Genomic DNA, 144,179 nt, shown 5'->3' on the forward strand with positions numbered 1-144,179 from the left:
TCGTGTCGTGTCAACCCATATTATATCGTGTCGATAACGGGTTCGTGTCGGGTGCGGGTCGTGTTCGGATTTGAAGGTAGCAGGTCGGGTTCGTGTTCGGATTTACAGTTTCCTTAACAGGTCGGGTTCAGGTTATGCCTTATTGGGTTGGGTCATTATCAGGTTGACCCGATAACGACCCAATCCACACGACTTGACAACCCTAGTGATGGTGTTGACACGAACTCGCGGATGTATACTGGGTCGCTGGAATTCTGCAGGAGCTACCAAACGTTAGAAAAGAGGGGTGCAGGGTGGTGTTTCAAGGGTTTTCGGGGCTACCGAACGCCCCCTCGTATGAAAAAAAAGAGTAGGGTAGAGTAAGAAGAGAGTGAAAAGAGAGAATTGAGAGACTGAGAGGGTATGAGAGAAAGGAAAAAGAAAGTGTTTAATGCCTTATTTAAGGTTTAGGGTAAAAATGAGAAATCTTGACGAAATGTGTAAAGTACTCCCATCCAATAACCAAATTCGAAATTCACTCTAAATTTAAAATAAGAACAAATTACTCATATTGTAAACGTCCGTTTATAAAAGTTTACAATAGTATATATACATATCATACTTTTTTGTACGGATATGATTAATAAAATTTTATTATCATTTTTTTTTAAAAAATGTCTCTAAATCGATGTAAAGCAATGCGGTAGGGTTCAATACTTCAATTTGAAGATCGTCTTCCAAAACCCCTAATAAACCCGAGTTTACTACTAAAATAACGAAAATGCACCTACTTTGTTATTTCTTCCATATATGGAAAAACTTCATCCTAGTTGGCGTCTTAGTAAGTAAAAACGTCAACCAAGTAGGCATTACTATTTATTTTTTATTTTATGCAAACACAATATTTATTTTAACACGCCAAATGAGCCGGCGTGTTTAATTAAAAAACGCCATCTACATTGGCGTGTTTAATTAAATATAGGGAAAAAATCCATAATCCTAATTATAGACGTCGATCACGTTGGCGTTTTTAACAGTAAAACGCCAACCTAGTTGGCGTGTTACCGTTGAACCAGATATCAATCAGATTTCTCTCCAAAATCGCGTACCCTAATCCTTTACCCTCCCCAAATGCGAAAAACCTTAAGGTTGCGCGAAACCCTTGCTCGGGTCGACGCAATCGGCGATTTGAGCGTGAAGATTTCGATTTTGGCTCATTCTTCCACACATTAGTCTTCCTATTCGGTTGGTATATATAATTTTTGACCAATATTTGATGGATTGTTATGATAGTATATATTGTAGTGTAATTAATAGAAAAATATTGATGATATATAAAGTTTCCTCTACATAATGATGAATGTAAAAATAATACATATTTATTTTGTGTTTTACATTATTGCAGATAGTATGACGTGGTGTGTCAATTTATATTGGAGTGGAAAGATAATTCCCGAAGTAGTTATTTCATATGATCCACCTTTTTCAAAAGGATTCATTATGTTGGATGAAAGTGTTTCCTACGATAAGCTTGTGGGTACAATTTGTGAAAGGATGAGGATAAACATATTTGAAAACAAAGAAATAATATGGAAACGTACTATATGCGTTGGATCCAGAGTCACGTTTATAGGTACTCTACTAGAAGAAGTATGCATGCCACTAATGTCCAGTGAGAGTATGGCTACAGGAGGTCAAATTGAATTATTTGTTGAGTATTCGGCAATTACTCAACAAAATAGTCATCATGTCATAAGTTATGATGTTGGTACGTCTACGAGAGCCCAAGAACCAAGTTTCGCTGCAACACAAGATTTTGATGTTGGAGGCGTGCATTTAGGAGACAGTGACAATTGTCATGTGGTTGATGACATTATAGGTCCTGATAAAGCAGGCTTTCTTGATCCACAATCACCTTATGATTCAGAAGATGTAAACCTTGTTAGTACTGACTCAGATGGTGATCCGTCTGATGATGAACAATTTGTTGATTCAAGACCATCCATTCCAGTTGGAGAAACAACAGTTGGAGAAACAATGGTTGGAGAAACAGCAGTTGGAGGAAGAGTAGTTCCACAGTTCCCACAGTGTGGAATGAGCTATTTTCGCACCTTACACCATATGATAGTTTTGATCCAAAGAACTTTGAGGCTGCTGATCCCAGTGTGCATTATTGGAGTGAAAAAAGATCCTAGCAATGTCAGTTTGTATACTAAATTTAGAACGAAGTTGGAATTGAAGACAGCCGTGACTTTTGGCATTTGAAAAAAATCCGACAATATACAGTTGCTGAAAGTAAAGGAAAGAGATGGCATGCGGTTTGTAACTGGCCACAAGGAAATCCGGAAGATAAGTCATTACCGAGATGTTTGTGGGAGTGTCGAGAAACATTGAGAAAGCATGGTGAACACTGGCAAATTAGAGTGTTTAGCACTGCTCATACTTGTATGGGGGATCGTAATTATAATGGGCACACTAATCTTTCGTCGTCCATGATATCATTGAGTGTTCGACATCAGATAGAAAACGATCCTGCCTACAAGGTAAAAGCTATTGTGACAGATATTGAAAATAGATTTCATGTGAAAATTAGTAACAAGAAAGCATGGTATGCTCGGAGGACAGCTATTGAGCTTGTATATGGTGGATGGGAGTGGTCATTCAAAGTTTTACCGTCTTATTTGAATGAAATGCAAAGACAAAATCCTGGTACAATTGTCGAATGGTTGCATGATGACAGATTAAACCACAGTATGAACAAGGTATTCAAGTACGTATTTTAGGCTTTTGGACCAGCTGTGGAGGCTTCTCAACTATGCAAACCAGTTTTAACAGTTGATGGAACTCTTCTACGTGGACGATGCCGAGGTAAAATTCTTATTGTCGTTGGATTTGATGCTAATAAGAAATGTTTGTCTATTGCATATGCCATTGTTGATGAGGAAACCAAAGAAAGTTGCAATTGGTTTATGGAACACATAAGACTTCATGTAACAAAGCATGAAATATGTGTAATATCTGATAGGTATGTGGGAATCATAAATGCAATGAATTATTCCATATGGAAAGAAGAACTTAAAGGTCATCACTGGTTTTGCTTGGTACATGTTAGAAGGAATGTTCTGCAGAATCACAAAGGTATCATGGTTAAAAGATTGGTTTGGAAAATGGATATTGCTACCAAAAAGCGCAAGTTTAAGAAAAGACGTCGTTTACTTCGAGACGTCAACAACGAGGCTTTGCAGTACCTTGATACCGTGGAATCTTACAACAATGTGTTGAGAGGCGCAAGAGAACTCCCAATCAAAGCTTGCATTGATATGACATTTTGGAGGACAAAGAATATTTCAATGAGCGGTCAATTGCATCAAGACAGTGTGCGATACCACTTACCCCGTAGGCACATGAAAAGGTGTGCAAAAATGATGCAAAAGGTCAATTACATAATGTGAGAGCAACAAATACAATTTAAGGGATTTATGTGGTTCGAACAAGACGTCGAATTGGTGGAAAGGGTGGTAACAAGTGGAAGGTGTTGTACTTGGAGTCGAACTGCAAATGTAAAAAGTGGCAGATGTGGAGACTTCCGTGTTCACATGCAGGGCAGTTGCGCGGTTTAGAAATTACAACATGATATCACTTGTTAATCCCGTATACCACACAAGTGTATGGGTACACCAATATTCTGGGGTGTTCAATCCACTCAGACACCCAGATTATTGGGACGTGCCTGAATGGACTTTGCAGTGTTCACGAACTCAGTTAATGCCTCGAAGTCACGGTCGATACCGTACAACTAGGATTCCTAATCAGATGGATGTCCATGAATCTGACCAGCCACGAGCCCGACGCCGTTGTAAAAAATGCCGTCAACTTGGTCACGACAGGCGCAACTGCCCGACTTCTTGATTGTTTATACTTATGCATTGATTACTATTTGGACTTATGCATTGCTTACTATTTGGACTTATGCATTGATTACTATTTGGACTTATATATTGATTACTATTTGGGCTTGTGGTATTTTGTCTGGACTTATGTAGTATTCAATATGTTGCCTAATGTATTGAATACTATTTGCATGTATTGTATTGTAATGGTGGCTCTGCAGGGTATGTTATGAATAAAATTGGTTGGGGAAATGTTTCTGCATTAAAACGCCAATCCCGTTGGCGTGTTATCCTTAAAACGCCAATGATGTAAAACGCAACCAAAGTATAAAACGTCATTCCAGTTGGCGTGTTATACTTTAAAACGCCATTCCCGTTGGCGTTTTTAAAAATAATGTAGAAACGCTAATGATGTCGGCGTTTTACTACAGAATGTTTGGAACCAAGTTTTAAACAACGCAACAACAACCATTCCAGTTTCTACCCAATCCTACTTATTACAATGCTTATTCAAAATATTACAATCATTCCCACCCATTATATAACATATTCAAAATTATAAATAAGAATAGAAAGAGGAGTTGTAAAATTATCAAATATAAAGATTACAAGGTTCACAAACACGAAGATCAACTCAATAACCAAATAAAAATAGTTCTAGTTTAGTTCAATCGTCTCGCCTTCTCCGCATAAACAGGCCCCGGATCCACTTCCTAATTATGGAAGTAGGGAGTCTAGAGGGAGGAGTATCTTGAACAACAACATTCTCAAAATCCACTCTGAAAAAGTCATCTCATACAGAAGACCGAGGTGGAGAATGGTAGACATCACTGAGACCAATATCTTCACCTATACCACCAGTGTGGCTGACAGAATGACGACCTCGAACTGCAGATCTAGGTGGAGGCACAAAATCTTCATCAGAATCATCTACCAAATGAGCATCCATCCTTGAAGATGACGACTCTCCACAAGCAGTTTTATTCTTTCCACGTCGTTTCCCTTTTTTGCCTCACAGGCATGACAATGTCCAGCTCAGATCGTTGGGAAAGACGATAGTCCATCATCTCAGCCTCCTCAGATACCTGCAGACCATCTTCAACCATCTTCGAAATTGTTACCAAATCCGGTCGTCCTGTCATATCTTGCCCACTTAAAAAGTGACGTATTTTTTGAAGCGTTTCCACCTACAATTTTCAAAGTTAATTACATTTCATCATATGAATTTAAATAATTAATATTGGTTTCAATTTACCGCGAAGCTATGAGAAGATGCCGTTTCATGGAAGCCCTCTTGAGCATGCATGCCAAGTTTAGTTAAGTACACCACAGTTATTCTACGAAACCAATTCATATATTCATCTGATGCAATATGCTCATTTGAGTACTCCAAATCAGTCCATACCAAGTTGTGCCTATTGTCCTACTCATGTATATAATTGTGGTGGTACTCAACCCAATTTCGGTCAGATTTACCACGACGATCCTATTTCACAAACTCTTCTAGGTGGAACCGATTGACGATCGGGATATACGGTTGGACAATCCCAAATTGTCGCAACACTCGTTGTGGCTTCTGTGGCTCAACCAAATTCCATCAAATAAGGGATGTTATCGACATCCATATAGGACGACCGTCAACGCAATTATCCGGCAAGTTTCGCATGACATAAGGCCTCCAAATAAACTACATATGAAACAAATTTAGTCAAAACAAATTCAATCAAAACAACAAACAAAAAACAATTTAAGTTACATAAATTACTTGGTTGGCGTGCATTTTGGAGAACTGATCTCTGTAATTTTCAATGCAATGCCTGGGTGCTTTTACATATGACGGCAGACCACTCCATCTAAAAAAATTAAATTATGAGCGAATAACACGGAAATTAATGAAAATTATGCTTAAAAAATTAATTAGTGAACAACTTACGCAACTGCACATGGTGCGTAGTCTATATGCACGGGATTTATCATCTTCGGTCTAGTATTTGGGATTCTCTCTCAAGCCCACGATTGTAACAAAGTACAAGCTCCCCCGACATCAGTCCTCCTATCAAGGGCAGCTTCACATAAATTGTGATACAAGCAAGCAAGAGTCGCACCACTCCAGCTATAGCTAGAATATCGTTCTACATCCATGAAAAATTGCAAGTAGAAGAATGGAATTTTATTTACGGAGGCGTTCGAGATCATCAGACCACCAAGTAAAAGCAGACAATAAACACAAGCTTGTCTGTTTCCAAAACCATTTCTTTCAACTCAACTGTATCTGGTGTAAATCCAAGATAATCCAAAGAAAGTCGCATCCAATAGTTGGCATCCTTAGTGGGGATGTAACCCGTCAAAGCATCACCGTCAACTTTGAGGCCACATAAGACCTCCACGTCTTCCTATGTAACTGTCGCTTCACCAACTGGAAAGTGAAACGTGTGAGTCTCTGGCCTCCATCGTTCAATCAAAGCGGTGATAAGATGGTGTTCAATGTCCTTTGGTTGAGCACACCTCAATATGCCGCCAAAGCCCATCTCGTCTATTATTGTCAAAACACGGGGATGTAGGGGAATATCCCAAATGATTCCTTCATATCTTCTACATCGTACGTCTTGTGATTCACCCCCTGCCCATATATTATTAGAGACGTGGTGTCTCTGAAGATACAATACGGAAGGGTACTCAGGACCACATAAGAGTCTTCGACGAGAAGTTGAAAATATTGCCATAATTCACCTACACAACAGTCACAATTCAAATTAAACAATACACAAACCTAAACAATTTCAATAATTGGATACTATTAAACCCAATATCACAAAATGGAACACCAATATAAAAAATGCACAATAGCTCGTGTCTGCCACATTACACAAATTCACCTTCACAACATTACACAAATTCACCTACACAACATTACACAAAATTGTAACACAATTCACCTACGCAACATTCACAATTCAAACAAAACAATATTAATAAACCTAAACAATTTCAATGATTCGTCACTATTGAACCCAATATCAAATAATGTAACACCTAAATCCAAATAGTGCAACACCAATTTAAAACCCACATAAACCAAATCAAGTTGCCCAATTTTTAAGCTAGAACAATACTACCTAGTTTGGTTTTTAATCAAATTTATACCCTAACTAACACCAATATCTCAACTATTAATCAAGAATAATGCCATTCAAACAAGCCAATATGCTAAATAATAATGCAACACAGAATTTCAACTCAATTTATAACTCATTACAAACCCTAAGTAACTATCAAACAATTACTCTAATATTGTAAAAAATAAGCATACTAACCGAAAGAATAACACTCCTTGTTGATGCAATTGATGGAGAGAGGACGAAATCACCGAGAAGCCGCCGCTGTGTGTGGGTTTCACGATGTGTGGTGTGGGTTTCGCGATTTGGGGGATGAGAATCTGATAAAATTCATTCTGCCTAAACACGCCAATGATGTTGGCGTTTCTAATTTAAACACACCAATGATGTTGGCTTTCTAATTTAAACACGCCAACGCGATAGGCGTGTATAAATTATAATTTAGGATTTATTTTATCCGAAATTTGCTTTAAAACGCCAATACAATAGGCATTTTTTAATACACACCAACCAAGTGGACGTGTTACGATAAATACTTTATTTGCATAAAATAAAAAAGAAATTGTGAAACGCCATGTAATAAGCTGCCAATAGAAGTGGTGTTTTTCTCATAGACGGAAGAAATAACAAAGTGGTACATTTTCGTTATTATAAGGCCATCCACAATAGGCGCCCAGCGACCGCCCAGCCGAGCGCCGGCGCTGGGCGGTTCGCTGGGCGATCTATTGCAGCCGCCCAGCGGGCGATTGGAGAGAGAAACCGCGCAGCGCTGGGCGGTCCGTTCGGCGCTATTGCAGCGCCCGGATCGCCCAGCGCACCGCTTAGCGCGAAAAAAAAAAAAAAATTTTTTTCGAAACACTATATATACGCGCTTTGTTCGTCATTTTCATTCGCACCACTTGTTTTAACGAGGAGTGAATTGTCACTCCTTTTTATTATTGTATTTTTTTTAAAATTTATGTATTTTTTTTATTATTGCATTTTTTTTAATTAATGTACTTTTTAAATTTTAATAGTATTATTAAACTTTTCCCGTATATGTCTCGTAAATTAAATTTCGCATATTTTGTGATTGTTAATTATTTCATTTTGTATATATTTGTTAATAGTGATGTGGATATTAGTGGCTAGGCTATGGCTGGGCTATTTGCTTGTTTTGATGATGTGGCAGGAGGATTTTTAGAGCATCCACATTAGGAGGAAAGGGGGCGGACGAAAAAATGGGGCGAGAGTGGGGCTGTCTATAGTGGAGAGAACGTCCGCCCCGTGGCGGACAAGAAAAATGGGGCGAGGGTGGGGCGGTAGAGGCTTCGCCTCCTACGGGGCGATCGCTGGGCGATGGTGGGGTCCGCGGGGCGAAATGGGGCGATGGGTGGGGCGGTCTATAGTGGGGCGTCGGGCTATGGATGTCCGCCCCACTTTGATTTTTTTATTTTTTTTTAAAATTTTTTTCGAAAATTACATCTATAAATACTCCTCCTCCACTTCTCATTATTTGCACACCAAACATTCCACCTCTTCACACACATATTTTCTATCACTAGAATTTGTAGTCTGAAATGGACGATTTATGGAAGGACGCGTGGAATTATCTGATCGAAGAGGTGGAGTACGATTTCAGTGATATGCGCAGGAGCACATCACATACCACACTCCAGGCCGATTTGGTTGAAGAAGTTTGGGCACGTAGGGGAGGTGCCGGTGCAGTGTGAACACTATTATGATGTTTAATAGAATAATATTTCGTTGTATACTTTTACCCCCACTTTAATACAACGAAAATGTGGTGTTTAATTTTAATTTCTTCACTTATACCCGTTTTTTATAATTACGTATAGTCTGATAAATTTAATTACTTATTATAATTGAATTAAAATTAAAATAAAAATTGGTTATAAAATTTTGGGGCTATTGGAAGTGTCCGCCTATAGTGAGGCAGTGGAGGAAAAAATTGGGGCTATGGACAAAAAAGTGGGGCTGTGGACAAAAAAAGGGGGCGGGGCGATTGAGAGCATCCGCCTACAGTGGATGCTCTTAGTGCTGCTGATGTGGCAGTGGCTCTGATGTGGCAGTGGCTGGGCTATGACTGGGCTATTCCTATTGTGGATGGCCTAATAGTAGAGTGCCCCACGGATCTGAAAAACTCTAATAAACCCTAACCCATTTTTTCTCAGGCAGTTGCCTCAGCTCAACTCAATTTACGTGGTTCCGCCGCCGTAATGGAGGACGACGCCCTTGAAGCACCACAGTCATTCGTTGCGGAGGCTGACATATGCCAACAGCTTCTAACCCGCTACGCCCGCTCCTCAGCTGCGCAGCACCGCCACCTCTGCGCCACCGCTGCCGCCACCCGCTCCATCATTCAGTCAGCTTCTATGCCCCTTACCCCGATATCATACTTCGCTGCCGCAATCACTTCTCTCTCCAATTATGAGAACTTAGACGCCGATGCTCTCGGTGCGGTCACCTCTTTCATATCAATCGTGCTTCCTTTGGTCGGTAAAGGCGAAATAAAACCGGAGAAAGCGCACGAGGCCGTGGAGGTATTGGTGACATTAGTTGAGGAGAGTGGTGGTAAATTGGGAACTTCTGGTCTCAGGGCTGTTGTGAAGTGTGTGGGTGTTTTGGTTGCGGAATTCTGCAATTTGAAGGAGTGGGGATCGGTTGGGCTAGGGTTCGAGTGGCTTTTGAGGTTCTCGATTGATAAGCGGCCTAAGGTTAGTATGAATGGCGTTTATGTACAGTGTAGAAAGTTTCGCGCAGTATATAATGCAATAAAAGCTAGGAAGGAAATGTGTTTTCTCTATTATATCTTTGATCTTGGTTTCAGGTAAGGAAATCTGCTCAGGATTGTCTCTTGAAAGTTTTCAAGTTGTTGGAGCACTCTTCTATCTCCAAGAAGGCGAGTAATTCAATTTACTCGTTGCTCAAACGTCACATGCCATTGGCTTCAGAAACTAGCAATTCAAAAATAGTTGATGGAAACAGGCATGAGTTAATATCGAGGTCTGAGCACCAAGAAGTTCTTCATTTACTGAACATAATGAAGCATGTTATTCCAGATCTCTCACCCAAGGTCCGCGAGAAGGTGCTTTCAATATTGTTGAAGATCCCGAGTTCCCAATCCATGGTAGCGGCAAGGCACGTCTTCGATGTCATGGCGGCTATATTTGAAACTTCAGAAACTAAAGTTATAATCTCGAATGCTGAAGACATCTTTAGGCTATTGACCTCTTACATAGCTCTGGGTGAAAAGAACCCAGCTGAGAGCGTGTTGTTTGCTGCAAATTTGTCAAAAACTGTTCTAGGAAGACTTCATAATGGTGATATAGATCAATGGGAGTCCGTTTTCCCTATGTTGGTTGAAGCTTTAGCAGGTAGGTTTGATGTTATCTTTTACTGATGCTCGAGTTCCCTGTGAATATATGAGTTAGGTATATTCTGTGCTAATTTTCTCAAGACATTTGTGATAGATATATCATATATATCTTGGATTCTTGATCCAGAAGGAAAGTTGTGGTTGATAAATGCAAGGAACATAATTGTCAAGTTACAATTTTTCTACCCCGTAAATGATAGTAGAGCATTTTTATGTTTACCAAGTGAAATGGAGAGGAGTTCCAGGTTTATGATTAATTAGTTGACACTTGACAAGTTACTTAGCTTTAGATTCCTGTGTACTGAGCCAAAGAGATAGAGGATGCCCTTTCGGGTATTTCCTTCTATCTTCTTGGTGATGTCCCAAACAATTAGAGCCGCTTTATATTGCAAGATCATGGAAGTTCTAAGTTCTGACTGATATTTGTACTGATGAAATAATAATCAGTATATATGTGAATGGTTATTGTTCTGTTTGAACATATTCTTGAAGATGACTTTTTAAACATTCCTATCAGGTCTGTTATCTTCCCCTAGAGATAATGTGGCTTTACAGGCTTCCCTCATTCTCAGAGAACTGATGGATCAGCATATTGTTGGAAAACGCTTCCTAACAATGGAAAGCAAAGAAAAGGGGGATGATACAACTCAAAGTGCAGAGTTTAAATCAGTACGAGTTGGATGCACCAAATTCTACAATTTGCTGTGTTCTTCATCTCCAATTCTAAATAAACACTTATTATCTGTAGTTTCTTCTCTGTTCCTTAAACTTGGTAAGTATCTGAGTTTCAACATAGAAAATATTATCACTTTGATGTATTCTATAGTTTTTTATTTTTAGATTACTTTGTCTATTTATTTACAGCTGATCCACGGTGTAAAAACTTTAGGGTGTTAGATAAATCACTTGGTTGTATCCAATAGAACCTGTAAAAATTGGCCTTTGTTCGAGCTCCAGATAAATGTGATGTGCTTCCTCAAGTGCGAGTTGGTTCTTATAAATAATCATTGAAGAGGAATTTTTTTATCCTTAAACACAGTTTTGGAAATTTTCCATTTCCGTGTGTTATTTTGCTTGCAGTGAGACAACAGATAAATTCCTCAGCATCACTTACATTTCTATTGACTGTATTTGCACCAAGTATTGGTTACTTTTGATCAGTCATTAGTTTTGTTTGGTCTACCCATTAAATCCTAATCTTTATATTGAATCTTCAATTTCTCATACATAGTATTTGAATAATGAATTTTTCCTGTATTTGAATAGTCCTCAAATGTTTGTGCTCCAGGTAAGATGTCAGATATCTTTATGAGGCCTATACTTCTTAAACTCGCTGATTTGATGAATACTACTTCCGTTAGTACTTCAGAAGTTATACACGTGAGCTTCCTTTTCCAACAAACTTTTGTTTATAATCAGAAAGTTCTCAATGCTAGTTGGTTATGTGCTGGTTGTGCCTTCTGAAATTATACTTATACCTTTTTTATATTTGCTTATATAACTATGTGGTGTATGCATTATAGCGCCACAAGTTTGGTTGGTGGTATGACATTTGAATTGGTTACCTTTTCTTATAGTTTTCTTTATAGCCTGCTAGTTTGACAGAAACAATTTCTTTTTTTTGTCTTGGAAATCTGACAGTTTTATATCTGGTTACATTAAGATTTATTTAGACCTTGAACTTGGACCTGGAGAAACATTTGTTTTATGTTATTGATATCACTATTTAAGTAACTTGGTCGCTATTTATTTGGAAGACTGTACATGAGGTTTGTTTTGGTTTTCCTTTGCAGTGCTTGCATGTTCTTTTGTAGCTATCAAGTTGATTTCATTCTTTCATAGTCTAGTTTGGCTGTTTCAGTTCTGCTTTTCATATTTTCTTCATTTGTGCAGCTCGAAGACTGCATCGGCTCTGCTGTTGTTGCCATGGGACCAGAAATATTACTCTCTCTTATACCAATTTCCCTCAATACAAAAGATTTTTCCTGTTCAAATATTTGGCTGATACCAATTTTAAAGAAAAATATTGTTGGATCATCACTACAATTCTTTATAGAGCACATCATACCTCTGGCTGAATCCTTTGAGAAGGGATCTAATAAAGGTATATTGCAAAGAGAACCTAAAGTTTTTCTTATTCTCTAATAAAGTAGTCTGATGCATAATAACATGTGAATCTACTTGCCAATTTTTCGTTTAATATAAAGCATATGTATTTCTGAAGATTCTAATAATATCTCTGCCCTAAATACTTGTCACATGTGGTGTTAGTTATGGTTACTGAGCATCCTTTTTCTTAATTCTTTTTCAAGAACTCAACACACGAGTTGCATAAGATAAACCAACAATTGTATTGAGACTCCAACATACATCCATCATAGCATGTGCCTCTTGATCCCAACAATGGCACAATTAAGTATATAGTTGATCTGCATGTCTAATGTTGTAGCATTCATTGCTCCTTTTGTGAAAATTCTTTTGAATTGTTTGGCTTCATAATTTAGAAAGTAATGTCTCGTATACAGATTTATCTTTGTTTTGATTTGTCTGCGGATGTAAACCTTTTCCTTCAATTTTTTTGTCATTCTGTCTTTAATCTATATAGCTTGGTAAATAATGAATCCTTATAAATTGGGGTTTTCCCTTTGATCTCTTGAATTTGAATTTCTGCTCCTTTACAGTTAAAAATCCAGTAATTGGCCAAGATCTGCAGGCTTATGCCCATGGGTGTTGGGGTTTGTTGCCTGTGTTTTGCCACTGGCCTATTGATACATATCAGAGTTTTCCCTCACTTTCTGAACTCTTAATCCCCTTTCTCAAGAAGGACTCATTTATGATCGAGAATATTGCCATCAGTTTGCAGGTACAGTTCTGATATTCCAACACTCTGCTCGCCAATTTTAATCTTTATGTTTTAACTGATTATTTTTGTTGTAGGGACTAGTAAATGAAAATAGAAGAGTGCTTGCCTCTGATAATGTTGGGTCTGCACAGTTGACTGATGTTCACAATTCAGGAAGTGTTGACGCTGCAATAGATTATGAAATAAGGCATGTCTACTCCAAAAAGATGGCGAACAAGAATATTAAGGCCTTGTCTTTGGGCGCCAAAGAGTTGCTTCTGCCTTTAGTTGATGTGCTATTTGAGTGCATTCCAGAGACTCGGGAACATCTACAGGTTGACTTTGCCTATCAGTGGATATGATTTCTTAACTACTACGGTTGATGTGCATGTATTGTATATGTCTCTTTTCTCCTGGTTCCTGTTTCTGATGCTGATCTTGAGAAGTTTCTAGTGGTATCTGACTAGTAATTCATTCATTCTTTAATGACTTTTAGGGAGCAATCAGCTGCTTGGTATCCATATGTGATTCTTCGGTAACCAAAGAGATATTTATTGCTTCACTTAAGAAGTTAAAGCTACTGGATGATGCTGGTGAACATGGAAAATTAGAAATCATTGCTGATGTTACATCCAAAGAAAAAGAGAGTGCTGGTGGTACTGATGTGGAGAGGTGATAACAAAATAAAGAATTTATCTTACTGTGAAAGATTATGGATATGCTATTCAACTTCTCGTCCTTGTTCCTGGTTTGACTTTCCCATGTCTACGTGTCTGGGAATGAAGATATTGAATCTAATGTTTTGTATGTTGATGTCGATCTGTCTATTTTTTTGTAGGTGTTTAATACTGGACCTTGCATCTTGCATAGTTGAGGGATGTGATGCTGATCTAGTTAATATACTATTTTCTCTTATTAAGCATTATCTGCAGGTTAGTTGAGTCCTTTTTACTTGTATTATCTACATTTATTTGATATGCTATTATGACAAGAATTTTTTGGATTTTAGGCAAGTGATGTGGTCAGTCAGATGGAAGCATATCAAACTCTCAGCAAAATTCTTGAGGTTTGTTGTTATACTATTACTGTATATTTTTTAAAGAAACAGTTATTGAATTATTCTTATACCATCCTCTGTGCAGAAACATTCTTCATTCTGCTCTACAGAATTTGATGTGGTGATGGATTTGTTGGCTGGAATGAAGCCTTCAGAAAACATTGAATTGGTTAAAAGCCGTTTTGCCTGTTTGCAGACCTTGCTAATTCATGCATTATCGGTAGGCTAGCTATTTTGCAGTTATTATATTCTATACAGTGGATCTACTGATCCATTTATTATTCGGGGTTCCTTTTAGATTGAAACTTGATATATAAGATGTACTCCTACTCTGCAGAAAAACCCGGATGAGGAGAATACAAAGGCATTCCTTATCCTGAATGAGATCATTCTCATGTTAAAAGATGTAAGAGCTATTTGATGTTTTATTCTCTAATCCCTATGATCAGATTTCTAAGATTGCTTAAGATTTGTTTAAAGCATTTCTTTCATGGAACTGGAACTTAGGAAACATCAAATATTGAAGTACAAAATTCATGTCTGGTATTGCAATCAAGCTTTCACATGTTGCTGTTCTATTTCCCTCTTAAGTATCTCAGTTTTACCTTTTATGCTATCTTTAAAAGCTTCAAAACCAGAGAAGAGGGGTGGATAAGGAAGTTTTGGAAGTATTTATGTGTTATTTTAGCATGAGTGGCAAACTTTCATACGGAAAGGAATATGATAAGCTATTTAGGTATGTCTAGGAATGTTCCATTGAGTCTGCAAGTTAAAGGCTGCAAAGTCTGCATGCCCAATGAGGACAGTCCATGCAAAGCAAGCCTATGCATTGAAACTACCGAATTCTGTGTATATATACTGCCTTTTTGACTCATTTGTGTTTCTTTGTGTTAGTATGGGATTATTTGAATGTTTTTACTTTTGAGTTTCTATTAACTGTCTTACCTTTTCCTTGCTGCTATATTTCTTAAACTAAGCGTCTAAGCATAAGTTTATAATGCTCAGTCCAGGGAAGAAGGCAGAAAGGCAGCTTATGATGCTTTACATGGATTAAGTTCCAAGTTGAGAAGTTCAGCTGATTCTTCTTCAAAAGAGCTCTATCACAAACTTATAACTATGGTGCGTGCAACCTTATCATATACTACTCCCTCCGTCCCTGAAAAATATGAACTACTCCCTCCGTCCCAAGATATTAGACTCATTTCTTTTGGCACAAGAATTTAGGAGGTGTTGTTTAGTGGTGTAAGTGGAGTTGGTAATAAAGTAAATTTTTACCATAAATAGAAATGGCTCAAGTATGTTGGGACACCCCAAAATGGTATACGAGTCTAATATCTTGGGACGGAGGGAGTATTTCCTAATTAGTCCGTCCCTGAGAAGTATGAACTTTAATTTTTGGAATTTTTAAACACGTTACCCATACACTTCATTTTATTTACTACTTATACCATTACACAACACTACTAATGATGTGGAGCCCACTCTCCACTAACATTGCTTACACTACCCCCTCTCTCTCTACCAATTATACATTAAAACTCATGCCAAACCAAATGTTCATACTTTTCAGGGATGGAGAGAGTACTATATATTTGATTTCTATCCTTACTTTCTCATAACTTATGCTCCAGTCATGTTACCATCGATCTTGAATTTCTATGATTCTATCAACTACAAAAACCCATTGCCGATTATGATGGTAAAATTGTCCATACTTATTATAGCTATATACTGGGATTTACGTCTGGGAAGAAAGCCATACAAGCTTGAACTGTGATATACTATTACGAATAGTTTTTATATATTGAATTGTTTTGTGGACTCCCATGTGAAGCAAAGTTATTGGGTAATCACAAATTGGGAAAAATAGGCTCTACTTCTAATTTGATGTTGCTATGTGCAGATTACAGGGTATCTTTCAGGTTCTTCTCCTCATATAAAGAGTGGAGTGGTATCTGCACTCTCGGTTTTAGTTTATAGTGATCCCGATATCTGTGTTACAATGCCTGATATTTTCCCCTCGGTTATGGAATTGTTACATAGCAAAGCAATTGAGGTTATAAAAGTGAGTTTTCCCTGACTCAAGACATCAACATAAACTATTCAGTTATTTTCTTTGATAATGAATGCTCGATCTAAATTGAACAGGCTGTTTTAGGCTTCGTAAAGGTGTTAGTTTCATCGCTTACTCAAAATGATCTGCACCATTCTCTTTCTGAAATCATGGATGGAATTCTTCGTTGGTCATCTGTCTCGCGCTATCATTTCAAAGAAAAGGTTTGTGAATATTGGCCTTTACTCGAACGTTAGTTGCTTGAACAGTTGTAGCAAAATATTGGTATATGCTGACTAGTTGAACTGCTGCTGTTTTCTGTTGAGAGATGCTGTTGTAATACTTGCTTTTATTTCTTGCAGATAATTGTGATCTTGGAGATTTTGATGAGGAAGTGTGGTTGTGCCAATGTGAAGGCCCTTGCACCTGAAAAATACAAGGACTTTGTGCAGGGTGTTGTAGAGGTACCTCCTCCTTCCACATGAACGAGTCTTTTCCCAACAGTGCTTTTAGTATTTTAGTTTACGAATAAATTGCTGTTGTCCGAAGCCAAAAATGTTCCCTATTTCTTGTTATTTCAGAAACATTCTTTCGTTGCCTTGCGCCGCACACTTAATTATGTTATATATTTGCTGCAGAATCGTCATGGCAAGACAAGGCCGGAACCTTCTGATAAGTCTCTTAAGGGGTTCGATTCTTCCTTCATCTTCAAACCTTAACATTTTTATTGGTCAGAAATTCTGCTCCCATTACGATTCTTGAGATAATAAAACTACCTATTTTTCCAGGCAGGAGAAAAGGAAACGAGATGAATCTGCCATCTCGTCCAAGGAAGAAGGATACACTGGACGACCTTGGAAGAAAAGGGACAACCAAAAGAACACTGGAAATTCCTCACAGAGCACTGGGCACTCTGATCGCACCAATTTCAGAAAAGGCGAGTCAAACAGACCTCAAGGTGGTGATGCAAAACGCTTCACGGGGAAGTCCTCCGGTGGAGAGAAGAAGCAGAAAGGGAGGTCAGCCTTTAAGAGCAATGAACGCAACCTCCATGCTGCTGCTTCTAGGAATCCAAAACACAAAAAATCAGCAAGAAAGAACTGAGGATCAACTGTGCTCGGAGAGGGGGAACGGGCAAAATCAGCCTTGGGTAGAACAACAGGAAGCACAGAAAATGGGTTGACAGGCGAAAATCTGCGATGGGTTGATAGAGAAAATTCTCGGACGAGGGCTATGTAGGTGAGAGAGCTATGACATCTAGGGTTTTGTTGAGGCTTTGTTTAGAGCATTTGCTTCTGCAGCATTTTAATGGGGGGCTGTAGGCTGTAGTTGAGAAAAAAAGGTTAGGTATAGATATATATAGATATACGTCTCACTCTCGTTACATAGTTTTTATGTTGTTACCGTTAACTATAATACATGATTTTATTTTATCCACCTTTTTTGTCAACAGTGCCATATTTTGTTTCTACTATTTACTTTTCTATATGTACACAAATCATGGAAAATAAACAATTTTGAATTTTAGAAGCAGCAGGAAAAGGAAAAGTTACTATGAAATGGTAGAATCATCTGACTTAATCCATTCTCAATAGCTATGAAATGGGAGCCTTAAGGTTATCCTTTTGTGTTAGTCCGACAACCAAATATGTAGCACTTGCACCGAGAATTCTCAAGTGTCAAAAAACAATCTCTGCCCTTATTTCATACAACACAATGAGGGAATGTTAGATACAGAGCTACAAAAATGAGATGTGGAATTGCCGATCACTCCTATCATTTTCTCAGCATTTAAAACATATCTGTCAGCCTCCATTACCCAAAATTTGTAAAGTTAAGAGAAGAAACTAACACCAAATCTATCAGAATGATTCAAATTGTACAATAAAACTACGTAGCTGCTGCATTGTCCACTTTCAGCAAACTATAAATGTGGGGCAAAAGAGATTTTGTTCTTGGATAAAGATGAGAGTTCAGATCATAACCACCAGATTTCATTCTGTCAAGAAGCTCCAAAGCAACTATCACTTTATCCTTAGATTTGAGAAGCGCCCCGACTAAACTGTTACAGAGCTGTGGTCTCAGTCTGTAGCCTTTCTGCAGGGTGTAGAGAAAGACATCGACTGCTTTATTGAGTTCTCCTTTGAAGCATAGAGCGCGAATCACCAGCACACACGAAGGGGGAGAAACGGGCACGTTGAACTCCTCAAGAACGTCAAACGCCTTCTGAGCCTCCTCTGCTTGTTTAGCTAGGCAAAGTCCGGTCAGCCAAATGTCATATAATGTTGAATCAAAATCTGCCAACTTGATGTCCATCTCAAGTAAGCTTCTCACAGCTTGCTCAAATTCATCCTTCTCAAAACATTCTTTAACTGATTGTAATACTTCGTCCTTCACACCAGCTCGGCTCTTCAAGTACTTTAACCAGAAACTAATGGTGACAGACATCTGCTTCCTCTTGCTAGACCAGCTCATGAATGTTTTGTACACGGACGAGCTAGGTTTGCATCCATTTGCATTCATCTGTTCAAAGAGCTTATACGCATCACTATCTCTATCAACCTTTAGGAGCGCATACATGAGTGTTGCATATGTCGGGAACAAGCCCTTGAGCTGGAGCTCCTCCAAGAGCTTAAGAGCAATATTGATGTGCCCCGCGCTGCACATGCCGTAGATCAAAGTGTTGTACGTCTCCACATTTGGGACGACCCCGCTGGCAGCAAGCTTCTTCAGAAGCTTGTAAGCTTTCAAAACCAACCCAGACTCCATCATATCTTCAACTTTCTTCTGTAGGCTTGCAGTATCAAGGATGCGATCAGCACCTTGAGAGAGGCGAAGAAATAATGACGGGCTCCTCCCAACTTCCATTTTATACAGCATTAGCTGCGCTTCCTCGAGCTTCCCTGCCTTGCACAACCCGTCAATCAGGGCATTGAACGTCACAACAGATGGAGAACATCCTAGCTTCTCCATGCTATTAAAAATCTGCTGAGCCTCTACCAGCAGACTGTTTCTGCAGAAAGCTCGGATAAGAATCGTGAAAGTGTACATGTTAGGGATCTGATTGTTCCGAGAAATCTCTAGCTTGAGAGATTCAGCATCATCTAACAACCCTAAGTCGCAGAACCCCTTGATCAACACATTATAACATTGAGTGTCAGGAACTATGCCTCTCCCTAGCATATCCCTCAACATACTAACTGCATCATTCATCCTTCCAGCATCACTCAATCCACGCATCATGATAGTGTACAAGACAATGTCGGGCTCTAACCCTACCTGAAGAACTTTCTGAAACAACACCTCTGCCTCACTAAACCTGTTGGCTTTCACCAACCCATCAATCAGACAGCTAAACCCCTTTATCCCAACATCATACTTGTCGTCTTGAAATGATTTCAAGAGCACGCAGGCCTCATCGATCAGGCCTTGCTTGCAGAAACCATCAATCAAAGTGTTGTATGTAGCAGAATCAGGTTCGCATCCACTACTCACCATCTCGTTAAACAGATTATATGCATCACTGGTCCGCTTTGTTTTGCACAGCCCTGATATTACCACTGTGTATGTTATCCTATTTGGCAGAATCCCTCTGTTAGTCATTTCTTCAAACAGATTGAGGGCAGCCTCAGTCATCCCATTCTTGCACAGCCCATCAATCAAAACGTTGAACGTATCGCATCCCATATCAATATTCAACTTAATCATCATGTTATAAACAGCCATTGCTAATACTATCGTATTTTCCTTAACCAAAACATGAAGAATAACATTGCAAGCAAATAAATTCGGCTTACAATCATAATCCTTCATCCTACCGAATGCATCCACCGCTTTCTCCACGTTTTTCAGTCTCCAATAACCCAAAATCAAGACCGCAAAGGCATCTGCTGAAATGCTCATCTTCTCATTCCTCAACTCATCAAGAAGGCCCCAGCACGAATCCAACGAATTCGCATTCCCGCTGCTCAAAAGCATGCCAACCATCAGTTTATTCGAGAAGTTACTTCGCAAGTGCGGCGTATCAGAAGCCCAGATGAAGAATCGGAAGCTGATCAGTGGTTCCTTCTTCAATCGGGCCTGAGATTGGAGGACTGAAATGACGACTTGACGATTGAGCGACGGAGATAGCTCGGCGAGAGCGGGTTCGATGGGGCGTTCAGAGTTGATGAGGGCGAGCACTTTATTCGAGATGGAATCGTCGAGAGCATGGTCAGAAAATGAGGAGAAGTTTGATTTGGCAGTTAAATGTTGGGGGCGGATTGCACGGAAGATTTGGGAATGGAGAAATTGATGCATAATTGAATGTTCATGTTCATCACCACATATGTAACTGCTCAGTGTTTAATTGATTTGGGTGATAGCAGCTTTTCAGTCGGAGGCGCGGCGGTGGAAATATGAATGCTGTAACAAAATTTCAGTATTGGGATCCATTTGAGGTAACCAATTTTGATTTTCCTAATTTTAGAAGATAGGAGTATAAATTATAGTAATGCGACATACCAATATGCAATTTTGTGTGTATGAATTGTAGTATGTCTGCTAGAGAAACAAGATATACGTGGTGGAGGGTTTCTTTTCTTTACTTGAAATTTCTAGTTTTAATCATTCTTTAGTATTCCAAAAATTCTTCTTAGCAAAAGTAATCCTACGAATATGAATCCATTTACTTCTATTAAAATTTTGAATTTTATTTTTTTATTTAAACACTAAGTAAAAAATATAATATTAAATTTAATATACATAAATACTGAAAGATAATATTATTTATTTGGTCATATTCTTTTTGTATCATTTCATTTTTTTTATAAATATAACATACTTCTCTTTGTTACTTTATTCTTTCTCTTATTTTATTTTTTTATCTCTTTTATTTTATTCTCACCTCACCAAACTTATTAAATATGTATTTTTTAATCTCCATGCTCAAAAGAAATGTTTCAATACTAAGAGTAACCACAATAGACCCGCGGCGGCGGCAGGCGTGTTGCGCGGCGCAGCCGCGACGATCTATTTGCAAGCTGTAGGGGAGCCGAGACGTATGGGGGACAACCGAGTATCCGGCGGAGGCGTGTGGAGGGCGGCGGGCGAGACGGCGGTGCCCTGACGGTCTATTGCGAGCCGCGCAGCGGTATTTTCTTTTAGAAAATTTTATTTTTTAATTTTTATCTATAAAATATTTATTCTCAATTCATTTTTTTCATTCTATTTATTTTGTCCAATTAATTTTATTTTAATCCAATTAAAATATACCAACAATTAAAAAATGTGAGGCATGGTTGTGGGCTATGGCGTAATTGTGACGTGGCCGGACAAGTTTTATGTGGTTGATGCATGACTGTGATGACAAGACGAATAAGTTTTTTTTGTGACTGAAGCGTGGATGTTCCACTATTGTGGACATTCTAATGGAATAGAGGGTGTAAATAATACATAGAGTATTTCTTAAAAATTATAATTGCACTTAACTAAAACACATATACAGATAAACAACAAATAACCCTTATATAGGCAATGACGATCAATAGAAAAAGTTAAACTTGCAAAAAAAATAGTGAACTAATTAACTAATTGACATAATCATAATTAATTATAATGATAAAATAATATAATTATTACAATTATAATTCTAGTTATTTATCATTATTATTATTATGTATAATTCATATTTTTAAATTAATTATAAATTTATAATATACTAAAAATAATAATAGTTGTATAAAATAATTAAATTATACTCTCTTCGTCCCACACATTTGGTGTGAGCACGAGTTTTAAGAAATATAAAAAAATGTGGGTTGGAAAAGTTTTTATAATAGTTTTATAATAGAATGTGAGTGGCGTGAGTTACTGAAATGTGAGAATAGTTAATATTGAAATAATTGCGGGGTTTCAATGACCCCTATCCTTTGCATATATGTTAGCCTATGATTCGATACAAAATTTAAGAAATATAACGGGAAGGAAGTAAAAACAATAGTGAAATATAGGTCTTATATATATAGGGTCCTGTTAGGTTGAGATTTTTTAGCTTAATTGAGAATTGAGATGCATTTTCAGTCACTCATCCACAACATTTTTGAAATGTCAACTGCAAGTAGATTATGTCAACTCGGGGGTATTATCGTCAATAGCCTGCACATCAAATGTCAATAGCTTGCACATCAAATGTCAACAATTTATAGTCGACATTATATGTATGTAGTTGACAAAAAAAATTTTAAAAAATTTAATTTTTTAAAAAAAAAGTATTTATTGAATAAAATGTACCATGAAATTACCATTCTGTCATTTCATAATTAATTAATCTAAAAATATTTTCCATGTGGAAAATTCTGGACCACTCATTTAATCAAAATGAGTGGCTGATAATATATCTCAATTCTCAATTAGGCTAAAAAATCTCAATTGATCACAACCATATATATATATATATATATATGAATAAAATATAAGTGAAAATACAGTAATGGAATATAGAGTGCTCTATTAAAAATAGTAAAAATATTACTCCAGATATTCCCTTCGTGTCCCATAATAAGAGTCATATTTTGTCATTTCGATCCGTCCCACAATAAGAGTCATAGTATTTCACATTGAGTATAAATGGTAAGTAGACTCCACATTCCACCAACTTATTTCACTCACATTTTATTATAAAACTAATATATATATATATATATATATATATATATATATATAGGGTTGTGATCAATTGAGATTTTTTAGCCTAATTGAGAATTGAGATGCATTATAAGCCACTCATTTTTATTAAATGAGTGGTCCAGAATTTGCCACATGGAAAATATTTTTACATTAATTAATTGTGAAAGGGCATATTTGTAATTTCATCATATATTTTATTTAATAAATATTTTTTTTATTTTTTTAAAAAAAATTATTTTTTTTTCGATTTTTTATTTTTTTATTTATTTTATTTATTTTTTTATTTTTGTCAACTACATATACAATTCATGTCAACTACACACATGTAATGTCAACTACACACATATAATGTCAACTACATATACAATTCATGTCAACTACACATATATAATGTCAATTATAAGCTGTTGACATTTGATGTGCAGAGCTATTGACATTTGATGTGCAGACTACACATCGTAGTTGACATAATGTCTCAGTAGTTGATATCGCGCGAAAATTTAAAAAAAATTTAAAAAAAAATAAAAAAAATTAAAAAAATTAAAAAAATTAAAAAAATTAAATTTTTTTTAGTTGTTGACATTTTAATACGAGTTGTTGACATTTGATATTCTGGCTATTGAAATGAAATGACGATAATACCCCTTAGTTGACATAATCTACTTGCAGTTGACATTTCAAAATGAGTGGCTGAAAATGCATCTCAATTCTCAATTAAGCTAAAAAATCTCAACCTAACAAGACCATATATATATATATATATATATATATATACACGTGGGACTCATACTCCACTCTCATTTTTTACATTTCTTAAAATCCGTGCTATAACTAAATAAGACTTCTATTGCGGAACGGAGGGAGCAACATATTTTATATTACGGGCAAAAATAAAAATAAGTGATAAACTTTATTGGGCGGAGAGGGAGTTTGACAGTAACAAAGAAAACAGATGTCAAGATATGTCTAAGAGCATCCTTAACGCCACGGGCCGGACCGCACCTGGGTCCCGGCCCGCGGCCTCGCGCGCTGGAGATGACGAAGTTACGGCCCAGGCCGGTCCCGAGGACTCAGTCGCGGCCAGGGACCTTCCCGGGGTCCGGCCTGCATGGAGTTGCATCGCGACGGGCCGCACGCGATGAGTCCTGGCCCGACGTTGGATGCCTTCCGGGCCGGGCCGCAAGTCCCCAACAATTTCGTTTTTTTTATTGCCTATATATACTCCATTTTGGCACTATTTTTTCCGCACTTTCTCAATTTCAATCCTCTTACATTACAATATTTTCGGCTTCTATGGATTGGTTTAATAGCGATCAACGACAAATGGACGAATTTGTCAACGCCAACAACTGGTACGTCCCGCCGTCGCCGAGCCCTAATGCAACGCCTACGCCTACCAACATGGAAATAACATCGCCAGTTAGCACTGATGAGTACGAAATCAGTGATATGGAGCCCGCTGTAGGGAAGGGCAAGGCCAAGGTTGCGGATGATATGGGTCGAAGAAGTATAGTCCGCATGAAACATTGTGGCTGGCCAAGAACTTCGTCGATGTCTCCGAGGATCCTATCGTCGGCAACCAACACAACGACAAAGCATTCTGGGAGCGGATTGCGGAGAAGTACAACGCTGGTCGACCAAAAGGGTCGTTCGAGTGTAGCTACTTGAAGCTACGCAAGCATTGGGGTCGGGTCCAGAAGGATGTGAACAAGTGGAATGGCAAGTGGACTAACGTAGTCCGGATGTAGCCGAGCGGGCACAGCGAGCTGGACCTCATGGAGAAGGCCAAGGAGGATTTCTTTTCTGAAGTGAAGAAGCACTTCAAGTACTTCGACGTTTGGAAGCTTGTCGATAAGAGCCTGAAGTACACCAGTGGGGCAGAACCGGCGGCAAGTGGGGCGCTGAAGAGAACCAAAGTTTCCACCGCCGGACACTACTCTTCGAGCGAAGGAGGTCCGGCGATCGACCTCAACGTGACAGACGACAACGTCTTCCTCACATCCCCTAGCACTCAAAGCCGTCCGATGGGAACAAAGACGGCAAAGAGGAAAGCGAAGGGGAAGGCAACTGCGAGCTACTTCGCTATGCCGCCACCGCCGCCCAATCAGTCTCTGGACAAGATCGCCGACTCTATGTCGGAGATGAGTATTACCTGGCGGATGAGCCAGCTGACGGAGTTGACATCGAGGAATACCTCGACAATGTTGGAGTTCGATCTCGAATTGCACCATGAGATGATCGCCTATCTTCGTGCCCAAATGAAGAAGTAGTTTTGCTAGGATTTGTATTTTTTTTTTCTAGGACTTGTAATTTTTTTTCTAGGATTTGTAAAATTTTTTTCTAGGATTTGTAATTTCTTTTTTCGAATGAACAATTTATTTTACCGATTTTAATTGTTCGAGGTATTGCATTTACGAATAAAATAGGTTGAAGTTGTGAATAGTGTCATTTATTAGTTGCGGGCCGGGTTGGGGCCTGCAGGGTTAGAGCAGTTGTGGCCTGGGACTGAAATTTAGGGGAATGATGACGTGGAGGAGACTTGGGGCCTGATTCCGGGCCGGGGTTAAGGATGCTCTAGCAACATAGCCATGGTGAACTTAATAAAGTAAATTTATCAATGAGTAATACAGTTATACAGAGCACATAGACATCTCATTTTCAAAGTTTCAAAATTTAGTAACACATAAAAAAATTTCTTCAACTGATTTTGAATGTCTTCTGTCGGTTTGTAAATTGCAAATTTTGAAAAAGAGTAAACTAAGATAAAGATATTTTGTCGATACGTCATATTTGATTTTATCATATTTTTTTATTTTGGTTATTGTAGAACAACTGTAATTGGAAAATATGATTTTATACTGTTGTTTCAAACATAATTGGGCCGACCAAAAATCTGCAGGCAACAATTATTCCTAAATTAAAATGTGGTACAATAATTTGGGCAAATTAATTAGTGTAAGTAGTTACTCAAAGGTCCATATTAAAGACCTCAAATCGAGGTCGATACTTAAACTTACAGCTAGCTAAAATCGTTGTCGATTGATTCCGATAAGCTGCTACGGCGGAGGACGCTAGGTGTGCAAATCTTCGCCTAAATTTGAAGGCATTCATTAAATTAGTACGTGCAATAGTTACATTGACATTGACTTGCAGGTCTGAAGCTGGTGGGATCATAGTTTTCTAGGCTCAATACCTTTTGGTGTGCCTCGGTTTTTAATTTTCAGTGTTCCTGAATTTTAGTTTATTCAACATTCTGCTGGTATTCATAATCTTCTCAATTTCTTACTTTCCCTATGATTAACTAGTTTATACAGTCTACATGTAATGTGCGTATATACATGTCGCTCTCTTTCTGTTAACACCTTGTTTTCTGAAGTGATTTATGCATTATTTTTTCCCTTGTTATATGATTATACATTCTGGGGCATTGTCGCTCTCTTTATGTGAACACCTTGTTTTCTGAAATGATTTATGCATTATTTTTTCCATTGTTATGCGATTTTACATTCTTGCCTCCGGGGCATATTGAGGTTAGCGCTATATTTTTATTTCATATAGTTTTATTCATTTAATTGTTTATTCGTCCTGGAGTCCATTCATTATGTCCAGGATAGGATTCTGTTATGTCCTGAGTTCATTGAAAATTGCAAAAATTGCGCCCAATTTTGGCTTTTGCACGGAAGATGGTCATTTTGTGACCCGCCAAACTCCTCCTCACTTTTTCTCTCTGACTAACCTCGTGCTCTTGTACGGCTTTTTTTGTGCTTGTTAGAAATGAGCTCTGGTGGTAATGAAAAAGTGGCCAAGCTATTTGATGACGTGCTCGTAAGTGTTGATCACTCTCAAAATTGCCGCATGTCCAAGAGCTTGTCTTGCTTGTTGACAATAATGCTTTATGTTTTCTTTTTGTAGGATTGTTTTGATAGAAAACAATGTGAACAAGGTTTGGAGGTTGTTGAATCCATCTTAAATGAATCCCCTAGCCATATATGGTATTTCGTATATTTTTTTTTTGTAAGAGCTATACTTATGATTGTTTGATGTTGTTTTAGCTCGTCAAGCAGTGATTAAATGTTGACCTCTCTGATTTTGCTCTCCCCTTAGTCCCCTACCATCATTGACATTATCACTTTGTCGATTATTTTAAATTTAATTTTTCATTTGTGCAGGCGAACCCCACGTGTTCTTTTTCCTGGCAGATATATAGTCTTCTATATAATTCCAAAAGAGATTACACGAATGCACATAAGTGCATGGTTCTGGCAGTAAAAAGTGACGATTCTAACTTCCTCTATCTTAGGCAACTCTCTTTTTTAGTTTTATTTTTGGAGATGTGAACAATGTTTATTCCATTGTGTTGAAATTATATTATTTTTGGTTTTATTTTTCAGTTTTGAAATTATATTTTTCGGCATACACGTATTCGAAATAAAATAAAATTTCGTTATATTGTACCAAAGTTCGGTACGATATGCCGAAATTTCAATACGGTAACGGTATAGATATTATCCCTACCGAAATTTTGGTATACCGAAATTCGATATACCGAAACTTTCGATATGGTAAAAATATGAAATTCTTTCATATCAATATTTTTGATACGATAACGATACAAAATTTTTGATACAATATACCGTATCGACCCAACCCTAAATAATGCATCAAAGGCCGAATAGAGGAGTCACAATCATGGGTCATTGCTCACCACGATTGAAAATCTTTGTAGACATTTTCGCATATTTTAACAAAAATAATTTACCCCAAAACTATATTTTCAGATTTCATAATTATAAAACCAGGAATGTAGTCAAATGCAAACTCTATTGTACAAATTTCAAACTATGATCTGGACCGTTAAAAAATGTCAATAGATTACCAAATATCAGCAACAGAAAATATCAACACAGTGTCAATGGTTGACACCGTGTTGACATTGTGTTGATATTGTGTTGACATTGTATTAACATTGTGTTGACATCAAAATTTTGAAATTTTACACTGTGTTGACATTATGTTGACGTTGTGTGGACACTGTGTTGAAAAGTTTGGAGTTTGTACAATGTATGATTAAATTTTATCACTACCCTATAAAACCATAACTATGTGATGAAATTTTAATTCAAATAAATTACGGCCCAACAACTAACAATAAACTTAAGCGGGCCGTGATTTAAACAAATAATCGACCCAATAAAAAACCGTAACTTTTACGGCGTCGTTTTTCTATAAAAAAATAACATAACATAAAATAAATAATATTGCTACTGTTATAAGTTGAAGCTCGTTTGATCAAGAACAAGAAGAACAATGCAACACGATTTTACGTGGTTCGGTTTTGACAAACCTACGTCCACGGGCAATATTGTGTTTCACTCTTTATTGATGAATAAGTGGTGGAAGATTACAACTCAAGAACACAAGTATCTAACACTCTCAACACCTCTAATCTCACTTTACAACCGAAAAGCTAATCAAGTGAAGAGGATGATACTCTCTTGAATTCTCACGCATGAAGTGTGTGTTGTGATCTCTGCGTATTGTTTATATACTGGGCTACGCAGCGCGCTTTGATCCTCTCGACCTCAGCTCCTTCACGTTCCAACTTCATAACCGAATGTTGGTTGATAACTTCCCAACAACCTTCAACAAACTAACCATTCTTTAGCTCATCTTCAGCCATCCATCTCCTCCTTCGATATCCAACGGCTATGCAAAGATGATGCATGGTTAACTTCTAACAATCTCCACCTTAATCATGTCATCAACTTTGTGAACCTTGCCAAATCTCTGTCTGAATCATTCTTGGAGACCCACCAGCCTGAGACAATATCTGAACTTCTCAGCTAGCAATGGCTTGGTCAGCATGTCCGCAACATTGTGATCGGTTGAAACTTTCACCATCCTCACTTCTCCTTTCTTGACTTCGTCTCTCACAAAATGCATCCTCACATCAATGTGTTTGCTCCTCTCATGGAAAACTTGGTGCTTTGCAAGTGATAACGCACTACTACTGTCACAATATATGTCCACAGCCTCCTGCTTCTCACTAAAGTCTTCCAGAATTCCTTTCAACCACTTGGCTTCCTTTACCGCTTCTGTAATTGCAATGTATTCAGCCTCCGTCGTTGAGAGAGCTACTACATGTTGAAGTCCCGACTTCCAGCTTATAGCAGTACCATACAAGTTAAAAACATAACCAGTTTGGGACCTTCGATTGTCTCTATTTGATGCATAATCTGAATCACAAAAGCCTACGAGGGCTCCACCTTGATGAACATTCTCTGACTTGTAAACCAGTCCAAATTTTGAAGCACCCTTGACGTACCTCAGCAGCCATTTGAGTGCAACCCAGTGATCTCTTCCATGATCTGCCATGAATCGACTAGTCACACTTATGGCTTGGGCCAAATCTGGTCTTGTGCACAGCATTGTGTACATGACACTCCGTATGATGTTCGCATATGGGATTTTACTCATCTCCATCCTTTCTTCATCCGAACTCGGCCTTTGTTCCATGCTTAGCTTGAAATGGTTGGCAAGAGGAGTGCTCACTGACTTTGATTCATTTATCTGAAATCTCACCAGCAGCTTCTCAACATAATCAGTCTGAGCCAATTTGAGCTCCCTTTGTTTTCTATCTCTGAATATATCCATCCCGAGTATCCTTCTTGCCTCCCCCAAATCTTTGATCTCGAACTTCATTTCCAGAGACTTCATCAATGCTAGGAGCAGCTACTAGCATATCATCCACATACAAGAGAAGGAAAGCCACAACAACTCCCTTACTTTCCTTGATGTACACACAACTGTCAAAGTGTGATTTTCTAAAACCCATGGTGGAAATGTGTTCATCAAACTTGATGTACCACTGCCTACTACTTTGTTTCAACCCATAAAGGCTTTTCTTCAGCAGGTAAACCATATCCTCATTGCTCTTCACTGCAAAACCCTCCGGCTGCCTCATATAGATGGTTTCCTCCAAATCTCCATGAAGGAAGGCTGTTTTAACATCCAGTTGATGTAGTTCACAATCATATCTTGCAACTAAGGCCAGTAGGATCCGAATGGATGTATGCTTGACTACCGGGGAGAACACCTCATTGAAGTCCACCCCTTCTTCTTAAGTGAAACCTCTAGCTACGAGCCTAGCTTTATATCTGATGCTCTCTACCTTCCCCACTTCAATCTTGCTCTTGAAGATCCACTTGCAGCTGATCAGCTTCTGGATACTAGGATTCTTGACCAAAATCCATGTCCAATTATTTAATAGAGAGTCAATCTCTTCCTTCATGGCTCTGACCCACATTTCTTTGTTCTGCTTTTCATAGCTTCTGAGTATCTTGCTGGTTCTGAGTGCTCTATGACTTCAACAACACATAAAGCAAAAAAACTCATCTCATAGTCATTGAATCTTGATGGCTTTCTCACTTCCCTCCTGGCTTTGTCTCTGGCCAGCATATATTGGCTGTTGCTGCCTTGTTGAGTCTCATGCTGCTCAGCTCCAGTCACATCATTTGGGGTCGAATGCTCACTCTGAACACTCCTTTCCTCAGCTGCTGTGGAGGTCTCAGCTCCACCTAGATCAGTATCCTCAAGAATCACTGACTGCTGCTAGCTGCCATCAGCTTGCTGATCACCTTTCAGATATGTCATGTTGGACTCATCAAACACCACGCCCCTGCTGATGATAACTTTTTGATTCCCATTCTCAGTGCACCAAAGCCTATAGCCTTTTACCCCGGGCTGATACCCTATCATCACACACTTCAAAGCTCTTGGATCCAATTTTCCTTGCTTGCAATGAGCATATGCTCTACACCCAAAAACTCTTATCTTGCTGTAACTTGTATCCCTTCCATACCACCTCACATTAGGAATCTCATTCCCTATGGCAGATGATGGTGAATTGTTGATCAGAGTTGCTGCAGTGGTGACTGCTTCACCCCAGAAAGCTTTGGGCAGTCCAGATGAAAATAACACGCATCTTACCTTCTCAAGAAGTGACCTATTCATCCTCTCAGCCACACCATTCTACTATGGGTTGGCTGGTACAGTTCTATGCCTTTGAATGCCTCTTTCCTTGCAATATAACTCGAACTCAGTAGACAAGAATTCCAACCCATTATCTGTCCTCAAAATCTTGAGAAAACTTCCCTGCCTTAGCTTCATTTCTTGGCACCAATCTCTGAATTTCTCATAAGCTTGTGACTTTTCTTTTAGAATGTAGACCCACACCTTCCTTGAAAAGTCATCAATGATGGACAAGAAATACTTCCCTCCACCCATGGTACATGTCTGTGCAGGGCCCAGAGATCTGAGTGGGCATAATCCAATATGGCCGGCTGCTTCTTGCTTTTTCCCAGAATGCAATATTCACAATCATGCGGTGCACTTGATTCATCAGCTACTATAACTCCTTTCTTAACCAGTTGCATCAATCCAGATACGCCAATATGGCCCATTCTTTTATGCCACAATACAAGGTCAGATTTAACAACAACATTTAAAGATCCAATAACAGTCTCAGCAAGAAGGTAGTAGAGGCTCTTTCTTCTCTCAGCAATCATCAAAATTATTCCATCTTTTGACACAGTCATGCATCCATTCTTAGAGCTAAACATGTATCCTTTTGATTCAAGCATACCTAATGATATGAGGTTTCTCTTAATATCAGGGATATACCTGACTTGGGTGAGGATCTTGATGGCTCCACCTTCTGTCTTGAGTCTGATATCCCCAATTCCCTTTACATAGCACACTTGATCGTTCCCCAATATCACTGAGCCATCTGCATCTGCAAGATTTTCGAACCACTCTTTGTTGGAACAAATGTGAAAGCTGCAACCCGAGTCCATTATCCAAGACTTCTCAATTCCTGACTCCATCACATTCATTACATGTGCTTCCTCATTTTCTGCGGCTAAGTCAGCTTGATTCTGGGCAGTCTTGTCTTCACCTTGCTTCTTCTTCCAAGAATAGCAATCCTTTTTAATATGGCCAGGTTTCTTGCAGTAGTGGCAACTTCTTGTTTCTTTTGCAGGTGCATCGGCTTGCTTCTGATATGGACCCTTATTCATTTGATAGGGCTTCTTCTTTTTTCCCTTGTTGTGTGCCTTTATGTTTAAAGACTGACTGGATGAAGAATCTTGAGTTGAGCTTGCCTTTCTAAGCTCCTTGGACTTCATAGCACATTGGACTTCTTCAAGTGTGATAGTCCTTTCCCTGCCATAGAGCATAACATCCCTACGATGATCAAAACTTTTCGGCAAGGCGCTCAACAAGATGATGGCCTTGTCCTCATCTTCCAACTTAACATCGATATTCTCCAAATCATCCACGGATTTGTTGAATTCCTCCAGCTGCTCAACGATGGATCTATTCTCCACAAATTTGAAGGAATACAGTCTCTGCTTCATGTACAGCCGGTTTGCCAATGACTTGGTCATGTACAAGGACCCAAGTCTCGCCCATACCCCAGCTGCGGTGGTCTCCTTTGACACCTCTCGAAGCACATTATCGGCCAACGAAAGGATGAGAACACTATGAGCTTTATCCATCATCTCTTGCCGCTTCAACACCGCCTTTTCATCGGCGTCCGCGGCTTGCTCCTCCTTATCCGCTCCGTCCTTGATCACATCACCCAGACCCTGTTGGATGAGCATAGCGCGCATCTTAATACGCCACAACCCGAAGTCATTCTTCCCTGAGAATTTCTCCATGTCGAGCCTTACTGAGCTCATTTTTCCAGACTCAGCAACCCGCTTCAATTGGTCGATGCAGAGGGCGATTCGAACGAAGAGAGCTCCAATCGAGGGAAAAAGAGAGATCAAGAAAACGCGATCCAATCGATTCCCACAGACGGCGCCACTTGTTATAAGTTGGAGCACGTTTGATCAAGAACAAGAAGAACAATGCAACGCGATTTTACGTGGTTCGATTTTGACAAACCTACGTCCACGGGCAAGATTGTGTTTCACTCTTTATTGATGAATAAGTGGTGGAAGATTACAACTCAAGAACACAAGTATCTAACACTCTCAACACCTCTAATCTCACTTTACAACCGAAAAGCTAATCAAGTGAAGAAGATGATACTCTCTTGAATTCTCACGCATGAAGTGTGTGTTGTGATCTCTGCGTATTATTTATATACTGGGCTACGCAGCGCGCTTTGATCCTCTCGACCTCAGCTCCTTCACGTTCCAACTTCATAACCGAATGTTGGTTGATAACTTCCCAACAACCTTCAACAAACTAACCATTCTTTAGCTCATCTTCAGCCATCTATCTCCTCATTCGATATCCGACGGCTATACAAAGATGATGCATGGTTAACTTCTAACAGCTACGAACCAATTGGCACCTTCCCATACTCTAATTTTTATCAACCATTCAAGAAAAAGGCACCTTCCAAAAACCAAATGAATTTCTTGATGTCTCAATTTTATTAATGATAGAAATCCATGGGTTCCATCCTAAAACCAATTGGTGATAGAAGGAGAAGCCCATGAGACTTATATAGTGGATTAAGCTCTTTGTGTACACCGATATGGGATATTTTTTATGTTCATTTTATGTTTCAATTGCCAACACCCTCCCTCAAACCCTTCAAGGTGAATCTTGGAGGGGTTGGACTTTTTTTATGATCGATTGGACAATCAGCCCAATTTTTTTCCGATCGGTTGGACCACTGGCCCAAATTTTCAGCCCAGTTATACTGCTGGGTCAGTCATTTTTTTGGTTTCAGCCCAGTTATACTGCTGGGTCAGTCAATTTTAGCCCACAATCGGTGACCCGCTCTGATACCATGATAGAAATCCATGGGTTCCATCCTAAAACCAATTGGTGATAGAAGGAGAGGCCCATGAGACTTATATAGTGGATTAAGCTCTTTGTGTACACCGATGTGGGATATTTTTTATGTTCATTTTATGTTTCAATTGCCAACAATTAATTGCAAATTATTTCGTTTTATTAGACTGTTTATGTGTTATTGTGCCATAGAAAAATAATAATTATAATGCAAAATGGTTTTATCATATAACTCCATATATGAGTTATTTATCCTACCATATATATTTATACTCCTTCCATTCCCTAAAAATAAAAACTTTTGAAATGATACCAGTTTTAATGAAAAATTAATAAAGTACTTAAGAGAAAGGAAGAGAAGAAATTAGTAAATTAAGAAAGATGAAGAAAAAAAGTAGTGAAATTAGTATTAGTGGAATGTGGGGAGCTATTTCCTAAAATGAAGAGTTTATATTTTTAGGAAAGAGAAAAAAAGGAAAGAGTTTTTATTTAAGGGAATGGACGGAGTATATATCTTGTGCCAATCCTATGTAACTCATGATATCTATCAAAATATAAGATAAATACAATATTTTGTTAAAAATATTATACTACTACTACTTAATTGGTAACAATTATTTCAACCTATGTCTTTTAGCTAAAAGTTGCAAACTCTATTATTGAAGATATAAGGTATTCGAATATGAGTATTGATGGGATACGAACTAAACAACTAAACCCTAATTGCGAGTCCAATAGCAGTGACGGCCCATCAGCCCAAAACCCAAGAAAGAGTATCAGTTCGGCACAACCAAAGAGTTCGGTCACAGCCTATAGCTCGGTAGTATCAGTTCGGCACAACCAAAGAGTTCGGTCACAGCCTATAGCTCGGTAAAAGCCGACCAATCGAGCTCAACTCTCAGATCGGCAAAAGCTGATCGGCAAAGTCCAGCAGTTCGGTCTCAGTATTCGACCGAACAAGGAGATAGTGGACCCATGCAGGATCTCCACGACCTCCATTACACCCACGATCTATTTAGTGGTATTAAGCAGTTATCAACCCCACTACCAGGGCTGCAAACCACGATCTTAGTTCGAATGTATAAATAGAACTTAGATCAGATAGACGAGGGTTAAGCTCTCTAGATCCTGAATCTTATAGCAAATCAGTATTGTAATCTGTAAGCGAGACCAAGCAATACAAATTTGCCCTCTCTTCTTCCCGTGGACGTAGATTTACCTCAGTAAATCGAACCACGTAATTTTCCGTGTTGTGATCGTTTATTACTTGCATTTATTCCCATCAAAAATTCGCGACATCATCAAGTATATAAACAAAGAAAAAACTTTCCTTATAGATTATTTGAATATGAGTACATAAAACTAAGAAAAAACTTTCCTTATAGATTATTCAATCTTATGCAAATATGACTTGGATTCTCAATCCTCTTCCAATCGTAATTCGTAACAATATTTCCTTATAGATATTCTTGGTAGTTATATAAAATATTCAACTATCATAATTAAAATCATAAAAAAATGTCGTGGAAAGCCCGATGTTCAACTCGAGAAATCGAACTTTCGAAGACGAAGTTGCACAATCACCACAATCAAATTACACGTCGCTGAGAGATCTCAAGGTCGTATCATCAAACGAGCCAGGTTTATGGCTTAATACGGGCAACCCTCTATTGAGACCAGCGACGATGCTGTACGGACAGACCAGGGCTCCTCCGCCGCTCCGAAGATCCTCGAGCGTGTGTTTTTCTTCAAGGGTTCCGAGATGGATGAAGGAATTTATGTGGAATTGTTTTGGATTTAACATTGATTTGAGTGATGAAGGAATTTATGTGGAATTGTTTTGGATTTAACATTGATTTGAGTGTATAAAAGTAAGGAGTACTGGTTTATCATCGTGTTTGTTTATTGTGTTGGAAGTTGGAAATAGTGTTAGGTTAATTTGAAGTCTATGTAGAAACAATTGTATGTAAAGTTGCATGATTTCGGTATAACCAACAGAAACATTAATTTTTTATGAAAATTTCGACTTCTTTAGTTATTAATTTGATGTTGGGAAATAATGGAGTCTCTAGTCACAAATTTATGATACACGATATTGTCAATTTATTGGTTTGAACATATGCGATTTGGATGTTATTAGATTTTTCATAAAATTATTTTTAATGTACTAATAGATAACTTTTTTCTGCGTGATAAACTATAGTAGTAGTATTATTTGTTTATGGTAAAAATAAAATGTGACTTTTATTGTGGGACAGACAAAAATGACAAAATGTGACTCGTGGGGTGGGACAGATGGAGTATTATATATTTAAATATGCTAGAATCCCAAAAATTAGGAAAAAGAATTTAAGCAAAGTTGGGAAATCATAATCCTCTTTGTACAACTTTCCTAATTTTCAAGATCTGATTATTTCCCCATTTTATTAAGGACTTGTTCACTTAATCATTTAGGAAAACTCATATTTATAACTAGGACAGAATTGAATATGGATGGCCCACCAATTAATGGATCAAATATGTTCATTCGGTATATGAGATTTGGGTGAGTTATCATGTGGGCCCCACCAATTCTGGTTAACTTTCAAGCATAGAATTGAAAATCACGTATTTTGGAAGTTTTAAAACTGGAGAATGTTTAGATGAATAGTGCGGGCCGTGTTTTATATATTGGGCTTCACAGTTTCATAACTTAAAATTTGAACACCCATATTTCACCAGTTTTGAGCCCAAAACTGATCAAAACCGACAAAGTGAACTAGTCCTAAAAATCAAACAAAGCCGGAATTAAAAATTGAGGAATGAGATTACTTTCTTGCCTCAAAGAAACATGTCATATATGAGCTACCTCAAGTAGGAAAAGCAACGTGATTTCTTTCAAAACTACGTTCAGCAAACAATCATACATCCAATCACATAGAGGTTCTTTAACCAAGAGATACATCTTTGCCGGCAGAAACTCAGCTATATCTTCCATCTCTTCCTTGACAAGCAGCTTTCTTAGCTTCTCAAATGTGTGCCTCCCTGGGCGGATCCCTCGTTCCATCATCTCCTTCATCAAGACGCAAGCTCCAGAGGCCTCGCCCTTGTCACACAGCCCATTGATAAGTTCCGTAAACGTGTGTAAGCTTGGAGCAAACTGCTTCCTCCTCCATATACCTCCACACCTTGTGAGCCACATCCAGCTCATCTTTCTCATAGAACATCTTGATCATCATCGAGTACGTGTCTGCATCAGGCTCACAGACTCTAGACAGCTTCCAGAACACCTTAAACGCCTCATCAGCCTTCCCACGGCCAATCAGGTTGTTGATGAGAATGTTGCAGGTTCTTGAATTGGGACTCCCCCCTTCTTGTCCATCTCATCCACAACTTTATAGGCGTTTTCGAATTTGCTCACTTTGCAGAAAGCATTGATCAAGGAATTATACACAGCCACATCGACCTTCATCCCATTTTTCTCCATTTGAAGGAATGTATCATTGCCATCCTCAATCCTATTCTCAACCCCATATGTATGTATCAGAACACTAAAGATAAAAGATGTTGGTTGGCATCCTCTCAACTCCAACTGCTTCGTCTGTGTGCCGCGCCTTGCAGAGGATGTCGACCATGATCCCATACGTGACAATATCTGGTTTGCCACCTGAATCAAAAATCTCATTGAAGATCTCTCTGGCCTTAGGTAAATTTGGAGCTCTCCCCCATCCTTCAACCAAAATGCTATAACTCTTCGAATCAGGACAGAACTGATCATTCTTCATCGTATCAAAAATCTCCGGAGCCTTCCTCACATTCTTCGACTTGTACAAGGTGCTGAGCAAGCCATTGAATGCGGCCAGATTAGGAGGCAAATAGTACTTCTTCGTGATGTTGAACGTGTAGACAGCCTCATCCACCTTCTGTGCCTGCACGTACTTCCTCATGATGATGCAGAACGTCTCGATGTTCAGCATCCCTTTGCCCCTCATGGCGTTCACGAGATCCTACATGACCTCGTACTGCCTTATCTTGGCCATTGACTCAATCGTAGTGTGGTAGGCTCGGACACTATGCTCGTAGTTTCTCTGCTTCCTGGCCCACTTGAAGAACCTGTGAGCTACCATCCCGGCATTCTCGAACCGCTCAAGAACCTTCTCAGCTACATCTTCGGAAACACGAATGCCGCTTTGATCAAGAACGGTGCCCGAGGCCTAGTCTGGGGTAGGACATCATGATCTTGCACACCCTTTTTGTTACATCAGATGATACTTGCACTGGCTCGCCAGAACTATGTGTCTATGCAGCCTGTCATACAACACAAACCTGAAAATGGCCTATTGTAGCAGCGATATCTCATGATCATGATGCCCGATTAAGTAAAAAGTCGATAAATTTACCACCTGTAGGAAGTGTTTGGCCAAATAATCACGCTGCTTAACACATACAATCACCTAGCAATTTTACCGAACAGATGGCATGCAAAACTATAACATACATTACAACCGCCTAGACCTATCCGTATACTACTTATTTGTCATTTGTTGATCTTGATCAAGCTATTAGCTATTAGCTATTAGCCATTAGCTCAGCTCCAATTGTCTATACAATTCGTCGCAGAGAAAGAGGTAGAGAGTTTTTCCCCACAATTTCTATGTAGTAGTAGTAGTAGTAGTAGTATGCTTTTCTTTAATTTACAAATCAATGCTCATGAAATTTGTAGGAGGAGTACTATATAAAGAATAGGTGGGCCAGTAGCAGGCCCAAAAGATGGACAGCCCACCAGAAAATTACCAATAAAATACACTAAATAAAAGTCATGGTTCCATTATGATTATCCATCCAATTTCTTGTTTTTGCTTTTTAGCTGTATGACTTACTGTATTTTATTTAGCCATTTAAATTTTGCACAATAAATAGTATATGAGAAATTAATTGTTTGCGCTTTCCTTTTTAGTTTGTCCCACAAAAGATGTCACTTTTCCATTTTTGAAAAAAGTTTCCTCGTATATTAAAAATATCACTTCATTCTGTCAGACGGAAGAATCAACATTCAGTGGAATTTCATACTTTTGATTTGGAAAATATACTACTTCCTCTATCTTATAATAAAAACACATTTTGAGTGATGATACGAGGTTTTGGGATATGTTTTTTGGTGTGTTAAACGAATAGAGAAAATATAATTTTTGTATATTAATGTAAGAAAAAGATTCTAAAAAATATGATATTATTTGTGACAATAACATCTACTACTACTACTTATTAAGGACTTTAGTATTATACTTATAATTATGATAGGGAGTACTAGTAGTAATTATATTTATCATTTAATTTTCTAACAACACGCGCAAAGCATAAGCCACTTGTGTTGTGTCCTTTGTAATCACCATTATTATAATTTAAGGGGGATTGACTTAAAAAACATTATCCAGAATTTGACTAACAATCAAGTTGGAAATTTGATACGAGGTTGGCATAGAAAACCAATAGTGGGGTGGGGTGGGGTGGGGTGCTAATAAAATAATACTAATGGATTGACAGCCTTAATCAATGTCTTTATTAGTCCTAAGATATAAATGAATTATTCTTTTCACTCAGCTAAAATTAATATCTGAGTTCAATATAGTGTAAACTGTAATAGTAAATTATGTAGTAATTATTTAGTATAGGAATTCGTAATTACATATAACATGGAGTAGCAATTTATTGTTTGATTGAAAGCACAATTAAAATTCAATATAACTAGAATTAAGATTTGTATTAAATATGGTATGCACAATTTCACATACTTGCATTAATATTTGTAAGGTTTTGGTTTATTAAGGACGGCTTGTTTTGTAGGATAACTTAAAAATAAGCAAATCCTCCTGCAAATTCACATGATTTAATCAAATTAATGGCTTGATTTTGAAATCTAATTAATCTTATTAACTTTATTAATTATCACTAAGTTAATTGAATTAATCGGGCTACTTAGATTCAAAATTAAGTCATAGAATTTGGTCGAAATACATTTTATCATTAAGTTTTTAACGGAATTGTTAACATTGAACCAAACTTTATTGTTCGATACCAAAGAAAAATTCAGACTAAAAAGTTTTTTTTAAGGCAAACTAATTTTGGACTTTAGTCTTTCAAAAATAAAATTTTTCTCTTATATTTTATTCACTTTTCTTCCCTTTCTTATCTTTTCTTCTCTCTTTTACTTTTATTTTTACTTTTATTTTTGCTAATATTATTTTCTTTATCAATTTATCATTTTTTTTTGGACAAAGAGAATATGATTATAAAAAAATGTTTTAGAAAACAGATACCCCTCCGATAAATATCTGTTGACACATACTTAGCATCTTTCCAAAAGTCTTCGTTCAAACCAAATTTCATTCTCTCTCTCTCTATATATCTGAGTGGGTGCATATATAGAATCTTCATATGCTAGTAATATGTTTGCTTTCCCCATTGACTGGTGTCTTGTGTGAGTGCGAGGCTACACAAATTCTGAGCTGAGGGACCTGAATTTCCGCCATGGGAGAGAGAGAGAATATGAGGTGTTGGAGGAGACAATTGATGGCCATGTTGCGCAAGAACTGGCTCCTCAAAATTCGCAACCCTTTTGTCACTTGTGCAGAGGTCTCCACTTGTTTTTCTTCTTTCTTTCTTTCACACAGACACATAGTAGTACTAGAATTGCAGTCTTTGTGATCAGGTCTATAGATATATTTCCTGAACTGAAGTAGGCGATGGAGCTCTTGCATACTTCATTAATCGTATTTTGCGAATTTGGGTTTTATTTTACTATGAGTTTTGAAAGTATCCTATTCTCTGATTTCGTGGATTGGGGTGTTGTGAGTGCTCAATCTGAAGTCAGGGAACAACTCTTTTGTCTTGTTGGAGAAATCAAGAATTATTGTGTTTTTAGAGTCAAATTTTACAATTTCATGATTTTTTTTATTATTTTATTTGGTTTAATGCTGGTATAGATAGGTGCAGAGTGGATGTTAATTCATGTTGTTCTATTTGAATTGACAGATTTTGCTTCCCACCATTGTGTTGTTGTTGCTAGTAGCTATAAGATCAAAAGTTGATACAACACTACATCCTCCGCAGGCGTAAGTATCTTGTACTCTTTTAATGATCTTGTTCTCTATCTGCTTCGGGTTTATGTGATAATTTTCTCTCTTTTATTCAAGTTGATATTTTTCTGCCTTGTGTGGAGAGAATAAATTGAATCATCAAGCAGGTAGATGTATCATGGACTCTTTGGCTTCTTGTTACAATCTATGTTGCTAACTTTATTAACCATATTTGGAGTTGGATTATAGATGTTAAAAGTGAACATGTTCCAGTCCGTTGGCACTTTCAGTACTGCTGTAATTTCGACATACATAGTTTACTTTGATTGAATGTCCGGTGCAGGTATATTAGTAAGGACATGCTTGTGGAAGTGGGAAAGAGTGACATGTCTGCACCTTTTTCCCAAGTTTTAGAATTATTATGTGCCAATGATGAGTATTTGGCATTTGCACCAGACACAAAGGAGACATGGATGATGATTAATCTGCTGTCAATAAAATTTCCTTTGCTGAGGGTACACACTGTTTCGTTTTGTTTTGAATATCCCTTTCTGTTCCAGGCTTCCAGCACTCCTGTGTGATACCTTTTGCCTTTCGTGTTCCTTTATGTGCTCAAAATGGTTTACTGTATTTTGGGCTTCCATATGCTTGGCATGCATTCATTAGCATTAGATTTTCTGGTTTTATTTAAATCTGTATTAGCAATCCAATGCTAATACTGCATATTGCTTGTCTCATATTCCCTATGCCATTAAATTTTATGGTATCATTTATTTCAGTGTTGGTAATGTTACTTTGTTGTAGGTGGCAAGCAAAGTTTATATAGATGAAGAAGATCTTGAGACATATATACGTTCAGATTCGTATGGTGTTTTTGACAAAGTGAGGTCAGTCATGGTTTCTCTTATTCTTTGCTAGTATATTTTTTTGAGCGGGGAGGAACAAGATGTAGAGATTACGTTTGTAATGCTACTAGTATCTATAGTCATCATTCTGATAACCACCCTGCTGGTCTTAGATAGTTGCTTAGAGGTGGTTTACCTGTAACAACAGTCTAACCCTGTTTTTGATTCTTAGACCACCTCCATCGATGACAATGGAGGGAGGGTCACACATATAGGACAAAAAAGAAATAAATAAAAATAATTCTAAACTAAATAAACCCAACCCAACCCCTTCTTCCCGTGTCACCCTGCCGGCCCAAGCAAAAAGTGGGGGTCATGTACACATGGCTTTATCCTATTGGTCAATATTGAAATACTTTTTATTTTATTTCTTTACTTTTATTTATTGATTTATTTTATTACTAGTTGTACAAATTTGGTTATTTTATTTCACTCTTCATTATATTTTGATTTGTTTATTTCTATTATCGCCTTGTATTTTTTAACGTGTGTAATTTATTATTATATTGTGCTTTAATTATTTGAATATCTAATATTTTCTGTTTTAAATTTGAATCATATATTTTTTTATTATAATTTTTAGACATTATTTAATATATCTAAATTAACTATAAATTAAAATATTAATATAAAATATATGAAAAAGAAAATATTTAATTGGGTTGGGTTGGGGTCACTGATGGAAGTAAAAAAGTTGATGGGGGTTGAATTGGGGGAGAGTTGTGTATGTGGAGGATAGAGAAATGAATATTTTATTAAAAAGTTGATTAGGGTTGGGTTGGGTGAGTGTCACGGATGGAGATAGTCTTAAAGTGACTATATGCACAAGGCTGCAAAGTGAAGGTTCTGAGATGTTGCTCAGGGCAGAGAAGCTGAAGTATGTTATATAAGTAACTTCGCAATGCCACATGATAGATGGGAAGGGGCAGGTTTTGCGTCTCCTGTTTTAACTTGTGGATTGTTGGGCAACGGGTCAATGGTTGAGCAACCGGTTTTGACTAGGCACTAGTATAGACTAGGTTGTAAGCTACTCTCACTCAAAACAGGGAAACAATCAAAAGAGTGCTTTATTTCGCTGCTACTATCGAACTGTCTGTGTTAAGCTTATAAAAGGTTTGGATAGTTTTATAACTATCTTATTATTGGGGAATGTATGCCCTAGTGATGTGACAGATTTCAAAACAAACGGGAATCATTGTTTTTCTTTCTAAAGATGCTGTTTTATGGGCATCTGGAATTTTCTGTTAGAACTAGAGCCTGATAAATTCATCAGTGTTTTGGTTCTTATGTACTAGTACTAATTAAATTAATTAATTTCTTTCACTCCTTTTGCATCACTGTATTTATGGATATCTGGATTTATCATACTTGAGGGGTATCTTTTTGCATATGGTCAACTCTTATAATATAGTCCATGGCACCCTTTTTCTAATCAATAGTCATGGAGTATGGCAAGAAGGAAACTTATATTAACGTTGCTGCTTGTAGAAATTATACAAATCCAAAAATCAGAGGAGCAGTTGTGTTTCATGCTCAAGGTCCTCAGGTGTTTGACTATAGCATACGCTTGAACCACACATGGGCTTTTTCAGGATTTCCTGATGTTAAATCCATTATGGACGTGAATGGTCCTTATCTCAATGACTTGGAACTAGGGGTGAATCCAATACCAATAATGCAGTACAGCATCAGCGGATTTTTAACTGTATGGTTTCTTAATCCTTCATTTGCTTTTGGCAAATGGCAGTTCACATTATGGCGATTCTCTTAGTACATTGTTCCTTGTGTTGTGCAATCTCAATTGCTTATCTTCATATTTCATTCATATTGAAGCTTCAACAAGTCATGGATTCATTTATAATATTTGCTGGACAACAACAAATGGATAACTCGGAAATTGAAGAGCTATCATCATCATCTCCGAACTCAACTTTATTGGACACACGAATCAGCACCTTCTGGACGCAGTTTAGCCCTTCAAATATAAGACTTGTCCCATTTCCAACTCCTGAGTACACAGATGATGAATTTCAGTCCATTGTCAAGAGAGTTATGGGAGTGCTGTATGTACCTTGTGGACACTTTCTTTCTCAGGGCACACTCTTTCAGCATTTTATGTTATCCGTTGCGATTTGGAAAGTAGTTCATCTTTCCATGGGTTGGTGCTCTCTAACTTTTTCTCTGCATTCCTGAACAGGTACCTATTGGGATTTCTCTTTCCAATATCCCGACTGATTGGTTATTCTGTTTATGAAAAGGTACTCGATCTGCTACTTTGGTTCTGAGTGGAAGCATGTTTCCTGGAATCTTCACATATTAAACACTAAACACTGTTAATTACTCTTACACCAGGAGCAGAAAATCAAGGAAGGTCTCTACATGATGGGTCTCAGAGAAAATATGTTTAATATCTCATGGTTTCTTACATATGCACTGCAGGTTTGAGTTTTAGCATTTCATTATCAATTAAAGTACTGCTATTGCATGATCCGTTACCCCCATTGTAGTTTCGGTTGCAAGGGTTGGTTTCTATTAGCTCTCTTTACAAAAGAGCTTTTTGTTTTTATATTTCATAGACAATTACAAGATAGCTGTTTCATTTATCCTTTTGTAGTTTGCCATCTCTTCCGGAATCATCACTCTTTGCACAATGGGGACACTTTTCAAGTACAGTGACAAGTCTCTGGTGTTTGTATACTTCTTCTGTTTTGGACTGAGCTCAATAACACTGTCATTTCTAATCTCTACATTCTTCACACGGGCAAAAACTGCAATAGCTGTTGGGACACTTGCTTTTCTTGCAGCTTTTTTTCCATATTATTCTGTGGATGACGAGTCGGTTTCTATGTAAGTGTGCATGCTCAAGTTATATATGAAAAGTTAAATATTCTTTTATGGTGCTGTACAAATTTTATTTCTGTATGTCTGTAGGCTCTTTAAGGTCTTGGCATCTTTTCTTTCACCCACCGCATTTGCCTTGGGCTCAGTTAACTTTGCCGACTATGAACGTGCTCATGTTGGACTCCGTTGGAATAACATCTGGCGGGTATGTTCTTCATAAATTTTGTTTCGTCTTCTATATTCAGTTTTAATAAGTTCAACATAACTGCAGGGCTCTTCTGGGGTTTGTTTTTTGGTCTGTCTTCTGATGATGATGTTCGACACTTTCTTATATTGTGCAATTGGTCTATATTTAGACAAGGTAAAACTTCCTTGCTGATGTTTTATGGTCTTTTATCCCTAAGCTATACAAACTTGTAGTCATCTGACTGCACCTGCTATTTTTCAACATTCCAAGCTAAAAATCCATGTTCTTCACTTCTATGACTTATGGTAAATTGGTAATAGTAAGGTTTTTGTAATTCATGACAGCTTGATATTTGTGTATGATATCAGGTTCTCCATAAGGAATATAAAACGCGCAGTTCTTGGAGTTCTATGTTATTTAAGCACTTTTCAAGGAAGAAGAATACAAATGAAGAGTTCTCTTCCAGTTCACTTGTTAAATTAATTGATAGCAACTCTACTGAAGATGCTGGTATTTCTGGAAAAGATTCATATAAACCAGCTGTCGAAGCAGTAAGTCTCGAAATGAAGCAGCAAGAACTTGATGGGAGGTAAATATAACGCAGCTATACCTGAGTTTGCGTTCCAATCGATAAACAAAAATGTATTTTTATACCCAGTTACTTTGCATAATGTATCTCTCCAGATGTATTCAGATAAGGAATTTGCACAAGGTGTACACTTCTAAGAAGGCAAGCTGCTGTGCTGTCAATTCTTTACAGATGACACTATATGAAAATCAAATACTAGCTCTTTTAGGTAACTTATTATCTATATATTTTGTATTATGGGGGATATATCGCATCTTAAATGACTCATTTATAGATTTGGAGTTGCTTATTTATATCATGCTTTCTTGGTGAATTATATCAAGGATTATCTTGGCATGGATCCCACTCTGACTTTATCATGGGAAACCAATTTTTAAGCATAAGTGATCTCTCTATCACTTTATTGACTCTAATCGCACTATCCATAATCTCAATACATTGCCAATCAGCACCATATTACCTACTAGACCTTCTTTTATTAATACAAGTTTGGTTAAGATATTCGATAGTTTATCAAATATTTTACCTTGCTAGAAGTTTCTATGGTCCTATTAGTGCCATGTAGGACTACTTGTGCTTTACAGGTACAATATATATTAAATTGGTTTTATCTTTGCTAACAACTTAACTTTTTGACTATAAGTTTCTGGTCCTGAACACATTCTAGTCCTTTTACAACCCTTGCATTTTTCACAGAGTAATACTTATCCTCCTTAGGTGAATTAATCCATCCATAATGGCCCATATGCTTTCAAGAAGTCACCCTCTTACTATTGGGATGCTCATGTATAGATATTGCATTTTCTTCTTTACAAATGAATCCTTTGTATGGTTATCGCTTGTGGTGATTGAGCTCAATTAGATGTTCTGCAGGACATAATGGAGCTGGTAAAAGCACAACAATGTCGATGCTTGTAGGCCTTATCCAACCTACCTCTGGAGATGCATTAGTTTTTGGAAAGAGCATCTTAACTGACATGGTAAACTTGGTGATTTATTATGCATGTATATTAAGTTCAGTGAACTTTCATTTTTTATTTTGTGGTATATATTCTTCAAGGGGTTAAACTGCAATTACACTGTTGGTTTTGCAGGACGAAATACGGCAGAGTTTGGGTGTATGTCCTCAGTATGACATTCTTTTTCCAGAATTGACTGTAAGAAGTCCCTCTCTCAAGCTTGCATATTTTGTTTTTAACTTTCATCCCCAAAAACTTATTGTTAATCTCCCTGTTGTCAACTTGTTGTATTTCTATTATTTTCATAATATCACATAGGTCCTTATCATTCATTTATGTAACTCCATTCTTAATTGACCATCATCTATCACTCTTTTTATAAACTAACCAAAAGTTAATAATTATAACATATTTAGTTGTATCTCACACAAATGAAACCAGTATAGCTCTTTAGTATTAGTGATTTTTATTTATGCTTTATTGCTTCGACATGTCGGAGTTTACATCGTGGAAGTTAATTATGTCTGTTTCTTCTTCCCATTTTTGAACCAATATCTGCTCTCCCTGTATTTTCTTCCTGCAGGTGAAGGAGCACCTTGAATTTTTTGCTAATATAAAGGGAGTTAATGAAGATTGTCTGGAGAATGTTGCAATTGAAATGGCTGAAGAAGTAAGTTTCTTTCACAGTTTTAGGAACTTGACCCTCTGATGCAAATTTGTTTTCAACAGCGGTAGTGAAATCATTGAGTAATTGTTACTTTCCGTGGGGTTTTCCATGAGATTTAAGTTTACTATTTCCAACAAAACACAAGGGGTAAAAAAGAATGATTGTTGTGTCTATTGAAGTGTGACTTTTACCCTTGTTTGCTTTACATATCATCACATGGTGCCCTAATAGCATAAAGTTTGTAATGAAGAGCTACATTTTGCTGCACCCGAGTCTTCTTATCGCTGACTGGAGACGCTTGTGCAATCATCTTTCATTAGGTTGGTTTGGCAGACAAAATCAGTACTCATGTAAGGGCTCTTTCTGGAGGCATGAGGAGGAAGTTATCTCTGGGCATTGCACTAATTGGAAACAGCAAGGTTCAAATAACTTCTGTGAATATCCTCTGATTCTGACTATAACTCATACTATAATAATTACTCATGTAAAACAGGTTATTATCCTTGATGAGCCTACAAGTGGAATGGATCCGTACTCAATGCGGTTGACATGGCAGATGATCAAAAGAAAAAAGAAGGGGAGAATAATACTACTAACTACTCACTCCATGGATGAGGCCGATGCACTAGGAGATCGGATAGCTATCATGGCTAACGGTTCTCTAAAATGTTGCGGAAGGTTTTTGCCTAATTATGTGATCCCTCCCTCCCCACCCCCCAACAGCACATATATGCACACACCCAAAAAAAGCATTCACAATTAAATTGAGAAAAGTGAGAACCAGCAGAACTTTAGGAGAATATGATAATTTCCTAGCAGAATTAATAGCTTGCTGTTATGTTTATATCTTATACAGCTGCATAACATCTCATGCATCTTTCAACAGTTCCTTTTACTTAAAGCAGCACTATGGAGTTGGTTATACTCTCACCCTCGTGAAGGTATTGAGCAATCACTCCACTTATGCTGTTAGAGTTCATAGATCTTCCAATAATTTCCTACATGTTTACATCTCCAGACTACACCAACTGCCTCTGCAGCTGCTGATATTGTTTACAGTCACATTCCATCAGCAACATGTGTGAGCGATGTAATTCTCTGACCTTTTCTGCTCAAATACGGTCTCTCTCTGTTGGAGCACCTTTTCAACTAAAGTTGACTTCTCTGTCATTTTCTTAATATTTGTATTACATGCATTTTGAAGATAAAATCTACTGTGAGAACAATGCTATATACAATAGGTTGTTGTGGCTATTCTACCAAACACACACTGGCCTTATCTTTTGCAGGTTGGTAACGAGATCTCATTCAAACTCCCTCTTGCATCCTCATCATCCTTTGAGAGCATGTTCCGTGAAATAGAAAGCTGCATGCAGAGATCAAGCCCGAACCTTGAGAATCCCAACTATGGAAGGAGTGATTTTCTTGGCATTGAGAGCTACGGTATCTCTATCACAACACTAGAGGAAGTGTTTCTAAGAGTTGCTGGAGGTGATTTTGATGAAACAGAGTGCCCGGTTAATGAGAATCCTCATGATACACCTGACAAACATGTTGGACAACTTACCGAAAATAATGCTTCAGAAAGGATGTCTAACACCAAACTCTCTAAAAATTATGCCAATATTATTGGCTTCATGTTCTCTGCAATGGGAAAAGCTTGTACTCTTTTTCTGGAAACTACTCTAAATGTTATAAAGTTCCTGACGATGCAATGCTGTTGCTTCGGTGTACTTTCAAGGTCTACTTTCTGGAGGCACTCAAAAGCATTATTGATAAAGAGAGCTGTTTCTTCTCGGAGGGATCAAAAGACAATTGTTTTTCAGCTTATAATTCCTGCAATCTTCTTGCTTTTGGGTATTCTTATGATAAAGCTTAAGCCTCATCCTGACCAGCAATCAATAACGTTCACAACCTCATACTTCAATCCTTTACTAACTGGCGGAGGTGGAGGCGGTCCAATCCCTTTTGATCTATCCTTGCACATTTCAAAAGAGGTTTCTATTTTCTGTTTATGTTTGTTCTGTCAAATACAAAGAACGATTTTACTTGTCAAATGTTTTCCATTTCACATGTAAATTTTATCCACTGCATAGGTTTCGGAGCATGTACATGGAGGTTGGATCCAAAAATATAAAGAAACTACTTATAGGTTTCCTGATTCAGAGAAGGCATTGTCTGATGCTATTGAAGCTGCAGGGGCAACCCTAGGCCCCATTTTACTTTCAATGAGCGAATATCTCATGTCTAGCTTTAATGAAACCTACGAGTCAAGGTAATTTGAATTCTGTGCTTCTGAATTTTCGTTTCAAACCTTTTCTATATCTTCAAATAGATTTGTGAACTAATAGATTTGACAGCTGTTAAACTAATACAAGCTCCCATACACAATAAGTAGTAGGCGTTGTGAACAAGTTCTGGATCTTTATATAGCATTCTAGACATCCTTAGCAAAATTTGATCTAGATTTCGATGCAGGCCAATCAGATCCTCTGAAGAAAATGAATGCAAATTAAATTGCCTAGTAGGACCTTTGAATCTCATCGATCATGCGCGGCAATTTTAAATGATTATGTCTCGTCTGCTTAGTGTCTAACCAAGTTGCTTGAAAAGTCAAATTTCTCTCTGTGTCATATAAATAGTTCGAGGGTTGTTATCTCTTAGACGTTTACACTTGTTTTCTCACAGGTATGGAGCAGTTGTGATGGATAAACAGAGTGGAGATGGGAGTCTAGGATATACTGTTCTTCACAACAGTACTTGTCAGCATGGTGGTCCGACATTTATTAATTTGATAAATTCAGCAATACTGAGGCTAGCTACTCTTAATGAGAATATGACAATTCAAACACGTAATCACCCATTGCCCATGACAGAGAGTCAGCTTCAGCAACACCATGTATGTTTAGGATTTTTTTAGTTAATTGACTTCGAAGAGATATGGTCTTTGAATATCATTATTATTTCTTCACAAGAATCTAATTTTCTTGTTTACAAGTGTCTGCATTCAGGAGACAAATGGTTTCCACATATTCAAGATTTATTAATCATTCTGATGTCCTATAATAGTGAAGTTGTCTAGTTCTCCAATATATTATTTGTTGACTATAGAAAATTCATTCTTGTAATTACATGGGCTGTACACTCAATTTCTTTGATTGTATTTTTGAGCTTCTATGTGCAAGATGAGATGAGATCAAGTTAAATTTATCTATTAACTTTTATGAATAAATTCTAGGATCTGGATGCATTTGAAGTTGCCGTGGTTGTTACTATGGCCTTCTCCTTCATTCCTGCTTCATTTGCTGTGGCTATTGTTAAGGTAAACTTTTTAGTTATATTTTTTAGACAGTGAAAATTCCTTAATGTAGATTGTGTGCTCAGTCAATTCCCCTGTACCACTAGGATGCACACATTATCAAAATCTTGTATGCAATGTTTGAAGCTATAGGCAAGCTCACAAGCACTCCAATAGCATGTTCTTGCTATATGTTTGTGTTATTTCTTAAGGTGGTCTGTATGTTCAGCAGTATATATTCTTGATGCAGGAACGTGAAGTAAAAGCTAAGCATCAACAACTTATCAGTGGGGTATTACTATTTTCCTTTGAGGTTTTAACTTTAGTTATTTCAAGGCTATCTGAGCTGGCACTCTTCATGCTTGATATTTTCAGGTATCTATACTGTCATATTGGGCTTCAACATACTTTTGGGACTTTGTCAGCTTCTTATTTCCTTCATCTTTTTCCATACTCCTCTTCTACATATTCGGTACGCTTTAAACTTTGTGCCATCGCTTTCTGAGTTACATTATTGTCACAGTATATTTTCTAGTAATACCAGCTTTTATTGGCTCGAGATATTGTAGGTGTTTGCAAAAACTACATCGCATGACAGTAAAAACTTGACAAACTCTAAGGAGTAGTTTATTATGCTTGTAGCTGTCATAAAATCTGCTACTAAATTTTCCTTCGGTCACTGTCATTTTCTCAATAAAGAAACTTTTAGCTCAGCATTCCTTTCATGGTTCCATAACTTTCTTGAGTTCATCGTAATGCAGGTCTAGAGCAATTCATTGGGAGGGAATCTTTCTTCTCGACTGTCCTCATGTTCTTGGGATATGGATTATCAATAGCATCATCTACTTATTGTCTCACTTTTTTCTTTTCTGAGCATAGCATGGCACAGGTACTTGATTCTGATGTTGTGCTTTACGTAGTTGGGATTCCAGTCAGTTGCTGAATCAATTTGTGAATGTTGCAGAATGTTGTCCTCTTGGTGCATTTTTTCACTGGCCTTATTCTCATGGTTATATCTTTCATAATGGGGCTTATAGCATCAACAGCACAAGCCAATTCTCTTCTCAAGGTTGGAATATTTAGTCTGAACATTAGGTTTATCCTTTCATAAATGTACAGCATTACAGACTAAAAGTAGTCGGACAAGATATTTATTAATTTCCCTTTTATTACTGAAACTGTATTCATTTCCCATCCTTCAACTTTACATCATATGACCAGCCTTGAAACATGCCCCATTATATAGATATGCTAGCTCAAATTTTTTATATCTGCCTGCTCTTTCACTTGGATTTGAAAAATAATACCTTTAGTAGGACTAGAACTTTTAGTCTTATTGGGGTAACATCACGAGAAGGTTGTTGCTCTGAGTTGCGTTTGATATTTTTTCACTTTTTAAATGTTTGTAAGCACATGCGGGGTGGAAAGTAATATGCCATCTGAGAAAGGGATCTTGATTTTGCAGAACTTCTTCAGATTGTCTCCTGGGTTCTGCTTTGCGGATGGGCTAGCATCTTTAGCTCTTATGCGACAGGGGATGAAAGAGGGATCTGGCGACAGTGTTTTTGACTGGAATGTCACTGGTGCCTCTATATGCTATTTGGCTGCTGAGGTGCCACTTAAGCCACATTATCTCCAATCAGTTCACTGCTATTATTGTATAGGGTCACACTGAAACATCATATTCCAATATAACTGCTGGACTTTGGCCTTAGTTCTGTCTGCATTGCTACTTTATTGTTCTGTAAAAAAAATTGGACTTTCAATGTAGCACATTGGTGGTCTGAAGATTGTTCTATTGTTAATTCTCGCATCTTTTGAATTGCTTCTATGATTTTCCTACATGTTCTGCACAAGAACACGCTCTTGCATTTTATCATCCTCCGTTGTGATATGTTACTATATTTCCTTTTTTATCTGGTGTAGGGCATCGTTTACTTTGTCATCACACTATGCCTTGAAGTTCTGCTGCCTTTAAAGATAAATTTTGGAACAGCTTCCAACTTGTGGATGAGAATAAGAAGATCTCTTACTCCTCATAGTTCCTCCCTAGAACCTCTTCTTACATCAACAATGGGAGAAAATTCCAGTCTTGAGGAGGACAATGATGTACGTGCAGAAAGAGAGAGAGTACTCTCCAGTGGAGTTGATAGTGCTGTTATCTACCTTCGTAATCTTCGAAAGGTACCCTAAGCACATACAACTATAAACAATTTTGTTGAACTTCATTTAATCCTAATAAGTGGTATACATGTCTTGTTTCAGGTGTATCCAGGAGAGAAGCAGCTTGGTCCTAAAATTGCTGTTCACTCATTGACTTTCTCAGTACACGAGGGAGAGTGTTTTGGGTTCCTAGGAACTAACGGAGCGGGAAAAACAACTACTTTGTCAATGCTGTCTGGTAAAAGTGTTTTCTAGTTCTTTCCTGCCTATATGTCTCACCTCCGTGGGAAGTACATATAAATTCACTAAGCCAAAACACGAGGCATGCCAATAAAATATATTTCTTTCATATAATGAAATCTGACAAAAATGAAATATTTTGTTTTTCAAATTGTTGAGGTCAGGTGAAGAATATCCCAGTGATGGAACTGCATATATTTTTGGTAAAGATATAAGATCAAACCCAAAGGCTGCTCGTCAGCATGTATGTCATGGTGTTCCTGAATAATTTCGTATAAAATACTTAGCTTGGATAATAGATTTAGTGTTAAAAAGGGTTGAGATCTGATTGATTCTTTCTTGTTACTTTCCCCTGCCAGATTGGGTATTGCCCTCAATTTGATGCTCTGCTTGAGTTTGTTACTGCCCGGGAACACCTTGAACTCTATGCTAGAATAAAAGGAGTTCCAGAGTATGAGCTTGAAAATGTAAGTTGTCATTGAACATATTTCACATCTATGAATTCTTTGTAGTCGAAATCAGGATGTTGATTCGTGGTGTATTATTGGTGAGCATGTGCTTAAATTGTTTAGTGTCCACAAGTAGGCACTGTACCAAGTCACTTCGGCAATTTCATGTGACTTTTTCTTAAGTGAAAATTAATTTCCATGCTCGATTTGGTGAATACAAAGGTTTCTAGCCTCTTAGTGTGTTCTGTTTCAAAGCAAACTGAATATGCATCTAACTGCTTTGTGATTGATGCAATATCATGTGATGATTGCTGGTTGTAATGGAAACAGGTTGTCATGGAAAATTTAGTGGAATTTGACTTGTTAAAACATGCCGATAAGCCATCATATGCATTAAGTGGAGGGAACAAACGAAAGTTATCAGTTGCAATTGCGATGATTGGAAATCCTCCCATTGTCATTCTTGATGAGCCATCTACTGGTACTAACATCTGTTCATTCTCCTTTCCTAGTATGGTTGTTCATATGCAAAAACAAGTTTGTCTTAGTTTCTGTATGTGTGTGAGAGACAGACAGAGAAATCCAAAGAGTGGCCCTAATATTAATATTAAGAACCTTTCATTTCATTCCTATCACTTGATCCTTGTATCTAGAAACTTTATTTTAAACCGTTAATTCTCTATTCTCAAAGACATTATGTTTGAGTTGAATGCTCCATAATCATTGTTGTTATCTTACTTAAGGAATGGATCCAATCGCCAAAAGATTCATGTGGGAAGTTCTATCGCGTTTATCAACCAGAAGAGGAAAGACGGCTGTTATACTCACTACCCACAGCATGAATGAAGCTCAAGCTCTCTGCACCAGGATCGGGATAATGGTACAGTTCTAGAGATCTACCCAAAATGTGACTGGCTCCGTGTGAAATATTTATGTATTAATTCTCATTCATCTGAATTGCATTTATATTAGGTTGGAGGCAAGCTCAGATGTATTGGGAGTCCACAGCATTTAAAAAATAGATTTGGCAATCATCTCGAGCTAGAGGTAGCTTTTCCTACAGTTCATTAATTCTATCAATGTGTTTTCGTCATTTGATCCTACCTCTCTCGTCATCAGGTTAAACCTACTGAAGTAAGCTCTTTGGAATTAGATGTGATGTGCCAAACAATTCAAGAAAAGTTGTTTAACATGAATTCTCCGCCACGAAGTATACTCAATGACCTTGAAGGCTGCATAGGACGTGCAGACAGCAGTGCTGCTGAAACAGTGGCAGAAATCAGCTTATCGAATGAGACGATTGTGGCAATTGCGCGGTGGCTTGGCAATGAAGAACGAGTGCATACACTTGTGTCAGCAAATAGAGATTCTCGTGGGGCTTTTGGGGAACAGTTGTCAGAGCAGTTGCTCCGTGATGGTATGGAGACCCTCATGTCTAATAAATTTGTCTCCAAAGTCCCATATGTGCTCGAGATTCATACTGATGCTTAAGTAAATTCATATTCGGCCCACCATTTCCCACAATATCTCATTGTCTTTGTCTGTCCTACTAGGAGGGATTCAACTGCCGCTATTTTCAGAGTGGTGGTTGACCAAAGAAAAATTTGCAGCAATTGATACATTCGTCCAATCCTCCTTTCCCGGCGCGACATACCAAAGCTGTGACGGGTTGAGTGTTAAATACCAGGTAAACTTCAGGAGCATCTGAAAATTCTCATTTCTATTTCTGGAAATTAGTAACCTAAGATTCATAGAAGCTGATTTTGAGTTCATATGAACTTGATTTTGTCAATTTCAGCTGCCATACTATGAAGATCTCTCACTTGCTGATGTTTTCGGACACATGGAAAGGAACAGGTAAGGAGAGGAGAATTTACAACTATGTTTACTCGTCCGTTTCTTCACTTATATGATCGACCACCCTTTCTGCAGAAACGCGCTTGGCATATCCGAGTATAGCGTCAGCCAATCTACACTGGAGACTATATTTAACCATTTTGCGACTAACCCATGAGGTAAACCATCACATATCACGTTTCTCTACCCATCCGTGTATAAGCTCTACAACTTGTTTGACTTATACCGTTGTAGATAATAGCACACTTGATAGTTTAACATAACTGAACAACACTACTTATTATCTGTAACGTTTAATTGGCCGAGTTATGAAGGAATGAGGCAACGTTATTATTAGAATTGGGCTCATCATATCGTCACAAGGCCTTATATTGGGCTTACTCTAATGCTTATTATTAGAAACAGGCCCACATCTGCTTTAGGGTCTAGGGCCCACATCTCCATTACTCCTATTATGTCTATGTCTAGTTTATATGCATTGATGAAATCAAATAAGAGAACATGAATCTGAAATCTTGGTGCTGTGAGCTTGTGTAATAGATTATGGCTAATGTTTTAATTAATTATGTATCATTTAATGGCGTGATTAATAATGTCTGATGAGTGGCAAATATAATGTATAATTGTTATTTCTTCAAAAGTATAGTTTGCTAATTTGTCTTATTCAACTATTGACAAATTAAAAACGTGGGCACCGCATATTAGTAGATAATGGTGAATTTATTACAACTTGTGTATAAAATTATGCTCAAGTTGTATGCGTTAGCATTATTTTTCTTATACTTCATACATCATAAATTATTTTTAGATATATCAAATTTCTTAATTAAATTGTATTAACATTATGGTCGGCTTCTAGTTATGTAATTTATGTAACCGTGTTTTTTCTTCCACATAAGGTTCTAACTATGTCTAGAAGCATCAAAAGTTGAAAACTTTACTATACTTGATTACTAATATTCCATGGTCACTTAGGTGATAAGTAGACTAGTCTACGGCAAACAATGTGACGATTAAAGGTGTGTTTAGTAATATTATCGAACTGTTTTGGTAGGAAAGATCAATCTATCATGGAGGCTGTGATAGGTGGAAGGCCCCTAATTTATAGATCACGTGTATTAATCGTCATTGAAGGCATTGGACCATGTGTATTAATCGCCAAAGAATATGAAGAACAATGGAGATAAATAATTAAAAAAATGATTGGATGTTGAATTTTGGGCTTGACTAATTTAATGTGTATGTCTATCTTTAGTCGTCCAATTAAGTGATCTATTAAAGATTAAGTATGAGCTAAAAAGTATATTAAATTTGTTATAAAAATAAGTATAGATATCATATGGCTGGGATTTTCTATATTGTGATGACGTGACTCACCAAATAGAAATTGAAGGTCTCATATTTTCTTTAAATATAAGCTAGTTCCATAGTTCTGTATTCTTTCTGCTATATATTGATAAAAACATCTCTGATAGTCTAGATAATCATAACATTGGAAGAATATGGGAAAATGATATCTATAGAAGAGGTAATGATAATTAGAAAACTAAACTAAACGGTAGCATCTCATGAAGTTATTAAATGCAAACGAAGTAATGGTAACTATTTTTGTGGTTTTAGGTAGTTGGAACATGTTAATTAAACACGTATTATGCATTTAATCTCATCAAATTCCGTTTACTTTGTTTTAGTCAAATTTATAGTAATAAGCGACTTTGTCAAATGAAGTTATACTCGTGTATTGTATTGAAATCACTTGATATCCACGAATTTTTTTTTATGTAAAGTTGTAGGAATAACCAATATTTTTCCACAATATGACCATTGGAAGTTTCTCTAGAGTTTTTAAGAGATTTGTCGCCTTTCATATGCCATCATTTTCCATTTAAACAAAAGTCAGTTACACTGTTCACATACTTGAATAAATAAAGCTTGCATTGCTTCAAAGTTATTGACTTTTTATAATGGCTTCACATAAACTCTTTTATTGCTAGGTTCGAATGTCAAATTTCATTGAATATTACCAATTGGTTTGTTAGTTTAGATGATGCTTGTTTTCCAAATTGGATTAAAGATTTTCGATGGGATGTGTCGACTTCTAACAAGCCCATCAGACACACTCATGTCGTCTGATTCTTCTGCTATATATTAGGAGTAACTGAACCTCACGAGAGCAATAAGATTTTATGAGTAAAAATTTAGTGGTTCGAACGTATTGTCACGTGTGTATTCAACCAATAACAATTTAAGAAAGATAGAGAAAAAGGAAGAAAGACTATTTTAACAATTGAGATTGATAGGACTTACCACATGACAATTATTCAGACCACTAAATTTTTATTCAGATTTTAGGCTAAGTTGCAATTAATTATGATATTACTTCCCAATATTGCGGCCAAACTAAATTCTCATTAATGTGTAAGAACTTGATTCGAAAAATCAAAGATGAGTTTTTAGAACTTGGAGGAGAACCAGCATTAAAACATCATATGTAATTACAACATGATGTTATAAGAAGAAATTAGAACTTAGCAACAGCCATCAATTTGATATATATTTCAAATTAATATTGAGATAATTAAGTGTTATGTAAACAAATTTAGAGCATTATATATCACATTGGCAAATGTAGCTGTTTATGAACTGCATCCTTTACAGTTCTTCTTTCTCACACAGTATCTTTGAATTACACAATCTACACAAGTTGGGTGATTTTTCACCCAAATATGAGCCTAAAGTTAAATTTTGTTGAAAACCTTAGCACACAAAAATCAATAATTTGCATGAATGAGCATTCCAGCAGCAGTCTTACTTATTTCATGAGCCCTCTTTCTCTTCTTCATTCCCAATCTCACTCCGAAAAGCTTTGGCCCTTCCTCCGCCTCTGCCTCCGCCTCCTCCACCAAATCAAGAAGTTGTTTGCATTTCTTCTTCATGAAGGCCAGCTCCGAATTCAAGACTCCATTCTCTTGCTTAAGCCTTCTGTTCTCATCAATGAGTGTTGTGAATTCCGACGAGGATGACGTCGATGATGATCGTTGCTCGTCGTCCTTCGACTGTGGCGGCGCTGCTTGTACATTCTGCTGTGGCTTGTTGTACCACGCCTTTCTCCGGCGGATCTCACAGAGTTGGTCCCTTTCACCTTTCCGGAACATGTCGTTGCTGAACTCCCATCGGTTGGTTGCAACTTTGTGAAAACCCTATAAGTATAATTTACCAAATAAATTAATGATTTCAAAATTTAGCGAAAAATAAAATTGAATACGCTCATATGTGTATTGATTAACAACATCTTAAAATGAAATTATTAACAATATTAGTAATTTATATAATTGGGTAATGAAATTATGTATAGGTGGATGATGATAGGTCATCTCCAAAGCACGTGGTTATGCCACTAGATTAACTTCAATGATGGATATATGTACAACCACCATGTTATATATATATAGTTAATTACTTTTGCAAGTAGTCCCTAAAAGCTACTTAATCTTCCTCCTAATTTCCTGATTATATTAAATCACAAACACGTACACGCCTTTAATTAATACTAGTATATTATTCTGAAAATAATTCACGTTCATATATAATCACACGAAATTAAGTTTAATTATTTAAAAGAGGTCCATTAAATTAGTTTTTCTCGACAATATGATTAAGACAAGCGATTATGATTTATAAACCATTGGTTTAATATAACAAAAGAAAATCAACGAAATAGGGGCAAGTATTATTAAATACCATGATCATATAACGTCTATCACGAGAAATATAATACTACTAATTTGCCTCGAAACGAATTATAGAAAACAAGACCAAAAAACAGTGTATGCCCACTTGGGAAAAAAAAGCAAGAAATTAATGAAAAGTGCATTAAAAACCAAAAAAAAAACTTACATAAGTGTTGAGCTGCCTAACAAAGCTGGAGAAATTGCTGTGTTTGAAGAGGGTAGGCAGCAAATCCCTAGCAAACTCCGCCGGCTGCCACACCACGAAAGCCGTGCCATCGGCGTTCCACGATACGACGTTGTCCGTCTCCGGATCCTCCACCAGCATGTACGTCTTCAGCAGGAACGGCGGCGGCGACGCTTTCCTCAAGTACTCCACCACCGCCTTCTCTCGCTCTCCTGCCTCCATCATATGGATATAAATATATATATATATATACAATTCTGTTTAATTATATATGTGTGTGTGTGTGTGTGTTAGTTAGTTAGTTAGTTGTAGAGAGATAGAGAGAGAGAGGCGGAGAGGTGGTGGCGGAGGGCGGCGGAGAAGAGAAGCAGGGCGGTTAGAAACTCCCAACCCCAGCAATAGAAGCCCAACACGACTGATCCACAGTTCATGAGAAATGCAACACCTACTTTTCTCTCTCCTTTGATCACACAATCAACCAAATCGCCCTATGCGTATAAAACATACTACCTCCTATGTCTATATATATTTGTGTGTGAACGTAATACTCCTATTTAATTAATTGTGTTTATGAATTATGACTGTGTGTGTGTGAGAGAGAGAGAGAGAGAGAGAGAGAGTTTTGAAGATAAACGTGTCAAGTGTAAACACAATTTTTATAATGTGGAGAAGTATGTATTTCTTTCGTGTACATGTCCATTGTAAATAGACGGATTGAAGTTGGAATTTAATAAAGAAGATTGATGAATTTTGGGAGCAGACAGATGACTTTTGGTAGCCAATTATTTTCATCTTTGAAAGTCCAGTCAAGTTTTTTTAATATTCATGGAAATGCTCAACCCCTCCCAACTTCTAACAGATTACATCACAATTACTGTATTAATAATGGAATTATTTTAGTTAATCCATCTAATTAGTCTTTCAGAAACGATTTTGATTTTTCTGATGTAGTACTAATATATGTCTCATATTTAATTTTTAAGATTTGTTGTGAAACTAGGATTAATTGTTTATTAAACTAGCTTGATGAGAGGGAAAAAATTTCTTCTAGAAGCTGGCAAGGCGTGGTCTTCTTATTAGATTATAAAGTGTAAAACTAATTAATGCGCAAGACCATAGAATACACGTCGATAAAAAAAATAAATATTAGCATTATGACCAATTCGATTGAATTCTACCGTAATACTCCCTCCGTCCCACATAATTTGACCCAGTTTTTCATTTTGGGTTGTCCCACATAATTTGACCCATTTCACTTTTACCATTTTTTAGTAGTAGACCCCACATTCCACTAACTAATTCCTACTCACATTTAATTATAAAACTAATATATAAAAGTGGGACCAACATTCCACTAACATTTTCAACTCACTTTTCATTACATTTCTTAAACCCGTGCCCGGTCAAAGTGTCCCAAATTATGTGGGACGGAGGGAGTATTATGTAAATATAAATCTTCAGTTGTTATTTTACCGGTACAAATTTTGCACTCTTTTATGTGGCGACATATTTATGAATATGAAACAAAATGAGTATTAACACAACGTTTTTTGTAAAGAAAAATTATAGGAGTAAATTTTATTTTCTTTACATACAATTGCACCGACTGTAATTAAGCACATAATCATTCAATTGAATTCCTAATAATTAATTAATTAAGGAGCTAAGGTGGGGTAATAAGAATTTATTAATTTAGAATTGATTAATCTATAGATATACTTAGGTTTATATCGTTCCAACTTAAACTTGATTATGTTTTGGATTATTCTCTGCTACAGGTGACCTTTGTTGACTTTAAGCCATTACCTCTCTCTCTCTCCCCCATTTAATCATTTGTCTAGATTATCTCTTCCTAATTAAGATATGACATTAACTGCATTTGGCCACTAATCCAATTCAACATCGTAATGAAGGAAAAAAAATGAGGGATATTGTGTTTTTCCTGAAAAAAAGGTCGATTATTTTGTAAGAAACTTTTTGTATCTAGTTATCCAGCTCGATCATTTTTTTATTTATCAAAAAAATTATATCTAGTTATCCGCTACAAAAAAAAAAACAAGATTTAGTGAGCAACATTTTGCTCAGCAATTTAGAAAATTTACTCGGTAGCACAATTTTGGTGTGCAAATGTCGAACAACATAACTGCTCGGTACATTGATACGAGCATTATTAGTTAGATAAATTAGGATTTGCATATCTTTTTCATATCTCTGTTTTCTTGTTCATTAAGTTATTATTAGCATTACAAATAGGAGTTATTGTAATCATTTGAGAAATCAATCAAGAATATCAATATTATCGGTCATTCTCTTCTCCAAGTGAGAAAACCGTCGTGCTCGACGGGCACTCGCCCGCGACAAACATTTATCGATCGCCGATCTACGGACGCCGATCAACCCGATAGGAGGTTTATCCTATCAAATTGGTGCTTTCATTACGATCTCACCCTCCAAAACACCGATCGAATCACAGCTATGTCGCTGCCCGACGGGAATCCACCGCACATAGCAACTAGCCACACCGATCGAACCATACCGCGCACAGCAACTAGTTATGCATTCCACCATCTCGAACCAAAGTTGCGCCGCTGCCCGACGGAAGACGTTCCGCGCACAGCACCAGATTTGGTTGCCGAGTTCCCACCTTGAGGACAAGGTGGATTTCAACCGTGGGGGAGTTGATACGAGCATTATTAGTTAGATAAATTAGGATTTGCATATCTTTTCCATATCTTTATTTTCTTGTTCATTAAGTTATTATTAGCATTATAAATAGGAGTTATTGTAATCATTTGAGAAATCAATCATGAATATCAATATTATCGTTCATTCTCTTCTCCAAGTGAGAAAACCGTCGTGCTCGACGGGCACTCGCCCGCCACAAACATTTATCGATTGCCGATCTACGGACGCCGATCAACCCGATAGGAGGTTTATCCTATCATACATGTCCGAACAATTACCAAGTACGAGACCATTATTGTACTTAGTAAGACCATCTTCAACCATTTATACCAAATTCAAACTCATTTTTTAGTATACGTAACATTAAAAAGTAGTTTTACTCTTACCATTTACACCAAATTCAAAATTTACACCATTGAGTTTTTGTCTCACAAAATTTTTACAGTAACACCATATTAGGTGTTGTTTCATAAAAAACACAAAAAATGAATTTGAGTTTGGTGTATGGTTGGAGAAGATTTCTACACTAAAACTCATTTTTGGAGTATGGTTGGAGATGGTCTAATGGACTCATTCCTTATAAGTGATCCTCTTGGTCCATTTTCCAACAACTACCACAACACAAAATAGAGACTCAATACTCTTGTGCGCATTGGAAATTTTTGAAAAATAACTAAAATTTAGGATACAAAGAATAGTGCCCTTAAATCATTTTGTCAGACATCTTAAACTTTATTTTTTTAGATGTGTTGTTTGCGTCCCTTTATTTAATTGGAACGCCGAGAATGTAGACACTTGTTATAGCATAGGCTACATAATTAAAAACACAAATTAACGTTATTAGTGGACTAAAAATATCTTTAGCCGTTTATTGTTGTAGTGAGCACTCTCTACTCTGTAAATTGGATGATTATTTTTATACTTAACATTACCAAGTAGAACATTGTTCGGGGTTGTGAACTAGTATTGTTTAGTGTAATAAAAATTATTGAGTATATATTTGATCGATAGTTTTTTTTTACCATTTTTAATACTATATTTCTTCTCAAAAATAATTAATTTACCGATTACAGTTCTTTCCGAAAGTCAATAGTAAAATCAAGTGTCAAAGCAATCTCCCACTCAGAAATACTTGTAGGTCATGTTTGTTTGACGGAAAAGTAAAGTTGACAGAGAATAATTTATAGGAATATGATTCCTAACAACTTTACTTTTATGTGTTTTGAACAATATCAAGATTTTAAATTATTTAATTTAAACATTAAACTAAAAATATAACAATAATTAAATCTTTTATTAATAAAAAATAAAATAATTATTATATTATTATTTTTATTAAAGTATAATTATTATTATATTTTTAGTTTTCATCGTTACTCACAAACTGCTCGTTGAATGGTCTCGCTACCGTTCATGATTTTTGTAATGATACTTCGATTATCATAATCATTATATCATTAAACAGAGCATTAATATATCTCATCATTCGACGAGTCAAGATTCACCTCTATACAATAGTAATATGGACATGCCAGTGTATTAAAACGTGTTAATTATTGCTTGATTGCTTCGTGAACAAAGAATAACTGATGCTCGTTCAATTTTTGTGGACTGCAAGGGGAAGTTAAACGAATATGTACGACAATGTGAGGTTTAATTAATTTAAATAGGTACCCTAAAAATCAGGACAACAAAGAGTTCAGTCCAACTCTTCGTATCATGGCAATCAAGATAAGGATTAATAAAAAATCACGAAACAAGAGATAGAGATAAAAAATCGAAATTTGTAGAATTTGGTAAGTGGAAAATGATGAATCTTCGAACCACGTCAATTACGTGTTGGACGACTCTTTATTCAGCTTTAAATTCAATTTACGTTACCCAATCCCATATATGGTGTAATACCATACGTCCATATGAATCACGAGCATCCCCAACGCGTCTCGTGCTGTTTCTATCTCGTCTCGAAGAGACGAGACGGCAGCGAGACGGCGTTGTTCGGTCTCGTCTCGGCGGGTGTCTCGTCCCGGAGGGACGGCTGGCGCGACAGCTCGCCACGCGCCAGCGCCACGTGGAGCGCTCTGGCGCTAGGCGTGACGCCCACTCGCCTGCCCGCGAGCGGGCGTCGTCACGCTGACGCAATAAATAATTTTTTTAAAAAAATTCGATTTTAATTAAAATAAATAAATAAATAAATAAATAATTTAAACGGTAATGTTACCGTTTTTTTTACCGTTTTCAACGGTATTTTTTTTCTTTTGCTCTATAAATACTCTTCTTTCATCCTCATTATACTCACAAACACTCATCCATTCTTTTCAAATAATCTCTCTTTCCTCTCCAATTTTCATCTCAAAATGTCCGGCGACAGAAACGAGGGCAGCTCCGGCGGATATGACTTGAACACGTTTGGCGACTGAGGGGCATGTACAATGTCTTGGGTGCTACCGGTTCCGGTCGTCGACGCTGACGGCGTACCAACCACCCTATTTTGATGTGGATGCATATTCTCGTCCCTCCGCCCCGAGGTATGGGCAATCGCAGGGATTATCCCAAATTAGAGAGGATTTTCCGGATGAACCCAATCCGGAAGGAGGACGAGGCGGTGGAAGCTCCCGGGGTCGCGCATTCGACGTCGTGGAGGAAGAGGAGGAGGCGGCCGAGGAGGAGGAGGATATAGGTCGTCATCCATACAGCCGCAAGGACACGATGACTTTGTTCAACGCTTGGGTCAGCATCTCATACGATCCCATCGTCGGGAATCAACAAACCCGCAAGTGTTTTTGGGAAAAGGTCACCGACGCCTACAACGAGAACAAGTCGTCTTGGTCCCGCCGCCACACCATGAAGATGCTCCGCATTCATTTTGACCGAGTCGACAAAGATGTCAAAAAAATTTACGGCATCTACAAGAATGAAGCGGCTCAATACCAAAGCGGAGCCAGTGGAGCGACATTATGAGAGCGGCTATGCGAGTCTTTTTTGACGACAACGACAAAGAATTCAAACATGTCGATGTTTGGGAAGCCGTCAAAGACGTTGAAAGGTGGACCGACGGTGTCCAATTCAGCACGAGCTCGATCTCGAAACGCACGAAGCACACGGCGGGTGGCCAATACTCGTCTAGTGAGGGCGGGTCAGGCAACGCCTCACAAGAGGTTGAGGGCACGACCACCGATGTAGGGGGCTCCTCTCGTGGGCATCGTTGGCCGCAAGGGACCAAGGCGGCGAAGGCAGCTAGAGGGAGGAGGGGCCGAGGCGAATCAAGCCAGGCGGGCTTGGTCTCGGGCTCGAACACCCTATTGTCCATGTACTTGACCGCCACGATGGCTGACACTTCCCGCATGACGCCTCCCCAATATCAAGCCCATCTTGCCGGAATTGAGTATATGTCAAGACAAATTGGTATTCCGCCTCCAGGTAGCTTGAGTGCACCGCCACAGCCTTCGGGGGATGATTCGCCGACGGAGTAGTTTTTATAATTTCTATAAAATTGTATTTTAAATTATGTAATTTTTTTTTAGGATTTTAATTATGTGTTTTTTCTTATTTTTTTAAATTTTAAGTTGTAATTTTATTTTATTTAATGAAGTGTGTTTTTATTAATTGAACTTGTTGGAAATAAAAATAAAAAATGAAATTGAATGAATAGTTAAGGGATGAGATGATTAAGAGATGGTTAAGAGATGGAGGGTTGCATGTGTTGTCTCTTAGTTAAGAAATGAGATGAAAAATATAGTGGGGGCCATGAATAGTGAAGAGATGAGACGGATAAGAGATAGCGTTGCGGATGACCTAATTCAAATTATCAGATACATCATTGATTTATCACATAAATAAAAAAAAGGAATAAGCCAATATTTACCGAGTAATTAACTTGGCCAATATTCATCGTAGCATGGTTAACCGCGTTTTTATTATTATTTATTTTTGTCTACGGAATAATAGAAAAATGTGAACGTATTAGAAAGTTCTTAATTTAGTTGGGCAGCTGAGCATTCTTGACATCAATTTTCTCCCTCTTTTTTTATGTATATAAATACATTAATTATATGAGACAAATGAAAACCTGAAAATTCAAAATGTTGCACCTTATTTTCTGACCATGCATGTATAATTCACACATAAATTGGAAAATCAAGGCAAAATGATGTGTATCTGCAGTGGTGGTGTGGAAACCCGCACCCGATTTTTGTTGATTTTCCCAACACGATCGAACATGCGGGGTACTCACACCCAACCTGTATTTTGAATTTGAATAATGCTATGCGGCCACATTATGGCCAGCCATAAATTAAGTAAATAACAAAAAAAATTAATTTTTTTTCAAATTTTTGGTTTAATACTATTTGATTTTACTTTTATATCATCTTCATTATATGTTGCTCAACATGTTAGTGTTGTTCTTTCGTAGTTTTTGCTCAACTTATTATTACTGTCATTTCTTGATTGTTGCTCAACGTATACAGTAATTCGTGATATTAATGTGTTTTACGTAATGGAATTCAAAGATAAGTATCAACTCACAAGTCCATTCACACACATATAAGTTTATATCGGTAATTCTAATTTTTTTATACATGTAAATGGACTAAATTAACTTTTTATGGCCGGCCACATTATGGCCATTTAGCATCACTCTTTGAATTTTTGGTATATTATTAGACAAGTTTATTCTTATGTACAAATTATAATCAACCAAGAAAAAAACCAAATTTCAAATTAGTTTTAGGTTATTTACAAAATCTAGTTTTGATGTCATCATTTTAAGTCATTCTTTATTAAAACAATATATAAATAAACTAACAGTCCTAAAAATGTCCTCATGATTTTGTTATGAGTTTCTGTATTTAGATCCAGTTTTATATGGATCAAAATCATATATATATATATATATATATAGGGAGATGATCAAAGTACAACTAATATTAAGTGTATAACTAGAGAACAAATCTCAGCCACACATTATCTTAATCCAATGACCAAAATAAGTAAACATTTTTAGTTAATAAAAACTGCATAGGGGTATTTTAGGAAATCAACTTTGTTATCATATTTTCATATATACACACCATTCACCCTCACACACAGACACACACTCTCTCCGTCTCAAAATGAAACAGAATTTAACAGAGCTCCTCCCCCCATAGCTCTCGTCGATCCCTCTCCAACCAAGTCGAAACACAGATCCCCAAATTTGCCAAAGCAGGATCGATGCCGACGTGTTGTCGCTGTTCAAGCGAATTCCAGACCGAGCAGCTCCAATTCATCGCCTCACACGCACCTCCGGCAGCCCCGAATTCACCCCGCGAGATAAGTTGTTAAATTTTTTACTTCTTTATTTTTGGTTTCCCCAAATGGATCTGTAATTACCGAACTCATGAGATGCAGTAATTGAAGAAAGTGAGTTGGTGTTGAGTATGGGATATACCTTTGAACGAATTGACCTGCAAAGAGGTTGTGGCTTGCAGATTTCAGAGAATAAGTTGCAGTTTTACTTTCTGTAATTCGGATTTGAATCTACGATTCAAATTCCAGATCAGAGGTGCGGAGCATTCAAGTAGCTGAATTTCTGTTTTTCTATAGAGAAAGATGCCTGGGCATGGGGATATGGATAGGCAGATAGAGGCGGAGGTGAAGATTTTGTGAGATCAGGCGCAGACGATTTTGGTTGAGGAATGGAATGAGCTTTGATTTTGAATTCTCTTCAAATTTTTCTCTTCAAATCTTGAGTTTATGAGCTTTGATTTTGAATTCTAAATCTCAATAATTGTGTATTCTACATGTTTTTACTTCATTGAAATAATAAAACAGTGCACTATAAACAATTTTCTTCACTGAAATATGAAACATCATATTTACTTCACTATATACTATATACATCACTGTACGTTCATTATACTTCACTGAAATGAAAACAAGGATACACTCTGAGCATATTTTTACTTCACTGATTTTAAAAAAATAGATCACTATAACCCTGGACGCATCACTATAACCATGTTTTTACCTCACTGGTGTTAACAAAATACATCACTATAGCAAAAACTCAAAGAAACATCACTCTAACCCTGGAACGCATCACTATAACCATGTTTTTACTTCATTGATGTTAACAAAATACATCACTATAGCAAAAACTCAAAGAAACATCACTCTAACACTGGAGCACATCACTATAACCATGTTTTTACTTCACTGATATTAACAAAATAGATCACTATAGCAAAAAAATCAAAGAAACATCACTCTAACCGTGGAGCACATCGCTATAACCATGTTTTTACTTCACTGATGTTAACAAAATAGATCACTATAACAAAAAATCAAAGAAACATCACTCTAACCGTGGAACACATCACTATAACCATGTTTTTACTTCACTGATGTTAATAAAATATATCACTATAACAAAAAATCAAAGAAACATTACTATAACCCTAGAACACCTCAACGCCCCACCATTTCAAATAAAGTGAGACGCATATTGCCGATGACAGAATTGGAGTATTATCATTTATTGTCAATTAATTGAGAAATTACATTCATTGAACCTTCAAATAGGAGTATATATATATTTCCCCCCAAAAATTCATAAATCCATACAAAACTATAGTGTTGGAGATTAATTACACACAAAAAAGTCAATCATCCGACTAACTGAATGTCGCCGAGATCAAGCTGCGCGGCGATCTCCTCCAGTTGCTTCTTCACGCTCAAATCGATCAATTTCGAGTCGAATTCCCATACCGGATGGTGATTCCGGCGAGCAACGACTTGTCGATCACCATCTTTAGCTTCACATTCTTCGCCCCGGTCAGCTTCTACATGCGCTTCGCGATCTCCGCCAGATGCTGTGGGTCCACCTCCACCACCGACGCCACCGTCGCCACCTCCGTCTCTGACAGCCGGTTCGCGATCAGCTCGAACTCCGCCGCGATCTCCTTGATCAGATCCACTCGCTTCATGTCCACCAAGATGTTCACGAAGTTCGCCACGTGCGGCTGCAGCCCCAGGGAGCGGGAGATCTCGTCCGCGAGGTTAACTTTCTGTGCAATGACCATTATACCCCCGCCTTGTTATCGTGAAGTAAATTTTTGATAGAAGGAACTAATTTCTCATTTAAATTAAAAAATTACATGTATTAATACTAGCCCTTGATTTTCTTGATCTTGTAGTTGATTTTCTTGATAGAAGGAACTAATTTCTCATTTAAATTCAAAAATTACATGTATTAATACTAGCCCTTGATTTTCTTGATCTTGTAGTTGATTTTCTTGATCTTGTAGTTGTGATTTGTTCTCTAGTTATGTTGTTAATGGACATTTTCCCTATATCATTACTTTATATATATATATAGGGGTGCGTTATTCTCCTTTTCACCTCTTAGATACTTTTTCCTTCTTAATATTACGCGTTAGATCTAAGGCATCAACGGATCAGATTGATTCTATAAATCTGGTTCCGTGTTGCATTATAGAAGGGGGTTGTATGCATTACAGGGTTATTATTGACATTTGACGGAAAAGGAACTGCCACATTTTGTTATCTGCGAATAATGCACCACATGGTAACGAGTAATGCATATAATTGACTATATAATGCACAATATGTGAACTACAATGTTTCGTTGTTTGGCACACGGTCCTTATTTCTCCTAAGGGTTGAATAAGTTTAGGGGCTAGGGTTTAGTACGTACATATTAATAATGAATTGTAAACCGCCACGAATACTGCACCACATGGTAACGAGTAATGGATATAATTGACTATATAATGCACAATTTGTGAACTGCAATGCATACGAACAAGATGTGCTGTGTTATGATGTTTGACACACGTTTCTTGTTTCCCCTAAGGGTTTAATAAGCTTAGGGGATAGGGTATAGTACGTACGCATTAATAACAAATTATAAAACGATACGAATAATTCACCAAATTGTCACGAGTAATGGATGTTATTAACTATATAATGCACAATATGTGAACTGCAATGCATACGAATAAGATGTACCATGTTATGATGTTTGACACACGTTTCTTGTTTCCCCTAAGGGTTTAATAAGCTTAGGGGCTAGGGTATAGTACGTAGACATTTCTAACAAATTGTTGTTATTGGAATATACGTATGTGCATTATTTGGTTTAGGTAGTGCATTATGTAGCTGTTAATTGTCATTATCTAAGTATATTATGCATTATTAGAGGTATTGTGTATATGGGTTAATCAACACAGTGAAGATTACATACGTGCATTTAGTAATGTCTACGCACTATACCCTAGCCCCTAAGCTTATTAAACCCTTAGGGGAAACAAGAAACGTGTGTCAAACATCATAACATGGTACATCTTATTCGTATGCATTGCAGTTAACATATTGTGCATTATATAGTTAATAACATCCATTACTCGTGACAATTTGGTGAATTATTCGTATCGTTTTATAATTTGTTATTAATGCGTACATACTATACCCTAGCCCCTAAGCTTATTAAACCCTTAGGGGAAACAAGAAACGTGTGTCAAACTTCATAACACAACACATCTTGTTCGTATGCATTGCAGTTCACAAATTGTGCATTATATAGTCAATTATATCCATTACTCGTTACCATGTGAAGATTACATACGTGTCTGCGTACTATACCCTAGCCCCTAAGCTTATTAAACCCTTAGGGGAAACAAGAAACGTGTGTCAAACATCATAACATGGTACATCTTATTCGTATGCATTGCAGTTAACATATTGTGCATTATATAGTTATTAACATCCATTACTCGTGACAATTTGGTGAATTATTCGTATCGTTTTATAATTTGTTATTAATGTGTATGTACTATACCCTAGCCCCTAAGTTTATTAAACCCTTAAGGGAAACAAGAAACGTGTGTCAAACATCATAACACAGCACATCTTGTTCGTATGCATTGCAGTTCACAAATTGTGCGCATTATATAGTCAATTATATGCATTACGCGTTACCATGTGGTGCATTATTCGTAGCGGTTTACAATTCATTATTAATGTTCTAGCCATTATTAGATTACTATTGTACCCTCATAATGCACAAAATAGGACCAATAATGCAACACAAGATTAATTACCCAATGTTGATCTTAACCGTCCATTTCTCTAATCTAATGGCTGATATTAAGAAGGAAATATGAGAAAATATAGGAAAAGGAAATGAATACATCTATATATATATTCACTATTAATAAACATGAACTTTTGAATTCCAATCCGTTGCATGCTTAATAGAGTACTATCTTCTTTTGAGTCGCCTAATTCATCATGAAAATTTAAAAGTAGAAACATGATAGTGAGATTGATAGTGAGATGATTGTCTCACCGTGAAGTTTCATCAATTAGCTGTCTAGCACCAAGCTAGGTGAGGACTACCGCAAGATATAGCGAATGACTAGAGACCAAATGTGGGAATTCAAAATCAGAATGCGAGTGAGAACATAAATTACAAAATTATAGTTCGACTGTAAAACATGATATAAGGAAAATTTGAAAATTGAAATCTAAAATGTCAAAGATTTATGTTATGTGGGTAAATTTCTAATTAATCGAGTAATTCGCTATTAGTCGATATACCTGATACTCCCTCCGTTCCTTGTTAATAGAGACATTTCTTTTCGGCACGGAGTTTAAGAATAGTGTGTTAAATGGATGGTGAAAAAAGTAAGAGAGAGTAAAGTAAGAGGGATGAAGAGAGAATAAAGTAAAAAGAAGAATTACTTTTTGCTAAAAATAGAAATGACTCAATTAACTTGGAACTTCCCAAAATAGAAAAATGACTCTATTAACATGGAACGGGGGGAGTACTAGATTAGAGCATCTCCAATGGCGGACGTCCGGTCGGACATCCGGTCGGACGTCGCGACGGGCGACCCGGACGTCCGCCACTGTGGCGTTTAGGGTCGGATACGGACGTCCCGTGAGGACGTCGGGTGTCCTCGGACGTCCCTGCGACGGGCGGGCGGACGTCCGCCACTGTGGCAAGGGTCGGACGTCCCGCTCGGACGTCCGAATTTTTTTTATTTTTTTTAAACCCTATATATACGGCTCGTTGAACTTCATTTCATTTGCACCACTTGTTGTTAACAAGTTTATCTCTTCTTTTACTACAAATTTCATTTCTACTTTTAATGGAGAACGATAGGAACTCCCCGGTCACGAGCGAGTCGCAGACTCCGGCGTTTCCCATCGACCTGGAGGGAAACGTAAGCGGAAATGCGACAACGGTACCGGGAATGGGACAGATGGGGGCCATGGGTGGGATGATGTCCCCTTATATGTATAATTGGATGGGACAGATGGGTGGTATGGGTGGTATGATGCCCAGGGCAGCCGGGATGGGGGGCATGACCCCAAATATGATGATGCCGGGGATGGGGATGGGGGGCATGACCCCAAATATGATGATGCCGGGGATGATTCCGGGGATGATGGCGGGGATGATGCCGGGGATGATGCCGGGGATGATGCATGTGGGAGGGGGTGGCAGGGGTCCTTAACCACTAGCGGACGATGTCTATCGACCGGTTGTGGATATGCAGTCTACTGATACCCCTTCCACTTATGTTCCGGATACTCAGTTCACCGGCATAGACACTTTCTCTTTTGAGGAGTTGGGGATATCTCCAGGCAGGCAGACTCCCGATGATATGAGCGGGGGCAGGGGGAAGGGACGTGGCAAGGGCAAGGGAAAAGCCCCAGGGTCTTCCTCACGAACGGTGGCAGAGGAGGAGGATGAGGAGACGGGAAAGAGGGCGATCTGGAGCCAGTGGGAAAACGTCGCGCTTGCGAAGGCTTGGATTGCAATTGTCGAGGATCCCTATGTCGGTGCCAACCAGCATATTGGCAGACTGTGGCATCGGATCGCTGAAGCCTACCACACACACAAACCGGCTGGGGCGAAGCGTCGCCTTCCCGAACAGTGCCGGAAACAGTGGGAGCGGTTGAGGCCTAAGCTTAGTCGATTTGCTGGCCTCTACCAAAACAACCTCCGCCAGGCAAGCAGCGGTATGCCCGAGGAGGATGTCCGGAACCGTGCCTTTGCTCAGTACCCTGACAAAGCCTTGAAATTCAAACAATTCGACCAGTGGGAGGCCTTTCTCGTGGTGAAGGATTCCCCAAAGTTTTGAGGGGGAGTCGAATCGGGCTGGGCGAAGCGGACGAAGATCAACGCTTCCGGTGAATACAGCAGCAGTGCTGGTTCGCACGAGCTCCCGGAAGCCGACGAAGTGTCCCCGCTACCGCAATCAGACTTTCGCCGTCGTCGTCGCCCGGTTGGGCAAAAGGCTGCGCAGCGGAGGGCTAGGGGAACCAGCGGCGGTAGCGGGTCGTTCGAGGTCGAATCGGAGGCCCCTGCTCCCCAAGAAGATATCGACCGCCTCGCCCGCGCGCAGTTAACGACAAGCTTGGTCCGAACCATGCATAGGTGGCATAGCACGACCGATCCGTTGTACAAGAGGATGCTGAAGGATGTCATCGATGGATGTCGGCGCGATTTGGGGATGCCCCCCATTGGAGATGATGGCGCCGAGATTAGCGGAGGGGACGATGGGGGCGGCACGGGCGACGGTGACGGCACGGGCGACGGGGGCGGCACGGGCGACGAGGACAGCGCGGAGTGAGCCGGGGATGTTGGATTATGTATTTTTCTTTTTTTTGAATGACTATGTATTTTGCTTTTTTCTAACTATGTGTTTTTTATGTTTTATGAATATGTATTTTTGCCCGTATTTTGATTTCCCGTATTCCGTGTCAAAATTATATTTCCGTTTTTACGTAATTAAATTATTGTGATTTTTTTATTGCGGGATGTCCTACTGGGAAGGGCGGACATAGGAGGGGATGTCCTAGTGATGTGGCAGTGGGATGGGAAGTCCTAGTGACGTGGCAGAAGGTGTTTTTGGGATGTCCTAGTGGATGTCCTAGTGGGATGTCCGCCCACTGGAGATGCTCTTAGGTACACGCAATACCTAATAGTATTTCGACAACTATAGTACTATCCGATCCCGCATCTACACCCGATAATTTCGGGTATCGGGTATCCAACTTGACGAGTATCGAGACAGATCGAGTAATACTTGAAAACTCATTCGATACCCCTAAGTGCGTGAATATCACTTTAATCGGTGATGATATTGATGCTATTATTTTTCTAAAACCCAATATTAACTTTGATAGATCACACTTGGGTAAAACCATAGTACTACTATGTTAAATGACTTTCTTTATGACTTTCTTTTTTACATCATTAAATGACTCTTTTCTTTTTTACTTCAAATAAAATAAATATCAATAGTTATAATAAAAGTTCAGCAATAGTTATAATAAAAGTTCAGCATAAAATTATTCGTTTATCCATATTGCTAGTATGATTATCACAGCTATAAAAATAAAATTGACTAATATTTAGGGATGTCAATCCAACCTGAAACCTGTGGATCGGCCGGAATAGCGTGATAAAATTAGCAGGTTAGGGCCGTAATTTTTTAACCCGAATACAAAACGGGTTAACCCGAATGGGTTGGCGGGTTCGATGGGTTGGCCCGAACGGGTTGTGGGTCGGCCCGACGGGTCAACTTTTAATTTAAAATATTAAGTTTTAGGGATTTTTTTGTATTCTTTTAATTTCATGTGGCACAATCATTATTTTTCTTTAATCTTTCATTCTACACTTTTTCACTCGATCCCACACTATCAATTTTCAAGTTCCACCTCGACTCATTATTTCATCGTCCCATCATCTGTCACTAATGTCTTACCACCACCAAAGCCCATCAACACAAAATTAAAGATTAATCCATCAACATCTCAATATATTTATCATTCATAAAGATTCAGATCAAGTCAGTTTGAGACAATTGAGTTGAAACAACTACAGTACTATATACGTCATCAAAGTCTTGGATTTTTGTTTATTTATTCATTGTGCATGTTTAAATTTTCTGCATGGAGATACATTGCACTTCTGCTTCCAAAACAATATTGTTACTTTGTTTGTTTAGGATAATAGATTCATATATATAACCTTTAGATGATGTATACTCTCACTATCGGAAAAGTACAATTACTTTATTTGATATGAGACTAACATTGAGCATAGTCAAATTAAATATCCATTGTAATTATTGTTTGAACTACTCTAATCTTCCGACAGTTTGGTAATTGGATGGGTGATGGGTCTATCACTATTTTGTTTATCAACTGTATCATGATTAAGTGTAAATTAATTTAAGTTAATTAATATCCATCAACTATGTCTAATCACGGAACTGTATTAATAATATATAATTTTTTGTATATATATGATGTCTAGTAAAATGTGCATTATAAAATTGACATAGTATTTCTTAGTTGCTAAATAATTAGAGCATGCAAATCGAAAAACATAACAATAGATTTCAATATTTCATTAGACATTAAAGGTATCTATCATTTGTGAAGCCATCACAAATTTCACCAACCTAGTTTTGATTTATATATACAACTACAAAATTTTCACGATATAAATGAACCAACAGAAGATAATATTTAGTACAGTGTTTGATATCACCTTAAAAATTCTTGAATTCCAAATTTTAACAACGAATTGCAATTCAGTTTTTACTCTTTCGAGCTAATATACGTATTAGAAATTCGTTTAACCATATAAAAAATTAAAATTTATATCCTCTTTTTTTTAGAAAAGAGAAAAAAAAAATCAATTGAGAAATAAAAACTAATGGAGTATATTAGTACACATAATATTTTTTGCAACGCCCGAATGAAGATTTAGTTTTATAAAAAGCATAATAAGCAAATGTAGAGCATATTGAGAAATGTAGCTTGTGTGAAGCTATCACAAATTTGACAAACCAATTATCGATTTAGTTTAAAAGAATAAATTTGCATAATAAACTTGTAATAAATAAAAATTAAAGCACTTATAGTAATTATATATATGGACAATAATGGTCATTACGTACCACACCACCGGTGAAAACACTAGACGAATATTCGACGTGCATAATCATAATAAAATGACAAATACCGTTTCCATACGCGGACATTAAATGCGCAGAAATTTAAAAGTTATATACAAATATTAATTATTTTAATTACATTATAGGAATTTAATTAAGATGATCGTTGCCTTGTCTCTTCTGTTCACAACATGAGATGGAGCAAAGGACACCACCTCTAATAAGTAGACCGTGTTAATTTGAATTGACGGCGTTATAGTGATAACTATTTAAGTTGCTAACTCATTTATATAATGTATTAAAAATGTCAACACATTATATTGATGTTCAACAAAATTATGTGTTGACATTTTAATGTCATCGCGTTGACATTTTTAATACAATGCATTGATGAGTTAACGAGTTAACAATTGATCACACCCCTTGAATTGACTGTATAATTCTCTTATAAAAATAATTTTATTCAATTTTATTGAGCTGAATTATGTAATTCCAAAAATTATATCGAATCCAGAAAAGCTAGATCATATGTTCACTATCAAATATCAATAGTAATGAGAGAAATAGGACAAATATTATTATAGAGAATTATCATAAATGAAAAACAAGGAGTAATTTTTGTGATAAAAAAAGAATAATGTTTTTGGACGGAAAAGATTAAAGATTTGAAATGGAGTGAGTGGTGAGTGTGAAAATGGGTGTATTTGTATTTGTTTAGGAGATATCGTATATTCGTAACCAATGGCAGTGAGTCCCTGCCTCCACCCCAAGATAACAAACGGCATCGTTTCCGGTGCCGGACCTCAATTCGGATTCCGATTCCGATTCCGAGCTCGGCCAGTTACCACTTCTTCGTATCTCTCTGCAATGGCCACCTCTCCTTCAACTCTCTCCAGCGCCTTCTTTCCTTCTCGGAGCAATTTAATCTTCCTCAAGGCTGGGAACCGCTGCCGAGCCGCCGTATTCTCGGGCCGTCCGAGTCAACTCCGGATTGGAAACTCTCCGTTCCGCCTTGCCGTCGCGGCGGCGAGTTCGGGGGAGGAGCAGCCGACTTCTTCGGGTGCGTTTATTTTTGTTGGAGAGATTGGATTTGTGCGATTTTGACTGTTTTTGACTGAGTTACTTAGTGATTATTTTGCATCCTTAATTTGCGTTTATGAGCTTATATTTATGATTGCGTGTGGTGTTAGAGTTCTGAAGACCTTGATTGTGAGATTCCATATTATGTAAGCATTGTTGAGTTTCATTGATGGCAATCATGTGTATTATCATGAGTGACTATAGACTGTAGAAATCCTTCAAGTTAGGGCATGCTACTCATTATGTTTGATGTCCATGTTCACGTGACTCTTCTATGTTCAGAGAGAGAGAGAGAGAGATTGAGGTTATTGTGCTTAGATTCGTCTATCTTAAATTTGAGCGGGGTTCTGTTCCACTTTTCCTAAAACAGAAATGCCTATCAGTTTTTTTACATGACTCTTAATGCAACCAATATCTCTCTTTTGCAGCTGGGGGAATTGAGAATGTGGTAATAATAGGATCAGGTCCAGCAGGATACACGGCAGCGATATATGCGGCTAGAGCCAACCTGAAGCCAGTTGTGTTTGAGGGATTTCAGGTAGGTGGTGTTCCGGGAGGACAATTGATGACCACAACTGACGTGGAAAACTTCCCCGGCTTTCCAGAGGGAATAACGGGTCCAGACTTGATGGATAGGTAACTGAAATCAAGAACTGCTACTGGCCTGATCATGCCATGAAGAGGTTCTTAATGATCCTTTTTCTGACAGAAAATAGTCCAGATGTTGACTGTGTTTATTTGACCAGGATGCGGAAACAAGCTGAGCGCTGGGGAGCAGAATTACATCAAGAAGATGTGGAATTCATTGATTTGAAAAACAGGCCCTTTACTGTGAAAAGTAGTGAACGCAAGGTGATGCTTGTTTTGGTGGTTTTCATTTCTTTAAGATTGATATCTGGTGGAGCATTCTTGTGTTGTTGATCATTCATCATCTTCTTTAAAATCCAAACCTCCAATTTTGAAAACTAAGCTTTCAATATTTGTTTTACATGGCCTAATGTAGTTTACTTAGAATAATTGCATGAAGTGTCCGGTGTTATTGTTGCAGTAAAATGTAGGTCAAATCATAATGAAAAATGTTACATTTTTTACCATCTTTAGTTAGTGATTCACATCATACGGGCATTTCTATATCATTAATTCCGCATTTTTTGCATGTGTGCTAAGGCTTTCGATGTCTAACGTATCTAGACACAATGATCTAGGATATATTGATTCATATCTTTTCTCATCTGTCTCTCTGCATTTCATATATGAATTAAGTTCAGCATTTACTACATTCTTTGATTGGGTGTATCTCCAGCTCAATTTTTCAAAGAACCTTGAGCCTATTATAGAATCCCTTCTTGTCTTTCAAGGTAAATTGCCACAGTATTATCTATGCTACTGGAGCTACTGCAAGGAGACTGGGATTACCTCGAGAAGAAGAATTCTGGTGTAGAGGAATCAGTGCGTGTGCTATTTGTGATGGAGCATCCCCATTGTTTAAAGGCCAGGTCCTTGCTGTGGTTGGTGGAGGTGATACAGCTACTGAGGAAGCTCTGTACTTGACTAAGTATGCTCGTCATGTTCACTTACTTGTTCGTAAGGACCATCTTAGGGCATCAAAAGCAATGCAAGATAGGTAAGCACTGAATACATATGTACCTCTGCAATGTATCTTTTGAAGTTTTGTGGACTTTTTGCTTCAACAAGTGTGTTAAGGAGGGAATGGAATGGTCGTTCTTACCTCCATTTGATACCTTTGTTTAGTATTTTTTTTCTTATGAATCACAATTCCTAGTACTAGATTTGGAATACTAATTCCTTCTTCAGCCCATGCTATTAGCCATTCCTAATCCTTCTAAATTTATGTTATGACTAAAAGACCCTCATACATTTTATAACTTGACAAGTACAGCCTTTGAAAGTTTAGGACATCTCTTCTATAATTGACTCACACCTCTGCGAACACTCTCTATATTTTCTCTGGATTATATTAGAAAAAAAGAGAAAAATTGCTTATTCGGTAATTCAAAATAAGTTTATTTTTGTCTACCAATCATAGGGAATGTAATCAATCAAGGAATCATGATTCCTTTCCTTTCGTATTCCTTGTGCATACCAAGCATAAAATCTCCTAAGGTTTGTCATTCCATTCCATTCGCCCCTTATTCCATTTCATCTTACCAGGCACCTCTTTAGTGTTTTGAGAATATGCTATACTTACCTCACTGTATAAATTAGTATAGCATTTTAGAACTGCAAATAGCTTTTGTAGGTACAACTGCCTATATTACCATCAGGACATATTTATGAGAAAAAAAGAATGCTGTGATTCTACTTATGGCTTCTATAGATGAATATTATTGACTGTTTTTTTGGGCCCATTCAATTACTAATCAGCAATGTTTTTTAAGTTTCAACTACCTGAATGTTTGTTTAACAGGTTGATTATGGCGAATGTTTCAGAGTACTTAACAATCCAAATGTCACCGTCCACTTCAATACAGAAGCAATGGATGTTGTGAGCAACAACAAAGGGCAGATGTCAGGCATATTGGCCAGGAAGATTGACACTAGAGAGGAGTCTGTTTTGGAAGTGAAGGGCTTGTTTTATGGGATAGGTCATTCACCAAATAGCCAGTTATTGGAAGGCCAGGTTGATCTCGACTCCACTGGCTATGTTTTGGTCCAGGAAGGTTCTGCTAAAACTTCAGTAGAGGGTTTATTTGCCGCCGGTGATGTGCAGGTATAGTATTGCATAGGTCCTTCTCTGACGCATTACCTTGATATCTTTATTGCACTTGACTAAAGATATGCTTTCTGCAACGAAACCCTAAATAAAGCTATTCTAGATTGAGTACCCTGGTCTTTCTGGATTGTACTCTATGACTTTACAAGTTTGTCAGTTGTGTGACTTGTGTACCTCAGATAATTAACAAGCCGCAAATCAACTGATTTTATTGCAAAAACCTTAATCACCATTCTCCTCTGTCTGTTGACGTCATGAACATTTTTTTGGTCCCATTGGAGAAAACTTAACCAGCAGCATAGTTATTACTATGGCTGAAATAAACACAAAGTCTTGAAATGTTTCAGAAACCTACAGTTTGTATTATTAAGAGTATTAATCATTCTATTTGTGCTTTTATAATGTATTGTATGATCCTGATTTCAACGTTATTTTGAATTTTTTATCTTTGATCAGACGTATATCTCTATGAAATATACAAATCAGAGTCCCGATGAAATCTTCCATAGGCTGAATGCATGAGTATGCACTTATAAATTTGTACAGTTGCATTCATCTCTAATTTCTCACGGATATGTTGTCATGCTTTATGGTATGCAATTTAAATTTTGTACAGTTTCATCCATCATGTTATTGTATATTTCTTGATTCTGAAGTATGCCCTTGTAAAAATCTCATTGTGGCTTTGTAAAAATCTCATTGACTACGATTTTATATGTTATCTGTAAATAGGATCATGAGTGGAGGCAAGCAGTAACTGCGGCTGGATCGGGATGCATTGCCGCTCTCTCTGTTGAAAGATATCTCACAAGCGAAAATCTGCTGATTGAATTTCACCAGGCAAGCTACTACCATTGCTACATCAGACTTCAACTTTCATTAGTATTGATTAAGCGAAAACTAACAATTGAAAAAGTTGTCTTTCGAGTTAATTTGTGTCTCTACTTGAGTTCTTGTAGACGATCTCAGCTAGTAACGTTTAGTCTAGTTGGTACACTTTAGTCTTTACTGCTGGTGAAAACTATCTTATATTTCTGCTGTGTACAGCCTGTTACCGAAGAGGTTAAGAAAGAATTCACTGACAGAGATGTTCAAGAAGGTTTTGATATGACAATAACAAAGCACAGGGGTCAGGTAAGAATTTTCCCATTCAAGAGAAGCTCATTTATTTGTCTGCTTGTTCAGTCAATAATATAATTTTATGATTTTTCCTTCGCTTTCCAGTATGCTCTACGGAAGCTGTACCATGAAAGCCCGAGACTCGTATGCGTGCTTTACACATCACCGACATGTGGTCCTTGTAGAACATTGAAACCAATTCTTAGCAAGGTATATTTCTCATTCTAGTCTATAATCTACAGTGCACATGTTTTGGGTTCAGACTCTCTTGATGTACTATTTGGTTTAATAGAAAAATTAATTCCAAATGCATAATATACATAAAAAGATTTAAAATAAAATAAAATAGGTGGAGACAGAGAACAACTAGTTTTAATCAATAATAAAGAAGATGATTGTATATCGTGATGATGAAAGTTTTTTTAATCGTTGCATATTAAATCACAAATGCTATTACCTTGATATGGCAGGTCATAGATGAATTCAACCAGCATGTCCATTTGGTCGAGATTGACATTGAGGAAGATCCAGAGATAGCTGAGGCCGCAGGAATCATGGGCACACCTTGTGTACAATTTTTCAAGAACAAGGAAATGATCAGGTTGGTTAAATTTGAAGGCTCAAAGATGGCATTTTTTTCCGTAACCATCAATATTTCGACTCCTTTCTGGACATAACCTAATGCATTCACCTCGGACATAGCACCAACCACATTTCTCATATCTATCTAAATAGCTTCTTCGCACATGGAAAATGAGCGCCTTGTCGTTGATGAGGCCACCACCTTAACGACTCTGAGGAAGTTGAGCAAAACATATGTTTATGTTTATGTTTATGTTTCTGTTGATCTTGATTTTGATTGAATCTGCAGGACTGTATCGGGTGTGAAGATGAAGAAAGAGTACAGAGAATTCATTGAAGCAAATAAATAAGGAAGAAGAAGCTGAGCTTCGTTTGCAGTAGGTACCTTGTTTTATTCATTAGCTATGTGTGACTCAATTTTGATGTGTAAGAATTGGCTATTCAAATATACTCCTACCATTTACTTGCGGAAGAAAAAAGATAGTATGCCATTTCTTTTGCCATTGCGATTGTATATTTCGAAACTCAAGTGTACAAACAAAACCGCTCTTTCTATTTTTCGTGCTTCAACTTGTTATTCTTTGGCTTGTATTGCTTCTCTTTTGTAAAATTCATTGAAAATTTTGGATATATCTATTTCTTTAAATCCATATGATATTACAACTTGAACTCGATTGAATTTTCAAGAAACAATCAGATTTACTAGAATAAATTTTCTACGTTTTGAGCTAGTTTTGCGAAATTTATCAAGTATTTGAATGTTTGAACCACAATATTTACATAAATAACTGATTCTAGTCAAGTACTCATTGGAACGTGATCAAATGCAAACTCCAAAATATGATATGGGCCGTTAGAAAATATCAATAGATGCTAAAATAATAGCAATAAAATTAGCAATAAAAAATGTCAACGGTTGTTGTGTTGAAATTGTATTGACATCAAAATCTTAATATTTTACACTGTGTTGACATTGTGTTGATATTGTGTTGAAAAGTTTGGAGTTTGTACAATATATGAGTTTGCATTTTATCACAGACTAGTAGCGGTTTACTTACTGTGATTGGTCAAAAGTAGTTGCCACATATATCCTAATATTATATTAGTATAATCAAATTTAAAATGCGAACATGTATGTACTTGTTGGTGGTGTGTGGCTGTGTGGAAATGAATTCACCTCCTAGTGTGTAATTTATTGTGCAACAAAAGCCTATTACTAAGTGTAATAATTAGGATTACAAATTAAGTGATAGTACATTATATATATATATATGGGTGGGGATCTTATCAAATAGTATTATCTTGGCTTGTCATGAATTAGGATTCCTAGTTCTAATAATAGACTTTTTTATGTGGATGATTTTAAGTTTTATAATCATTTTGTTTCCCCCGTGTTTTGGGGGAAAGTTGATCAACACTAATTAGTGTAGTGAGACTCTCATACATATTGCTAGTGCTTCCCCCACCACATAATCATCAACACTATGTATTCCACCTTCACTTTAATTACCTTGAGTAATAGTAATTCCAAGTTTTACTAACAGTAGTATAATATAATTGCGTGAGATCAAATATGCAGTGGTTAAATAAAAATCCATTGGCCACATCCAAGTAGGGCTGGCAATTTTCGACACGACACGATAATCTGACACGAATCCGCACGAAATTATTGGGTTGAGGTCAAGTCTTATTGGATTCGTGTCCTTATCGGGTTGACCCATTAAGAACCCGATAATTTCGGGTTGGGTTCGGGTCGGATGCGGGTCGGATACGGGTAACCCATTAAGAAATAATATTATTATTTTTATTATTATTTAAAAAAATATATATTACTTTAATTTTTTAATTTTTTATAAATTAGGTTTAAATAGTATAAAACGAATTTTAATTATGTAAATTAGGTTAAAATTAAGGTTTAATCGTGTAATATTAGGTTTTAATCGTGTAATATCAGGTTCGGGTTGTTATCGTGTCGTGTCAACCCATATTATATCGTGTCGATAACGGGTTCGTGTCGGGTGCGGGTCGTGTTCGGATTTGAAGGTAGCAGGTCGGGTTCGTGTTCGAATTTACAGTTTCCTTAGCAGGTCGGGTTCAGGTTAGGCCTTATTGGGTTGGGTCATTATCAGGTTGACCCGATAACGACCCAATCCGCACGATTTGCCAGCCCTACATCCAAGTACAAATCACAAAGAACAAAGTACAACCTCCCTAAGCGCAACGCAACATGTTCTTTCTATTTTTATAATACATCTAGTACACCTCAATTTATTTCATAACCCCAACAAGCAAACCATATATTTGAAGGATAAAAAAGAAAATCAAATTCTGAGCAAAAAAATACTGAGCTCGGGGCCACCATTTCCATCTGGATTCAACATGTAGAAAGCTTCGGAGTCACGGCTGCCGACCACCCTCTCGAAGCGGGCCCTCATATAGAGCAGCTCCCCCTCCGCCGCGCTCCCCTCGTCCACCACCGGAATCACTCCGGCTCCCACCGACACACTCTGCACCGTCCGCAGCACGTGGCGGTCGGAGTCCGTCCAGTCCCTTGCCGCCGCGTAGCCGCACTTTCTTCCGTTGCAGTACATCGTCCACGCCGCCTCCGCGAAGAGGCGCTGCGAGCTCCCTCGCCCCTTCTCGCACTCGAGCGCGATCCTCACCAGCCCCGACGACATCTCCTTGACCAGAGTGGAGGTGGAGAGGGCGAGCTCGATGAGGAGGACTGGCTCCGAGCGGGGGTCGTCTTGGACCGCGAAGCTGACGTGGCCGCGGTGGTATCCGAAGAGGGTGCCCGTGACCTTGCGGCCGAGGGAGGGTGGGACGGTGAGGTGGGTTGGCATGTGGAGCCAGCGGCAGGCTGGGAGGAAGGATGGGATGGTGAAGATGGAGATGAGGGAGCGGAGGAAGGTGGACACGCCGCTGCGGGTTTGGTGAGTAGGGCGGCGGACGAGGGATTTTTGGTAGAAGCCATCGCCGCCGCCACCGGAGGACCGGGTGTAATTGGCAGGGATGATCTTGCTTGTGCTCTTGCAGCTGCTGCTTCTTGGAAGACTTGCCATTACTATTTGCTCTTGCTTCATCATGGACTTTGTGTGTGTGTGTGTGTGTTTTCTCACTAAATATCAAGAAATTCTATGAGTGATCAAGAATAATGTTGTATATGTGTGATTAAGAAAATCAAAAGTAACCATTGAATATTGTAGTGTGTGTATGTGTTTTCTCACTAGTGATCAAGAAATAGTACCAATGAAGGGGAGGTTTCTTTTGGAGAATGTTGAAAATGGGAGTTTATATTTTCAACAAGGTTTGAGAGGAGAGAAGAAGAAATGGTGATTAATGGAGGGAGGGGACAGGCATGATGATGGTTTTAAATATAAAGGGGGAGTGTGGAGGTTTGTGATAATGGTTTCATCAATGATGCTTATTTATATGCAAACTCCATAATTGTCTTTCATATCCATATTTTAATAATCACATTTGGATCCTTTCTACCCATTAACTATGATACACGTGCGCGCCAATTCCCTCAACTCCCTTCTCTTATTTTGGATTGATAAATGAATAAAGATTTACGGACCGCACAATAAACTCTAACTCGAGATCTTTAGCTTCAGGCACTAACCATCCCACCTCTTATTATGAATATATGCCGTTCTTAGTTACTAGCTTTATTTATCATCACTTATAATATCGAATTCGATTGTAAAATGAAGTTTGATATTTTGGAATTTCATTTTGAGTCGAGACATGTAGTATGAGTTTGCAATGTAGAGATCATTTTTTATCTTTGTTTTGAGCCTTTCTTCTAGTAAAAACGTTCCGATTCAACTTTCATATTGAATAAATCAACAAAAAGTAGATCTAATAATAAATATATAAAGATGTATTCGTATCAATTTCTATAAATACCATAGTTAATATATTTCATTGAGATTACAAAAGGATATAAAACATTCATTACGTCCTTCTTCTTAGCTAGTTAAGAGTCTACTCCTACTATTAATATTTAACGTTCTTTAGTCAATCGATACAGATAGTTATAATATCACACACAATTATAATACTACTATAAACTAATGAAACTAATTGGTAGATTAGACTAGGACAGGGGAATATGATTAAGAGCCATTGCAATTTTGAAATAGCAAATCCTTTTCCAATAATTGAGTTTAGACTTTCCAAATTCAAGAAAGGGGCCCAGACCATAGAACAACTCCAAAGGGATATTATAAATCAAGAGACACTCTTACGTAATAGTTCTAATTAAAAAAATGAATATTTTAGCTAATCAAAATTTGCAATAGTATTATTTCCCTCTGACCATTAATTTGTTTACGATCACCATGGTGGGCTGTAGTTAAAGATTGACAACGACCTAAATCGGTCTATTCATAAAAACATTCAATTATTTATAAATATGTCTTTTCCTTGATATATATATGAATTTCTCGTAATATTTCTTGAATTGGATGGTGGTGATCATACAATGAATTAACACATATCATCCATAAAAAAGATTAAAGTCATTTTTCATATAAAAAAATTAGCTTAAGACTGAGAGGTCAGTTTGTCACTGTCCATTTGGATTAAGCTAAAAAAAGATAACAAAGTATAATAATAAAGGTTGTTGAATAGTTTAGATGATTTATTAAATAAAAAATTGGGCCGGTTCCAAACAGATTAATTTAATTTGGGCTATTTCCCTATTGGTTGGCCTACCATTTTTACGGCTGAGATTAGTTGCATGTTTAGACGCGTGGGCTCTTTATTACCACAATTATCCTTTTTATGGTAAACTTTTATATGTTCGTCACCGGTTTCGTTTTTATTTTTTATTCTATTTTTTGTGTTTTTTAAATCACTTTCATTGTCACTTGCTAATAGTAATAGCTTTTCAAATTTCAATGTTATACCTTAATTTCAAAATTGAAACAATTCCAAAATTGGTTACTTAATTATATCAAATCCCTTTTATTTTTTAAAAGTACAAAGTAGCATTATATATACAACATACATAAAATATTACTCCCTCCGTTCCATAATAGTGAAGTCATTTTACCATTTTGGTACGTTCCAGAGTAGTGAAGTCATTTCCCTTGTTAGTAAAAGTCAACATATTTCTTCTCACTTACTTTACTCTCTCTTACTTTATTCTTTCTTCATCTCTCTACCTTTTTCATTTCCTACTTTATTCTACCTTCACTTAACTCACTTATCTCAATTTTTCTTAAGCTGCGTGCCAAAAAAGATATGCATCTACTACTATGGAACGGGAGGAGTTATACATTTCAATTAGAAAGAAGAAATGAACTTCAGAGATATTATACTAAATCCCTTTTTGTATACTTCTTTTAGTTAAAAGAAAACTTCAATTAAAGCGTATACCAATTTAATTTTTTATGTTACCATATCATCATTATTGAATTTGGACCACAAAACCACTATCACCATATATTCATATATTGTAATTCTATTCTAAAACCATGTTGATGAGCTCTCATCATGAGGATCCTCGTATCTAAATTATATTTTTTGGGAAACTGAGAAATTGAGTTTTTTTATAATATTAATGAAGATTGGAAGGACCACTTCAGATATTTTTTTGTTGCATTGATTATTATTTTAAATATGTTTGAATAATTTGTAGAGTACAATTGTTAATATAATTAATCATAACTTGGGCTAATTCAATTATACAAACACACGCACGTAAATATGACCAAGATTTAGCATTTTCATGAATACAGAATATATATTGCAATAATTAATAATTCATGATTATTAGGAATTAAAAATTATGGGACGCATGTCGAATAAAAGCACCTAGAACAGAAAATTCATTTTGGTGGGTGCGCCGTGCATAGGTTTCGACTTTGCTTCTGGCATGCTTACAAAAATGTTGAACAAAAGTTACAAAACTAGATAAAAATTTATCTTTATATGCTATGCACACCATTTTTGTTTATGATATCCTAATTAATATAATGTCTAATTAGTACTATTAGCTAGCTTCAACTTAATATAAGTAGGGTTACATATAAGAGCATCCGCAATGGGGCGGATGATAGGCCGCCCGATGCCTCGGGCGAGCCATCGTCCGCGCCCTATAGATCGTCCACGGACGATACGCGGACGATAAGACATCGTCCGCCCACTGTGGGCGACGCGGATGATGCAACACGTTTTTGTTTTTCTTTTTTTTTATATTTTTTAAATTCAAAAATTATTTTTATATAAATACCCCCTACCCCACATTCACATTTTTAACATTTCCATTCACATTTCCACTCTCAAATTACACTATAAAATGGATTCCGGTGAATACCCAAGTCCGAATAGTCCGATGTTTGGGGGTGGTACACGTTGGCCGGGTACAGACCCTGACGAATATCGGCCCTTCGACTCCAACACGCAGTACGATCCCGAATTCAGTACGGATTCGTACGGTCTGTCCGATATTGAGCCGTCTCCAACCCGCCCTCCGCACCGCCGCCGCCGCTGCCCCCTCCGCCGCCCCCTCCCCCGCCAGAAAGAAGCGGAACCGGCACCGGGCATACAAGTTGCCACTTCCGGAAACGAATGAAGAGTACGCCCCCGGGAGGACGAACTACCAATCGGATGAAACCCTCGTCTTGGTGAGGTGTTGGTGGATATTTGGAGGACCCGATGTTTGCGAACAACCAAAAGCAGGTTGCGTACTGGGAGCGCATCGTCTAGCGCTACAATGAGGCGAAGCCGCCGAGCGCGTGCAAGCGCCATAGGTAGCAGCTCCACAAGCACTGGGATCAGGTGAAGAAGCAAGTCAACCTGTTCTCGGCGGAGTACGAGAAGTGCTTGAGGGAGCATGGAAGCGGCGAGAGTTTGAGCGATGTGCGCGATAGAGCGTTGTTGTCATACCAGTCATTGTACGACGACTTCAAGCATTTCAACATCTGGGTGCTCTTGAAGGACAAGCAGAAGTTCCAAGGCGGGATTCTGCCATCGGCTGCGCCAAAGAGGACGAGGACCACCGAAGTCGGTACTTACACGAGCAGCGAAAGCGGCGCATTTCCGGTGGACCTCAACCGGACGATGTATAAGGAGGAAGAGAGTTCCGACATACCGGTTTCCTCCCGGCGTCTCGTTGGCGTCAAGGCTGTGAAGAACAAGGGGAAGGTGAAGGCAACATCCTCTTCACAAGCCGCGGCCGCCCCCCATCGCTCCCGACCCCAACCCCAACCCCGACGTCACTTGCCTACGCGGAGTTGGCAGCGGCCGCCAACCGGAGGACGTTGTTGGACACGCACAACGCCCTCATGCAGTGTCAGGACCCGACCAAAGCCGAATACCTCCAGGGGATGATCGATGAGCTGCGCCGCAAGTTGAGACTTTTGTAGAGTAGTCAATTTTTTTTTCATTTCTAACTCATGTAACTTTTTTTAATCAATGTAGGATTTGCCGTTTTTAATTAATCGTGGTGTTTTTTAATTATTTTGCGTTGACATATTTGAAAACATTTAAATTAATTAACAAAACAATAGTGAAACATATAGGGCGACCTTTAGGGCGGTTTATAGGGCGCTCCACTGCAGGTGGAAGGATAGGAGGATAAAATGATGATGTGGCGGTGCATAGGGTGTCCTATAAGGCGCCCCATTGCTAATGCCCTAACGAAGTTTATATTAGAAAAACAAATCGAAGTTATGGATTAGAGATAGAAGGAAAATTTATGGATAATTACTAAATAGTAGTAGTATATTTATTTAGAGACAAATACAAAATTAATTACTAATATCTTATTTGCCTTTTGGCAGTTTTTAGGGATAAACTATGTAGTACATGCATACGAATTTTTATGGCAAATATAATAAATTACATGATATTTACAATTTTTGCCCTCTTGAAGAGTGGAGCAGTCGAAGAAGGAATTGTAAAGTCTTAGTTGACCATTTCTGCAACTTGATTCTTTTACTATTCTTTAACTTTTTTATTTACTTTTCCAATGCTGATTGAGCATATGCATGCAATTTGAAAACATAAGAAATGTAACTGGAAAAATAAGTCAAAATTGAATATGACCCAAACCATTCAAAAGCCATTATCTCTAAATTTGTTCCTCAAATCAAATCTTGAAAGTTGGATATGGAAGAATTTTCATACATGTGACTGGATTCGGTGAAAGAATAAAGAAATCTACACAAAATATTGTTTAAAGCATGATAAACAAATTTAAACATTATGATCATAGCATGCATGCGTATACATCTTTTTCTCACAAGGGAAAAGGGAAAAAAAATAGGATTGTAACCACAGGTTTTGATGATCGACCAGCAAAAATTAAACAAAATAAATACTAATGATGACCATTAATCCAGATGCATGACATCGTTGGATTTTTCCAGCTTCGGCATTTTCGTAGCCTCCGAAGCAATAGCAGAAATAGGTGAAATTCTGCAAAATAATATGAAGATTCAATTGAAATTATTGAATAGGAGTAACATTTATAAATAGGAGCAAATATTAATACTATAATTATACATACCCTAAACGCAATGAAGTATCTGAAGCAACTTCCTTGGATCTCCATTCATGCATTGAACTCGAACTAAGGCAACAATCTTTGCTCAAACTCAAATGATTTTCAATATTGCTGCTTACCCTTGCTTGCTGTCTAAGCTCCTCAATCTGCAATTTTCCCCCAAATAATAATTAAATTATAGGAATTAATATCATTGACCGATTAATCAATCAGTTCATTACTAATAGTATTACATATCATTGGATCGTTGATTAGCATGATGGAAATAATCATTAGACCTAATCATGATTCGGACTATCTCTAGAAATAGAGTGCTTTGTTTTGGCTTTTTTTTTCTCATACCTTTTCTAGCAGGGCCTCATTTTGCAGCGCAATTTTCTTTTCCTATATATATATAAATAAAATAGCAAAAATAAAAAATGGGATTTCAATGAGTTCAGAACTATGGAGATTGAGTTGTACTAGTACTTATTTAGTCTGTGATTAAATTAAAAATAAATTATTATATTTTACGCTATGAACAATGAAAAAGATAAAAAATAATTAAATACCTGTTGATTTGATCTTTCCATCTGCTCCAAGATTAATTTCTCCTGGAGTTGGAAATAAGTTGAACTATTAGTCTATTACTTCAAATATAAGTATTATTTTAATAGATATGAACTCATACTATACACAGATGAAATAATAACAATAATAATAATAATAATAATAATAATAGTAGTAGGAGTGAATGCATACTTTTCTATCTTTAATAGAGAGAAGTCCTTCTGCAAGCTGATGCTCTAATTTATGCAATTCGTTGTAGGTCAACTCATCGAGCTCTTTTCCCATCATTCGTCTTCAACATGCAATTAATATTCAATGACAATAAATAATACTCCGATAACAACTAGATTTAATTCGACTTACAAAATTGTAGCGTGTATAAATATGTAGCCCATATTATAAAACAAAATAATTAGATTAAAATGTACCTGTTCATCAAATGAAGCTCTTCGATCTCATGCCTGAGGGCTTCGATCTCAACCGTCGGTTGTTCATGCTAAAATAATTTGAAATTGGACCAAAATATATGTTAGACCAACATAATTAATTTAGAAGGGCTCTCGCTATTTGGTACATTCAAAAAATTTAATCCAACTCAGGCCCAAAATATCGATCAATATTACTTCTACTAATCGTCTTTTATAGATACACATATTATTGTCACGTATTATTAATAAATAAATAAAAGTTGAAGTATTAATGTAAATTCTTACCAAAATAACCTGATTATCTGGTTGCACATCAGCTGCGGCAAGTTGTAGGCGTCCACGGGTTTGGTGGTACCTCGCCACAATTTGCTCCATGCTTCAATCAAATAACCTTACTAATTATTCATCACCCATTAATACTCAAAATAACATTTGGATCTTAGAATTAATCCATCATTTAATACTCTTTTTTTTATTACTTTATAATTCCCAAAATTTATTGCATAATTTAAACATGGCATTAATCTTTGGATGCAAAAATAAAAGTAAGGAATACCAATAGATAGCTAGAAAATAAAGAAAAGTATTATCACATCAATACTTTACTACTCCCTCTATCCACAATTAATAGTCATATTTTTTTCATTTTCAACAACCATAAAATTAGCTATTCTATTCTTTTATAAAAAGTTTTCTTTATATAAATTTCATTTTTCACTATCAATACTCGCTCATGTCCCCATTAAATGTACCATATTTGACCGGTGCGGATTTTAAGAAATTATTTAACTTTGTGAAGAAAGTGGGTAGAAAAAGTTAGTAGAATGTGAGTCCTAGTTTTATACTCCCTTAGTCCGCCATTAAGAGTTCCATTTATGGGCGGCACGAGTTTTAAGAAATGTTAAGGAAAGTTGATGGAAAAAAATTAGTGGAATAATTGTCCACTTGTATAGATTATTTTTAAATAAAATGTGAGTGGAATGAGTTAGTGGAAGGTGAGACCCTATTACTAAAAGTGAACCGGGACTCCTATTCGCGGACGGACTAAAATAAAAATAATGAGACTCCTATTCGCGGACAAAGGGAACATAATAGTTTTATAATCAAATGTGAGTTAGAATTAGTTAGAGGAATGTGTGGTCCACTACAAAAAAATGGTAAAAGTGAAATGAAACATTTTATTGGAAACCGTGCAAATAAGAAAATATGACACATTTAATAGGGATCGGAGAGAGTATATCACAATTAGTGCTTACTTTTTCTCACCATCTCACCTACTTTAAATTTTAAATTAAAACTAGCATTACCATTATAAACTATAGTAGTACATAGAAAAGTTATTAGAAAAGAAGAAAAATACTCCGTATATGTTTTGCACTTTTTTTAACCAAAAGAAAACATCAGAAAAGGGTTATTCTCTTCTACGCGCTTATTTGCACACCCCAAATTACAGTCAAGAACCTTGATTAACACTTAATCATTCTAATTAAAACTTAATTAATAATCAAATTCTGTAGTTAATACTTAGTTAATGGCAGCGCGTAACGAGATCGCGCGCCTAGAGAAGTAGTATTGCTCTTCTAAAAAATATTTACCAAACAATTGATTATAGATAAATTTAAATCGAAAAACCGAACAATTCGTTGCTGGTTGTTTCGCCTCCCCCAACAAAAAAAAGAGAAGCCCAAACCTAAACAGCCAAATCAAATTAAATTGGGATCTCCAAGTAACCACTAACTACTGCCTTAAATAAACTCAGTTACTACTATTACATAATTAATTTTCTAATTCTTATAAAATTTAAATATTGCTTATGTAAAAATATTAATCTGCAACAAGATCAAAAGAAATCAACCAATCCCAATTCGTATCAACAGCTGTATCCATCCTTTCCCATTCTAGAAAATTTCCATCTAAAAACTTCCTCCCAAAAAAAAAAAAGATGAAGAAGATACCAAGAACTGGCGAACTCGTAGAGTTTTCCGGTGCCGGAGAAGATGATAACGGCGACCTGAGCGTCGCAGAGAACGGCCAACTCGTTCGCCTTCTTCAGCAATCCGCCGCGCCGTTTCGAGAACGTCACTTGACGGCTATTCACGTTTTCGATCTTCTTAATCTCTATTTTTCCTCTCCCCATTTTTGATTCTTTAATGCCTCCAATCCTTCTTCTCCTTATACAGATTTATATATAGATGTATGTATATCTGTGTGTGCGTGTGAAGATATATATATACACATAAAAAAGTGGGGTATAATAAATAACAATGCATTTTTCCTAAATATGGAAATAGATACGATAGAGTAAAAATATAAAAAAAGTGGGGTATAATAATTAACAATGCATTTTTCCCAAATATGGAAATAGATGCGATAGGTAAAAGTATAATTGTTATTAGAAATTACTTCAATGTGTGTTAGATATTAATATATCACAATTCTCATGAGATATATATATAAAGGGTGTGACTGGATTACTATGAGGGGAAATTATACCTTATATGGTAACGCCAAATTTTTATTTAAAAAAAGTGTAATTGGGATGGGAAACACATATTTAACAATCTTTTGAGAATTTATATTCTGATTTGCTTAGCTATTGATTAAAAAAGGGTTAGAGATATACATCAACTTGTCTTTCTTTCTTTTAATATTTTTTTGTTGTTTGAGAGACTATGCTCAAAATCCGAGTATAAAATTTTAAATTAAATTTTTGAGTTCGGTATTTGTTCGAAATAAGGGGGCCTAAGTCACTTTTCTAAAGGAGGTGAATTGTTTTAAAACACAATAGCCACTTAAATTTATACTACTACTACTTTTTAAACGATTTTAGAACGTTATTTTATAACGCCATCTTTTAACTGCTTGCTTGCAAATATACAACATTATTTATTTAGCTTTTGAGGCTACAACAATATCATAATTTTAAAATAAAATTTTACTATTTATTTTTAAAAAAATTAACCCAAATACAATGAAGAAGCAACAAGCCAACAACAGTGACAAAAAGTGGGTAAGACTCATAACTGATGTATGCCTGCGTTGCATGTGTGAATGAAAAACCAAAGAGCTTTAATAAAAGAATTTTTTTTATTTGAAGGAGAATTAAGGTGTAACTGACTAACTACGTTACATCTTCATACTATATAGTTGGCATAAGCAGAAAATAATAGATAATTAAAAAAATAAAATATTCTCCCAATTAATTTTCCATCATGAAAATGTATCTAGTAAAATTACAATTTTTAATAATGTCTATAGTTGAAAATTGACAAAAATAAGTTATAAATATAATTGGGAAGTGATATGCTTTTGGCAAGTTAGTCATTTTCCCACTTGTGGTCTGATGAAGGAAAAAGATAATGGAAAGAGTATGACTAGATTTAGAAACTTAAAAATGGAAAATAAAATAAATGATGGGAACGGAACATTCCTAACTCGGTAATTTGGTATATTTCAAACTACTAAGTTTAATATTGTATTTATTTCATATGTAAAGAATCCTTTGTGAATACCCTTTCCTTTCTTAGGGCATATGAATTTAAGACCAAGCATAGGTTAGATAAAAAAAGAATCAAAAACAGAGTGGAAGGCTGTATTTGGAAATCACACGTCATTTGTGCTAGCCATTATACTTTGTATATTTGAGTTGGTTTAGTGGTAAATTACACTACAAAATTCAAGTATTTTTCAGGGATACAAAAATTAAGTCGCCACTACTTGCGTTGGAATTTTTTTTTAAATAACAACAATTTATTTGGGATACGAATAATGACACTTTTTGAAACGTTAGTGGTATGTTTATAAACACAAATTAGCATCCTTAATTGATTAAAAATGCCCTTAACAAATTTTTTTGTTGTAATAGTAGTTAATGCTCGAGGATAAAAATCTCGTATTAGTCCACGGTGCAACGCGTTTTAAATTTATGTCTATTTGCCTATAATAACAAAATACTTTATGATTTTACATCAACAATAATGGAGCGCTATGAACAATGAAGCATAATTACCTACATTTATTTTTCTTATTTATTTCGCTTTCCCTTAGTTTATAATACTATATAGTAGGAGTAGCAGTTAAATAAAAATACGATTTTCATAAAAATAAAAAAATCACATAGTTGAAATCATAAATTACTAAATAAAATAAAATAAAATACATTCTAATTGAATATCAATAAACAAATCAAATTTACTAATCTTAAAATATACGTATAAATCTAAAATAAATCAAAAACATTAAAATATTTTAATATGAAAAATAATTATAATTTTATTCAAAATAAGACATAACGATTTAAAATAAACCCAAAACATTTAAATTTGAAAAAAAATTCAAAAATAAAAATTAAATTAAAAAATAAAATTTAAATCTAAAATATAATAAAGAAAAAAAATTAATAAAGTCCACATTTTTTAAGTTGGTCGAGTTGTGGCCATAGAGAGCGACGCACACGTGCCTCTTATCGGACGCAACCGGTGAGTGACCGCCACTCTCCTACTTCGGCAAGTAATGTACGCGTGTGCATATTAACACAAAGAGTTGTGTAAAGTAGTGTGCGCGCACACCCGACAATTGTGAGGCACGGTAGGCCACCCGCAACGCGTCACGCGGGTGGCCCGTATTCCGTCACGAAGGAACGAGACGGCGCGTGACGTGTTGCGGCGCCCGTCTCATCCCCAGCCCGTTCCTCGTTCCGTCACGCCGTGCCGGTTGGCGAGACGTCTCCCCACGCGCTGAGGCAACGTGGCGGGCCCCGACGCCATGCGTGACGCCCACTCGCCGGCCCGCGAGTGGGCATCGTCACGCTGACGCAATAATTCATTTTTTTTAAAAAAAAATTCAAATTAAATAAAAAAATTTGAATTAAAAAAAATCATTTTTTTACTCATTGGGTGGTTCCGGTTCGTCGACGCCGGGCACCCAGGGTTCGTCGACGGCGGGGGGTACCAACCACCCAATTTTGACGTGGATGCATACGCCTGTCCCTTCGCCCTGCGGTATTCGCAGGGATTATCCGAGATTCGGGAGGATTATTCCGTTGAACCCACTCCGGAAGAAGGCCGAGGCGGGAGAGGAGGCCGAGGCGGTGGAAGCTCCAGGGCGGAGGCGGAAGCGGAAGCGGACGAGGAGGAGGAGGAGGAGGATCTAGGCCGGCATCCCTATGGCCCCAAAGAAACGCTGGCGGTGTACAACGCCTGGATCAGCGTATCGTACGATCCCATCGTCGGGAATCAACAACCCCGGAAGTGCTTCAAGGAAAAGGTCACCGAGGCCTACCACCAGATTAAGCCGAAGGGGTCCCGCCGCCGCACATATAAGATGCTCTGCGCTCACTTTGACCGAGTCGACAGAGAGGTCAAACGATTATGCGCCATCCATAAGAATGAAGCGGCTCATTACCAAAGGGGAGTCGGCTTTGCGGGTCTACTTCGACGACACCGGCACACAATTCAAATATGTCAATGTTTGGGAGGTCGTCAAGGACGAGGAAAGGTGGGTCGGCGGTGTGCGGTCCAGCACGGGCTCGACCTCGAAGCGCACGAAGTACACGACGAGTGGCCAATACTCGTCTGGTGAGGGCGGTTCGGGAAGCGGGCCACAAGAGTTTGCCTCGCAAGAGGTTGAGACCCCGGCAGACGATGCCGGGGGGTCCTCTCGTGGGCGCCGCCGGCCGCAAGGGAAAAATACGGCGAAGGCGGCTAGAGGGAGGAGGGGCCGAGCCGAATCAAGCCAGGTGGGCTCGGGCTCGGGGGGACCCCCCAACTCCCTTATGGCCATGTACATGACCGCCACAATGGCAGACACTTCCCGCATGACGCCCGCCCAATACCAAGCCTAGCTTAACGGAATTACGTTTATGGCAGCACAACTTGGCATTCCACCTCCTCACGGCTTCAGTGCACCTCCACCGCCTTCGGGGGATGATTCGCCGGCGGAGTAGTTTTTTTTATTTTCTATAAAATTGTATTTTAAATTATGTCATTTTTATTTTTTTAGGATTTTAATTATGTCTTTTTTTAATTTTTTGAATTTTAAGTTGTATTTTTATTTTATGTTGTAATTTTATTTTATTTTTAATGAAATGTGTTTTTTTAATTGAATTTGGTTGGAAATAAAAATGAAATTGAATGAATAGTAACTTAAGGGACGGTTAAAGGACGGAGGGTTGCAGGTTCCGTCCCTTAGTTAAGAGATGGAGTAAAAAGTACAGTAGAGCCCGCGAATAGTAATTTATGGGACGGTTTAGTGACAGCGTTGTGGATGGTCTTATGTGTGAAGTGACTGTTATACCTTTATGGCTATGAGCTTCTCTAGTTCACTAGTTTAGAATGACATAATTCTTAAATGTGCTAGCTCATAGGAGTATAGATACTAAAATTATCACACATTAATTAGTTATATGATGAGTTATATAAATTAGCACACATTAGTAATTTATTAATGAACACACACATTAATTTATTTATATGATTATACTATTCGGCTATAGTTCACAATTAGGGTCAGGGTTATTTGATTCAGAGAGTATGTGAGATTTTTAATCTTACTTTACACAAATCTCAAAGGAAAAATAAAATAAAACGGTGGAATATGAAGTGCTCAATTTGGAATGGAATGGAGGGAGTAGGAAATTTCGATCATGATTATCAGTTACGAATTTCATTTCTCCGTCAACAATACCACATAGTATCACATTGTCTTCGATCTTGTTTAATACTATTAACTTAAGTGTTATTTGGTTGCTATGACTCATTATCATATAATTATTCATTTATGATTAAGTTGTGAGATTAAATCTTATACACCAAACATAATACGTATTCAGTAATAAGATATAATTTTTTAAACTTGAACTGACCCTTATTTGTTTATGCCACGTGAAACAATTGATTCCGCATAATTTCTTATTCAAACCAAACTATTTACGTTACAAACTCTTATCTACCTTTAATTGTGTGTTTGCTGCTTATATTTGTCTTAGTTAATAGCCCGAGTTATCTTTATGGTCTGAAGAAACCCGCCTTGAAACTTATATTTCAACCTAGAAATTTAACCCAAAATTTTGGTGGGTTATACTTACATAACATCTTTGGAAATTAAACTAAGATAATATATTATTAAGTTGTCCTCCATCTTTCCCACACTCAATTTATACATACATATTATTATTGAGGTTATTTAGTCAACACAAAATTTAAAATGGTATTTTATCTTTGCACCAAACATAAATTAAAGATAGCTTAAAATTTATTAAATTATTAAACACATCACTTAAAATTATAATTAGCACAAACCATGTCATACAAATATTATCTCAACTAATCCTAATAAGGATAGTCTACCAAACGAGTCCTAAATTTAGTATTTTGAAATGAATTTGATGCTAATACAACAATCTAATATTGTGATGTAGATATGATTAACGGAAAATTGTGAAATATTTGATAGTGTATAGTTTTGTTATATTACTGAGAATACATATAATGAGCATCATGTTGAAAAATAATATGCCAATGAAATAATGTTTACATTAGTGCTGTAATGCAATTATACAACTTTTCTTATAGGCTATCAATAACTTGCACAATTTATTTTGGAAATTTTTTTCTCCAAATACCTAAAAAGAGTAAAAGTGACCAAATATAAAGACGAAAAGAGTCCGGTGGTGGAATAATTTCTATGTATATAAATCGTCTTTATTTGGTGTGTGAGCTTTTTTCAGGTACTTGTGATAACATATTTTGCTATTTATACTCATCTACCTGTGTTGGCTATAGTTGTATTTATTACTACTAGTGTATTTAAAGAAAAATGAATTGCCCTAATTTTATGTCACTCCCACTTGTTAGATATAAGTTGGCATATATAGTAGAATTTGTTTCGATTTTTTGTCCATAACAAATTTTAGTTATTAACCGCATAGATATACGTCATTTTTCTATGTATATAATCTAGCATCACTAGTGGGATATCAATTGAGTCAGCCTAGTAAAATAATTTAGGTCAACCCATTTCAGATTATCAATTAATCAGATATGGGATAATCGAGTTGTGATTTTATCGGGTTATATAAATTCAACTCCCTAAAGGTTTGGGTTTCAGGCTAGCCCAATGTACTAATCAGGTTCCTATCGATAAAATTATCATGTAATCAATACAATGCATAATGACGAAATATGGTCATATTTTAGGATGTAAAACATTTAATTATGATAATTTTGAGATATATATTTAAACTCAAACATGATTAAATATAAAATTTATATAAATACTCCCTCCGTCCCACTCAAGATGGCCACATTCTTGAGTGGCACGAGATTTTAGGAAGTGTTGTTAGGTGGAATAAAGTAGAGAGGAAAAAGGTAGTTGAATATTTTAATGAAGAGAGAGGAGGTTATTTCCAAAATTGGAAAGTGGTCATCTTGATTGGGACAAACATAAAAGGAAAGGTGATCATCTTGAATGGGACGGAGGGAGTAATAAACATAAATATGTTTTTTTGAGAAATTTTAAAACTATGTTTAAGTAATTAAAATATACGTATCTTATAGTGAAATTAATTTTTTAATTTATTCATATATTATAATAATAAAAATTTATATATATTATATTTAATAGATAAAATTGAAGGTTATTTTTTGTTTAGTTATTTATATTATAAAAATTATCAATGAAGTACCGAATTGGATGTCAAATAGACTAAACAAATAGATTATAGTTGTACTAAGGTCCAACCCATCAGGCTAGTACATCAGGTTCTGGGTCAACTCTACTTGAGTTGCAGTCTAATCAGATGCGGGCCGATCAGGTTTTATTTTTATCGGTTAGAAATTTCCAACCACAAAACACTCTAGATCTAGCAAATTATTCGGGTCAGCCCACGAATTACAGGTTGCACTGACATCTTTATTCTTTAATTACCACTGTCACTAAATATGAAAACAAACAATAGCTTCAAAGTATCAAATTAATCAATTTTGCAAACCTCAAACACTCCACATAAATAAACTCTTGAATTTAGCCTTGATTGGACAAATACATAAAAAACTGAAGATGATTATATTTATAACATTGCAATTACTAGCCGCAACTAAGGCTCCAGCATATTAATTAGGAGTGAGGAAAAATACTAAAATACCGAAATACTATACCTATCGTACTAAAAAAATACCGAATATATCATTTTTTCGGTATATCGCAATTTTCGGTATGGTATATCACAATTTTTTGTACTGTAAAGGTATCAATTTTCCTATATCGCACAACGTACTAAATTTTCGGTATACTGCCGTATACTAAATCCTTGTTACTTATCGAAAATTGATATATATTGAAATATTATACTATATATTATATTATATTTAATATATTTATACACAAATAAGAATTAAAAAAAACCCTCCAATATCCTACTTTTAAATATATGGGTATAAAATAAGTTTTTTTTCCCAGTATAACAGTATTGCGATATACCTGCCGTATATCGCAATAACAGTAAGGTAACGGTATAAAAAATCAACCATGCCGAATTTTCGATATACCGGTACATTGAAAATTCGGTATGGTCAATTTTCGGTATACCAATATACCGAAAATTTGGTATAATATCGGTAGGATATTTTGTCATACCGCAGTTTTTTGGTATGGCGTTCTCGGTACGATAATATCAATACTATGATAGGAGTATTTGTTATTTCCATTTTTTTCATGTTATTTTATTTGTATGTTTTTTGTTAGACATGAGATTTTAAAAAGTTACTACTCCCTCCGTCCACGAAAAATAAAGAACATTTGCTACTTTTAGTTGTCAACGAAAAATAGAGCACATTTAAAAAAGGAAAGTTTTCAACAACTTTTATCTTGCTAATAATATGGACCCCACATTCCATTACCACTACTTCTCTCTTACTTTTTTTTTCCTCATCTCTTACTTTATCAATTCCATATTAAAATACGTGTCATTCACAATATGTCCTATTTTGGAAAATAGCTCAAATAATTTTGGACAATTTAAAACAAAATACTACAAAAAAGAGTATTTTATCCTTACATGTCGTAATATTAGCATTTCATTACGTTGAATTTATTAACAATATACAAAATATAAAAGTTAAAAATTACTACACAAGTCAGGAAATAGTAAAATAGCATATCAAAAATCTAAATATTAAGATATTAACACAAACTGGTTTATAAATCTGATCTATTTTAATACATGCTGCTAATTTTGATAGTATTTCACTCTAGTTAAAACAATTGATATGGAAATAATATAAAGGCCCAAATCGGAGCCCATGAATAAGCCATAAAGCAGTTTTACACAAAGGCATTAGAGCATCTGTAACCCTTGGGGCCGGGCCGCAAATTGCGAGTCCCGGCCAGTCCCATGCATTACACGGAAGGGCGGCACGGCTCAGGCCCGTCCCGGTGACGCGTGACCGGCCTGGGGAGCGTCCCGAGTCCCGGCCCGGGACGGGGTTGCACGGAGACGGGCCGCAAGTCCCGCGTCCCGGCCCAGCGTTGCACGGTGACGGGCCGGGCCGCAACCAAATTATTTTTTTTTATATTTTAAATTCGAAATTTTTTTCTATAAATACTACACCATTTTCATACACATTCAACTTCACATTCAACTTCAAATCTCTTCCTAGAATTCGAAAAAATGCCTCATCGTCAAAGAATATTCGAAGATCAATTGACCCGAGTGTTAGGAGAGGCGGTACCGGCAATCCAAGAAGAAATGAACAACGAAGTTGAAAGCTTCCAAGCTGCTATTCAAGCTCGGAACGAACAACGAACCCGGGTACCACGTACCCGGATGTATATTCACCGAGACCGTGAACAAGCTGCCTTGCGGCTTTTCACGGATTATTTCTCTAGAGATCCGCGATGGAGTGATCAGATGTTCCGTCGCCGGTTCTGGATGCGGAGGCCTTTGTTCATACGCATTGTCAACGCCGTTGTAGCTCGTGACCCGTATTTCTGCCAAACTACCGATGGTGTGGGCCGGGAAAGTATATCGACGTTGCAGAAATGCACGTCTGCCATTCGTCAACTCGCTTACGGAACTACATCAGATATGTTCGATGAGTATCTCCATGTAAGCGAGCCTACTGGACGGGAGTCCCTCGCTAGATTCTGTCGGGCAGTCGTCGAAGCATTCAAGGATACGTACTTGAGAAAGCCAACCACCGACGACGTTAGCAAGTTGGTCGACATGCACGAGCGGGCCCACGGCTTCCCGGGGATGCTTGGAAGCATCGACTGTATGCACTGGCAGTTTGAAAATTTATATGTTGTAATTTTGCAGTATTCGATGAAATTAAATTTTCCGTGTTATAAATTTTCAGTGTTTTTTATTTTACTTTCAAAATAGGTTGGAGTTGTGAATAGTGTCATTTATTAGTTGCGGCCCGGGCCGCAACCTGCAGGGTTACAGCAGTTGGGGCCTGCGCCGCAACTGTAGAAGAATGATGATGTGGAGGGGACTTGGGGCCGGAAATGGGGACGGGGTTACTGATGCCCTTAGAGCATCAGCAGTGGCGCGGAATTCCCGGCAGAATTTCCCGCGAAATTCCCAAAAACACCTCCTGCCACGTCGTACGGACTTCCCACTGCACCGCCACGTCATACGGACTTCCCACTGCACATTGGCGGAATTCCCCGCGGAATTCCCGACGGACTTCCCACAATAAAAAAAATTCACAAATTCACAAATTAAACAATTTCCGGAATTACACAATTTACGGAATTAAAATTTCGACGCGAATACGGAGAAAATGCAACAACTTTATTAAAAAAAACATACTTCATTAAAAAAATACATAATTACTAAAAAAAAGTACATTATTATTAAAATAAAAACCAGCTTCTCAATCCTCGGATTCCCCGTCGCCAGTCCCCCCCCTCGCCGTCGCTATCCGACATCTCGTCGAACCCCGAATCGCGACGCATACTGTTGAGGAGGGGTTTAAGCTTCCGCTTGTAATGGGGGTCGGTCGCTTGGCGCCATTCAACCATCGCGCGTAACAAGGTTTCATATGCCGCGATGCGGGCGAGTGAGGGGTTCTCGGGATCATTTTGGGGGGGTGCTGCCGTTTGGGCCTCGGCGGATCCGCTGGTGCTTCCCCTCGACATCCGCGTCGCGGACTTTTGCCCAACCGGGCGACGGCGGCGGGCCGACGATGTGGGTGTGGGGAACTCTGACTCGGGAGGGGGGAGTTCCGCGGAACCAGCACTGCTACTGTACTCTCTGGAGGCGCTGATCTTCGTCCGCTTCGGCCAGCCAGATTCAACACCCGCAGTGAACTTGGGCGAAAACTGCACCACAAGATACACCGGCCAATACTTGAATTCCCCGAAGCCCTTGTCAGCGTCGGGGAACTGCCGATGAGCCAGCAGCTTCACATCCTCGGCAGACATGCCGCTGGTTGCCGAGCAGAGGTTGTTTGTGTAAATGCCGGAAAATCGGCTGAGCTGCCTCTTCAACCGATCCCACTGTTTCCGACATTGCTCTGCGTTGTGAGGCTTCCCCCTGGCGGTTTGAACTGGAGGTAGCTTTGGCTAATGCGCCACCACATCCGGTCGATGTGCTGGTTCGCTCCGAAGTATGGATCCTCCACTACACTGATCCACGCCTTCGCCAACGCGACGCACTCGTCCATGATCCAGACGGTCCTCCTGTTCTCGCTGGATCCCTCCCCCACCTCAGCCGCCCGCACCTTACCACCGTACACCGGGATGCCCCGTCCCCTGCCCCTCCCTCGCGCGGTCCTCCTCCTCCTCACTGTCGCCGGTGATGCGTTGGTGGGAGAATCCCGGATCAGAGAAAGCCCTAACTCCTCAAGCGAGAACGTGTTATTGCCAGTGAACTGAGTCTCGAGAGGAGAACTCGTCGGGTTGTCCGTCGACAGTAGGTCCATATAGGGCCGATAGACGTTGTCCACCGGCGATTGGGGAACCCCCTGCCTCCTCCCCCCGCAGAGACAGGCGATCCCTGCATCATCCCAGGCATCGTCATCCCCGGCATCTGGGGCATCATTCCCGGCATCTGAGGCATCATTCCGGTACTCGCCCCGGGCATCTGGGGCATCATCCCAAACCACTGCGGGTACATGTTGTAGTACCGGGGCATCATACCCGGTGGCATTGAGATTGGGGCATCATCCCCGGCATTTGAGACATCGCAGTGGACATTGGCGTACTCCCGCCGATGGGAAAATGCGGCGCCGGTGACTCGCTCGAGGCGGGGGAATCGCTATCGTGGTGCTCCATTGTTCTTCAAAAGAAAGGTAGTTTTAGAGAGAGATACTCGTTAATACAAGTGGTGCGAATGAAATGAAGTTCAACGGGATGTATATATAGAAACCGAAAAAAAACCATTTAATGCAATATACGGGAATTCCGCGCGGACGTCCGTGCGAGTCAACGCAATGGCGGACGTCCGCATGGAATTCCCCGCGGAATTCCGCGGAACGCCGCGAATTCCTTATCCGTGTATGCCACACACAATGGCGGACGTCCGCCACGGAATTCCAGCACGCCGGTGGGAATTCCGCGTTGACGTCCGCCACTGCTGATGCTCTTAGCAAAAAACTCAAAAGAAATATGAACGGCTCGTAGCTATTGTCTATTGAACTACGTTCCTGGATATGAATTCATTAATATGATCAATTTATACCTATTTTTGTCTGTTAAATGTGTTTCTATAGTGTGATCGATCTAGAATATAATTTGATTTATTTTTTATTATTTCTGGAATATTAGAAATTATTTTTTTCATGCTCTTTTGGATTTTCAAGAAGATGGTCGTGACATGTATCAAATGTGTCAGAAGTCAGGATTTTAACGTTGTACCTCAAACTAGTAGTGTTAATAATTATTGGGTATTTTTTGATGTTTGCGTTGTTGGAAGCAATTGTAGCATTCACAATAGGGGTGAGCCGATGAAAGATGCGTAATGAGAAATAACTAATTAGAAAATGAGTGATTAAAGTTGAATAGAAAACAAATTTTGAATAGGGTGAGCCGATGGTAGGAATTTATCTTCTAATTGAAAAGAAAAATGAAAGCCAAAAATACTTTAATAGCAGAAAACAAGTTGAATAAAAAAGAAGTAAAATACCTTAATGGCATAAAAAGAAATTGATATGCTGAACAAAATACAGAAGTTGATATACTGGACAAAATACAAAAATTGGTTTAGTACTCAATCTCCATTCCGTCAGACCTGATCGTATAAATTAATTTTATGCATATGCCCAAAGAGAGTTGATCAATGTTGAATCAATTTTAAAAACCGAACTACAGACCATATTATGGCCATTAGATCTAGTTTTTTTATGAGATGTGGCTGCTATGTAAATTATTTCAGTTTTCATTATAAGCCTATTTTTCTTTATTGTATTAGATTTATTACTTCATTTCTATACGTAATAAATCTAATACATGCTTCAACACATGCTTCATTTTTTTATGAGACGTGGCTGCTGTGTAAATTATTTTTACTTACTCCCATTAGGTTTTGAAATGATTCAACACATGCTTCATTCGAATTCATTAACCTGAGTTTTTATTTTATTCACTTTAAAAAATACAATTTATTCCAGTAGGTTTATTACTTCATTAAAAAACATTATTACTTCATTGGACAAGGTTTTTACTTCATTCCAGTAGAACTTCAAATGCTTCTATACATACTTCATTCAAATAGTTTATTACATCATTCCATGAGCTTATTACACCATTCAATTAGGCTATCTTTCCATTTTGTTGTCCGCATTGTAGCGGCAGTGGTAGACATTGTAGAGAGAAAGAATGGTACGCGGCGGTGAAACTGCCTTTATGTACTGGAATGAAGTAATAATCCTATCGGAATGAAGTAAAAATGTACTAAAATGAAGTAATATATTATGGAATGAAGTTAAATCCTCCTAATATGTTAGTATCACTTATTTGCACTCGGCTGAAGTAAAATATGCTGGTGATGAAGACGAAAATAATTTATAAATTTGCTCATCTCATCCATAAAAAACAAGATCTAAAAACCCAAATTTGATATAGTTCCGCAATTCAACCATAAGGCTTGGATTTCGTCAAAATATATAAATTTAGTTGAGTTTAATGTAGATCACAAATAATATCCAAGCCAAGTTGCTCTAGTGGCAACCAGCGCTGGATATCCGTGTCCCTTTCCCAGGTGGTCGCGTGTTCGACCCCTGGTAGACGCAAACAATTTCACCCTTCCTCCTTATTTAGGAGTTAAAAAAAAAAAAAAAAAATGTAGATCACAAATATTTTATCCATATCATGTTCTTGTGGGACATCCCTTAAATAACAAAACATGCTACTGCAGAATAACAAACTTCAGTCAAATAATTTAATCTTTCTAAATTACAATTTGTATATGGGAATTGAGAATTGATTCTTTTTATCGGGTTGTACGACAGCTTGGAAGTTGCAAGCCTATCTTTTAATTAGTCGATACACAATTTATGAATTTATTATGCACCATAAATATAAGGATATTAATTCAGCCAATCGATTCAAATTCGTTGAGCTATTCGGTTATGGTTTTATAAGCTCGGGTTGAATGGATTGTGAAATTTTTCAATCTTTACACTATTCGTTTCAACCAGCAAGTTTGGAGTTGTATAGAAGTTAAATCATTGGATAGTCACTTTCAAAACAGTAAAATCAAATAAGGACAAATGAATTTTTTTGTGATTTAGACATGACAATCTTAAATCATTTCATCTTTGGTACTGACATAATATATGCTTCAATTTTCACTTTTGACCCCTGACATGAATGAAATATAATTAGTCTAAAATTTTAAGATCCCCTCAAAGCTGTTACACATTTTTACCCTTAGTAACACTATGAAAAGCATACATTATATTGACAATTTTCACCTCTAAGTTCCTTCCCAATGCAGAACAAAACGCAAATACTCTGTGTACTGATTTACAAAACTAAGACTACACTAAACTAAACAAAAGAATGTGTCAAAGACATAGGACTTACACAGATAGTCGGCGCATACGCCTATTTTTTCGAGCTCTGGTGAAGTAGTAGGCGCGAAGCAAGCGCTTTTGAAACCTCCCAAGATCCAACCTCACATTTTGGGAATCAAGATAGATTTTCTTGGTGAATTCCCATCCCTTTTTGTTCACACTGTCTGGATCCATCAGAATAGGATCATCCTTGCTGTAATCTTGATACAATGAGCTCTCTTTAGCAAGAATCTTGTAGCCAATGTAGTTCAACCCAAGCTTCATAGCCGGCTCCCCATAGTAAGTAGCTGCAGCCCAGTCTGTGCCTAGTGGTATGACTTGAATGAATACTGAACCAGGCTTCATGAAGAGGAAGTGAGTCATGGCAGCACCGTGGACCCCAACCACAACGTCACTTGAGTTGAGAACCCGGTATATTTTAGCAAGCTCGGTGCTCCTCTCAGGCTTGAGAACTTCCACAAAGAATCCAATCTCCTCTGCAAGTCTCACCAATGCATCTTGATTGGTTATAGCTCTGGAGCCATTCCTGGCTACTATGACCAGTTTAGGCCTGGTTAACCGATGCACGTGTATCGCAGTTCCTGCCTCACGCTCCTCGTCTTGAATGATGCTGCTGATACGAGGCTGGTAGGAGCGGTCCAAGAGGTCATGAAAGTCGGATATGGTCCTATTCTGGCCTGGCATCAAGGCAGGATCAACGCTGAGCTCATTGTGGATTCTCAGCCCCACGATGGCCTCGGGGAAGCAGTGGACCCTGGTGTCGTTGCTGAAATCTATAGGCGGGTAATCGGAGAGCTGAGACAATATGTCACCATACTTTGTGATCCACCAGTAGTGATATTCAAGAATCACAAACACAACCTTCTTGTTGAACTCTTGGGAGGTTATGTAGAGGGGGGTGATCCCGTCGTTGAACTCGTGGTAGAGATTGCCCGTGAAGCCTCCGGTGGAGAAGAACACAGCCGGGACGTCGTGGACGACGTCACAGCTGTGGTGGGCCCCTGAGCCTGTCTTGACAAGGAGGTCTAGTTCGTCAATGGTGTGCATGACATGGCTTTCCCATTTTCTTGTGTATGGCCTAATCTTTTCGTGTTGGATGGCCTCCTGCCGCCCGCCGCCATAGGCGGTGTGGTTGGAACGGTAGAGAGTGATGGAGGAGGTGGCAGGGTCAGTTCTTACATCCCCTTTCATTATACATGTATCCGACCTTCTGCTACTTCTATCACAACAAAGAGTTTCTGCAATTTGAGAGATATCTAAATTAGTATGATAAAGAATCCATCTTTCATCTTTGCTTTGTGGGATTAACAAAAATTGAATAAAGCGGAAGAAAAGATTTAAAAAAGTAGGTGATTTGTGATGCTGTTAGCCTAATTACCATTGAATATTTGAATCAAATAAATCAATCACAGAACTAGAATCATACGATATTTTTCCATTAAATCTGTCTTCGAGAAAAGTAGGGGAAGAGGTGACTAACCGTTAGGAACAGACAAGCAAAGGAAAGGTTTCACACCTCTTTCAGATTCATCTGCAAAAACAAAACAAGTGAATAAGCTAAGCAAAAAAATGAATGAAGGAACATGATGAAGCGGCGAATTTTCGATGGTAATTAATGCACGTAAAAATAAATTACGACACAGAGGTTTTACGTGGTTCGATTTACTGAGGTAAATCTACGTCCACGGGGAGAAATGGGGGCAGGTTTGTATTGCTTGATCTGCGAATTACAGCTTACAACACTGGCCTGCTTTATGATATTCTCTCTAGAGAGCTTTTTTAGAGTTTAAAAGAAGAAGCCGAAGACCTTATCTATCTGACCTAGGTTCTATTTATACAGTGAACTAAGATCGTGGCATGCAGCATTTATTAGGTAGTGGATGTCGTGGAGATCGTGGCGACCTTGCATGGGTCCACTATCCTGCATGAGTTAATGACTGCTTGACACCACTAAATAGATCGTCGGTGTAGTGGAGGTGGAAATCTTGTATGAGTCCACTATCTCCTAGTTCGGTCGAATACTGAGACCGAACTGCTGAATTATTGCCGAGCAGCTTTTGCCGATCTGAGAGTAGAGCTTGATGCCGACCTGAGAGCAGAGCTTGATGAGTTGGCTTTCACCGAGCTGTAGGCTGGGGCCGAACTCTTTGGTTGTACCGAACTGAACTCTTTAGTCACGCCGGACTGATACTCTTTAGTCATGCCGAACTGATACTCTGTCTTGGGCTTTACTGCTGTTGGGCTTGTTTAGTACGTACTCCATCACTACCCCCCCCGAAAAGCGAAGTGAATCACTTCGGCATTCTGGAAAAAAGTATGGGGTAAGTTGATGTTTGTCCACGGTCTCATGAAGTGAACTCTTCTTTGACCGGACTTGGTTTGTGTCCTAATTTGGCGAGTTTTATCGCTCGGATCGGACTTTCCGTTGTCCTAATTTGGGGATCGGACTTTCCCTTGTCCTAATTTGGGGATCGGACTTTCCCTTGTCCTAATTCGGCGAGTTTTATCGCGTGGATCGGACTTTCCCTAGTCCTAATTCAGGCAAGTTTTATCGCGAGAATTGGACTTTTGTTGCAGTTCGTTTCAGACGAAGTGCTTGTTTAAGCTGAATTGTGGTCTTGTATCCTCTTTAGAAGCTTTGACGCACAATCGTGGGCTTGTTGCAGCTCGTTTCAGACGAACTGCTTGTTTAAGCTGAATTGTGGTCTTGTATCCTCTTTAGAAGCTTTGACTCACAATTGTTTAGCTTGTATATGTTCTAAGAAGGGGATCAGTCTTCGAAGAACAAGATACCTCAGTAACATTTGTAAGAGACGACACGCACAGAGACAGACAAAACACACAAACAAAACGCACAGAGACAAATAAAGACCAAGTAAACCAAATAAAGCACATTGAGCAAACAGGACTCAAGACTGACTGACCGGACTGTCTCTTACAAATGGAACTTTTTGAGGTTGGAAATGTGCCATGTTCGGGGTACCTGTTCTCCTGACATGTGAGCCAATTTGTAAGACCCTTTGCCGAGGACTTCTGATACCCGATACGGACCTTCCCATGTGGGTTCGAGTTTGCCCAGCTTTTCTGCTCGGCTTACTTCGTTGTTTCTCAGGACGAGATCTCCCACTTGAAATTGCAGCTTCTTCACCCTTTGGTTGTAATACCGGGCTACTTGCTCCTTGTACTTGGCTGCTTTTATGCATGCCAATTCTCTTCTTTCTTCGGCAAGATCTAGCTCGGCTCTCAGTCCGTCGTCATTCATTTCTGAGGAGAAATTTAGAGTTCGGGGACTGGGTACGCCGATCTCCACCGGAATTACGGCTTCAGTGCCGTACACCAGACTGTATGGAGTTTCACCATTGGAGGTTGTGGGTGTAGTTCGGTAGGACCATAGGACTTGAGGGAGATTTTCTACCCATTGTCCTTTGGCTTGTTCTAACCGAGCTTTTAACCCTTTCACCAGGATACGATTTGTTACCTCCGTTTGTCCGTTTGCTTGTGGATGAGAGACCGAAGTGAACCGCTGTTGAATATTCAGCTCTTGGCACCAATTCTTGAACGTCTTGTCGGTGAACTGAGTCCCGTTATCCGAGATGAGGATGTGGGGTATGCCAAATCGGCACACTATGTTCTTCCAGACGAAATCCAATGCCTTCGAGCTCGTTATCGTAGCTAATGGTTCAGCTTCTACCCACTTCGTAAAGTAATCCACGGCAACGACTAGGAACTTCATTTGCCGAGGAGCTTGAGGAAGTGGTCCCACTATGTCTATGCCCCATTGCATGAAAGGCCAAGGGCTTTGCATAGTGGATAGATCGGTCTGCGGCATTCTTGGGATATTTGCATGGATTTGGCACTTCGGGCATGTCTTGACGAGCTGCACTGCTTCTTGTACCAAGGTTGGCCAATAATATCCCCATCTTAGAACTTTTTTAGCTAAAGCTCTAGCTCCGATGTGGCTACCGCACGACCCTTCATGAACTTCTCTGAGGATGTAGTCCGTCTCTTCTGGTCCTACGCACCGCAATAACGGCTGGAGGTAAGACTTTCTAAAGAGGACTCCTTCATGAAGTTCGTACCGAAGTGCTCGGCACGTGATCTTCCGAGCTTCTCTCTTATCTTCGGGCAATTGTCCTTTATCCAGATACTGCAAGATCGGCGTCATCCAGTTCGGCGAGCTGGATATTGAATGTACCTCGGCTTCATCAATGCTTCGATGCATTAATTCTTCCGCCTTTGAGCTCGGATCTGAGGCCAACTTACTTAAGGTATCTGCTCGGCTATTTTCCGCTCTGGGAACGCGGATTATCCGAAAATAGGAGAAACTTCGGCTGATGCTTTGCGCTTTGTCCAAATACTTCTTCATTCTCTCGTCACGGGCTTCACTGGTACCCAACATGTGATTTACTATGACTTGTGAATCACAATGGACTTTGAGAGATTTGACGAGCAGACTTTGCGCTAACTGAAGTCCGGCCAGGAGGGCTTCGTACTCGGCTTCATTATTAGTAGTGGGGAATAGGAACCGAAGTGAGTAGGTTACCTCGTGTCCGTCGGGAGCGACGAGTAAAATACCAGCTCCACTTCCCATCTTGTTTGAAGCTCCATCTACGAATCCGCTCCAGCAGTCTGGCGGCTCTACTTCGGATTCCAAGGGCTGTGCAAGTTCGGCATTGGCAGACTTTTTCTGTTCGGCAATGACAGGGATTGCTTGATCGAACTTGGCCTCTGTAAGAAAATCTGCCAAGGCTTGTCCCTTGATGGCTTTCCGAGGTAGGTACTCGATCGAGTGTTCTCCCAGCTCTATGGCCCATTTGGCGATTCTGCCTGATGCTTCTGGCTTGGTCAAAACTTGCCGAAGAGGCAGATCGGTTAAGACACATACCTTGTGAGCATAGAAGTATGGCCGCAGTCTCCTTGCTGCATTTACTAACGCCAGAGCAATTTTTTCCAGAGGTTGATACCTTGTTTCTGGACCTCTTAATGCTCGGCTTGTAAAGTAGATGGGAAACTGCTTTAGGCCTTCTTCTCGTACAAGCACCGCGCTGATGGTTTGATCTGATGCCGCTAAGTATAAGAATATTACTTCGGCTTCGGTTGGAGCAGAGAGAATAGGAAGCTCGGCTAGATAACTTTTGAGCTCGTCAAAGGCCTTTTTCTGCTCGGCTCCCCACTCGAACTTTGGTGCTTTTTTCAACACTTTGAAGAACGGCAGTTGCTTTTCGGCTGCTTGGGAAAGGAATCGATTCAGTGCGGCTAGACATCCGGTTAGCCTTTGCACGTCATGTATGGACTTCGGCATTGCCATGTTTTGAATGACTTGGACTTTTGAAGGGTTTGCCTTGAGTCCGTCCTTTGAAACCCAACAACCCAGAAATTTTCCTGAATCTACCAAAAAGGTACATTTTTGGGGGTTGAGTTTGAGGTTGGCTTTCCGGAGCACGTCGAGAGTGGATTTGAGGTTGTCTTCGTACTCCGAAGTGCTTTTGCTTTTGACAACTATGTCGTCGACATACACTTCAACCTGTTTCCCGATTAGGTGCCGAAAAAGCTTGTCTACCATCCTTTGATAAGTGGCTCCGGCATTCTTTAAACCGAATGGCATCTTTTTATAAGCGAAAATGCCGAAATCGGTGATGAAAGCTGTTTTCGGAGCGTCACTCTCATCCATCAACACTTGGTGATATCCTTTGTATAAATCAAGAAAACAGAAAATTTCGAAGCCGATCAAAGCTTCTACTTTTTTATCTATATTCGGAAGGGGATAGCAATCTTTTGGACAGTGCTTGTTTAGATCGGTAAAATCTATGCACATCCGCCATCCTCCTTTTTTCTTGATCATCACAGGATTGGCCACCCAAGAAGGATATTTCACCTCGAATAGTACATCCGCTTTTAGTAATTGGCGGACTTCGTCATGGATGACTTGGCTTCTTTCTGCCGCAAAGAGTCTTTGCTTCTGTTTTACTGGCCGGATTGAAGGATCAATATTTAACCGATGAGTGATTACCTCGGGGGGCACTCCGGTCATGTCCAACGGAGACCATGCAAAGACATCTTTGTACTCCTTGAGGAGCTGAATGGTCTTTTCCCGGAGTAGAGGCGTTCCTGCGAAGCCGACGTTGACCGTTCTGGATGGATCATCTTCGTATAACTGAACGGTCATTGAGTTCGGCTCTGAAGTGACTTCGGTCATCTCGCTTGCCTCCGACTCCGGTTGCTGTGATTGCTATGCTTGATGGTGCCGAACTGATTGCTCGGCACTTTTTAGCGCAATCTGCAGACATTCTTTTGCTCTCTTTTGATCACCTCGGATGACCGCTATCCCATTTTTAGTGGGAATCTTGATGGTGAGGTGATAAGTAGAGCAAACGGCCCGAACTGTGTTGAGCCAGTCCCTCCCCAGGATGATGTTGTACGGAGACCGAGCTTTCACCACAAAGAACTCGATCATCGTATTGGAGCTTGTAGGCGCTTTTCCCACCGTGATCGGAAGGCTGATAATACCTTCAGGGCGGGTGTCCTCCTGGGCGAAACTTTTCAGAGGAAGTGGAGCCGGACTGAGCCGAGCTGGATCCACTTCCATTTTATCGAAACATTCTTTAAAAAGAATGCTGACTGACGCTCCTGTATCCACAAATACTCTGTGGACCAGTTTGTTTGCCACCCCGGCTTGGATGACAATAGCGTCTTGGTGAGGAGAGATGGCTGGGACGGGATCGGCATCTGAAAATGTAATCACTTCGTCTTTCTTCAGCCTTTTATGTGTTGGTTCCTCTTGATTGGAACCTCTGCGTTCTGCTTTTAGGGACGACTTAGTCTTCCCGGCTGGGAGAGCATCAATAGTCAGGATTACTCCATCGTATTGCGGCTCGTCGTCGTCTTCGGGATCCTCATGTCTTTTCGGATCCTGAGGATTGCAGTTCGCACTTCTCTGCCTTTTGTTCTTTTTCGGCTGCTTGCTTTGGTATTTTTTTAACGTTCCTGTTTTCACAAGAACGTCAATACCTGCAGCCAAATCTCGGCACTCCTCGGTATCGTGACCGTGGGTTTGATGGAAGGAGCAATATTGATCCTGAAGTCGCCGTGCGGCTGATTTCGTCATCCGCTTTGGTTTTTCGAACATATCGGAATGTAGTTCGAAAATTTCCGCTCTTGACTTGTTTAATGGTACGAACTGAGCGGGCGGCTTCTCAGGATTGAGACGTGGTCCCAATCTGCCTTGTACTGGTGCCCTTTGAATTCTTTCAAAAGGAGTTCGGCGAGGAAGCACCTGGTCGCTTTGATCGGGCTTCCTTTTGTCTCCTTGGGATGAGCTGTCTAACGACCGTTTTCGACGGTCTGCCTCATCCGCACGAGAAAACTGGTCCGCAATGTCCCACATTTCTTGAGCTGTTTGCGGACCGCACTCCACGAGCTTTCTGTAGAGAGCTCCGGGCAGGATTCCATTTTGGAATGCCGAGATGACAAGTAGATCATTGAGATTATCTACTTGTAGGCATTCCTTATGGAATCTCGTCAGGAAGTCGCTGATCTTTTCGTCGCGACCTTGACGTATAGAAAGCAGCTGAGCCGAAGTGATTCGGGCTTCCGCTTTCTGAAAGAACCTCCTGTGGAAAGCATCCATGAGATCTCGGTAGGATCTGATGCTGCCTTGAGGAAGGCTGTCGAACCACCTTCTGGCGTTCCCGATGAGCAACTCGGGGAACAGCTTGCACATGTGGACCTCATTGAGACCCTGGTTCGCCATATTATATTGATAGCGTCCCAAGAAGTCATGAGGATCCTCTAGCCCGTCATAAGTCATTGACGGTGTCCGGTAGTTCCGCGGCAAAGGAGTCCGGGTGATGTCGTCCGAGAATGGAGTCTTTAATGCTCCGTACATGGCGAACCCGACATCTCTTCGGTACGGAGGAGATGGAGTTCTCCTGTGGTTCCGGTACCGAGGAGGAACATGTCGGGGTTGAGGATTCTTTCTCCTGGAAGACACGTCACTACTGCGGTAGTGACTTTCATGTCTGGATGAGGAGGGAGAATCCGCCGTTGTCTTCTCCGACTGTTGGCTCTTCTGCAGGAAGGTTAAGAACTCCTCCTGCTTCTCGGCCAAGAACAGCTTGACAGCCTCGTTCAAATCAGGCTGCTGGGAAGACTCGGTGTGTGGACCTTTTGAGCGGCTTGCTCCTTCTCCGTGAGAACTGGAAGTAGATTTTTCACGAGGCTGCTTTCCAGGCCTATGGGCTGCTGGATTAGCTTCCTCATGGTTATCACGGACGGAGGCACGGGTGTTATGTGATCTGGTATGCATTTTTTTTTTTTTTTTGGTAGAAGAGGATCAAAAACTCGCTTTATCACAAATTTGGTTCTCTGTTTCCCACAGACGGCGCCAGTGATGAAGCGGCGAATTTTCGATGGTAATTAATGCACGTAAAAATAAATTACGACACAGAGGTTTTACGTGGTTCGATTTACTGAGGTAAATCTACGTCCACGGGGAGAAATGGGGGCAGGTTTGTATTGCTTGATCTGCGAATTACAGCTTACAACACTGGCCTGCTTTATGATATTCTCTCTAGAGAGCTTTTTTAGAGTTTAAAAGAAGAAGCCGAAGACCTTATCTATCTGACCTAGGTTCTATTTATACAGTGAACTAAGATCGTGGCATGCAGCATTTATTAGGTAGTGGATGTCGTGGAGATCGTGGCGACCTTGCATGGGTCCACTATCCTGCATGAGTTAATGACTGCTTGACACCACTAAATAGATCGTCGGTGTAGTGGAGGTGGAAATCTTGTATGAGTCCACTATCTCCTAGTTCGGTCGAATACTGAGACCGAACTGCTGAATTATTGCCGAGCAGCTTTTGCCGATCTGAGAGTAGAGCTTGATGCCGACCTGAGAGCAGAGCTTGATGAGTTGGCTTTCACCGAGCTGTAGGCTGGGGCCGAACTCTTTGGTTGTACCGAACTGAACTCTTTAGTCACGCCGGACTGATACTCTTTAGTCATGCCGAACTGATACTCTGTCTTGGGCTTTACTGCTGTTGGGCTTGTTTAGTACGTACTCCATCAGAACACAAAATCCAAGGAAAAAATAAAACTTACAGAAGAGAGAGAAGCTAGAGTTGAGGGAGAAGAGTGATGAAGCGGCGAATTTTCGATGGTAATTAATGCACGTAAAAATAAATTACGACACAGAGGTTTTACGTGGTTCGATTTACTGAGGTAAATCTACGTCCACGGGGAGAAATGGGGGCAGGTTTGTATTGCTTGATCTGCGAATTACAGCTTACAACACTGGCCTGCTTTATGATATTCTCTCTAGAGAGCTTTTTTAGAGTTTAAAAGAAGAAGCCGAAGACCTTATCTATCTGACCTAGGTTCTATTTATACAGTGAACTAAGATCGTGGCATGCAGCATTTATTAGGTAGTGGATGTCGTGGAGATCGTGGCGACCTTGCATGGGTCCACTATCCTGCATGAGTTAATGACTGCTTGACACCACTAAATAGATCGTCGGTGTAGTGGAGGTGGAAATCTTGTATGAGTCCACTATCTCCTAGTTCGGTCGAATACTGAGACCGAACTGCTGAATTATTGCCGAGCAGCTTTTGCCGATCTGAGAGTAGAGCTTGATGCCGACCTGAGAGCAGAGCTTGATGAGTTGGCTTTCACCGAGCTGTAGGCTGGGGCCGAACTCTTTGGTTGTACCGAACTGAACTCTTTAGTCACGCCGGACTGATACTCTTTAGTCATGCCGAACTGATACTCTGTCTTGGGCTTTACTGCTGTTGGGCTTGTTTAGTACGTACTCCATCACTACCCCCCCCGAAAAGCGAAGTGAATCACTTCGGCATTCTGGAAAAAAGTATGGGGTAAGTTGATGTTTGTCCACGGTCTCATGAAGTGAACTCTTCTTTGACCGGACTTGGTTTGTGTCCTAATTTGGCGAGTTTTATCGCTCGGATCGGACTTTCCGTTGTCCTAATTTGGGGATCGGACTTTCCCTTGTCCTAATTTGGGGATCGGACTTTCCCTTGTCCTAATTCGGCGAGTTTTATCGCGTGGATCGGACTTTCCCTAGTCCTAATTCAGGCAAGTTTTATCGCGAGAATTGGACTTTTGTTGCAGTTCGTTTCAGACGAAGTGCTTGTTTAAGCTGAATTGTGGTCTTGTATCCTCTTTAGAAGCTTTGACGCACAATCGTGGGCTTGTTGCAGCTCGTTTCAGACGAACTGCTTGTTTAAGCTGAATTGTGGTCTTGTATCCTCTTTAGAAGCTTTGACTCACAATTGTTTAGCTTGTATATGTTCTAAGAAGGGGATCAGTCTTCGAAGAACAAGATACCTCAGTAACATTTGTAAGAGACGACACGCACAGAGACAGACAAAACACACAAACAAAACGCACAGAGACAAATAAAGACCAAGTAAACCAAATAAAGCACATTGAGCAAACAGGACTCAAGACTGACTGACCGGACTGTCTCTTACAAATGGAACTTTTTGAGGTTGGAAATGTGCCATGTTCGGGGGTACCTGTTCTCCTGACATGTGAGCCAATTTGTAAGACCCTTTGCCGAGGACTTCTGATACCCGATACGGACCTTCCCATGTGGGTTCGAGTTTGCCCAGCTTTTCTGCTCGGCTTACTTCGTTGTTTCTCAGGACGAGATCTCCCACTTGAAATTGCAGCTTCTTCACCCTTTGGTTGTAATACCGGGCTACTTGCTCCTTGTACTTGGCTGCTTTTATGCATGCCAATTCTCTTCTTTCTTCGGCAAGATCTAGCTCGGCTCTCAGTCCGTCGTCATTCATTTCTGAGGAGAAATTTAGAGTTCGGGGACTGGGTACGCCGATCTCCACCGGAATTACGGCTTCAGTGCCGTACACCAGACTGTATGGAGTTTCACCATTGGAGGTTGTGGGTGTAGTTCGGTAGGACCATAGGACTTGAGGGAGATTTTCTACCCATTGTCCTTTGGCTTGTTCTAACCGAGCTTTTAACCCTTTCACCAGGATACGATTTGTTACCTCCGTTTGTCCGTTTGCTTGTGGATGAGAGACCGAAGTGAACCGCTGTTGAATATTCAGCTCTTGGCACCAATTCTTGAACGTCTTGTCGGTGAACTGAGTCCCGTTATCCGAGATGAGGATGTGGGGTATGCCAAATCGGCACACTATGTTCTTCCAGACGAAATCCAATGCCTTCGAGCTCGTTATCGTAGCTAATGGTTCAGCTTCTACCCACTTCGTAAAGTAATCCACGGCAACGACTAGGAACTTCATTTGCCGAGGAGCTTGAGGAAGTGGTCCCACTATGTCTATGCCCCATTGCATGAAAGGCCAAGGGCTTTGCATAGTGGATAGATCGGTCTGCGGCATTCTTGGGATATTTGCATGGATTTGGCACTTCGGGCATGTCTTGACGAGCTGCACTGCTTCTTGTACCAAGGTTGGCCAATAATATCCCCATCTTAGAACTTTTTTAGCTAAAGCTCTAGCTCCGATGTGGCTACCGCACGACCCTTCATGAACTTCTCTGAGGATGTAGTCCGTCTCTTCTGGTCCTACGCACCGCAATAACGGCTGGAGGTAAGACTTTCTAAAGAGGACTCCTTCATGAAGTTCGTACCGAAGTGCTCGGCACGTGATCTTCCGAGCTTCTCTCTTATCTTCGGGCAATTGTCCTTGATCCAGATACTGCAAGATCGGCGTCATCCAGTTCGGCGAGCTGGATATTGAATGTACCTCGGCTTCATCAATGCTTCGATGCATTAATTCTTCCGCCTTTGAGCTCGGATCTGAGGCCAACTTACTTAAGGTATCTGCTCGGCTATTTTCCGCTCTGGGAACGCGGATTATCCGAAAATAGGAGAAACTTCGGCTGATGCTTTGCGCTTTGTCCAAATACTTCTTCATTCTCTCGTCACGGGCTTCACTGGTACCCAACATGTGATTTACTATGACTTGTGAATCACAATGGACTTTGAGAGATTTGACGAGCAGACTTTGCGCTAACTGAAGTCCGGCCAGGAGGGCTTCGTACTCGGCTTCATTATTAGTAGTGGGGAATAGGAACCGAAGTGAGTAGGTTACCTCGTGTCCGTCGGGAGCGACGAGTAAAATACCAGCTCCACTTCCCATCTTGTTTGAAGCTCCATCTACGAATCCGCTCCAGCAGTCTGGCGGCTCTACTTCGGATTCCAAGGGCTGTGCAAGTTCGGCATTGGCAGACTTTTTCTGTTCGGCAATGACAGGGATTGCTTGATCGAACTTGGCCTCTGTAAGAAAATCTGCCAAGGCTTGTCCCTTGATGGCTTTCCGAGGTAGGTACTCGATCGAGTGTTCTCCCAGCTCTATGGCCCATTTGGCGATTCTGCCTGATGCTTCTGGCTTGGTCAAAACTTGCCGAAGAGGCAGATCGGTTAAGACACATACCTTGTGAGCATAGAAGTATGGCCGCAGTCTCCTTGCTGCATTTACTAACGCCAGAGCAATTTTTTCCAGAGGTTGATACCTTGTTTCTGGACCTCTTAATGCTCGGCTTGTAAAGTAGATGGGAAACTGCTTTAGGCCTTCTTCTCGTACAAGCACCGCGCTGATGGTTTGATCTGATGCCGCTAAGTATAAGAATATTACTTCGGCTTCGGTTGGAGCAGAGAGAATAGGAAGCTCGGCTAGATAACTTTTGAGCTCGTCAAAGGCCTTTTTCTGCTCGGCTCCCCACTCGAACTTTGGTGCTTTTTTCAACACTTTGAAGAACGGCAGTTGCTTTTCGGCTGCTTGGGAAAGGAATCGATTCAGTGCGGCTAGACATCCGGTTAGCCTTTGCACGTCATGTATGGACTTCGGCATTGCCATGTTTTGAATGACTTGGACTTTTGAAGGGTTTGCCTTGAGTCCGTCCTTTGAAACCCAACAACCCAGAAATTTTCCTGAATCTACCAAAAAGGTACATTTTTGGGGGTTGAGTTTGAGGTTGGCTTTCCGGAGCACGTCGAGAGTGGATTTGAGGTTGTCTTCGTACTCCGAAGTGCTTTTGCTTTTGACAACTATGTCGTCGACATACACTTCAACCTGTTTCCCGATTAGGTGCCGAAAAAGCTTGTCTACCATCCTTTGATAAGTGGCTCCGGCATTCTTTAAACCGAATGGCATCTTTTTATAAGCGAAAATGCCGAAATCGGTGATGAAAGCTGTTTTCGGAGCGTCACTCTCATCCATCAACACTTGGTGATATCCTTTGTATAAATCAAGAAAACAGAAAATTTCGAAGCCGATCAAAGCTTCTACTTTTTTATCTATATTCGGAAGGGGATAGCAATCTTTTGGACAGTGCTTGTTTAGATCGGTAAAATCTATGCACATCCGCCATCCTCCTTTTTTCTTGATCATCACAGGATTGGCCACCCAAGAAGGATATTTCACCTCGAATAGTACATCCGCTTTTAGTAATTGGCGGACTTCGTCATGGATGACTTGGCTTCTTTCTGCCGCAAAGAGTCTTTGCTTCTGTTTTACTGGCCGGATTGAAGGATCAATATTTAACCGATGAGTGATTACCTCGGGGGGCACTCCGGTCATGTCCAACGGAGACCATGCAAAGACATCTTTGTACTCCTTGAGGAGCTGAATGGTCTTTTCCCGGAGTAGAGGCGTTCCTGCGAAGCCGACGTTGACCGTTCTGGATGGATCATCTTCGTATAACTGAACGGTCATTGAGTTCGGCTCTGAAGTGACTTCGGTCATCTCGCTTGCCTCCGACTCCGGTTGCTGTGATTGCTATGCTTGATGGTGCCGAACTGATTGCTCGGCACTTTTTAGCGCAATCTGCAGACATTCTTTTGCTCTCTTTTGATCACCTCGGATGACCGCTATCCCATTTTTAGTGGGAATCTTGATGGTGAGGTGATAAGTAGAGCAAACGGCCCGAACTGTGTTGAGCCAGTCCCTCCCCAGGATGATGTTGTACGGAGACCGAGCTTTCACCACAAAGAACTCGATCATCGTATTGGAGCTTGTAGGCGCTTTTCCCACCGTGATCGGAAGGCTGATAATACCTTCAGGGCGGGTGTCCTCCTGGGCGAAACTTTTCAGAGGAAGTGGAGCCGGACTGAGCCGAGCTGGATCCACTTCCATTTTATCGAAACATTCTTTAAAAAGAATGCTGACTGACGCTCCTGTATCCACAAATACTCTGTGGACCAGTTTGTTTGCCACCCCGGCTTGGATGACAATAGCGTCTTGGTGAGGAGAGATGGCTGGGACGGGATCGGCATCTGAAAATGTAATCACTTCGTCTTTCTTCAGCCTTTTATGTGTTGGTTCCTCTTGATTGGAACCTCTGCGTTCTGCTTTTAGGGACGACTTAGTCTTCCCGGCTGGGAGAGCATCAATAGTCAGGATTACTCCATCGTATTGCGGCTCGTCATCGTCTTCGGGATCCTGTTGCCTTTTCGGATCCTGAGGATTGCAGTTCGCACTTCTCTGCCTTTTGTTCTTTTTCGGCTGCTTGCTTTGGTATTTTTTTAACGTTCCTGTTTTCACAAGAACGTCAATACCTGCAGCCAAATCTCGGCACTCCTCGGTATCGTGACCGTGGGTTTGATGGAAGGAGCAATATTGATCCTGAAGTCGCCGTGCGGCTGATTTCGTCATCCGCTTTGGTTTTTCGAACATATCGGAATGTAGTTCGAAAATTTCCGCTCTTGACTTGTTTAATGGTACGAACTGAGCGGGCGGCTTCTCAGGATTGAGACGTGGCCCCAATCTGCCTTGTACTGGTGCCCTTTGAATTCTTTCAAAAGGAGTTCGGCGAGGAAGCACCTGGTCGCTTTGATCGGGCTTCCTTTTGTCTCCTTGGGATGAGCTGTCTAACGACCGTTTTCGACGGTCTGCCTCATCCGCACGAGAAAACTGGTCCGCAATGTCCCACATTTCTTGAGCTGTTTGCGGACCGCACTCCACGAGCTTTCTGTAGAGAGCTCCGGGCAGGATTCCATTTTGGAATGCCGAGATGACAAGTAGATCATTGAGATTATCTACTTGTAGGCATTCCTTATGGAATCTCGTCAGGAAGTCGCTGATCTTTTCGTCGCGACCTTGACGTATAGAAAGCAGCTGAGCCGAAGTGATTCGGGCTTCCGCTTTCTGAAAGAACCTCCTGTGGAAAGCATCCATGAGATCTCGGTAGGATCTGATGCTGCCTTGAGGAAGGCTGTCGAACCACCTTCTGGCGTTCCCGATGAGCAACTCGGGGAACAGCTTGCACATGTGGACCTCATTGAGACCCTGGTTCGCCATATTATATTGATAGCGTCCCAAGAAGTCATGAGGATCCTCTAGCCCGTCATAAGTCATTGACGGTGTCCGGTAGTTCCGCGGCAAAGGAGTCCGGGTGATGTCGTCCGAGAATGGAGTCTTTAATGCTCCGTACATGGCGAACCCGACATCTCTTCGGTACGGAGGAGATGGAGTTCTCCTGTGGTTCCGGTACCGAGGAGGAACATGTCGGGGTTGAGGATTCTTTCTCCTGGAAGACACGTCACTACTGCGGTAGTGACTTTCATGTCTGGATGAGGAGGGAGAATCCGCCGTTGTCTTCTCCGACTGTTGGCTCTTCTGCAGGAAGGTTAAGAACTCCTCCTGCTTCTCGGCCAAGAACAGCTTGACAGCCTCGTTCAAATCAGGCTGCTGGGAAGACTCGGTGTGTGGACCTTTTGAGCGGCTTGCTCCTTCTCCGTGAGAACTGGAAGTAGATTTTTCACGAGGCTGCTTTCCAGGCCTATGGGCTGCTGGATTAGCTTCCTCATGGTTATCACGGACGGAGGCACGGGTGTTATGTGATCTGGTATGCATTTTTTTTTTTTTTTTTGGTAGAAGAGGATCAAAAACTCGCTTTATCACAAATTTGGTTCTCTGTTTCCCACAGACGGCGCCAGTGATGAAGCGGCGAATTTTCGATGGTAATTAATGCACGTAAAAATAAATTACGACACAAAGGTTTTACGTGGTTCGATTTACTGAGGTAAATCTACGTCCACGGGGAGAAATGGGGGCAGGTTTGTATTGCTTGATCTGCGAATTACAGCTTACAACACTGGCCTGCTTTATGATATTCTCTCTAGAGAGCTTTTTTAGAGTTTAAAAGAAGAAGCCGAAGACCTTATCTATCTGACCTAGGTTCTATTTATACAGTGAACTAAGATCGTGGCATACAGCATTTATTAGGTAGTGGATGTCGTGGAGATCGTGGCGACCTTGCATGGGTCCACTATCCTGCATGAGTTAATGACTGCTTGACACCACTAAATAGATCGTCGGTGTAGTGGAGGTGGAAATCTTGTATGAGTCCACTATCTCCTAGTTCGGTCGAATACTGAGACCGAACTGCTGAATTATTGCCGAGCAGCTTTTGCCGATCTGAGAGTAGAGCTTGATGCCGACCTGAGAGCAGAGCTTGATGAGTTGGCTTTCACCGAGCTGTAGGCTGGGGCCGAACTCTTTGGTTGTACCGAACTGAACTCTTTAGTCACGCCGGACTGATACTCTTTAGTCATGCCGAACTGATACTCTGTCTTGGGCTTTACTGCTGTTGGGCTTGTTTAGTACGTACTCCATCAAAGAGCATAGGAAATAAGAGCAAGATGCAAGAAACGAGGGCAAAAAAAGCGAAATACAGAAACTTGGGCTTGAATCTTTTGGTGGGGCTGTGAGAAGAAGCGATTAATCCAAGAGTGTGTAAGGCCGAAACTTCATCTACAACGAAGATGTATTCTTTGCCTTTTCTCCAGTGGGTATGGAGAAAATCTTTGTGGTACTTGGCCATTTTTGGAAGAAGAAGAAGAGATTGGAGAAGAAGAGTTGTAAAGGAGGATAGGTTTATAGTGTGGGGAGAGAAGAGGAATATGTCATATGGTGCTGTCGGGTTTGCTTGTGAGAAAGAAGGTGGTGCTGGGGTGGCGCTCTCTGTATATTCTTGGATTGAGTGAGATAGACAGGTAGGAGAGAGATAAAAGTCGACTTTGGCAGAATCTAAGTGTCCAGCGAACGCTCCAATAGCCCCGTACCTTTTTTATCCACTGCCACAATTTTTTTTGTCCATAGCATCAAAAAATTGTTTCCGCCGTTATAGTGGACACTTCCAATAGCTCCAATCTTTTTTTCATTTATGTTAATTCAATTACAATTACATTTATCGGACTACAAGTATTAGAGCATCTCCAATGGCGGACGTCCGGTCGGACATGCGCGACGGGCGACCGGGACGTCCGCCATTATGGCAGGGGAGGTCGGATACGGACGTCCCGTGAGGACGTCGGGTGTCCTCGGACGTCGGCGCGATGGGCGGGCGGACGTCCGCCATTGTGGCGTGGGTCGGACGTCCGGGTAGGACGTCCGATTTTTAATTTTTTTTTAATTTTTTTTAAACTCTATATATACGGATCGTTGAATTTTATTTCATCCGCTCGGACAAAAGAAGTCATACTTTGCGAGCCGTCAGGAAGCAGCGCGCAAGGATGTGGAGCAGGCATTTGGTGTGCTCCAGAGTCGATGGGCGGTAGTCAAGGGTCCTGCACGGCAGTGGTATATTCCCAACATCGGCGATGTCATGTACGCATGTATCATAATGCACAACATGATTGTCGAAAATGAAGGTGCGGAACTGACTCAGTGGACCAATGAAGAAGATACGGGTGCAAGTCCAAGTCACTGCGTGGCCACCGCGAATGTGAATATGGGGTTACCTCATGGAGAGGTCGAGCGGATGCGTGCATTTGTCGACATGCGGCAAACAGATGCCCATGTTCGACTTCAGAACGATATTATCAAAGAGGTTTGGACGCGGAAGGGTTGACGTTGATGTTAGTACTTTTTTTGTTTTATTACTATGTAATTTTTTTTTCAAATCATGTATGTTTTTTTTAAATGAAGTTGTTAATTTTTCCCGTTCGTATTCGTGTTGAAATTTTATTTCCGTAAACGTAAATTGTTTTATTTGTGAATTTGTGATTTTTTTTATTGCGGGAAGTCCTAGTGGGAAGGGCGATGGGAAGGGCGGATTGTGAAGGGGATGTCCTAGTGACGTGGCAGTGGGATGGGAAGTCCTAGTGACGTGGCGAGAGGTGTTTTCGGGATGTCCTAGTGGATGTCCGAGTGGGACATCCGCCCACTGAAGATGCTCTTAATAGAATTGACTGACTTATTTACGTGCCGGGAATTTTGGAGATTAAGTTTCAACATTCATTGTCATTAAATGTGATGTGGAGTGTATAACTTAATATCTCTTTTACGCATTCGGAAATTAAAGTTTCCATTGCCATTTTTAGAAGAGGGCGAATAAACAATCTCACCTGTATTTGGAGTCCATCTTTGTATTTGTAGATGTTTGTTATGACCAATTATTAGTACGATAATAATGTAGGATTAAGTTGTTATAAAATTTTAGTTAGATGAAGTGATTATGACTAATTATCGTATGATTATTTATTTAGGATTAATTATGTGATTCAATCTCATAAACCTAACAATATACATACTCCCTTCATCCCATAAAAATTGAGTATATGACATGATACGAGAATTAAGATAAAATTGGTAAAGTAAAATAGAGAAAGGGAAGGGTAGTTGAAGTAATGTTAGTGGATAGTGGGACGCTCATTATTATTAGTGTTTTAATGGCGGTATAAGTTATAAATAATTTGGTGTATAGGAGTAATATATTGGGATAACTTTCTATAAATGAAAATGCTCATATATTTATGGGACGGACGAAAATGAAAAGTGCATAACTGCATATATTTTATGAGACAGAGAGAGTATATTTAATCATGAAATATAATCTTGAAAATTGAACAGCTCCATAGCCCGTTAGGTTTGAATGATTATATTTTATGATTCAATATGTACTCCCTCCGTCCCATAAAAGCTGTCTCACTTTCCTTTTTAGTTTGTCCCATTAAAAATGTCACATTTCCATTTTTAGAAAAAGTTCTCTCACAATGATATAAATAGTATATTTTCTCTTTCTGTCTAACATACAAAACAAAACCTCCTAAAATCTCATGCCGTCCCACAAGTGTGAAATCTTTGGTGGGACGGAGGGAGTATTATATTTGATTCATAAGATTGAATCTCATGACTTAATCTTAGATAGCTATTTATATGGTAATGAGTTATAGATACTTCATCCAGAGCTACAAAATAATTTACAACTTAATCCTATATGGATAATCATATAATAATTAGTCATAACAACTGCACAACATTGTACTCCGTAGTTGTTTACAATTTTTTAATATTACTACTCCCTCCGTCCCAACAAAAGAGGGATTTTGGAGATGGTTTGCAAAATTGGTAAAGTAAGATAGAGGTAGAAAGAAAAAATTGATTGGAATATTGTATTTGAAGAATGAGACCCACCTCATAAGAGAGAATAACTTGCTACAAATGCAAGATGACTATTTTTGTGGAACAGCCTCAAATAGAAAATGAAGATATATTTTTTATGGGATGCATGAAGTATTAATGTATTATTGAATGGTTAGTTCCAAAAAATTATACTTCGTGCATCCATTCATTGCCAATAATCTTAATAGCTAATGATAAGTGTTGGGAGATATGGCTGATCACAGCAAGTGAGGAAGCATGGAGACCGAGCATGGAGTCTACAACACACAATCAAGATAGAGTAGTTCAAAAATCAGTTGAGCTACGGCTACTAGCCGTTGGGGTTTCAGCGGCAGTTTCAACTGCATGGAGTGACTTCTTGTTCACTTCTTGATTAGTTAGATGCTAGTATAAATAGTGTTGTAGTAGATCAATTTAGATAGATCATTCCATGTAAACACTTCTTGAATACAAATCAATAAGATCACTCTCATTTTGGTTGCCAAGCTCAAGATTCATATTCTACTTCTAGTTACAGTTTTCTTCTCGGTGATCTGAGTTTCCAACAATTGGTGCCGTCTGCGGGAACGGTTATTCTCATCGATCAACGAGGTTATCAATGGCTGCAAGGTTGGAAATAGAGAAGATCTCCGGCAAGAACGATTACGGTTTGTGGAAGATGAAAATGAAGGTGGTTCTAGTGCAGCAGGGTTTAGCGGTTGTTCTCACGCCTGCTGACTCTGATGACAAAGGGAAGGCTCCTGCACCGGATGAAAAAGCTCGAGCCAAGATGGAGGAGATGCAGTTAAAGGCCCATAGCGCAGTGATTTTGTGTCTAGGCGATAAAGCCTTGCGTGAGGTTCAAGGGGAGACAACCGCATCAAGAATTCTCAAGAGGCTCGATGATGTATACATGGCTAAATCATTGGCCAACTGTCTTTATATGATGAGGAGACTATATTCATATAGTTTCTCTATGGAGAAATCCATAGTGGAGCAACTTGAAGACTTCGCAAAATCGGTTGATGATCTTGAGGTGGTTGATGTTAAGATTAGTGATGAGGACAAGGCAATCTTGGTTCTTAATGCCTTGCCAAGATCATACGATCAACTAAGAGATGCTATTCTTTATGGGAGAGACAAACAAATCAACAAGGGTCAGAACTCTGGAATGAAAGAGACCCGCTCTTGCCATTGGTGCAAGAAGCCTGGGCACTTGAAGAAAGACTGCTATGGCTGGAAGAAGAAGCAAGCCGAGGAAAGAAGGGCTCATTCTAATCAGATTAGCAGTGATGCTGAGGATGCTGCAGAGGTGATGAATATTGTGGATAGGATTGAGAAGAGGTCTTGGATAATGGACTCAGGTTGTTCATTCCACATATGTCCAAACTTGGACTGGTTCTTTGATCTGGTTGAATGCAATGGATCAGTTTTGCTGGGAAACAACAAGTCATGCAGTATTAGAGGAATTGGGAACATAAAACTCAGTTTAAATGATGGAAGTGTCAAGGTTCTTTCTGAGGTCAGGTACATCCCAGAAGTCAAGAGAAATTTAATATCTCTTGGCACTCTTAAAAGGAATGGATGCTCCTTTGTGTCAGAGAAAGGAGAAATGAAGATTTGCAAGGGAGGGCAAGTTAAAATGATAGCACAAAGAGCTGGTAGTCTGTATTATCTGCAGGCTAAGGTGATTATTGGTGAAGCCAATATCACTGTCAAGAATGATATGAAACATTGGCATCTCAAGTTGGGACACCTGGCTGAAGGCACATTAAATGTTATGATACAGAGAGGAGTCATAGAAGTTGCAAACATGGAGAAGTTGGGGCCATGTGAAGACTGTCTGCTTGGTAAAGCCATGAAGCTTTCATTTCCTTTTGGTACACATAAATCTACCTCTCCTCTTGATTATATTCATTCAGATTTATGGGGTCCTTCACCCACTAAGAGCCTAGGTGGAGGTAGATACTATATGTCCATCATAGATGACTTTTCAAGAAAGGTGTGGGTTTATATCTTAAAAGAAAAGTCAGAGGCATTCAACATCTTCAAGATTTGGTGTACTGAAATGCCGAATGAGAAAGGGCAGTTTCCTAAAGTGCTCAGAACAGATAATGAGTTGGAGTACTTATCAAAGGACTTTGATGCATTCTGCAAAGAGAAAGGTATCAAAAGACACAGAACCGTGCCTGCAAACCCCCAACAAAATGGGGTTGCAGAAAGGATGAACCGCACCCTCATGGAGAGAGTCAGATGTCTTCTGTTATCTTCTGGAGCAGACAAGAACTTCTGGGCAAAGGTAGTGAGTACAGCAGCATTTCTTATTAACAAGTGCCCTTCATCAGCTATTGGAGGATCTATACCAGATGAGAAATGGTATGGAGCCAGGTCAGATTACTCAAGATTGAGGCCTTTTGGTTGTAAAGCCTTTGCACACATAAAACAAGGGAAGCTGAGTGCCAGGGCCCTACAATGTGTGATGCTAGGTTATTAAAAGAGAGTGAAGGGGTATAGGCTTTGGTCAGTTGAACCAGGGAATGAAAAGGTGGTAATAAGCAGAGATGTTTTTATTGAAGACAACATGCCTTTTCTCTCTGGACACAATAACAAGGTGGCTGCTGATACCACACTAACTGAAGTAACAGCAGATCCTTCATCAGATGGAGGAAATGGTTGCAATGATGAAGAAACTGGAACTCAAGATGGTCAAAAGCTGGGACTACTGGTCTGCATCATCAGCAAGATGAGACTCAGGAATATCAGATATGAAGAGATAGACCAAGAAGAGTCAATGTTAATGCACCAGCAAGGTTTAATGATTTTGAGATGCTCTATTATCCACTCAACATAGCAGAACAGATTAAGGCCTCTGAACCTGGTTCATACTCTGAAGCAATTGCTGGACCAGAAAAGGATCAATGGATTCATGCCATGAAAGAAGAGGTTGAGTCACTGATAAGCAACAAGACTTGGGTTCTGGTGGAAAAGGCTGAGTTCAGAAAGATTATTGGCTGTAAATGGGTGTTTAAAAAGAAGATTGAAACATCAAGTTCACAGATGATAAGGTTCAAAGCCAGGCTTGTTGCTAAGGGATTCAATCAGCAAGAAGGCATAGATTACAATGAAATTTACTCTCCAGTGGTGAAGCATAATTCCATTCGAATTTTATTGGCAGTGGCAGCAAAGAAGAACTTGGAATTGGAGCAACTAGATGTCAAAATAACTTTCTTAAATGGAGATCTTCAAGAAACAATCTATATGGCACAGCCACGGGGATTCGAGATTCCTGGTTCTGAGCAGAAGGTGTGTTTGCTCAAGAAAAGTATCTACGGCCTTAAGCAAAGCAGTAGGCAATGGTATCTAAAATTTGGAGAGAGTCTGTCAAAGCTAGGCTTCAAAAGATCTCTCTATGACAGTTGTGTGTTTGTGACGAAAGAGGAAGGCAAGACACCAGTGTATCTTTTCTTATATGTGGATGATATGCTAATATCAGGGGCTGGCATTGTGGAAATCAGAAAGGTGAAAGAGCAACTGAAATCAGACTTTGAAATGAAAGATCTGGGCTGTGCAAGAAGAATTCTTGGAATGGACATATTCAGGGATAGAAGCAAGAAGAAGCTATGGCTATTCCAAACCGATTACATACAGAAAATATTGAAAAAGTTCAGAGTGAGCAACATGAGAGCCATAGCGACTCCAATGGCTATGCATTTTAAACTGTCAACTGATCAGAGGGCAAAGTCAGATATAGAAAGAAATGAGTTGCAGCTGGTCCCTTATTCTAACGTCGTTGGGAGCTTGATGTACTTAATGATTTGTACCAGACCTGACCTAGCTCATGCTATAAGCATAACTAGCAGATATATGGCAGATTTTGGCAAGCAACATTGGAATGCATTGAAGTGGATTTTAAGGTATCTGGGAGGTGCAGATAACCTGGCTATACTGTTTGCTGATCAAGGTGGAGCTGAGAAAGAGCCTCTGGTGGGCTATTGTGATTCAGACTATGCAGCAAACCTTGATACAAGGAGGTCACAAACTGGATACATTTTTACACTATTTGGATCAGCTATATGTTGGAAATCAAGTCTTCAAAATGTGGTGGCTTTATCCACAACAGAAGCTGAGTACATATCCTTGACTTCAGCAGTAAAAGAAAGCAAGTGGCTACTTGGACTAGTGGGTGAATTTGGTGTGCAGCAGAGGAGCATATCAGTTCACTGTGACAGCAATGGAGCCTTATGTCTTGCTAGGCATCAAACATTCCATGAACGTAGCAAACACATTGATGTGAGGCTACATTTTATTAGAGATGAGGTGGAGAGTGGTAGAGTTAAAGTTATAAAGATTGATACGGCTCATAATCCAGCAGACATGCTGACAAAGCCTCTCAGCAAGAAAAAAATTCAGTATTGTTGTAAGCTTGTGGGTTTACATGCAGTGGATTTGTGAGAAGCTTTGCTGCGATTAGCCAATGTGGAGTTTGTTGGGAGATATGGCTGATCACAACAAGTGAGGATGCATGGAGACCGAGCATGGAGTCTACAACACACAATCAAGATAGAGTAGTTCAAAAATCAGTTGAGCTACGGCTACTAGCCGTTGGGGTTTCAGCGGCAGTTTCAACTGCATGGAGTGACTTCTTGTTCACTTCTTGATTAGTTAGATGCTAGTATAAATAGTGTTGTAGTAGATCAGATTAGAGATAGATCATTCCATGTAAACACTTCTTGAATACACATCAATAAGATCATTCTCATTTTGGTTGCCAAGCTCAAGATTCATATTCTAGTTACAGTTTTCTTCTCCGTGATATGAGTTTCCAACAATAAGAGATTTAATACAAAATTGATGAGGCACGAAAAGTGATATTAGTAAAGAATAGAGCATCTTATTAAAAATAGAAAATTATCAAAAAGAAAAGAAAAATTATTATAAATAAAAGGACTAATTTATGTAATTTTATGTAAAACAACGCATTAATATACAAAAACATAAAAGATTGTGGATATGTAATAGTGTCACACATCAAAGTGACAAGCAACAAAATTATCTACTATAAAAAGGCTCTTCCCTCAATGCAATGTATAATACCCTTCTCTAATTTGAAGTATTATAACACGTAAAGTATAATCTTTTACTAATTCATAAACCCAACTATAAATATGAGTCATTGTAAAATTTTAGCAATAATTTGTTTTTTTAAAAAAATTATTTTATAAATAAATAATACTCCCTCCGTCCCTACGGAGTATGCATTATTTCTTTTTTCGTCCGTCCCAAAGAGTATGAACTTTCAATTTTTGAAACTCTCTTCTCTCTAATGAGGTGTGACTCATTCTCCACTACAATACTTAAAACTTTTTCTATCTATCTCTCTCTTACTTTACCAATAATGCATTAAAACTCGTGCCTAACCCAAGTTCATACTCTTTGGGGACGGAGGGAGTATCTTTTACTAATTCATAAACCCAACTATAAATATGAGTCATTGTAAAATTTTAGCAATAATTTGTTTTTAAAAAAATTTCATTTTATAAATAAATAATATTCCTTCCGTCCCTAAAGAGTATGCATTATTTCTTTTTTCGTCCGTCCCAAAGAGTATGAACTTTCAATTTTTGAAACTCTCTTCTCTCTAATGAAGTGTGACTCATTCTCCACTAACAATACTTAAAAAACTATTTCTATCTCTCTCTCTTACTTTACCAATAATGCTTTAAAACACGTGCCGAACCCAAGTTCATACTCTTTGGGGACCGATGGAGTAACAATTGTTGTAATTAAAATTGATTTTAATTATTTAAATCAATTTTCAAATTTTTTGACAAATTCTCGGCCACTCGCATGTCACACGAATCGCAAGCAGGGATTGATCGGTGAAGGGGTGTATGTTAAGAACATCCACAATGGCGGCTAGCGGACTGGCTAGCCGATTCCCGGCGCTTGCCGAACCATTGCAGGCGGCGAGCGGAAAATTGGCGAGAAAATCGGCTAGCGCACGCCGATTTTCGGGCGCTGGCCGCCATTGCAGGCTCCCGATCGGCCAGCTCAAATTTTTTAAATTTTTTTTCGAAACACTATATATACGCGATCTGTATGTCTATATTTCGATCTCAACTTTGAACCAGAAATCGATCATAAGAAGAGGCTGAAGACGAAGAGTTGCGTCCCTTCGTTTTCAAATTATTGCTAATTAGTCCTTCAGCTCGACCCCAGCCAGGGGCGCTGCCCCTTGGACCCCGCCAGGGGTTGCCGCCCCTTGGACCCCGCTACTCGGGGGCGCTGTCCCCGAACCCCGTCTAATCATAACGAATTCAAATAAGTGTACACTCCGCACTTCTAACTTATTTGATGTCTCATTATGATCATATTGATCAATCAAGTTAATCCAATTACACCAAAATATCCAACAATTTGCACGTCATTTTCATTCGCACCACTTGTTTTAATTGAAGAGTTGTGGGGGCAGAGGACTGCACGTCGTTAGATTTTTTTTGAATTAATGTAATTTTTTTAATTAATGTATTTTTTTAATTTTAATATTATTATTGAATTTCTCGTATCTCTGTCGTAAATTTAATTCCGTATTTTGTGTGATTGTTAATTATTTGTTTTTATAATTTTGTTTATTGTGGCTAGCCTATGGCTAGGCTATTGCTTGTCCAGTTGCTTGTCCTGATGATGTGGCAGTATGAGTTTTTAGTGCTGCTAATGTAGCAGAAAGAGTTTGTGGCTAAGCTGTGACTGAGCTATTTCTATTGGAGATGCCCTAATGAAGCATCCATCTTGCGGCTGTGCTATAAAAAATATAAATTGAAACAAATTTATTTATTTGGAATGCGTGACAATTTTATTTATATGATTATTGTTGTTCAACTCGTCACCGGAGACTGAAAAAGATCTATTTTAGCTTTTAAAATGTGTAAACAACGACAAAGGGTCAGCTAATTTCATTGCAGGATAATAAATAATTAGCCTTAAAATGTTTAGTAATAAAAAAAACGCGTGGCTCGATCTAATAACTAATGGGCTGTCCTCCCCATATTAATTTTATTTTAAATTATGTTTTCTAAGTTTTGAACGCATATATCCTTTTCAAATTATACAGTCATTTTTCTTATTAGTGCAGTATACTCTTTAGGAGCGTTCGGTTTACAAGATTATATTCTGGATTAAATTTATAGTGTGTTTGGTTCATGAGATTCAATCCCATATTTCAATTTAGATGGATAATCATGAGATAATTAGTCATAGCTAACTCTTATGACTAAAATAATCTCACCAAACTTAATCCTAAATTATAATTTAATATTATTTTATTTAGAAAACTGAAAACCACCTTATTGCATGATCATTCTTGCTCCTCATATTTGTAGTATTAAGAGATGGCGGCTCTAAATGGAATTGTCTTTTGACTTTTTGTAAAGGAAGACGTGGTGATCAACTCATCATTTAACTACTATTCCTCATTTAACTACTATTCCTCTCAAACGAAAATGTGTCATTTTAGTTGCACGAAGAGAGTACTACAACTTAACTAGATAAGGAGTATATTATACTGTATACAAGATGCCTCTAAAATGCTTCAAACTTAGCAAATAAAGAGAGCTTTCTTCATTTTGAAGGTAATTAGTTAAGCCAATCCAAAACTAAACAAAGATTCAAATCTTGAATAACTTTACATGTGAAATATCTATTATATCTTGGATAATTGGATCAAAATATACTACTAGTATATGAATATTCTTGTCAAAATCAAAGAGGAGCACATTAGTCAACCAGAGTAGAAACTGAAGTTGCAACTATTAAATATTTTCCTCAATTATCATTTTCCTTTCATTTCTGACACTCCGACCGTTCAAAAATTTAGATCTATATATGGATGATAAAAAAGATCTCGTTAATACCACTTACAACTATTAAAATATTCTTGGTTGTATTAACGAGATTTTTATTAATAATACAGTATTATAAAAATTTAGATCTATCTCGAATGAGACTATCAAAACTCGTTACATTTTTCACTCACTTATGAGTTATGAGCATTTTGCGCTAATTAATCATGCACTAGTATCCCACTAGATTCTAGATAGGTGGGGTAATTAAAACCAAATGGAAATTGATAGTTAATTAGTTGTAAATCTTATTTACATGCCACTTCAATTCCCAAGGCCTTTCATTTTTTTCCTGCAAATTTAATTAAAGGATACTCCATAAAAGTAAACTTAGTTCATATTGAACCAAATATTATTAATAAACCAGTTTTTATTTTTTTTAAATCCGTTTATGTGGTTGTCCATAATAGTAATATAATATGGTCATATAGATTTATTCATAAATTATTTCATCAAGCCTGTCTTAATTAATTACTACTCCCCAATCTACATGGGAATCTGATCTCGATACAAACACAGGATTATATAAGAATAAATTGTTTTGAAATTATAAAATGTGAAGGATAGAGCATAATATTGAAAAAAGTGGGTTTTAGCCAATGTTTTAAAAACCGGACCGGACCGGTCGGTTCGACCGGTCGGACCGCGAACCGGTTGGTAGTCCGGTCCGGTTCACCCTTTAAACCACTACTGCATTGAACCGCCGTGAACCGGTGGAACCGGCCGGTTGGACCGTGAACCGGAAACTGGTTTTCTATTTTTTTTTTCAAAATTTATTAAAATTTGTTGTTGGTAGAGGTTGAACTCATGACCTCTCTTCTAGTTAAGAAGACCTCTACCACTTCACCACATGGGCTCATTGAACAATTCGAACATTAAATATTTTTATACATTAATCATTAATTTTATCTACAAAAACTAATAATTCATTTTAATTTTATTATTCTTTAATATAATTATTAATTATAATATATATAATTATCATCCTTTATATTTTAATGATGCTCTACTTACCACCTATATTATTGTTAGTATCATATAAGATTCATTATTTACTATAAATAAATTTTTTATATTACATACTTAATTTATATACCCTAGCTATTGACATTAATGAATAATCTTATCTAAACTAATTAATAAATACTTAATTCGTATTTAATTATATATTATTTTACAAAATAATTTTTCTTAAATTAATATAAACATTATCTATTTTAATACATGAAATATTAAAGTTTTTATCTAGACTAACTAATATTAAATATATATATCTGAATATATTTACTAAATTTTAATATTATTTATATTTATACATCACTAATTATCTATAAGGTTTAATGTTTTGTGATATATTATTAATTGTAAATCATTTACTAAATTTAATATATTTTTATATATATTTGCAATAGTAAAACGGTTAGACCGGTGGTTTGACCGGTTGAACCGTGAACCAGTAACGTCGCCGGCTCGCTTGTCGGTCCGGTTTTTAAAACATTGGTTTTAGCACTCCAATGCCACTATTTGCAGACATGAAGTTATGGGACAGATTAATTTAATGCTTTTTTCAAATTGGATAAATGAAAACTTTTACTCCTTGCAAACGTATGATAGGTATTGCTTATACGAGACATATAACATAAATCAAAGTTCTATTTTAATACTATCATACTACAATTTGACAATCTCATAGTTAACGTTGTGTGGTATGAGATATATATGTATTATGTAGTACTACTTGTTATTCTTTTGTTAAAAATTAATTATGGCCTCTTCTGACTATTTGTTTTGTTTTGGTACAACTTTTTATTATTTGCGTTAGTTTTATCTATATTATACTACTACTAGAATACTATACTAATTTAAGATTGAAGGGAAATGCAAAAGAAATGGAAGAGAAGAAGCAAGATTAAAAGCCGACGTTGGCGGCGTCACGCACGTTTTATGATTTTAAATACTAACGTTGCCAAATGCTAAATGACAATTTTTTACATGAATAATAATGACACTTTTTTAATTAAAATTATACTATTCTCCCCTATCGGTATCTCCCTAACTGAAAGAAAGAAAATGACTAATTAAATCGTTAGACTATAGCAAAACATTAGTATAATATTACTGAAATCAGTAGTTTAATATATAAATTAAATAAAAATAAGTACTTAATACTCTAATAGTATCAGATCGATGTATGGATGCTAAGAAAAAAATATCGTTACTACTGTAAACAAAAAGGAAGTTATTGATTAATCAGAGAATATTTACATAAAATATCCAGAATGTGTTTTTTCAGATTTAAAATCAGAAAACCGACTACACATATGACGAAATTATTTTAAATAAATTGTATTGTGATATTTAATATACATTATGTTAAGTGCATTAATCTAATATATACTCTACAACGATATACGAATAATATGATGCATAAAAATGTTATGAACAGCTAATACATCAAGAAGTCAGTTTTGCAGCAGATCTATAATTTTTTGAAACTACTTAAAAACTAACACGTGTCAATTAATTTCTTTATACACAAAGTTAAGATATTAACTAATGACGGTGCAGACATCTAAAAGCATCTCCAACGGCGGACGTCCGGTCGGACATCCGGTCGGACGTCGCGACGGGCGACCGGGACGTCCGCCATTGTGGCGTTTAGGGTCGGATACGGACGTCCCGTGAGGACGTCGGGTGTCCTCGGACGTCGGCGCGACGGGCGGGCGGACGTCCGCCATTGTGGCGTCCAGTCGGATGTCCGGTCGGACGTCCCGTTTTTAAATTTTTTTTTTAAAACTCTATATATACGGCTCGTTGAATTTTATTTCATTCGCACCACTTGTGTTAACAAGTTTCTCTCTCTACATCTCTAATTTCAAGTATATCTAGAATGTCTAGTCAAAGTGATAGCGAGAATGAGTTGGAGTTCGCTGTTGAAGGTGCGATAGAGAGGCTGCTACAACAGAGGTCGCAGCGGCGGCAGCAGGCGGCGGTACCTCGGCCGATCCATCGTCGAACTCAAGTACCCCGTGACCACATTGCTGCACATATTCGGTTGTATGCGGACTACTTCGCTCCGCAACCGCGTTTTGGGGAAGCCTTATTCCGGCGACGCTTTAGGATGCATCGTCCGCTGTTTCTGCACATCGTAGGTGCTTTAGAGAGAAGATACCTGTATTTTAGGATCAGAGAGGATGCAGCTGGCAAACCCGGACTCACGCCCTTGCAGAAGTGCACTGTCGCAATCAGACAACTGGCGTATGGAGGCGCGACCGACATGTTTGACGAGTACCTCCACATTGGCGAGTCGACAGCCGTCGAGTGTCTGCAGAATTTTTGCGCGGGCGTGAGAGCGATATTCGGGGAGCGGTATCTTCGGAGTCCGAGCCCCGAAGACTGCCAGATGCTGATAGATATGCATGGGTCGGTGCACGGGTTCCCTGGGATGTTGGGCAGCATAGATTGTATGCATTGGGAGTGGAAGAACTGCCCCGCCGCCTGGAAGGGGATGTACACTACCGGCTTCAAAGCCAAGCATCCCACGATGATCCTTGAAGCTGTAGCTGACTACCGGCTGTGGATATGGCATGCTTATTTTGGAGTCGCCGGGTCCAACAACGACATCAACGTTCTCCAGTCGTCGCCCCTGTTCAATGCTCAGTGCAATGGCGTTGGTCCCGCCATCAGTTTCGTCGCCAACGGCAACCAGCATAATATGGGGTACTATTTGGCGGATGGGATATACCCAAACTGGCCCGTCTTTGTGAAGTCAATCAAGCATCCGCTCGGACAAAAGAAGACATACTTTGCAAGCCGTCAGGAAGCAGCGCGCAAGGATGTGAAGCGGGCATTTGGTGTGCTCCAGAGTCGGTGGGCGGTTGTGAATGGTCCTGCACGGCAGTGGTATATTCCCAACATCGGCGATATCATGTACGCATGTATCATAATGCACAACATGATTGTCGAAAATGAAGCTGCGGAACTGACTCAGTGGACCAACGAAGATGATACGGGTGCAGGTCCAAGTCACGGCGTGGCCACCGCGAATGTGAATATGGGGGTACCTCATGGAGAGGTCGCGCGGCTGCGTGCATTTGCCGACATGCGGCAAACAGATGCCCATGTTCGACTTCAGCAGGATATCATCGAAGAGGTTTGGACTCGGAGGGGTTGACGTGATAATGTATGAAGTTTTTTTTTATTAGTATGTAATTTTTTTTTTCGAATCATGTATGTTTTTTCCGATGAAGTTGTTAATTTTTCCCGTTCGTATTCTCGGTCAAATTTTATTTCCGTAAATGTAAATTGTTTTATTTGTAAATGTATGATTTTTTTTATTGCGGGATGTCCTAGTGGGAAGGGCGATGGGAAGGGCGGATTGTGCAGGGGATGTCCTAGTGACGTGGCAGTGGGATGGGAAGTCCTAGTGACGTGGCAAGAGTTGTTTTTGGGATGTCCTAGTGGGATGTCCGCCCACTGGAGATGCTCTAAACAGAAATAGTTTTCCTTTTTCGGGTACAATAAATATAATTAGATATTAATTTACATAAAAAATATGTTGAAATTGAGAGGAAATGTCTGACTACCAAATTATTTCATGCCAATCAAGTTTAAGAAACTTAGTTAAATTACGTGAACACGAGAGAAATCATGCCTAAGAAGTTCTTACAAAGATATTTGCATGTGTGTTGCACATATTTAGATCTCCCCTCACTAATGAATGTAACATGGACTAAAGCAATTAAAGTATAAATTCGATGCAAATGAAATAGGTTGGGATCTAGGCTGATAAAATAAATGCAAGTGGCTAAAGTGTCAAACTCAAAACTCAGTAGTTAATTTAAAATTGATTTATAGGTTACTCATATATATTTATCGTAAAATAATAAAATATAAAATGAATAAAATATGATAGATAAAGCTAAATTATCACTTTATTCTCTTTTTTATTTTATTATCTCTTTATTTAATAGTACAATAAATATGGTGACATTGAACGAGTATTATTCATGTTAAAATACATCAAATCCATATCAAAAGCTAAATTATCAGACCCGGGAGTCAAATATGTTATTTTCACTAGTTTTCTATTTTTTCAATTATATTGCAAATCTAAACTTATTTTTGTATTTTTCTACAGAACAATATATGGGTGTGTACTGTTCAGCCATCATACTATTACAAATCCAAACCTATTTTTGCATTTTTTTACATAACAATACCAACTGTGGGTGTGTGTACTATAGTCACTCCAAAATTTTTGTTAGACATATCTTAAAAATAATGAAATTTTGAATTTAATATAAATAATTTGAATAAAATTACTTTTTGTGTGATATATGTACTAAAAATAATTTAAGTCGATATAAATGGTAGGAAAAGCCTTAGAAAGCTAAAATAGTGATTCAAGGGGTTTGAGTTTGGGCCTTTTTTATATTGGACTCTCTTAATTTAAAGTAAGCCTCATTTTAATTGTAGCCCAATATTATGTAGTTTCTTCGTCCAAGAAAGATTACATATTTTCCTTTTTTTTTTATTTCCCCAACCACTTTAATTCATTACTGAAAGGAAAAATATTTTTATCTCTATTTATTTTCTCTCATACACCCCGTCACATTAAATATAGAACATTTGTTTTTCGGCACGAGAGTTTATGTAGTGTTTTTTGTGAGTTAACGAAGAGAGAATAAAATAAAGAAGAAAAAGTAGAGATGATTTTGCTTGCATTGTAGGAAGCATTTCATTTTTAATAGAAAATCAAAAAAAGAAAATATTTTATTTTTTAGTGGGACAACGGTAATATTTTATTTTCTTTCCACTTAACATACAAAATAACATTGCGTGAAATTTTATAGAAAAATGTTTTGGAGACATAATGTCTAAGACATAATGAGGTTAAAGTAGTAATTTTGTATTATATTGTGTTTATTATTAAATTAATGCTTTACATGTACACTATTTTACCCTTAATGGTATAAAAGGTATGTATGACTTCAATTAAGGAAGGTGTGTGTCTTAATGAGATTTGTGACTAGCAATTAATTAAATTTCAAAGATTTTTAATTCATTTTTTTATTAAGTTTTCTCTCCTCTTCTCTAATTATAAGTCTATCAATAAATTCTCTCTTTTTTCTCACATTATAATTCTCCATCAATGAATTCTCATTTTCTTTTTCTCCAAGTATTACATCAACAACTTATCTCTTTTCCAATTTGCTCATTTCTAATTTTCTATAACAATAAAAAATTTATTTATATCATTTTATCACATACAAATTAAAATATGCATTTGATTAATTCCATTTGTTTTGTCTCTTCACAAAATTAGTACTACTAACTTTTTATTCATTAGAACAAAATTATTTATTTATGAGAATAGTAACTTTATTTTCAAAATAGTAACTTTTATTTGCAATAACAATAACTTTTATTCCCAAAACATTAACTTTTATTTACAAGGATAATAAATGTTATTCATAAGAATAATAAATTTTATTTATTGGAACAATAATTTCATTTAACTAGAACTATAACTATTACTCCATCCGTCCCCAAAGAATATGCACTTTGGGGTCGACACGAGTTTTAATGTAAAATTAATAAAATAAGAGCGATGTAGAGAGAAAAAGTAATTAAAGTATTGTTAGTGGAGAATGAGTTCCACCTCATTAGAGAAAAATGACTTTCCAAAATTAGAAAGTGCATATTGTTGTGGGAAGGACTAAAAAGGAAATAGTGTATATTCTTGTGGGATGGAGGTAGTATTTGTTACAATAATGCTTTTATTGATTTAATATTTTATTAATTAAAATGATTATATTTTTAACAATTACAATCTCTTGTCAAATAGCAAAAATAAATAACTTTTTTCTGCAATAAATAACTTTTATTTGCAACAAACTAAATTAGTAAATTTATATAGTATTAAACACTAATTTTTCATAGTAAATGTAAATTTTATTCCCAATAACAATACTCTTTATTCTATGGTGAAGTATAGTAAATAACAAGCTCTCTATCTATCCAATAGACCAAAGGATTTGAGTCATCACATGTTAAATAGAAACCTATTATTGATCCTTTTTAAATAATAAATTTTATTCAAAAACAATAACTTTTCTTGAAAATATCAACACAGTGACATTAAAATATCAACACAGTATATTGAAATGTCAACAAAATTATTTATTGTCATTTTAATGTCACTGTATTGATATTTTTAATTCACTGCATTGATAAGTTATCAGAGTTTGCAACTTAAGAAAGTCTCCCCTGTAACAAAAGCTATAGAAAATAACACAAAAAATAAGATAACGCAAAAAATCTTCATCATAATAACTATATTATTTTATTATAAAATTCAAATTTGAAGAAGAAAAATGTTTTAATTTTTATTTTTTCGTATATTAAAATAAATTATTTCATTGTTGTATATTTAGAATATTTTTAAAAAAAAGAACAAGATATAAAAGAATAGTAGTACTATATTAAGTTATCAAATTATTTTATAATTAAATATAACATTTTAGTTATATAGTGTGTTAATTAATACTACTATAATGATAAATTTATAATCTGAATTAATATTTTTTAAATAAGTATTAAATTAGCATGACATAAGTATATATATACATATGATTTTTTTGAAATCCATTTATAACTTTAATGCATGATTCACGTTTATCTCTAATAAATGAGCATGCATTTAGATAAATGTATTTAATTTGATACAATTTTCCTTAACTAGATATATATCCATTTAATATGATATTAGGGTAGAATAGTCACAATATAAAATATAGTTATGGCAAAGTGACATAGGGGCATTATGTCATAGAGACATTATGTCTCTAAATCACTACCCAATTTTATAATGCCTAAGGAAGATATCATCTTCCTTGGAATGAATGAAGTATTAATTTGGACCACTATACAAATAAATATTGGATTCTCATCCTGAAGTATTAATTTGGACCACTATACAAATAAATATTGGATTCTCATCCTAATATCAAATTATAAATAATATATGAACTACCTTTTGACTAATTTATCTTCTCATGTATATAATTTCTATTAATTAAATATGTTACTTGTTTAAATTAATTAATATTTTTAGCTTGTTTAGTTCAATATATCATTATTTATTGTATTGAGATTAAATTTCATGTGGTCAATTTTATGTATAAAAAAAATTTTATTTTGAACTTCTCTTAGGGATAACATCAGTATAGTCACAATCAGGACTAATCGACTCAAATAACAATCATAACAACAAGTATAATATCACTAGACATTAATTACCATCAGTTTAAAATACCTTATCCATTGACAAGTCAAAAAATTGAATAATCAATTCTTGCTCAGTAGTATTTATTATATAGAATAAAAAATACTCCCTTCATTTCTAATAATTTATCATCATTTGACCTAATACGAGTTTTAAGAAATGTAATAAAATGTATATTGAAAAAATTAGTGTCATTTGAGTCACTTTTATATATGTTTTATAGTAATATGTGAGTGAGAATGAGTTAGTGGAATGTGTTTCTATTATAAAAAATGGTAAAAGTGAAATGTGATAAAATTATAAGAATGTATAAAATTAAAAATAAAAATAAGTGACAAATTTTTTAAATTTTAGTATCTCTGATGGACTGAATTGGGCCCCACCCATACTGAGCTTGGGCTTTGCTGGACTGGATTGGTCCAATCTGATTGACAACTCTATTAATTTGTATTAGTACCTAGATTTAGATGGCCCAAATAAGTTTGTTAATTGACAACTCCAAATGGGGGCCTAATAATTAAAGTTCAATAAAAAGTAATTTAATAACAATAATGAATAAGTGATTCATGTGAAAATACAGTGCTATCTTCTTTTCTTTTTTCTTCTTTCGTATTCTTGGAGGGTTGCAAAGTTGGTATTAATTGAGCTAAATAATTTGATTAATAATTTAAATTTTATTCCATATACAGTAAATCTTAATTTTGAAATGCTTTTATATAGTGATAACCAATAAGGAATCTATATTTAGTGTACGTGACAATAGTAACTCTATCCTCATTTGACGAGACTTATAGAAGGGGACATAACAAACTAGATGATTAAAGTGGTTAAAAACTCAAGTTTTAAGTTCAAACCTGAAACCAAAATTCAAGGGTCATTAGATAATGGACTCAATTTACATAAGTATTGTTTTGTAATGCTATCTTCTTTTGATCTGTTTGGTACGAAGGAATTGATCCCGGAGAATTGGAATTGAAACCTTTAATTCTAAATGTAAGGTTTGGTATTACAAAATATTTGGAATTGAATTACAATATCAATTCCTCCCAATTCTATAATTTGAATTCCATATCAAAAGTAGATAATTGAAATTCCAAATTGTTTTAAAATTATAAAGTTGAGCACCTTCACACACAAACACACCCTACACACATACACACATTGCATAAATTTCATATCAAATTTTCAATTCAATTATGTAGTATATCATTTTATCGAACAAATTGAATTCCAATTCAATTTTTTTTCAAATTCAATTCCGTAGAATTTGTGTATCCAACAGACCTTTATTAATTTTGAATTTGCGAATTGCAAAAGTGAGATATGATATGATTTTCCTATATAAGTGATCAATTAAGACTTGAAATAAAATAACATATAGACTATTTCTCCGAGATCAAGTTCATAAATTAATACTACTTATTCTAGATCGGCTTTGCTTTAAAGCACTACGAAAGTTTCTCAAATTCTTGTTCTAATTTTGCTTTGATTCAGAAGTCTGTGGTCTTTCATAAATTTTCTTCTTATTTTTTGGCTTTGCCTTAGAATTTCACCATTCACATATCATGGTCAACATATTTTTTGGCAAAAGATTTTCGGTGACTACTTAAAATATAGTAGTCGCCAAAGCAATTCCGTCAAAGACGCATTTCATAACTATTCAATAAGAAACCGCTATGTAAAAAAATAATCTATTCACTCCACAAATGCAAGAATATTGGAGATCCTCAAATAATGATTGAGAATTCCTAAACGAGCATTTGGGGAAAATTGCAAATTTCAAGAACTTTAGTGTGAAAATCCAAGTGGTCAGAACAGAAATTGAAAATCCAAGAAATGGTCAGAACAGAAATTCATATGAAAGTCGAGAATAGAATACAAACAAGATTTTTTTTGGGTAAATGAAATTGAATTTAAAGGCTAAACCATGGAGGATTTAAACCCGAGATCTTTGCCTAAGGAAAAGAGGATTCACCCAACAG

The 144,179-nt window shown here is 38.1% G+C and overlaps 8 protein-coding genes and 2 pseudogenes across 9 annotated transcripts; 3 read left to right on the plus strand and 7 right to left on the minus strand.

Moving 5' to 3' along the window:
- The first annotated feature begins 9,154 nt into the window (after positions 1–9,154).
- On the plus strand, positions 9,155–17,753 carry LOC121795163 (RRP12-like protein). Its single transcript, XM_042193616.1, has 18 exons — positions 9,155–9,702; positions 9,816–10,362; positions 10,882–11,136; positions 11,653–11,744; positions 12,258–12,468; positions 13,046–13,227; positions 13,302–13,541; positions 13,703–13,878; positions 14,045–14,138; positions 14,216–14,272; positions 14,349–14,483; positions 14,601–14,669; positions 15,269–15,382; positions 16,167–16,328; positions 16,412–16,540; positions 16,679–16,780; positions 16,955–17,004; positions 17,105–17,753. Exons 1-18 carry the CDS (start codon positions 9,205–9,207, stop codon positions 17,418–17,420), a joined length of 3,429 nt encoding a protein of 1,142 aa, XP_042049550.1. The 5' UTR covers positions 9,155–9,204; the 3' UTR covers positions 17,421–17,753.
- Positions 17,754–17,993: 240 nt separating this feature from the next.
- Positions 17,994–20,769, minus strand: LOC121795164 (pentatricopeptide repeat-containing protein At1g79540-like). The gene has a single exon (XM_042193617.1). It carries the CDS (start codon positions 20,613–20,615, stop codon positions 18,207–18,209), a length of 2,409 nt encoding a protein of 802 aa, XP_042049551.1. The 5' UTR covers positions 20,616–20,769; the 3' UTR covers positions 17,994–18,206.
- A 15,858-nt stretch (positions 20,770–36,627) lies between these two features.
- Positions 36,628–39,166, minus strand: LOC121796631 (annotated as a pseudogene).
- Positions 39,167–40,131: 965 nt separating this feature from the next.
- LOC121795165 (ABC transporter A family member 1-like) lies at positions 40,132–55,340 on the plus strand. The gene is made up of 40 exons (XM_042193618.1): positions 40,132–40,406; positions 40,806–40,885; positions 41,193–41,364; positions 41,654–41,736; positions 43,243–43,459; positions 43,588–43,817; positions 43,952–44,012; positions 44,107–44,193; positions 44,369–44,601; positions 44,686–44,800; positions 44,867–44,956; positions 45,151–45,371; positions 45,467–45,579; positions 46,245–46,351; positions 46,466–46,528; positions 46,914–47,000; positions 47,318–47,416; positions 47,491–47,675; positions 47,884–47,938; positions 48,016–48,087; positions 48,287–48,994; positions 49,094–49,272; positions 49,686–49,896; positions 50,236–50,319; positions 50,546–50,587; positions 50,671–50,767; positions 51,057–51,184; positions 51,260–51,364; positions 51,761–51,907; positions 52,222–52,479; positions 52,561–52,696; positions 52,863–52,942; positions 53,058–53,165; positions 53,478–53,628; positions 53,891–54,027; positions 54,120–54,194; positions 54,267–54,564; positions 54,701–54,834; positions 54,946–55,004; positions 55,080–55,340. Exons 1-40 carry the CDS (start codon positions 40,302–40,304, stop codon positions 55,159–55,161), a joined length of 5,694 nt encoding a protein of 1,897 aa, XP_042049552.1. The 5' UTR covers positions 40,132–40,301; the 3' UTR covers positions 55,162–55,340.
- Positions 55,341–57,549: 2,209 nt separating this feature from the next.
- LOC121793495 (heat stress transcription factor B-3-like) lies at positions 57,550–59,596 on the minus strand. The gene is made up of 2 exons (XM_042191503.1): positions 58,902–59,596; positions 57,550–58,204 (listed from the first exon to the last, which is right to left on the minus strand). The coding sequence occupies exons 1-2, from the start codon at positions 59,142–59,144 to the stop codon at positions 57,776–57,778; spliced, it is 672 nt and encodes a 223-aa protein (XP_042047437.1). The 5' UTR covers positions 59,145–59,596; the 3' UTR covers positions 57,550–57,775.
- An 8,613-nt stretch (positions 59,597–68,209) lies between these two features.
- On the minus strand, positions 68,210–68,668 carry LOC121795881 (annotated as a pseudogene).
- A 7,606-nt stretch (positions 68,669–76,274) lies between these two features.
- On the plus strand, positions 76,275–81,659 carry LOC121795167 (thioredoxin reductase NTRC-like). Its single transcript, XM_042193619.1, has 10 exons — positions 76,275–76,649; positions 77,098–77,305; positions 77,416–77,521; positions 78,028–78,293; positions 79,121–79,400; positions 80,136–80,243; positions 80,451–80,537; positions 80,628–80,732; positions 80,993–81,123; positions 81,394–81,659. The coding sequence occupies exons 1-10, from the start codon at positions 76,331–76,333 to the stop codon at positions 81,452–81,454; spliced, it is 1,671 nt and encodes a 556-aa protein (XP_042049553.1). The 5' UTR covers positions 76,275–76,330; the 3' UTR covers positions 81,455–81,659.
- A 1,657-nt stretch (positions 81,660–83,316) lies between these two features.
- LOC121793901 (protein MIZU-KUSSEI 1-like) lies at positions 83,317–84,488 on the minus strand. The gene has a single exon (XM_042191923.1). The coding sequence runs from the start codon at positions 84,188–84,190 to the stop codon at positions 83,426–83,428; it is 765 nt and encodes a 254-aa protein (XP_042047857.1). The 5' UTR covers positions 84,191–84,488; the 3' UTR covers positions 83,317–83,425.
- Positions 84,489–89,306: 4,818 nt separating this feature from the next.
- Positions 89,307–92,796, minus strand: LOC121793766 (MADS-box transcription factor 23-like). Of its 2 annotated transcripts, XM_042191799.1 has the most exons (8): positions 92,558–92,796; positions 90,888–90,978; positions 90,603–90,670; positions 90,367–90,466; positions 90,177–90,218; positions 89,968–90,009; positions 89,629–89,771; positions 89,307–89,537 (listed from the first exon to the last, which is right to left on the minus strand). In XM_042191799.1, the coding sequence occupies exons 1-8, from the start codon at positions 92,737–92,739 to the stop codon at positions 89,453–89,455; spliced, it is 753 nt and encodes a 250-aa protein (XP_042047733.1). In that variant the 5' UTR covers positions 92,740–92,796; the 3' UTR covers positions 89,307–89,452. The 2 variants fall into 2 exon arrangements, with proteins under 2 accessions (XP_042047733.1, XP_042047734.1); XM_042191800.1 differs by lacking the exon at positions 89,968–90,009.
- Positions 92,797–106,627: 13,831 nt separating this feature from the next.
- LOC121796632 (xylan glycosyltransferase MUCI21-like) lies at positions 106,628–107,827 on the minus strand. The gene has a single exon (XM_042195441.1). The coding sequence runs from the start codon at positions 107,810–107,812 to the stop codon at positions 106,628–106,630; it is 1,185 nt and encodes a 394-aa protein (XP_042051375.1). The 5' UTR covers positions 107,813–107,827.
- Between the last annotated feature and the right edge of the window lie 36,352 nt (positions 107,828–144,179).

Source organism: Salvia splendens, chromosome 3, assembly GCF_004379255.2.
Source record: "Salvia splendens isolate huo1 chromosome 3, SspV2, whole genome shotgun sequence".
Taxonomy (NCBI): domain Eukaryota; kingdom Viridiplantae; phylum Streptophyta; class Magnoliopsida; order Lamiales; family Lamiaceae; genus Salvia; species Salvia splendens.

What these genes read in the sequence shown, in the direction of transcription:
- LOC121795163 (XM_042193616.1), top strand. Translation starts at nt 9,205, where the DNA reads ATGGAGGACGACGCCCTTGAAGCACCACAGTCATTCGTTGCGGAGGCT. An exon ending in GTACTTCAGAAGTTATACAC is followed by an intron (nt 11,745 to 12,257) that starts GTGAGCTTCCTT and finishes TCATTTGTGCAG; the next exon opens with CTCGAAGACTGCATCGGCTC. An exon ending in ATCACAAACTTATAACTATG is followed by an intron (nt 15,383 to 16,166) that starts GTGCGTGCAACC and finishes TGCTATGTGCAG; the next exon opens with ATTACAGGGTATCTTTCAGG.
- LOC121795164 (XM_042193617.1), bottom strand. Translation starts at nt 20,615, where the DNA reads ATGCATCAATTTCTCCATTCCCAAATCTTCCGTGCAATCCGCCCCCAA.
- LOC121795165 (XM_042193618.1), top strand. Translation starts at nt 40,302, where the DNA reads ATGGGAGAGAGAGAGAATATGAGGTGTTGGAGGAGACAATTGATGGCC. An exon ending in AGAGCATCTTAACTGACATG is followed by an intron (nt 46,352 to 46,465) that starts GTAAACTTGGTG and finishes TTGGTTTTGCAG; the next exon opens with GACGAAATACGGCAGAGTTT. An exon ending in CACTAATTGGAAACAGCAAG is followed by an intron (nt 47,417 to 47,490) that starts GTTCAAATAACT and finishes CATGTAAAACAG; the next exon opens with GTTATTATCCTTGATGAGCC.
- LOC121793495 (XM_042191503.1), bottom strand. Translation starts at nt 59,144, where the DNA reads ATGATGGAGGCAGGAGAGCGAGAGAAGGCGGTGGTGGAGTACTTGAGG. An exon ending in TTAGGCAGCTCAACACTTAT is followed by an intron (nt 58,205 to 58,901) that starts GTAAGTTTTTTT and finishes TTATACTTATAG; the next exon opens with GGTTTTCACAAAGTTGCAAC.
- LOC121795167 (XM_042193619.1), top strand. Translation starts at nt 76,331, where the DNA reads ATGGCAGTGAGTCCCTGCCTCCACCCCAAGATAACAAACGGCATCGTT. An exon ending in GGTCCAGACTTGATGGATAG is followed by an intron (nt 77,306 to 77,415) that starts GTAACTGAAATC and finishes TTATTTGACCAG; the next exon opens with GATGCGGAAACAAGCTGAGC. An exon ending in TTGCCGCCGGTGATGTGCAG is followed by an intron (nt 79,401 to 80,135) that starts GTATAGTATTGC and finishes ATCTGTAAATAG; the next exon opens with GATCATGAGTGGAGGCAAGC.
- LOC121793901 (XM_042191923.1), bottom strand. Translation starts at nt 84,190, where the DNA reads ATGATGAAGCAAGAGCAAATAGTAATGGCAAGTCTTCCAAGAAGCAGC.
- LOC121793766 (XM_042191799.1), bottom strand. Translation starts at nt 92,739, where the DNA reads ATGGGGAGAGGAAAAATAGAGATTAAGAAGATCGAAAACGTGAATAGC. An exon ending in TCTCTATTAAAGATAGAAAA is followed by an intron (nt 90,219 to 90,366) that starts GTATGCATTCAC and finishes TTCCAACTCCAG; the next exon opens with GAGAAATTAATCTTGGAGCA. An exon ending in ATGAGGCCCTGCTAGAAAAG is followed by an intron (nt 89,772 to 89,967) that starts GTATGAGAAAAA and finishes GGAAAATTGCAG; the next exon opens with ATTGAGGAGCTTAGACAGCA.
- LOC121796632 (XM_042195441.1), bottom strand. Translation starts at nt 107,812, where the DNA reads ATGAAAGGGGATGTAAGAACTGACCCTGCCACCTCCTCCATCACTCTC.